The sequence below is a fragment of the Culex quinquefasciatus genome, chromosome 2 (genome assembly GCF_015732765.1).
Source record: "Culex quinquefasciatus strain JHB chromosome 2, VPISU_Cqui_1.0_pri_paternal, whole genome shotgun sequence".
NCBI lineage: Eukaryota > Metazoa > Arthropoda > Insecta > Diptera > Culicidae > Culex > Culex quinquefasciatus.
Genome location: NC_051862.1, coordinates 78733471 through 78855366, shown reverse-complemented (window position 1 = coordinate 78855366; position 121896 = coordinate 78733471). Strand labels below are relative to the sequence as shown.

The following is a 121896-nucleotide window of genomic DNA, read 5'->3' as shown; positions in this document are numbered from 1 at the left end:
CTATTTGTGGAATCCCCGGAAATTTTGAAACAGTCATAGTTGTTTTTCCATACAATCTGCAGATTTTCCGGAATCGGTTCCAGATTGGCCAAAGTTGTCACATTTTGGCGTAAGAACCTTCCTTGAATTTATACGAACCGAACGCAACAAAGAGCACCTTGATCCGATGCTCCATATTGAACTGATTCGCGTTCGAACAAAACCATCGAATTTTGTCCCCGGAATTCCCGGGATGGACGCACTAGTTTTAAATAAATTTCACACATATACAAAAAAAGAACTCTAGATACAGGCTATGGATCAAGTGTCCCTCACTCTCCTCTAAATAATTGTCAATTCCTTTGTTGTGAATAGCCAGCACACCAACGAATTAACCACGGAGGCGCTTGGGACACCTGGGGCCCCCCTAACCACAAGATACAGGAAAAGTGGAATAGGGACAACCCCCCAGGCTCCCGAGACCCCTGGATGAGGTCGCACAAGGGCTAAACACCCATCCCCTCGGATAATCTCAGGAAACACAACAGCGAGGCCAGCAACGAGAACACCAACGCAGCACAAGTTAAAATAGTATAGCTAGTATTAAATTTTTATCGTTTTCAATAAACAACATTTTATAATAAAAAAAAAATCTTTGCCTATATTTAATAAATATTATTTATGTTATACAAAAAAACACAATATTTTCCCAGAATATTTACAACATCAATCTTTTCAATCTTGTTTTCATTTTCCGTATAAAAAGCACGGCTTTAACTATCTATGTTATTCAGATGGTTTTATTGTCTCCACTTATATTTTGTTCTGTTATGAATACATTGAAAAATACATGTCAGAATAATAAATAATTTCTAAAAACCTACATTCATCCCTCGTTACAACAATGAATACTTCGACGCCGTCGGATCCACTCCCAGCGCCGCCATCTTGTCATAGATCCACGCGACGAACTTGGTCACATCGGTGTACGCACCCGGAATGCCCTTCTGGCCGCACCCGATGCCCCACGCGACGATTCCCGCCTGGAAGTACCGATCGTTTCCACTCGCAATGGGGCAAACCAGCGGTGCTCCCCCGTCCCCGGTGCAAACGTCCACGTTTTCCTCACCGCCGGCGCACATGTAACTTTTGTCCAGCACGAAAAACGGCCCCAACCTGGTCGATCGGAACGCGTCCTGGCACTTGTCATGGGGAACCACCGGAACCTCTACCCGGCGCAAGATGTTCTGCAGTCGGCCCTCCTCGAACTTGTCCTTGCCCCAAGCGCCGGTGAAGCAGTCGTGCCCGTTGAAGTTGGCGTCCGGTGGGGGCAGACAGATCGTCTGGATGTTCTCGTCCGCTTCGAACGGTTTGTCCAGCTTGAGGAGGGCGATGTTATTGTGGTGCAGTTGGTTGTACTTTTCGTGGATGATCACCTGGGCCACCTCGCGGGTCTGCAAATAGGTTGAAGGATGCTGGATTTGTAGTCACCACAACATAACAAAACACGACATTTTTTAAATTGATGTCAATAAACGCCTCAGTTTTGTCGAGGTGTAACAGATTTGGGCAAAAATAAAGGTGTGCGCATGGTTCCGGAAGATGATTGCATACCCAAAATTTTCAATTTTATTTATTTTAATGAAATTCATTAAAATTCAATTCTGTCGACCAAATCAATCAAACATTGACTAAACTGAAGCATCAACTCCAAAAATAGTCGAGTTTTGTTATCGAAATCACGGCTGATAATTATAACCCGAGATATTTTATCGGTGTTTTAAAATATACACCCAAAATTCAGAGTCGAGATAATCGTTCTCTCAAAATTTATTGAGGGCTCAGTGCCAAAATCGATAGAATAATGGTACCAACTCACACCATCATAACAAATGAGTTCATTCGTTAGTTGAATCAATAAATCTCCAACAAGTGTCATACATCGACTTCTGACTTCTCCTTGGTCACCAAGCTGTGGTGGCCGAGGCAGCTAAGTCATTGGATTGGTTTATCAAAGGTCTCTGGTTCGATTCCCGTTGTCGACACTTTTGGTTTTTTGTTTGACGGATGAACTTTTTTTGCAAATAAACCTCGAGAGAATAGTTCTATCACCCATCTCGAGCTGTGTTCTCTGCGTCCGTGAATGATACCACTATTCTCTCGACTCGAGACCATCATTCTCTCGGACTAGCGCTGCCAGTTTTGGGTGTAGAACGTTGTGAATGATGATAAATTTTGAAAGAAACTATCGAAGAATGTCACACAAGTCAGAAGGTTATTTTTGATTACTTTTTCCTTAGGGAATAACTTAGTTCATAAAAAAGCAACGTTTATGAAAAGTGTGTCTCATACCTGCGTCTGGAAGCGTTCCTTATCCGTATTGGTGTCCCACTCGCCTGCACGCACAAAGTACTGCTCCTTCTGCTTCACGCAGTGTGCCGCCGTCAGTGCCAGATTTGGCGCAATCAGGGAAGCAGCGCAGAGGTAAACCTGCTTGGAGATCTCCACGACCTGCTGGTTGATCAGCACCATCAACGTCCACGGGAATTCCCCTTTTGAACAAAAAACGAAAAACTTCGTGAAACTTCGATGAAAGTGGTTTGTTTGTTGGTGGATTAAATTACCATATTCTGAAACGCCAATTTTGTCACCAACCAATCTGTACCCAATACCGTTTAAATTTCGAATCCCGCAACGATCGAACGCCACATGCTCTGTGAGTCTGGAGTTGGTGATGTCCTTTCTTCGCAGCATATCTCCACTCGTTCGCAATGATTCTCGTCAAATCTGTGGAATGCTGTTGAGTGCTAAGATCTTGCTCGAGTAACTCATTAGGATATCCTACCTAAGATCGATATCTCCAGCCACAGTCAGCACATTAGCAGGAGTTATTGTAGACGGAAGCACTACAACGTCGGTACTGCCTTCGGCTTTGCAACGGTGCTTCTCAACACATCTGCAGTTCTGGAATTAAAACAAACACTAATATCACACTAATCACTCAACTCTGTCCGCGCGTACGAACCTTAGCCGACTGAGCGTATCGTTCATCGACCAGTAGTAGCAGCTGTATCAGTACTATCAACAACGCCACCCTCGACGAAGACTTCTTTGCCATCCTGAGCGTTGTGTTGAACTGCGATCACCTGAATTAGCTCTGGACAGGGGAGATCGAGAGAGTGTCTAGCGCAGTTTGTCGTCGGTACACTATAGCTTGACGGTGGTACCACTACAGTCGCCACACCGCGAGACGGCAGAACTGGTTTTTCGGAAGTCGTGCCGCGATCGTGAGCGGAGTTCTTCTCGCGTAAACAACCGATTTGTCATCACCCGGCGAGAATGTGACGCAAAAGATTCCGAATCTTCAAAAAGCTGGCTTGAGATTCCGAAAAAGTCGATTTATAGTAAGGTGGTGTTCTGAACATCAGAGGACAGTGGTTCTAAACCCAAATTGCCTTGATTTAACTGTATACTAGTAAATGGTATACAGTATGTAAAAAAAGTATTTACACCCCTTGGGCACAATGTACATTTTGCGATGAAACATGTAAACAATCTAAAGTTTGATAGAAACAGCATTACATATTGTTCAGAAACTCATGCTGAACATTTGGCTACAAAAAGCTCACGAAAAGATGATTTCTCTAAAAAGTTCTATAACAAATACTATTACAAAAATAAAAAAAGGTGCAAAAAAGTTTGTACACCTTTCGAAAAATTAACACAAATAAAGTTATTTGTTGACAAATCACCATAAATCCAGTTTACGAACTCCAAATAGGCATCCTTAACTGATTAAAAAATAGTTTGGATTGAATATAAAGTTTACTAACTACTTAGTATAAAAGTTTATATAACTCTGAAATTCCATATAAAACTTATCTAAACTTAATTTTGCAAACTTTTAATTCAACTAAATGTCAATATATTATCATAGAATAGCTAAATAAACATTTTGGAGTGGGTATAACACCGTTTTGGGGGTATTTGTATCGATAGAATAGATTTTTTTTTGAATTTTGTACCAACCCGAAATTACCTCGTTGGAAAATCCGCCGGCATCCGAACCGGTCCACGATTCACAAATCAACCTATGTGGCATCGGAAAGGGCATAAAATTTCCAATCTTTTGATGCCCATACATCTAGGTTTTCTATAAAACCCAAGTTTTTAAATACCTAGGTAAAAATGTTGTTATGGTTTCGTTTGAGCAACCTGCCAAAAATGTATGGAATTTTGTAATTTTTGTTCTCGTGGATCAAACTTATTTTGCTCAGGTATTTAAAAACGTGGGTTTTATAGAAAACCTAGATGTTTGGGTATTAAAAGATCGGAAATTTTATACCCTTTCCGGTGCCACATAGGTTGACTTGTGAATCGTGGACCGGTTCGGATGCCGGCCGATTTCCCGACGACGTAATTCTTGGTACGAAATTCCAACGAAAAATCTATTCTATCGATAAAAATACCTCCAAAACGGTGTTATACCCACTCCAAAATGTCTATTTAGCAATTCTATGGCAATATTTTGACATTTAGTTAAATTAAAAGTCAGCAAAATTAAGTTGAGATAAATTTTATATAGAATTTCCAGTGTTGTTTAAACTTTTATACTAAGTAGTTCGTGAACTTTATATTCAATCCAAATTATTTTTTTTATCAGTCAAGGATGCCTATTTGGAGTTGGAAGAATGGATTCATGGTGCTTTATCAACAAATAACTTTGTTTATGTTAATTTTTCGAAAGATGTACAAACTTTTTTTGCACCTTTTTTGATTTTTGTAGAAGTATTTGTTATTTTATCTTTTTAAAGAAAAATCTTTTCATTAACTTTTTGTTGCAAAATGTTCGGCATGATTTTCTGAACAAAACCTAGTACTAGGTTTCTGCCAAACTTTAAATTGTTTACATGTTTCATCACAAAATGTGCATTGTGCCCAAGGGGTGTAAATACTTGTTTTACATACTGTAAAAACATAAACGCTGAATTATTCTCTACGTTTTTGTAAATACAAAGAAATAGTTTTTGATTTGTTTGAAGCTTTGTTTATGCATTCTACAAAAACAACGTGTGAATATTTCAAAATCTGTATCTTGAAAAGCAATTTTCTGATCGGTTTGATATAAGTTGTAGGTTAATAGAAGGGCTTTGAAAAAAGTTACACGGAAAAACTCCTGATTTTTTATTTGACTAGTTGTCCAATCAACAAAGTCAAAAAGGAAAAATGAGGTGCTCTTCCTTTTTGATGTATTTGTAAACTGCAAAAAAATGATCATTCACCTTAAAATTCCCATAACATGAAACGGTCTTTTTTGTCAAATAATATGAATTGGATGAATATGGAATTTTCCAAAAATCTTAGCATTTTCAAAACATCATTCAAATCATTGTTAACATTATGCATATTGATTCCTTATAAACTCTAGTGTAAATGAGTTTTTGTTGCCTCCTAAAAATGTTGAAAAATTTATAAGATAAAAAAATACGTAATTTGGGAATTGTTTTTTTTTTTGTGATAAAAAGTACAATTGTACAGTTATTCCCTATAACCAAAGAACTCATTTTGCGTCTTATAAAAAAAATCAAAAAAATTATTTATTCGTCATTTTTTTCTTTGTGTTAATATGGGATATAAAAAACGGCGATTTTGTGTTACTTATTATTTCGTGAATTATACTAAACATGACCTCCAGCTTTGCCGAAGGCACCAAATTCATCAGAATTTCGTTCTCAAGGTACAGATTCTAGAATATTTAGAACAACTGCCAAATTTGTATGGAAGCTTGCCAAAAAAAAATACAGAAAATAATCGATTGCCGAAATTTTCAAAAACTGCTCTATCTTAAAACACTTACAGTTTTATGGGGATTTGGTAATTTCACTCATAGTGGTATTGTGGATTTAGCTGGTAGCTAGATTTTCTGGCATCTTCTCACGGCCATTGGAAACGGTCGTGAATTCACCTAGGAGTTAGTTTGAAATAGTAAAATTTTAATTTTTAATCACCTATCTCGGAGAAGGAATAATTGTTTGAACATGCTCGCTAATTTTTTATTCAGTGCGAAAATTTTTTCTTGAAAAAAAATATTTTTAAATCCCTAATTTTGGCTCGATGCCGCCATCATGCAACCGCGCGCACCGTTTGTTTGTCAACAAAGTTGGGGGGACAGGTTTTGACATTTTTATGCCCACATCTGAGCCACCGCCTATTTCGTCGGTCGTTGAGCTGACGGTCGTTTCCAACGACCGAGTCAAGTTAAGAACTGATCGTACAATAAATGCGAAATAAAAAAAAATCGGGAATTATTCTTTTGTATAAGATCATACATTTGAAAAAAACTAAAAATAACCTGCAACTTTGCCGATGACACTAAATCGATAAGAAAATACATTCTTAAGATACAGGTTTCCTTTTGTTAAAATTTCCATTTTATATGACTAGCCAACAAAATTGTTTTGAGATCTGTATGGAAACAAAATGATTGAAAATGGTTTGATTATATACATATAAAAAATACAAAGAGAAATCGATTGGCTTTAAAGAAGAGATTACTTTTAAATGTTAATGAATAATATTCTGTACAAAAGAGCAACAAAATTTAAGAAAAAAAACTTGGTTCAAAAAGATAAAATGTAACATTCTAAATAAGATGCTGGACACTAAAAGGTTAACCTTGCGTCAACTTGTAACAGAATTCTACATTAGGTCCAGGAACAATGCCCACCATCTCAATCACAAAACAATTTGTAGCAGTTGCATAAGTGTTGTTTGCCGTCCAAGATGTCGTCCTACAAAAAGCTGAACGACGAAACCTTCCCAACGAGCCTGCTGATGGAGTTTGACGAGCTGGACGATGAGTTCCTGATAAGCCCACCAGGACTGGCCACGGCAGAAAAGGCCGACGTGGCATCAGGTGAGTGTGTTTGGGAAAATTCGCTGGAAGATATTTCCGAGGTTGACTACCTTCACATGCAATTTGCCAGTGGGGGGAATCCCGTTGGTTGTGGTTCGAAAGTTTCATCTGTTTATGGTTGGAATAAACCAGTCTCAGGTGGATTTTATTATTCACGTCGCCGTCGAAACACAAGAAACCGTAAAACTAGATCGAGGGAACTTTGGACTTCAAGAAAGAAGAAAGATAGATTGCGATCTATTTTTGAAGCACGTTGATTTTTGCTGTAATAAATTTCGTTTGTCTAGAAGAGTAAAATAAATATTTCTGTGATCATATTCTTCTTCATTACTTGACGTGCTTTGCCTCGCGATTTTTTCTTGGAATTTGAATAAGTTAACTCAATATCAACTTGTTTTATTTTTAAAATTTTTCAAAATTTCAATTTTTTTGCTAATCCAGCTAGTAATGATCATATAACAATTATTGTCTCAACGCATTCCATATGAACTGCTGATGGAGTTTGACATACACCTCCATATGAATTTTCAGGACCGAATTATAAGCTTTTAAGTGCATGGACCCCAGTATATGTTTTAAAAATAATAATCTAGAGTCAAACCTTACCTTAACCTTATCATAAAAGTTAGTGAAATATCACGATTTCGCGGACAGCGCGAAATCCGTGAAATTTGGCTTTTTCCGCGAAATCCCGTGAAATTTTTTGTTTGTGTGAAATTGTAACAATTTTTCTCAAAATGATTAATATGACTCAAATAGGAATAAACGTAATCTTATGAACTACTGTAGAATTAAGTAAGTAAATACCCTTGTTCAATTACTAACATAAAATTAGTGATTTTTGACGACTTCGTGGACAGCGTAAAATTCGTGAAATTGATCAATTTTCTCAAATCATCCTTGTTTTTCAAAATAACAACATAATAAATATTTCATCCATACAGACTATTTTAGTAAATTTTATTAGTTTTCAATTGAAAAGCTTGATTTGAACCATTTGAATAATTGTTCAGATTTTTCATTGTTTTAAGAAACTTAACAAGCTTAGTAATATTTTCATTTGCTGTAATAACAATTATACTGCTATTTTATCTGAAAGGTATAGTTTCAATAGAAACTTAAAGAGTCACGCTTCGTTTTTTTTTTTCAAGATAAAATTAATGCTTTGAAATCAACTTTTAAAACAGATTTTTTCTGAGTCCTGTTTAATTTTAACGATATTTGATAATTTGGGTAAATGATTCCCGTGAAAGTTTTAAAAAATATTAATTTTTTTGTTTTTATTTTGAATAACAATTTTGATTTTCTTACAATTATATATTTTTTTACTTTTGATTTAAAATAGGAATTTTGAAAAAGGAGATGAAAATCTTCAAAAAAATGTTAAATGCTAAATGTTGCAAAAGAATTCAAATTATTTCGCTTTTTGCTGGACAAGATTTTTAAATTTTGATATGAAATTCAATAAAATGAAGCAAATCAGCGAAAACTTTTTACTTTATAAGTCGAATATCTAAAAAAAGTTCAATAAATGAAAAAAACGCATGCCCTACATTATATTTCAAAATATATATAGAGCCCATCCATAAACCAGGTGGAATCGTTTTTTGAAAATTAGGAGATTTTTTTTGTGTCACGTTCAAATATATGAAAGATTTTTTGTTTTCTTAAGAATAATATAAAATGAAGCAATGAAAAGTAGTTTCTGTGATTCAAACATAAGATTTTCAGAGTTATTTAAAAAAAATTCACGTTCCGCGAAATTTGCGTGAAATATGGTGTTTTGAAATTGAGGTCCCCGTGAAATTTGCAATTTTCGAACGTGAAAAATCACTAAGCCTACTTATCATCTTTTTCCAACTTGTTGTAAAAACTCCTATCTCAGAACCATTTATTTCGTTCTTCTTATGTTTCTAGAGTTTTATTTAAAAAGGTCCTATAAGCTATTGTGTTTCATATGTTTATAGGACCTTTTTTTAAAAAAAAAACTCTGAATTTTAACATCGAGTTTGCTCTTATAAGTTTACTAATGACTTTTCAAAGAAATCTGTATGTATCGAGTAGTCCGCGTTTAACACCAGCGGCACCAGCATTCAAACTTGGCACCATCTTAAAAAATCCGCAGTGCTCAAATTTAAACATAATTTCCAGGCCCCCGCTCCCCAGCGACCACCACATCGCACACGTCCAACACCTCCAGCGGCAACTACAGCCTGTCGACGGAGAACGAAAACGGCAGCGGCTCCAGCAGCACTTCGAGCCACCCGACAACGGCCAAGTTCCGGACTACGACCAGCAAGCGTGTCAGCGCCAGCAAGGATGCCAAACGAGCCCTAGCCGGGGCCAAAGCGCTCGCTAAATCAACTCCCGGCCAAAAGCGGGCCAAATCGATGGAAAACCTGCGGAATCAATCGGGTGGCAGCGGCACCAGCGGACATTCGCTCAAGCGTCAACCCAAATATGGTCACGTGAAGAGCAAGGTGAAACAGTTTATCGATGAGGCGATTAGCCAGCGAGGTCGTCACGTGCTCGTGCGCCACAAATCGATGCCGGAGTCGAACAACAGCCGCGGAACGGATGAGGTCTGATGGTTTTTGTTGCTGTTGAGGGATTTTAGGTGGTTTTAATGAGTTGTTTTTGTTTACAGCAGAGTGAAATTGACCAGGAAACCGACGTGGAATCGCTTCGAACGATGCTGCGGGAGAAAACGGCTGAAAACGAGAATCTGCAGCGCCATTTGGAGTTCAGCGAGATTCAGCGCGAGGACGGGGTCGTGAAGATCGAAACGTTGAAGCGCAAGATCGAAGCAATGCGTCTGGAGGAATCTAAGCGGCAAGCCGAGCGGGATGTGGAGCGACAACGAGAACGAGACTTCAGGAAGGAACTGGACCGGAAGACGGTTTTTGGGGCGTATTTTCAGTACAACCGGATATTTGCGACGACCTGCACGCAAACCAGTCCGGAACCGTGCACGACCTTCGACATGAGCACGTTTGGTAGCGAGGACAGCTTCGAGCGAGTCATGGCGGCAAGCAGCTCCAGTCAACCGAACGCCTCGACAGGTCCTCGGGCGAAGCGAAGTCTCCAGTATCCGGTAGACCAGCAGGAAGACCCGGACGACGACGACAACGTGCAGGATGACATTAGTCCCGATTCGGCGACCCACCCCGAAAGCTCACCGGACTATCCGCAGCTGGTTCCGGCTGTAGGACGTCAGCAGTACCCATCAACCAGCAATCAACCCGTGGTCTCCGTTGGACGCAGTGATCGGCAGAACGTGGAAAGTGACCAAATTTGCGAGGAATGTGCCCGGAAACGGAAGAAGAAGGCGTCGAAAAAAGCTCGGCTGGCCAGCTTTTTCTGCATCAGGAAGGCGGACTAAGAATTTCGCATTCGTTAGTGTGTTTGTGTTTAGTGCATTTCTCAGTGATCCAAATTGTTGTAACCATTTCTATTTAATTTATTTACATTAAATGTGCTTTACCGAGTATCTTAAATCACACTTTTGCTGGTAGATAAAACCTAGACGGCTCCGTTGGCTTCATTACTTGAACGAAACTTGGAGAAATCTGCTCCTGTATCCACGACCAGTGAACACTCAGAGCGGTGAAAGATTCTGGGACTCCCAGAACACCACACTGCGTTCGTGTTGCTATTCCGACCTGTTTCCAACGTTGATCAGTGTTACAAATGAGAGAAGATCCTTGAAAGTCATCACATTGATCTACCGCTGAAGCCCTCTCGGAGCAGATCAAACCTTGAGAGCAACCTTCAACGGTTGCATGCAGCGGGATCTTCACAGGAAGTGCATTCGGAACAGATTCGTTTGACAGATCGCGTTTACTCCATCCAATCAGGAAGCAGCTAGAATTGAGTCGATCATCTGAAGTTTGTGCTAGGCAGGTACTAGATTTCGAGGTGGAGTTCTTGGCCAATCGAAGCGTGGCCACATTTGCGTAGTTTGATCTTCCGTCGTAGTCCGGATGAGTGTCAATTTTTGACACACGGTATTCCTGTGAATGAATGTTATTATTGGGGGTTATTCCGGCTCTCAAAATCAAGATCAAGAATACCAACCCTTCTCCGCGACAGCGTTTCGATCGGCTTCAGGTTAAAGTCCCCAACGCGAACGTAAACATGCTCGACGTCCATCAATTCGGAAACGCAATCCGCCGAGGTGAGGATCAGATCCGGCGCCAGGAGCGTTCCGCTGCACTCGTACTGGTTCCGCTGAACGCCGAGGTATTCCCGCCGAGTCCAAACCGTAATCAGCCATGGGACGTCAACTTTGCTGAGCGTTGAACTGGTGGGATCGATTTTTAGATCACACTGCGGCTCTTCCGAAGAAGATTGATCTTGTTTTGGAGCTTGATTTGGTCCGTCTAACGTTGGGACTGCGAATGGATCTTGCTGCAAGTTGCAACAAACTTGTTGATTTGGACAACCTTCTTCGCCAACCCGTAGATCGATCAAATTGATGAATGGACACTGCGCTCTTGGTAGACACTTCCCTTCACAACTCGATTTGGCAGTGTTAGACGGATTCTTACAGCATTGCATACTGCGGGGGCACCCTCCATCTTCGTTCCGCAAATTGATTCCCAAAGAGCCATCGCTGCATTGTCCAAAGGGTACGCAGACTCCGTCGCATCGAGATTTACAGCATACCTGATTCGCTGGACATCCTCCGCTGAACAGTCTGAGATCCACTGAGCTAGCGTTCGCAATCTCTGGACAGTCTTGGTATAAGACACAGCTACCGTCACACTTCTCGACGGTAGTTTTAAGCTTGGTGCAACAAATTTGCCTCGAGGGACATTTCTGACTTCCAGTTCGTAGATCTATCGATCGTTGATCTTCGGCGCATTGATCCAGCATTACGCACGTGCATTCCGCGTCTGGCAACGGCTTTCTTACATTCTTACAACAGATTTGATTCGACGGACAGCTTTGATCAGAAAGTCTCAAGTTGATGCCTAACGTTAAGTCCGCACAGCGATCGCGCGAGGTACACTGTCCGTCGCAGGTTGATCCCTTGTTAACATTTTGACAACAAACTAGACCGGCAGGACAGCTTTCTGTGCTTCTTCGCAGGTTGATGCTTAGGGCGTTGTCCAAGCAGCGATTTCCAGCTACGCACGATCCAGAACAAGATGTACTAGCTGGACAGCAAACTAAATTCAGAGGACACAGTCCTTCTGAGAATCGTAAATCAACGCTGTTTTGTGATTGCCCGGTGCACTGTTGGGATGGTACACAACGTCCTTGACAAACTTTTCCCGTGGGTGACTTCGACAGGTTCTTGCAGCAAACGGCGTTGCCTGGGCAAGTCTGGCTTGAAATACGTAGATCAAATCCGGAGTCAGCGCATTGTTCCTGAGACACGCAGCTTCCGTTGCACAATTTGGAGGCATTTCTACAGCAAACTTGATCCGCTGGACAGCTACCGTCCGAAGATAATCTCAAATCTACAGCTCCAGTCGGACATTGTCCAAGGGAAACACACGAGGCATCGCACGATGGCTTGATCTTCCCACAACATGTCAGACCTCCGGAACAGGTTCCGTTAGATCGCACTTTGCACTGATCGTCGGGTGTACACAAGCCTTGGCAGTTACTATCCGAAACGGAGTCACAACACACCTGATGGAAGGGACATTCGCTGGAGAATCTCAGATTGATCATCTGAGGACACTTTGAAGGATCTACACACGTGCAGGTTCGGGGATTTTTGCAGCAAACTTGGTTCTCTGGGCAGCTTGAATCACCAACTCTTAAATCGATGTCCTTAGTGTCGTCTCCACATTGGCCCCGTGGAACACACTGACCCTCACAGGTATTCTGGCAACAGATACGATCGCCGGGACAACCGTCGTTCGATTGAACTCGTAGATCTACTAGGTTTGATGACCTCGAACACTCATTAGCTGCCACACACCGACCGTGACAAATCGCATTAGTTTTAGATTTCTCACAGCAAACTTGACTTCCTGGGCACAACTGATCCTCGAATCTCAGATCAACCCTCCTGTTATCCCCACACAAATCAACAGTTGTACAAGTTCCCCTACATCGGTTCAGCGGCAAGTCGCAGCAAATTTCTCCAAAAGAACAACCTCCACCAGCTCCACCAACTCGAAGGTTGATCCCACCAGCTTCACAAGCCTCCTCCGGAACGCACGTGCCACCACAAATCTCGTTAGAGTCCTCCTCCCGACAGCACACCAACCCCCGAGGACACTCGTCGGCGCCATTCCGCGTGTCGATCAGCCCATCACCGTCCGTAATGACAGTACCATTGCCGTTGCACAGGTACGCCGGCACGCAATAGCCACCGCTTGAACAGGTTATTGTTTCTTCCGCGTAATTCCCGGCGATAATCACAGCTTGTAGCAGCAGCAACAGCAGTACTAGCGATTTCGTCAGCGCAGTAGAACAACTTCTTCCTGGTAGAGCCATCTTCGCGGACTGGTTTCGGATGTGGCAGTTCAATGCAGCCAACAAACTGAGGGCTGGTTCTTAATTTAGAAGTCCCGCGAACGAGCACGGTAACGTGTGTTATCGGAATACCTGTTCTGGAGATACTAAACAGTGACGAGGAAAGCACGACGCGCGCCAATAAGTTTTGCCAAGGTACTCGCGTACAGCGTGGTTGTGATGTGAGAGAGAATGTGCTGCGGATGATCGAGGCACAGTGGGATGGGATTCACTTATAAAATGTGCTAGTACTGTTGATTGATTGTTGTCGGGAGATATAACAAATTTTAACACTCTTCCGCGGATCCTACTTTATATTAAAATCACTTTTTTATCTTCAGCGTTAGGACATTGCAATAACACTGCTCCACTATCCAATGAAAACTGATACGAAATTGTTCAAATTTGTGCAGCGAATTGAATAATCAAATAAAGCTCAAGAGCGCGTGGCAAATTATAGCCTCAAAAGTCTAAATCGGTTTAAAAAAACTCAGATGCTCTGGTTTTTTCAGTTTTTGTCCTCGTTTGCCATCAAAATCAATACTTATGCGTTGATTCATGCCTATAAATGCTAAAAGTTTATAAAACTTTTTAATCCTGCCGGGTACTTATTTTTTGATACCCGACAAGTACCGGTAAGCCGAGAGCAAAGTTTTAAATGCGTGTTTTGGAGATTTTCGGATGTGTGCTCTGATTGGTGAGAGCAAACATAAACAAAATTCAAAAAATCAAAAATTAAAAGTTTCGGAAATCAAAAAATTCTAAATAATAAAAAAATCTAAAATTTTGAAATTCTTAGATTTTAAAATCATGTTTTTCGAATTAATAGATTTTTAATCTGTTTTAATTTGTTGAAGATTAATGTAGTCTCCTTTTGAATTTTGGGTTTTTCGATTTTATTTTACAAATATTCCTCAATATTTGTTTTTTTTTTGCGATTTTTGATCGAAATCCCTATCTTCAAACGACGATAACTCAGGAACCACAAATCTTAGAGGGTCGGTCTTAAACTCAATTTTGAAGGAAATTGGACGTAGAATCCTTTTCCATGCTCAACATTTAGATTTAAATTATTTTTCTACCTGTATTGCGCAACTGAAAACTTTAAATGGCCGTATCTCAAAACGGCCCTAATTATTTTTAAAATTTGACCTCACCATCGTATTCCCCGAGCAATTTTACATAAGAATCACTTATCGACAGAAAGGAATATGTTTCGTTCCAGAGATATAGAATTTTGAAGTTTTAAGTATTTGAGATTACCTTAATTAGCTTTATTCGCATCTGCTAGAAGCACTCGGGCGCGCTGATCAATAGCTGCTACCTGGTGTTCTGATTTTCATAATTTTCATTTTTCCCTCAATTTAAAAACTAACACCGTAGATGTATAGTCCTGAATATTCTCTAAAACTTTCCCGAAACAAGTATGGTCCTATCTTGCTTCTGGAAAAAGATACAGAGTTTTTAAAAGAAGCATTTCAGAATAAGTGCTGAAAATTATATTTCTACACTCAAAAAATGAGTTCGCGTAAACGTGAACAGAGTTCATGTCAACGGGAACCAGGAAGAAAACTGTTCACTTTCATGGTGCAATGCACTATAAAAGTAAAACAGTTTTCTTCCTGGTTCCCGTTGGCACGAACTCTGTTCACGTTTACGCAAACTCATTTTTTTGAGTGTAGCCAACACTGCCAGTACTTCGGTAGATATTTCGAAATCTTATTTTTTAACGTAATAAGGAAGCAACCTAACAAAATGGTGTCTTAGGAAAAGTTGTTGTATATGAATGTGGCTTTTGACAAAGAACTTTGTCCTAAGGTTTCTATACGTGGTGTCAATCCAAAATTTTCGCGAAGCGAAAACGTTACGTGACGAATTCCCCTCTCGGCAAATTTCCCCTCTTTTTGGTGCACGCTGGTTGGATGAACGAACGTTTCCCAATCAGTCAATCGAGAGACGTGAGATTGATGTATCTAAAATCTCCCCACTCCACCTCATAATTTTCGGATCGTCGACGAGCCAACAAAACTCGGCTCGGTCGGTCCCGAAAATTCATTCTATTGCTGGACGTCGACGAGGACACATCAGAAGCAGATGGCCTGGTGGCCCGGTAGCAGATGGCCTGGAGGTCCGGGAGCAGATGGCTTGGAGGCAAGGACCAGCTAAGACATGCCAGTCGCGGGAGTCGATCATTGGAACTGGCCACAACCAGGAGTGGCCGGAGGCCCCGCGGATGTTCCGATGGGGGGACATTTTCCGGACCGTAAGAGTTGCGGCAATACGGGTATCAAACTTTATGGTTTTTGATACCGGACGTGAAATTTGACACTTTGGCAGGAGTGGCCACAATCCGGAGTGGCCAGAGGTCCCGCGGATGTTCCGATGGAGGAACATTTGCCGGACCGTAAGAGTTGGGGCAATATGGGTATCAAACTTTAGGGATTTTGATACTGGACATGAAATTTGCCATTTTGGCAGTAGTGGCCACCACTTGGAGTGGCCGGAGGCCCCGGGGATGTTCCGATAAGGGGACATTTGCTGGACCGTAAGAGTTGGGGCAATATGGGTATCAAACTTTACGGTTTTTGATACCGGACATGAAATTTGACATTTTGGCAGTTTGGCACAATCCAGAGTGAGTTGGGACAATATGGTTATCAAACTTTAGGGATTTTGATACTGGACATGAAATTTGATATTTCGGCAGTAGTGGCCACAATCCGGAATGGCCGGAGGCCCCGCGGATGTTCCGATGGGGGGACATTTGCCGGACCGTAAGAGTTGGGGCAATATGGTTATCAAACTTTAGGGATTTTGATACTGGACATGAAATTTGACATTTCGGCAGTAGTGGCCACAATCCGGAGTGGCCGGAGGCCCCGCGGATGTTCCGATGGGGGGACATTTGCCGGACCGTAAGAGTTGGGGCAATATGGTTATCAAACTTTAGGGATTTTGATACTGGACATGAAATTTGATATTTCGGCAGTAGTGGCTACAAATCGGAGTGGCCGGAGGCCTCGCGGATGTTCCGATGGGGGGACATTTGCCGGACCGTAAGAGTTGGGGCAATATGGTTATCAAACTTTAGGGATTTTGATACTGGACATGAAATTTGACATTTCGGCAGTAGTGGCCACAATCCGGAGAGGCCGGAGGCCCCGCGGATGTTCCGATGGGGGACATTTGCTGGACCGTAAGAGTTGGGGCAATATGGTTATCAAACTTTAGGGATTTTGATACTGGACATGAAATTTGACATTTCGGCAGTAGTGGCCACAATCCGGAGTGGCCGGAGGCCCCGCGGATGTTCCGATGGGGGGACATTTGCCGGACCGTAAGAGTTGGGGCAATATGGTTATCAAACTTTAGGGATTTTGATACTGGACATGAAATTTGATATTTCGGCAGTAGTGGCTACAAATCGGAGTGGCCGGAGGCCTCGCGGATGTTCCGATGGGGGGACATTTGCCGGACCGTAAGAGTTGGGGCAATATGGTTATCAAACTTTAGGGATTTTGATACTGGACATGAAATTTGATATTTCGGCAGTAGTGGCTACAAATCGGAGTGGCCGGAGGCCCCGCGGATGTTCCGATGGGGGGACGTTTGCCGAACCGTAAGAGTTGGGGCAATATGGTCATCAAACTTTATGATTTTTGATACCGGACATGAAATTTGACATTTTGACAGTAGTGGCCACAATCCGGAGTGGCCGGAGGCCCCGCGGATGTTCCGATGGGGGGACATTTGCCGAACCGTAAGAGTTGGGGCAATATGGTCATCAAACTTTATGATTTTTGATACTGGACATAAAAAGTTGCATTTGGCCATTATCTGAAATTAAGCAGTTAAAATATATTGCTTATTAGGCAGGAAGTAATAAATAGACTACTGCGATGCACATTTTTTGTGCCACTGTGAAAATCTGTTTCTGGAAATTTAGAATAACTATCTCGTAATCATTAAGAGCCCTGTAAAGAGTAGTTTTTAATGTCTGCTGTTCAAATTTCCTTTACTGCCGCCGATTGCTTGCAACAGCCTTGCAAAAACATTCACGCATCTTGGTAACTTTCGAGTGGTGAAGGAAAGTAAATTGATTTCACTTCGATTTCTATTTCAGCTCCACTTGCAATTTCCGTCCCCTTAGTTCGATAGGACGGTTATTATAAGGGGGGAATTTGGACCGGACATTCTAATCAAAAATTTCAACAATCATCTTGCAAAGTTCTTTGTCATACTGGTCATGTGTAACATAACCACCTGCACCTTTTTTTTAAATTATTGACATGCAAGGTGACACAACTACAGAGTGTCAACCAAGCCCTAACTTCTACTGGTGACCTTTTAAAGCGTTGGTGTCTTAGCAAAAGTTGTTGAGCTACTTATTCCAAGAAATTTTGACATGGTTGGAAGACAGGGTGGCACATCTACAGGGTGTCAACCCATTTCTAGCTTCTATTTAAGACCTTCACAGTAAAAGGGCACAAATCGCAAATTAGGCCTGCCACGCAAAAGCAGGCTGAACAAAAATTCGTAAAAAGTCAGTTTTTCACATAAAATTCCTAAAACAGTTTCCGATCTTGCAAATTTAATTTTACATAAAAAATGATGGTCAAAAATTTTAATTACAAGATTTTTTCTACAAAAATCACTATTTCAAAAAAAACATAACTCGTCGGAAAAATGTTCAAACTCCAAATTCTGAATGGCTTAACATTCCAATGCCCAAGGTTGGAACTGTAACTTCAACTCAATGGTTCTCGGTCATAACTCAACCAATCAAGATGATCTAGATGTCTAGATAAATCTTATTTTTGCGATCAAAAACATCGTTCCAACTTGTTTTTTCAGTTTTTTACAGATTTGTTCAAATCAAGTTCCGCAAAATTTTAGGATCATCTAGACATTCTTACAAATCACTGGAAACAAGAAGTGTTAAAAAATGAGCAACATGGCCGAAGACACCAATTCAATAAAAAAGTCTTGAAAATTTACAGATTTTTTCAATATTTTCGTACCATTTTTGTATGAACAGCTGCCAAAATTGTATAGATATTTGTATGGGAGAACCAATAACACAAAATGGATTACTACTTTCTTTGCTGTGTTGTTATGGTTTCGTTTGAGCAACCTGCCAAAAATATATGGAATTTCGTAAAATTTGTTCTCGTGAATCAAACTTACTTTTTGTTCAGGTATTTCAAAACGTGGGTTTTATAGAAAACCTAGATGTTTGGGTATCAAAAGATCGGAAATTTTATGCTCTTTCCGATGTCACATAGGGACTTGGTTGACAATAGTTTATGGGACCTTTAAAAAACTCTAGATTTTCTATTACTGTGGAATTTCAATGAACAGCAACGCAAAATGTTTTTTTTTCGGTACAAAAAAAATCTCTTCAATATTTGGATGTTTTGAAAACTAATGATTGCAAAAAACAGAGTCGAGGGACACAAACTTCAAAAAATATTTTCAACGGCCTAAATGTTTTAAGTTTTTTTAATATTTTAAATATTTCATATTTTTCAGATCTGTTAAATTTTTTAACAGGCTGAATCGATAAATTAAAAAGAGAGATGTGAGCCGGTAACATGGAAATAAACTTTCGTCATGGAAAACTTCACAGCAGCTTGACAGAAAGTTTAACTCCATGTTGCACTTTTAATTTTTTGATACCGGGTAGCAAAGTGAAATCCCGAAGAACTGAGAGCAAATTTGCTACCGTGACAGGTACAGCGGTGGGGTTGACGACGGGTGCAAATTTGATTTGCTTCGATATTTGCCACCAGCGCTGGCACTACTTAAGTTCCGTGAAATTTCCCAAAAAATTGAGGTTTAGAATTATGGTTCCCGTGAAAATTGCATTTTTTAGGCGTGAAAATCACGAATCCTAGTTATTGGTTTCACCAGATAAAAAATGTAGAGATTTCTACGTGCGCAATGGTACCATCCCCTACACACCTGTCTTTATTCCGAGTGAATCCATGTTGTCCCCAGACCTGTAGGAATGATTGAACGAAAAGCACAAAAATCCCATAGTAATTTTCATGTAAACCTTAAACCGCTGGGGACAGGCCAAATCTCAAACAAATGGGCTGATATTTGACATGAGAGTCCCTATGGGTATCCTCTACTTGGGGAACCTCGGTTTGCCGTAATCTGAGAACTTTTTTGTTTGGTTGAAACACCCTAGTGCGCATGTATTGAGTGTACGTACACGAAAAAGATTGAGGTTAAATTTTGTCCGGCCAGCAAAATCAGATGGTGCACTAGTATGCGTACGCGAAACGTCATAAGGCGTTCATAAAGTGCCCATGGGGCAGTCATTGAACAGTTTCCAGATCCGTTGAAGCCGGAGGTAGAGCAACCCTTGTACACATGCTTTTCTACTGTGATAAATATTTTTTGGGTCATACCCAATACAAAACTAATGATTAATTTTCAAAATCGTTTATTTTTGTTGGTTGTTTAGTTTTAACGTTTACTGACTTTGTATTCTCCGATCGTCTTAAAGTATAAAAAAAATGTCCTTCACAAATCTCATGCACTCCTAGCTCTAACCCGAGTACGTGTAGTGCTTGGCCTCGACCTTGCGCGTCGCCAGCTGCTGATCGATCCAGTCGCGGAACAGCGGCACGTTGACGTACACTCCGGGCACGTTATCCTCTCCGCAGCCAATACCCCACGCAACAATACCGGCCTGATAGTAGTGCGTCGGAGATCCAGCGATGGGACACACCAGTGGGGAACCTCCATCACCACGGCAAGTATCCTCTCCGGCACGGCCACCGGCACACACGAAGCTCGGGTCCAGACGGAAACGGTTGCCGAGGCGGGTCTTGCGAAGGGATGCCTGGCACTTGTCGTGGGCGACGACCGGCAGTTGGACCTTCTTCAGGATGACCTGGTACTTGCCCTCCTTGCCGAAGATGTTCTTGCCCCAGCCGGAGGCAAAGCAGTTGGCGCCGTCAAACTTGGTGTTCTTCGGGGGCAGACAGGCTGGCTGGATGTTTTCGGCCAGGTCGAACGGTTGTTCGAGAATGAGCAGAGCAATATCGTTGGCCAGCGAGCCCTTGTTGAGCTTCTCGTGGACGATGACCTCGCGAACACGACGGTCCTGGTGCGGGTACAGTTCGTTCTTGGTCTGGGTGTCCCATTCTCCTCCACGGACAACGAGGGTCTCGCGCTGCTTGGTGGCAACGCAATGGGCTGCGGTCAGGACGACGTTGGGGGCGATCAGCGAACCTCCGCACTCGTACACGTTCAACGTCGAGTCCATGACCTTGTCTTCGCGCAGGACAGCCACCATCCAGGGAACTCGCCGTACTCGGACTCTCCTGCCTTGTTTCCGGTAATGCGGAAGCCGAGACCATCGGCGTTACGCTGACCACATCCGTACTGGTTGTTTGGTGGTGGAGCCTGGGTCGCCGTTGGTGGTGGCTCAATCAGCACGTCACTCTTTTCGCAGCAAGTATCCAGGTAGTTGGGGCACTCGTTCTCCTGGGTGGTGTCCTCACCAACGCGAATGTCAATGATGCCCGTTCCGTCGGTGATGATTTCATTGTTGTTGCACAAGTAGTACGGGACGCACTCACCGTTGCAAGTCTGGAATAGAAATACGCTAATGAAATACCAGCCGCTTAAGTCGGGAGTTGATGATCATGTTTTGGGCAAACATCTTATCGCTATGGAGCTAATTGTTTATTCAATCAATTACAAATCTCTCCAGTAAATTTACTGTTCGAACTCAGCAGTGCGCAGAATAGCAAAATGGCGAAATGAGGGTAGTTCCCATTTGTAGGGCCGTTAATTTAGACAATAAAAAAGCAAATGGCTACGAAAAAAAAGCTGCAATACTCACATAAGCCGGCTCATGTTGCGGTGGAATTGGAGCGATCGGGGCCTGTGGTTGACCCGCCGATGGCGGCGGAGGAGGTAACGGTGCGGCTGTCGTTGGAACTGGAGCCAGGTTGGAGCTGGTATCGGGGTTGTTGAACACCGACTCGAACAGCGCGTCCAGATCGTCCTGAGCCTGGGAGAACCCAAGCAGGGCCACAACCACCAACGTGGCAACGGTCGGTAGCCGCAGCAGCATCGCGGTTGGCTTAAGTTCTAATCGTACTTTCTGGAGGAAAAGAAAGCGAGAAAGTTAGGTGATAAGTGACACTGAAGTGTGTAATCTGAGAAATGTTGACCTTCCAACTTTGGTTACTGATAGTGGAAGCTAGTGGAAAGTAGGGCACGAAATTTTGAAATAGTCATAAATATTGTTGGCCGGTCAAGACAAGTCTTCAAAGCTTAAGTCTTCTTCAATCCGCCATGCACAAGGATAGAACAAAAAAAAAAAACGCAATCAACGCAAGATAAAGAACCTTCAGAACCAGTTAAACCAGCTTTTGTGATCTTGTCTTCTCCTCCAACAAATGATACGAGCACAAAAAAGTCACTAAATCTTCACACTTACGTATTGAATCTCTCTACAGAACACTTCCAGGAACTCTCAAAAGATGTAGCACACGGTTCGCGGTTCGTACGCGATTAACGCTGGCCGCCGACGGATCGGTATCATTTAAGTCAACTCGCGACTCGTGAGAGAGGAATCGCCGGTTTTCGGGGCTTCCCAGAGCGTATGAACTTGACGACGATCAGCGTATTGGTGATCGGTTGCCAATCGATTCGGGCGCCGGTTGTTGTGGTTGTGAGCGACCTCGGAACCGGTATTGTGTATCATAACAATGTCCAGCGGATGGAATAACCCGGCGTGGCAAATCCGTCGTCGTGTGGAGGCTGAGAGGTGATACGCTCTCGCATGATGCTCGAATGCTTTGAACGCATCGTATCGATGAGAGTGTTGACGATTTTACATGACTCTTATTTTTGTATGAAATAGGTGGTACTGGAATCTGGGGGTGATGAGCGGGAATTTCTGGTACAAATTTTCCCTGAAAATTGGCATTTTTTGAGCATCTCGAATCCTGGTAAATTTGATCAAGACTCCCGACAATTTTGATACTTATAATTATTGAAACAAAATAGTATAAAGAAAATTAGCAACATTAGATAAATTCAATTACATTTTCTATTTTTAAATTCGATTCTTTCAATGCATCTTTGATTTGCTAACTCAAAGTAAAATTGAAGTTGTTAGAAAATACCGAAAATTGTAATCGATGACATGATCACCAAATTGGGAAGCTCAAAGTTCACCTTAAAAATTACAGAGAGATAACAGACCAGAAATAAAAAAATCAAAAATTTTAAAATAAGGAGACTTCTCTCCTTTACATTATTTCCTATTTTGATGGGAAATCATTTTGTGTTTTGCATCATTTCAAAGATCATTAAAATAAAATAAAAATCGGCAAGACTGTAATTTGGCACCATGCAAGATGGGCTCTTTCCCAACATTTTTCGAGGAGCATCGACAAATTTTATCAGAGGGTCTAGAGCTACTTTTTCATAAGATATTTCTTCAGAAAATCCAATGAATTCATGTTTATATTCATCAAATTCTTATGAATAAGCTTGGAGGAACTCTAAATTACGTATTTCCACAAAATTTGACCTTGACCAAATCAACCAGATTTCTAGTTTTCTTCGCTATTACCCAGAACCAAGAATCCAGTACAGCAATACAAAAACATATTGCCCGAATGCAAATTTGAGCATCTAGCAATACTAAACTCAGAGTATTGCATTAAAAAGCTATTTATTACTCAATAGCTTTCTCAAATTATTGTTTCAATCCTCTGCCTTATTACACCGTAACACTTTTAGACATTTTTGAATCAATATCGTTGTAGAGAACGGTTTGCCGAGCAAGTTCTCTAAAATTTATTATCTATGATGATATTTTGAGCCAGACAGCGGTCATAAGAACTGCATTTTTTATATTAGAGTTCTACTAGCTTTTTGTGAAATTTAAAGATCAGGATGATTGGAGGAACCTTCTTCAACAGTTTGGAAGAGTACTTGGAGAAAGTTTTACTGCTTTTTGCTACCCGACTCAGCAACCCTGCCGCTCACAAACCGGTTCTTTTTGCCTTGGTTGACACAAACATGTTTTCTATTTTCTTTTCTGAAAAAAATATAATGATGTCAAACAAAAACAAGAAAACCAAGATTCGTAAACTAATTATTTTATTCTGATAACACACACTTTTGAAATGGGCACACTTAAAAATGGTCTAGAGTTCGACTGATAGTAACACGATTAGAAATGAGGTCAAAGTGAGGAGAGCATCACTGGTTACGGAGTGTAACTTTTCGTGTCGATTTGGCGCGTATGCATCTGCTGGTCGATCCAGTTCCGGAAGTGTGCCACGTCGGCGTACACTCCAGGGATTTGGTTCTCCCCACAGCCGATGCCCCAGGCGACGAGCCCGACCTGATAGTAGTGTTGGTACGAGCCTTGGATGGGGCAGACTAGGGGGGAACCTCCATCTCCCTTGCAGGTGTCCTTGCCCTTTTCGCCACCGGCGCAGATAAAGCTATTGTGTAGGACGAATTTGGGTCCAACGCGGGTTGAGCGGAGGGCGGATTGGCACTGGGCTGAGGGGACAATCGGTAGTTCAATCTTCTTGAGGATGGCCTGGTAGGATCCGGCCTTGCCGAATACGTCCTTGCCCCAGCCGGAAGCTAAGCAGCGCTGGTGATCGAACTTGGCATCCTGAGGAGGCAGGCAGACTGTTTGGATGCCCTCATCTAGGTTGAAGGGAGCGTCCATGATGAGCAGGGCAACATCGTTGTACAGGCCACCCTTGTAGTACTCCGGATGGACGATGACCTCGGCCACGTTACGGTCTTGATGGGGATGGATTTCGTTCTTGGTTTGCGTGTCCCATTCACCTCCGCGAACCTTCAACTGCTGGGGTGACTTGTTCTGCACGCAGTGAGCACCGGTAAGGACCACCCTTGGGTGAATCAACGAGCCACCGCAGAGGAACACATTCACGACCTGATCGAGCGCGGCTTCCTGCTTCAACACTGCCATCATCCACGGGAACTCTCCGTACTCGGACTCGCTGTCCTTGGAACCGGTAATGCGGAATCCAATACCGTCCGGGTTGCGCTTGCCGCATGCTGGTTCGTTCATGACTGGGACCGTTGGTGGAGTCGGCGTTGGTGGAGGTATTGGCGCGTGGATCTGTTAAGAGAGTAGTTCATTAGTATCAATCAACACACTTAGTTATCTACTCATCACTTACAATGTCCTCCTCGTAACAGCACTGCAGCAAATAGTCCACGCAAGGGTTGTCATCGTTGAATCGAATATCGATCAGACCCTCGCCGGATGTGCTCGCGTTGGTGCAGAGATACTTCTGAACGCACCGTTGACCATGCTCACAGTTACCCTGAAGCAGAACAGAAAAAAAACTCGTTAAAACCTCAACTCACCATCAACAAGTTCAAGCTCAAAACCAACCTGCGATCCAACGGGCGGTGCCGGAGGCACGGGAGCCATCGAACTCGTCTCAACCTTCCCAGGTGGTTCCGGAGTGAACAGGCTGTTGATGAGGGAGTCCAAGTCGCCATCTTCGGCTAGGACAGCCCCTGAAGCCAGGACGAGCACGACGCATATCGCAGTGGTACGCCTCATTTCGGATGCTGGAATACAAATGTTGGTGCTGAAGTTCGAGACTCGGCGATTTATAATGATACAAGTGTAGGTGTGAGATGGCGCGCGGTTGGACGCCGCCGAGAACGCGTGAGCGCGCGCACGAGCGAGAGAGAGAACGTTAATTTTATTTGTAAATTCAAGTACGAACGGAACGAGCGGCGTATCGCTAGAGCTTGGTTGGTGATTTGATAACCGGTAATGCTTTGAAATCCCCAGGATTTCGTTTATTCCAAACAGAAAGTCAGCATGCCGATAAGGTGGTTTTTCAATGTTTTGGAAAATGTGTATTTGAATTTCTTGTGCATAATCATTAGGGTGGGTACGGATTTTTAAAAAGTACTCAGATCAAGTTCTAGTGTAGTGTCCCTTGTAGGGTATATCCATAGGACCTCTCATGCCAAATATCAGGTTGGAGAAAAATGCAGCAAATTCTAGTATGGACAGATATCAGCAAAATTGTCAGGAGAACAACATTTCCGAAGGAAGCACATCGATTTATTGAAACTGCGTCTTGCTCAACGACAAATACATCCTGAGAGTCAACGGTTTTCCCATGAATAAGCACATAATTATCCTTAGAATGCTATAAAAGCAACAATATTTTAATTTCTCATTTAGAGGTTTTGGAGACAATAGTCAAATAGAGACAGGATGACCAAACATGAAAATTAAATAGTTTAAAGAGGCGATTCTAATACACGTGGTAGCAATTTGACATGTGGCATCGCGGTGTACGGCAAACTTTTAGAGCATTCTAAGGAAAATTTTATGCTTTTTAAGGGGTATTGATGAGGACTACTCAGTAATAATAGGTAAACGGTTTTTTGTCCATTTTTTAATTAACTTATTTTTGCATAAACTAAATTTCCCAAATTTTCCCCGTTTTTACTTATTTTCGAGATTTTCTGATTTTATATTGGACCAAATCTCGCAACTTTTGAGCTATAAAGAAGTATGGTCAAACATTTTGCCGCCGAGATTTAAGTTTTTTGAAAAAATAGTGATTTTTTGATCGAAATTTCATACATTAAGTAACACTTCGAAACACCAGAGGGCGTTAAAAAATAACGGTAAGTAATTAAGACACGGTTGAAATGCTAAAACATTACAACGAAAAACTACAGTGCCATTGTTTAGGTTTGTTTACATTGCACAGTGGTCCGCAACCGAAATCTAGCGTGACAAAATAATTAGCGGCCACACGTTAAGATTTAAGCTAAGAACAAGATTGTCCGTTCGTCGCAGTGGTGAACGCAGAACGCTGTGCCAGTACGATTTTTCCATCAACTTTCAGTCGAACAATCTGCAGGGGTTGCTTTACACAGCAAAAATTCCGATGGTAAAATCGCATGCAAAAGCATGCACATCACCTTTGTGAAAAAAATCACTTAAAATTACATCTATAAATGTACTCTGAAAATCGTGTAATATTACAAAATGCCCATTCTGAGCTCAGGGATAGATATCGAATTGGTTATCTTGCTAGAAATGTCAATTCAAACATAAACAAATATTTTTTTCTAAATCTAATTTATTGCAGTGCCTTTTTTGTCTTTTCTGATCAGAAATCAGCTGCAGCCAAGGTTGCTGGTCGTTATTATCTACTGCTATCGGAACTGGATTCCTTCTCGACTTGTTAAAAGTGTATCTTGTGCTGACTGAGCTATCAACTCACAAAAACACAAACTCACTCTTAGAGGATGTCCGGCTGTGATGATCGATGAGTGTGGCCACCAGCGGGACACTTCCGGTCGTAGATTCCGTAGGGTTGCTACCACCACCGGCCGTAACCCTGTGTCGAAATGGGAATGAAAATGCGCGCCGTGAACTTCTCGAAGATGTTGCGCTCCACGTAGCTGCGAAAAGAAAGATCGTAATTCTAGCTTTTTTAACTTCAACTATGGATACTCACTACTTCTGGTACAGCGAGAGGGACGTCCGCTTGACAAAATGGCGTATTTTTCGTCGTATTCTGGCTATAACTTTTATTTAAAATGTCCGAGTTTCACTCTCTTGGAAGATAATTGTGTGTTTTAATAATCTCAACAAATGTCTAGAAGACACCAACTACGACCTAAGCCTGAGTTCATAAATTCAAAATACTCATTTTTCATAAATATCTAAACTTAAATCACAAAAATGGCTCTAAAAACTTCCCGTAAGAAGATAGAGCTTTGTGCTCGCCAGCAAAATTGCTTAGAATGGTGTTTCCTACAACTTTTCTGAAGACACCAAAGTGCTAACTCGTCATCCCGTCAAAATAAAAATTCTGAAACACCCGAAAATTTGGTCCACCCTAATGGCCACCATACCAAAAGACGCCCCTCAAATCCTAACGTGTGGCCGCTATCAATTTTGTCACGCCAGATTTCGGTTTCGGTCCACTGTGCATAGACCATGACAATTTTTCCAATTTCAAAAATGGTAACTCATCCGTTTCTAAAAATATTTTTGTCAATTTAAAAAAAAAACGCCTAAAAATTGTCAAAGAGACATTGAAGATTAGACCACTGGTTGCTGAGCTGCAGCGGCTTTAAGAAAGATAAACTGGAAAATTTAAGTTTGCTAAGACTCAAATCAGATTTCGTAGAGAATTGCTCACCTAGTCTCTTCGGGAACGTTGTTCTCCAAAAAAATAGTGCATGTGGAAATTTTTATTCCTTCACTGACATGCTAGAAGTTGCTGTATATTTTGAGATTTTTTCAAAATTTGTACCCACCCTATTATTTTTTCTTATGTAATGGATGCGCTGATAACATTACATCGTGCAACGTTTTCTAATGCAACATTCGAATTTATAAACATTTAGAATATTAAAAAAATGTAATTATAACAAAACAATAAAGCTAACTTTCACAACCTTTCAATGCATGATATAACTTAAACGAACGATGATTTAACTACCCAAACAGAATAAAATTATGAATGCTAAAAGCTATTTGTTTCTCAGTTCCAAAACCGGTCATCAGCCGGTTTTTAGCTCGTTTTTGTCCATCCAATGTCAACAGATGAAATGTAAACTCCGTAAAATCGCCATTTTTGCGCCGCAATACAACGGTTTCCACAACAAAACGCCACCATGGTTGTTTTGCACTTTGTTGGAAATCCCAGTATCAATCTCTGAGTGTGACCTCATCAGTGGCGTTTGGGTTGGTTCCACCAGGTCGCACAATTCGTTGCGAAGCTTCCTCGTTCCGATCAATATGATGTTGGGTACGACGAGTGATTATGCACAAACAAGTTTAAGCTCCCACTTGGCAGCATCTTCTTCCTCGCCTAGAACATTAGCGTACGCAGAACTTACCTTACGATGAGCCTGCCAGCAAAACCGGTATTTCTGGTCTGATCTTCTTGTCCTGACGCCAATGACACTGACCGCCGATTCCCTTGAGGATGCGAACACGAAGCAAACCCAACTAACTCTAGCTATAGCTCCACCTTAACCCTCTGCTTTGTACGGTACGGGTCAGCGATCACCGATGGTCTTCGATCTCTGATTGATTTAAATCGATTCGTCGTTAGCTCGTTTGCTAGTGTAAGTTGAGAGAGTTTAGCTCTCTTTTTTGTCAAACTATCACAAATTGGGGTAGTATTGTGATCAGTTATACGATTTTCTTAGAAACTCTGCTGCACATATCGTGAACCGGTGTGAAATTGATTAGTTGAAGTTTTTTTTTGCAAAAAGGAAAAATACGAATTATAAACAAACAGAATGGTATGGAACCATGTTGATTGAGAAGTGTTGACCACCTCAAAAAGTAGTTTACAATTATTTTAAAAAGTATAGATTTAAATTTTCTAAGTTACAAGTTTTAAGTGTTCTTGAAACAGAATTCAATCATATCTTCAGATTTATAGGGATAGTCAATAGAACAAGTTTCTCAGCAAATTTTGATTTTTTTTTTCGACTCGTGTTATAAAAAAAATACGTGGATTCTTGGATTTAATTCACATTCAAACGATAAACACGGCCTATTGAAATATTTTTAATTAAGAAAATATTTTTTGAAACATAAAATAATATCAAATGTTGATTAAATTCATGGAAATTATTTTAATAGAATCATTAAAAAACTCAGTAGGCATTATTCATCGTTTGAATGGGAATTAAACCCACAAATTTTGAAGAAAGTCGCTTTTTATTTTACGAAATCGGGTATACTGCCCACCATTGAAAAAACGGCTAATATCCACTTTTGGCAAAAACGAGATATTAGCACTAGGTGGTAGAGGATGTTCCAACGCATCTTCTGGAACTTTAATTTCACTGAAATAGTGTTTAGACTTGGCTGCCGATGCGAAAAACCAAACGGCTAATATGCCACTCTTATGGGAAATTGCCTTGACGGAGATTTTGTGACAAACACTAAAACGCGTTTTTCTCGGAATACTTGATTTGGCATAATAGCCGAATTTTCAATTATGGGCAGTATATCTCTGCTTATATTGAACCAAAATTGATACTTTTTTTATGGAAATTGTTCAGAAACCGTACTCTACAATTTGATTGATTCGAAAATATTTTAATATTTAATAGTGTTATATGGCAGCGGATTAAAAAACACTTTGATTTTTCTTCATTGAACATTTCAAAATCCATGTAAATCTATCAAAACATGAATTGAAAGTGATTTATGGCATATTTATAGAGTTTTAACTTCATTGAACCAAACATACAAAGTTATTTAGTATAAATATATGGATTTTACAAAATGTATATACTTTTAAGTATAACTTTTGTTAATTAAAGTTTCTATTGGCAAAATTGCCCTAAAATGTTCAAGGCAAGTCACCTGTAATGGAACAATACAAAAACATGATGTTTTACTAGAAGAGTATTAATTTTCGTAGAGTGTCTCATTGTTCCCCAGCTGTCTCATTGTTCCTGCCAAGTGCGTCTACAATGAGACAGTTGTATAACTCTGGCTGTAGATGTTGGATCGATCTCATATTTTGGTCAATGTTAGAATACACTAATAATAAGAAAATGTAACAAAAAGCTCATTAAAATATGCTGATGAAAAAATTAAAAAAATCGTTAAAAGTTGAAAACCAAAAGTGTCTCATTAATGACTACCCTACCCTACTTACTTATTGACTTACTTTGATCATCTGATTGGTCTTAAAGGCAATTTATTTTTAATGCCATGCCATTTAATTAAAATGACGATTTAAAAGTCAGCCAACAAAATGTTTCTAAAACAAATTTTTTTAGCATAAGACTAAACGGAATGTTCGTAAAAGACCCAACAATAAAACCGGTCCGGGACACGTGGTGTAGGGGTAAGCGTGGTTGCCTCTCACCCAAACGGCCTGGGTTCGATCCCAGAAGGTCCCGGTGGCATTTTTCGAGACGAGATTTGTCTGACCCCGCCTTCCGTCGGACGGGGAAGTAAATGTTGGCCCCGGTCTAACTTAGAGGGTTAGGTCGTTTGCTCAATCTCTGGGTCCTGCCTCGGTGGAGTCGCTGGTAGGCAGTTGGACTAACAAACCAAAGGTCGTCAGTTCGAATCCCGGGGTGGATGGAAGCTAAGGTTTAAAAAGAGGTTTGCAATATCCTGAACAATCAAGCCTTCGAAACTAATCGAGTAGGAATCTCGCAGTCGAGAACGCCAAGGCAATGCTGTAGAGCGAATAATTTGATTTGAATAAGACTGGTCCGGGGAAATAAATATTCCATCGCAACTATTTTTCCAAACAAAGTGCTTAGGGCATAATGCACCTGAGGCAAGTCTTACCTAACACCGGAAAATTTGATGAAATAAAAAAATGCACAGTTTATCAAACTATCAATTTAAGATTAAAATGCATTCTTGCATTCACTCACTTAGACCCATTGTAATGTGTTCATATCAGTTGTCTTTTTTTGACAGTCTATAAAACTAAACAGCAGAGCAAAATTGCATTTTGGTCTCTGGTAATAATCATATATATTGTGAAAATGATTTCGGATGTCAAAGATTGATTGTTTTTGTAATTAAAAAAATCGGAATTCTATCGTTTTATCTGTTATTAACTTACAACAAATTGAAGGTTAGTTTTCTTCATTCCCTTCATTTTCTTCATTCTCAACTTCTGGCTCGTAAATGTACGGAAGTCTGTCGATGAGTTTCATTTGACCATCGATCCACTCCCGAAAGAACGTTACGTTTGTGAACACACTCGGTACATTCGGCTCCATTGTACTCCAGGAGTACAGCCCAACCTGGTAAAACTGGCGATTCTTCCCGCGCACATTGCAAACCAACGGCGATCCCACATCCATTCTGCCAATGTTTACGGTGTTGGCTTCCTCCTCGGCACATTGGAATGATTCGCTCAGCTTGAACACGTTTTTGTAAATCATACGTCGCAGGCTGTCCTCACAGGGCCTCGACTCGGTCAGCTGCAGCTCAACGGTTTTCATAACCTGACGAACTCCGTCCGAGGTTCCATCGCCCCAGCCCGTAAAAAGGCAGTTACTCTCTTTGAAGCTGGTTCCGAGTCTGGGCAAGCAAATCCGGTTGATGGTACGAGAGTAGTCGAACTTATCCGACAGCACCAAGAACGCAATGTCGTAGATTCGAGAGGTGTGGCCAAATTTGGGGTGAATGATGACTTGCTCCAAGGAGCGTTCCTAAAAATATTTAAGTTTTTAAATTGTGAAAGATACGAATTAGAAGAATATCAGGTACCTGTCGTTTTCTCTTCTACTAAAAACATCTAGCATGCCACCAATAACGATTAGGGACGATCGGTTCTTATTATGAACACACGTGGCCGCCGTCAGGACCACAAAGTCATCTATTATGGTTCCTCCACAGTGAAAGATGTCCTGGTTGGTTCCATAGAAGCTCTTCTCACGTGAAAATATTCCCACATTCCATGGGAACTCACCACGATAAGAGTCCCCCAGGGTTTGTCCCGTGGAATCCTCTTCGGAACTTCCATAGCCACAGTCCTCGGGATCAAATGGTTCTTCTGGAAGCTCGGGCTCTTCAGTCGTAGTCGTAGTCGTAGTCGTCGTAGTCGTCGTTGTAGTGGTTGGTCTAGTTTGTTTGATTCTAATGGTGGTAATTGCTGGTGGTCTCGTGGGACGCGTGGGAAATGCAAATCCATTGTCAGGTTGATTGACCGAGTTGTCGGATTCTCTGCTACAGCAAACCAAAATCGATCCACAGCTGACATCGGGCCTCATCAATACACTGTAATTTTTGAAGCAAATTAGTCATTTTAACAGTCAACGATATTCAACATCGATCTACATGTCAGAGCACTCCTTTATACAAACGCCTCGGCCATTGTCACACGTGGGAGGATTCGCGAAAAAGTTTAAAATCGGATCCGGCGTCGTAGATCTACGCCGGCTGAAGTTAAACACTTCATCGGTGTCGTTCTGGGCAACCACACACCAGAACAAAACGGCACACAAGAAGCAAAACAACGCGGTCACAACCTTCCCGTACATCGCTGAGCGGTCAACTGTACCTTTGCGGGATGTTGTTTTGTATTCGTTCTTATCAAATCCACGTATTCGATGCGCCGCACTAGGGAGCAAAGGTTGGCAAGGATCGTTGGTAGGCAGACGCAGGCGGCATCATCTCGAGGGAATCCCCAGGAAAGTACGGTCAATATAGCAGTTCGCGATCAGATTTGGAGCAACTCACGTATCAGGGATGATATAACGAGCCAGGTTAATTCGAAAACAAAAGGTTCAAAATTTTTCTGGGGGTTCCTTGGCAGAAATAATTACACTCAACCCCCGGTGGTTGGTAACTTTTTTGTTTGACACTTTTTTAGTTTAACCCCCGTTGGTCACTTTTCACACGGGGCTCACGTACACTATAAAAACAAACGTTTGATAGTGTGTGTGAACTCCGTGTTAAAGAATGTGTCAAACTAAAACGTGACCCCGTTCGTTTGACAACAGTTGGTTTCAAACCATCGGGGTTTGAGTGTAGACCCGTATTTTTTGTTTGGCCATTAGGGTGACCTAAACCGTGTTAAGGTGGTCCGAAAAATTACCACTTTCGTCGATTTTCGCATCCAAAGAGCCTATGTCTGGAATTATTTTTAACGGATTCCTTGGAAAATTTTACATAACATATCAAGAAATGATGAAGTTAGTTTTTCAATATTCTGAATAAGAAGAACTGAGATACGATTTAAAAAAATAAAAACTGGATTTTTCGACAAGCCACGCGCAAAAATGGGTAAATTACGAAAACGAGACAAAATCTAAAAAAATTCCAAAATTTTCGTAATTAAAAGCAGCAACTTTTGGTACCCAAACATGTATAGGTCATCGCTTTAATTTCAAAGTTATCGCAGTATACTGAAAGAAGTCGATTTTATTCCGTATTCGTCATTTTCCCATTCTTGCGCGTGGCGCGTCGAAAAACCAAGTTATTATCTCGGAATGTTGAAAACATAACTTCGCCATTTCTTGATATCTAATGTAAAATTTTCCAAGGAATCCTATAAAAATAATTTCAGACATAGGCTCATTGGTCCCGAGACCTTCAAAACAGCATTTTAAGATTTCATACGACCGTTTCAAATGTTAGGCTGGATATTTGAAACTTCTTACTATTTTTCATTAATAGACTATCTAATACCCTTTAATTTGAGTTCAAGGCAGCTAAAATCGGTTGAAATGGCGTGGAGTTATGATTTTTTGAGGTGGTTTTTGCGAAAATCGACGAAAATGGCAATTTTTAGGACCACCATAACACGGCGTAGGTCACCCTAATGGTCAAACAAAAAATACAGGTCTAATTATTTTGGCCAAGGAACCCCCAGAAAAATTTTAAACCTTGAACTCTGTTTTCGTGGAAATCATGCTGTTTTCGTGGGGAATTGCTGACCATATTGGTTTGGTTCCCCCTAAAGACTATCACTCCAAATATTAGCTTTTTTGATTGGAATCTGGCTATCCTCAAGCTGGCTAGAGTTTTTTTTGGATTTACTACAGGAAATTTTGTTTTTTTTTTGTGAGTAGCGAAATCATTTGGACGATTCGTTGAACCGGTTTCGATCTCACTGCAATACATCCAGGGTCATCAACGGTTTTCCTCAGAATCAAGAAAATTATTCATTCAAAACATGCTATTTACATGTATTACATTTGATAAATTCATTGAATTTCAGGATTTCTTTTTTGCTTTTTCGTCAAATCAAAATTAGAGAGCAGGAAATTACAATAATCCAACACTTTTGTTCAAGAAAGCTTTCAAAGCTTTTGTGGCATTAGAAAACCGCTACACCTGCTAAAGATTCTATGTAATCATTAAAACAAATAATAAAAAATATGCATAATTATAATTATAAAAAATATTACAAAAAACGTAATAATTTAATTTATTTTTAAATCAAGTGCCACTTATGATCAATCATAATCCAATGCATTATCAACAGTTATTCCTCCGATTTCATTGAAATTTCACTCAGGTTTGTAATCCAAATGCCATGAGTTTGAATCCCGAGGTGGAAGGTCCTTTACTGCCCCCGATCGCCCAAATGTGCCATATGCATTTTCATCGCTTATGAGTTATTGATGCAGTTTGGTTCAATATCGTATGCTCTTTCAGAAAAACCTACAACATCCAGTACTTTGTTCTAGAAAATTGGAGGAAATCCAGTTTTGACTCCAAAACTTTACACGTAGCCTTATGTGTGGGATAAACTTCAGATGCGTTTTTCTTAGCTTGCAGTTTTATCACACGGGATATTTATGCGAACATGCGCAGTTTAGTCCTTTGTAAAATAATGTTGAGTTTGACAAAATGGTGCATTATCAATGTTAAATTTTTATGGAACACAAATTTTTTGCGTTATTCTACATAAAACAAATTTAAACGTCCAAAAGTTTTTAATTTTTTTTTCTAATTTGCCTTATTTAACTCACATACAAACTTCTGAACACAATGTTTGTGTCTTATAATCTGGATTCAAATATGGAAGAATCATTAGTTTTATACAAACAAAAAGTTAAAAAGATGCATAAAAGTTAAAACAACTCCTTCAATTATGAAAAATAATTATAAATCACTACACAGATAGGTTAAAGGATGTTTCAAGAAACTTCATCCAACCAAGTCATGTCAGAAATAAGTTTTTTCAAGCTATTATGGGCAGTGACAGTATCGACTTGTAATAGCGTCTAACATGATCAGTACGTAGTATTTTATTATTTCTTCAAATTATCAAACAATACAACCACGTTCATCCTCAGTCATCATTCTTCATGTAGTCGTAGTTATACATCGCCAGCCCCTCCTTGCGCATCTCGCCATCGATCCAATCTCTAAACTTCCCAACGGCCGTATAGGCCGCCGGTACGCCCGGTTTACCACATCCGACGCCCCAGGAAACCATCCCGACGGCGTACATCCGGTTCTGGAAGTCGTCCGGAACGGGAACACCACCGGCGATCCTGCATCCCCCGGCAGGTATCCTCGTCCGGATATCCTCCCGCGCAGAGGAAACTCTCGTCCAGTTTGAACAGCGGTTTGCGCATTACTCGGCGCAGAATTCGTTCGCAGTCCGAGCGCTGGTTGAAGGGAAGTTCGAGGCTTTTCAAGATTTGCTGGGATTTGGTGAGGTTTGTGGGGGTGGAGCCCCATCCGGTTGCGGTAACGTCCCCGTTGTAGACTACGAAGTCTTGCGGAGGAAGGCAAACCGTATCGATCGTGTGGGTCAGATCGAACTTGTCGTCCAGGAAGAGCAGGGCCACGTTGTTCACCAGCGAGGATTGCTTGAAGGTTGGGTGGGTTTTCACCAGCCGCACCCCACGCTCTTGGTGCGCAATGGGTTCGTACGTTGAGCGCATGTCCCACTCACCGGCTCGGATGGTCAGCTTTTCCGGTCTGCTTCGGAACGATTTGACGCAGTCCGCTGTGGTGAGGATGACCTCTGGGTCGATCAGAGATCCGCCACAGATGAACTTGGACTCGGTTTCGTGCAGCTCGGAGAAAATCGCAACAACCCAGGGGAATTCACCGTACTGTGACTCTCCGTCGGCGTTGTTGGTAATTTTGAACACAACACCCTGATCGTTGCGATATCCACAGCCACGAGAGTTGTACTCAGTAGGTTCCTGCTGACGTTCCTGTGCGCAGCAAACAAGCTGCTCACTTTCGCATTCTCCAAAGTTGCCCTCTTGAACTCGGGCACAGCTGGACGCATGCATACATGTACCTTGGGAATTTTCACAAGTTTCCTCAGCATCAGATGGTCCACAACAGTCCAGGTTTCCACAGGTGTTTGAAACATCATTCAAAGGTACCCCATTGCAGATATCGGAACACTCGCCTTGGCCATTGGAGCATGACTGGAATAAGCAACTTATCATACTTGTGCAAAACAAAAAAACGGGATCTTGTCAGACTACCTGTCCCACAGGACTTGGAGTTGTGACTCTAACAGATTTTCTAGTAGTAGTTGGCTTCCTAGTTGTAGTCGTTACCATAGGTTGAGTGCAGCATACGAGGCCTTTACAATCATCTCTTCTGTCATAAATCCTCGTACCTCCACACTTTAATTGAGTAGTGCATGTTCCTCCATTGAAGCAAGGCTACATTAAATTAAACAGTTAGGAGACATTCTTCGAAACTTTACCATAATTACCTTTCCTTCTGCCGATGGTACTACGGACTCCGTGGTAGGCGTTACAACAGGACCAGTACAGCACACCTGATCCTTCTTCGGACATGAAGTTTCTGCTGTTCTCACATCAAACTCAAGTTGCGACGAGCACTGTTCAGCGGACACACATCGTCCTCCAACCTTAGCACAGTCGGAACCACTGGCGTGCTCCAATGGACAGCATACCTGTTCCTCTGAATCGCACTGAAATGATGACCTCTCCTCGATCAAGCCCACGCCATCAGGATCAGCACCACATTTGTCTCTCGTAAGACAAACTCCCTTTCCCGAATCGCACGTTCCAGGTTCTGCGGGCTTCGCAGCCTCCAACGGGCAACACATGTGGTCCATGGAACTGCACTCCGACGATCTTTCCTGAATCATGCCAACTCCGTGAATATTTTGACATTGTCCCTCACGAACACAGATCCCTTTTCCACCGTCGCACTTTTCCGGTTCTTCTACACCTGCTTGGGTGGGTTTCTTCGTTGTAACCACCTTTCCAGGTTTGGTTGGTTTCACAGGCTTTGCAGGTTCGATAGTTGTGGGACAGCACGTGTATCCGCTCCACGCGCAATCTTGAGATTCTTTGAATATTTTGTACTTTGGTAGATTCTTGTTGACTCCACATTTGTCGTTCGGGACACACTTGCCCTGATTATCTGCGCAAGGCTGTAAGAACGATCCTCTGAATCATTTTCCCCCAAAGTACACCCAAATTTCTCTTACCGTAGCCTTGGAACAGCACCGCAGGAAGTAATCCTCACATACGTCTCCGAAGCGCAAATCTACCAATCCGTTACCATCCGTATTGAGGACTCCCTCGTGGCAAAGATAGGCATACACGCAGACTCCTTCTTCATTTGCTGATAGGGAGCAGGACTGGCGATTCATACAAAAAAAAAATACAAATACTTAATCGAGTCTTAACCAAAAACTTCTGCATGTAATACTCACAATATCCGCGTACTCCCGTGGATACAATGTGTAGTTCAAGCCAACCGCTTGATGCAGGTTCAGGATCGCCAACACTGTCCAGACTAGCCGGCGTACCGTGGGGAGGCCCATTATGGCGCGACTGTACTCGGTTTAACGTGCGCCTTACGAATGAACATGAAGTCCATCGAAAGCGGTCGGGAGATTGTTTTCACTGAATGTGGGCTTCCCCGCGTTTGAAGATTGGATTACCGTTGGAATGCGATTGCAACGAGGGAAAAGTATTGTATGCTGTTTTTTCTGCGTGGAAAATCTGTTTCACACATTTTTGTTTGAAAATTAATGACGAAGTCCTTTTCAGAATGATCGAACATAAAACAGTACCAAGCTTAATAGCCTACGTCATAGCCTTTTTTTACTTTTAAAGTATCCTTATCTTCTCTGTACTTCCCTTTTCCAGAATGATGAGTTCATTTCAAGTTCTTTTGAGCTTCCATCCTGGGATTTCCCTAAACTAATGTGCAAACACGAATTTAAAAATCCGTTGGTTCTATGAAAATAGAATAGTTCTTTAGACATTCCAAAAGAAATATTTTAAACAAAAGTTGAAAATGTAGTAAAGAAAATTGAATCTGCTTAGGATGTCCAATTTTCCCCAGTTTTGAATTTCCCGGAAAAGGGGAAAATATTTTTGAATTCCCGGGAATTCTCGGGATTCCGGGAAATTTTTGAAACATCCATAAAATGTATGTTTCCATAATATTTTTTATATTTTCCGAGTTAAAAAACATAGAATTTCAAGCGAACTAAATAAGTCTTTTACAAATATATTTGTTTTATATATTTTTCAAGCAGTCAATGTATAATTTTAAATAATTTTATAATTTCATGTTTTATACATTTTACAAATTATCTATAAGTTACTACCGCCAACTGGAGAAATCGTGACTATAGTCTAAATAGGTACAGGAGATTTTAGAGCAATAAATGTGGAAATCGGTATACTAATTGTTTTGTTCTGTTCCTATTTTAACCGAAGTCTTTCAAATCATTATGCAAAAAAATGGCTTAATAATCTGTCTTAATTCGTTTCATTTGTCTTGATTTTTCCCAGATTCTGGTGCTTGATAAATATATTTCAATGTGATATTTTTTTCAAATTTAAAATCATAAATACAGAGCAATTCCAGCTCAAATCAGGATTTTTTCTGGTACTTTTGTACCCGACCTTCTCCGATTTCAATGAAACTTTGAAGACATGTTATCCTAGGCCTATATAAGTCATTTTTGTGTATATGGAGCCAATAGTACTCGAGAATAACATTTGAGAAGGGCGTAAGGTATTTAAATATTTTAGTATTTTGCAATTTAAAAATTACTGTATCTCGAAGCCGTTGCATCGTATCAAAAAGTGGTCAAAAACAAACTTGTACACTCAAAAAACTGTTCACCACAGTGCTGCATGAAAAGGTATGTGGTTTTTTTCCAAACCTATTCCCATGCGGTTGTGACATGAAATTCATGCATACCAAAAACCAGCTGACACACACATAGAAAGCAAGTTTGCATGGGTCACTGATGGATTTCACGGGACTTTCATGCAGCTTTTACTACATTGTCCTGTGCTTTTTATTGGAAATTAACGTGATATTCAACCGCAGCAGTGTAGTCGGTCGCTGGATTTTCATGCGTTGTTGCTTCGAGAGTCTTGTGGTTTATTACTTGTATACAATTCTTTTTTTTCGTCTTTTTATGGAAGAAAAAAGGGGTTGTCTTTTAACTTTTTTTATTCACCAAATTTTATGTATCACTTTTACACAACGTTTCATTTTTACTTCACACTACATTCACAACATACTCGAATTGCCTTGTTTGCCGGTGTAGGAGGCATTTTCTACGAACAATCTCACACTCACACGCCTGGTTCTCCTTTGCGGAACGCGGGTCAGTCTCTCTGGTCACTTTAGCGATCCTCCTTCTGCCGGACGCGACCAGTGCCTACCTTCTTCCTGGTTTGTTTGGCTCTCTTGTCCTGGACCGGCTTTATGTTACGCTTGGCCATGTTGCGGTGATTTGCACCGACGTTGTTGCACTGGAACTTCGGTTTTCCTGGCCTAGATAAAAGCAAATGAAAAAGTTATGCAAAATACGACGAAATAATGGGGAAAATGCTTACTATTGCATCAATAAATCTCACTTCGAAAAACAGCGCTGAAATGTTCCGGCGCAAACAGAAAGAAAACAAAAACAATGTTACTTTGATGAGAATCAGCAGCCAACTGATCATCCTCAGACTTTCAGGCCCATCTCAAAATTTGCAGATAGGAATTTCACGCAACCTCAAAAGCTTTGTTCATCGCCATCATTTTTCACTTCAATTTTGCATGAAAAGGCTAGTGACTTTTTTCCATAGCAGTTTCCATGTGGATATGACAAGAATTTCATGCGAACCAAATCACAGATGGCTGCATGCCACGCCTCCAATTTTTCAGGCATGAATTTCACGCAACTTTAGTTGTGTGGGTGAGGGTTGCGTGCAAATCAGGTAGGGTTGACATGAATGCACTGCGACAGTTGCATGATTCACGTAAAACGTTGTTCTGGATTGAAAATTATCTGCCACCTGAGTTTTCATGCAACCCTGTGGTGAAAGATTTTTTGAGTGTAGGAAATTGGACGGGCTTTCTGATAAAAATACACTGAAACAAAAATAAACGCCACTTTTATGTCATTTTTCAATTTTTAAGTTTAAAAGTTAAATTTGAAGGTGATGTCACGATTTTTTTTCGCTCAAAATTTTTGAGGAAATACCCTAAAATGTTACTAAAAGATTGACGAAAAATGCAGGATGGTATGTCTCTCCTAAAAAAATACAAAAATCATTTACTAAAACTGTTTTTTTGAAAAGTGGTCTAAACGTCAAAATTTTTAAAAACCGGTAGTGGGAATCGATTTTCCAGATAATTTTACATAAAAGTCTCCATATTGACCATTGTCTTATGTCCAATCCTTTGGAAGATATAGCGGTTTTAAAAATAAAAATGTTGAAAAAAACTGGATTTTTGGTGGTTTTTGGCATTTTCTATATGACAGACTTGGTTTTTCAGTCTCGTAAATATTTTTACCGGAAAGCTCGTCCAATTTCCCATAAGTTTGCCTTTGACAGCTTTTTGATTTATATCGTTTTTATATTTATGAAATCAAATTTACTATCCTGGTTTCTACCACACTGAAAAAATATTCTATTTTCAGTTATAAGTAATGTAATTAAGCTTATATCTGTAAGCCCTTACATCCAATTGAAATGATTTCAAAGGCAAACTTATGGAAAATTGGACAAGCTTTCCGGTAAAAATATTGACAAGACTGAAAAACCAAGTCTGTCACATGGAAATTGCCAAAAACCTCCAAAAATCCCGTTTCTTAAAAAAATATATTTTTAGAACCGCTGTATCTTCCCAAGGATTGGACATAGGACAATGGTCAATATGGAGACTTTTATGTAAAAATATCTGGAAAATCGATTCCCACTATCGGTTTTCAAAAGTTTTGACGTTTAGACCACTTTTCAAAAAAACAGTTTTAGTAAATGATTTTTGTATTTTTTTAGGAGAGACATACCATCCTGCATTTTTCGTCAGTCTTTTGGTTATATCTTAGGCTATTTCCTCAAAAATTTTGAACGAAAAAAAATCGTGACATCACCTTTAAATTTATGTTTGAGACTTAAAAATCAAAAAATCTCATAGATGTGGTGTGTATTTTTGTGTCAGTGTATTTTTTCAGAAAGCTCGTCCAATTTCCTACAAGTTTGTCTTCAACCACTTTTTGATACGACGCTTCGAGATACAGTAATTTTTAAATTACAAAATACAAAAATATTTAAATACCTTACGCCCTTCTCAAATGTTTTTTTTTTTCGAGTATCATTGCACAGTGGGCGAAATGGAACCCAAAATCGGACTTAATTGAACGCGGCTGGTTCCCTGGTATGAATAATAGTGTTTCTTATGTAAAAAAATTCGGGGAATCGATTGGTGATGGTTTCATCCACCGCACGAAACGACAAAGGGTCCATTTGCCCCATTCCCCATTTTCACTCTTGAAAATCGGTCTGTATTTAGAGCGGAGGCTTTATGCGGCCTTCAAAATGCACTTAACTTATGTGAAAATGTCCCAGGAATCCAGTAAAAATAACCACTTGCACCGCAAAAATCATCTAGGTCCATTTAACCCCCGCTATAAAAGCATTTTTGGCCGTTTTCAAATGTTAGGTCAGATTTTAAAAATCTGAAAATATTTTTATCGTAAAGATCAGACAATTTTACATAAAAATGACGATTTGCACTTGATAGTTTGACACATTTATGTTGATAAAAATAAAATGTATGTGAAAGGCAGTTCATTCTGCGTTTGGGAAAATTGGCCCAAAAGTGATTCTTCAATCATTTTATTTAGTTTAATTTCTATATCAACATAAATGTGTCAAACTTTCAAGTGCAAATCGTCATTCTTATGTAAAATTGTCTGATCTTTACGATAAAAATATTTTCAAATTTTTAAAACCTGACCTTACATTTGAAAACGGCCAAAAATGCTTTTATAGCGGAATTGGGGTTAAATGGACCCTAGATGATTTTTGCGGTGCAAGTGGTTATTTTTACTGGATTCCTGGGACATTTTCACATTAGTTAAGTGCATTTTGGAAGGCCGCATAAAGCCTCCGCTCTAAATACAGACCGATTTTCAAGAAAAAATGTGAAAAAATGGGGAATTGGGGCAAAATGGACCCTTAGCCGTTTCGTGCGGTGGATGAAACCATCACCAATCGATTCCCCGGATTTTTTTACATAAGAAACACTATTATTCATACCAGGAAACCAGCCGCGTTCAATTAAGTCCGATTTTGGGTTCCATTTCGCCCACTGTGCATTGGCTCCATATACACAAAAATGGCTTATATAGGCCTAGGATAACATGTCTACAAAGTTTCATTGAAATCCGAGAGGGTCGGGTACAAAAGTACCAGAAAAAATCCTGATTTGAGCTGGAATTGCTCTCCTAAGAATTGAAGTCAAGGGAAAAGCGAACAAAGAAGCTTGAAAGTTACTAGAAAGTTACATCGTGAAAAAACTATTTTTATATAACAATCTGGGATTTATAGTATCAAGTTTTAAAACTTCATGGAAACTAATGATTTAGAGTGTGATAAAAATTAACTAACAACACTAATGTATTGCATCGCATCTTCTTTATTTCTCCTTAATTCCTGCGGAAAAAACGCCAGTCTTACACATAAATGTAGTAATCATGCGAAATGCTTCGCTGAGTCAAATGCTCATCGATCCAATCGCGGAACTGCGCCACACTGGCGTACACTCCGGGAATGCCCGTTTCACCACAACCAATACCCCACGCGACGATTCCAGCCTGATAGAAGCGGTTCACCGTTCCGGGGATGGGGCAAACCAGCGGCGATCCACCGTCACCCTTGCAGGTGTCCTTACCAGCCTCACCGCCAGCACACATGAAGCTCTTGTTCAAGTTGAATCGCTTGCCCAGCCTGGTGGTCCGCAGCGCCGATTGGCAGTCGTTGAACGGCATGACGGGCAGTTCGATCTTCTTCAGGATGACCTGGTACTTGCCATCTTTGCCAAATACGTCCTTACCCCAGCCGGACGCGAAGCAACGGTTAAGGTCAAAGTTGTAGTTCTGGGGCGGAAGGCAGACCGTGTTGATGGTGTCGATCAGTTCGGCTGGTTTGTCCAGAAAGAGCAGGGCCACATCGTTGTACAGGCTGCCCTTGTTGAACTGCTTGTGGTAGACGATCTCGACGACGTTGCGATCCTGATGGTCGTAAATTTCGTTGGTGGTTTGCGTGTCCCACTCACCAAGTCGAATCTTAATCTCCGGGGCTTTCTTGTTTTGGACGCAATGCGCCGCGGTCAGCACCACCTGGGGATGGATCAGCGAACCGCCGCACTGATACACGTTGATGACCTGGTCCAGCGCCTTCTCCTCCTTCAGAATTGCCACCATCCAAGGGAACTCACCGTACTCGGACTCACCGTCGCTGTTACCGGTGATGCGGAATCCAACACCGTCGGCGTTACGGTGACCACAGCCGGACTTTTCCGGTGCAGGACTGGGAGTAGTGTCCTTACCTGTAGGATTTTAAAATAACCAATGTAGAACAATCATTCGCACAATGATTCTTAAGAGCAACCCCATGCAAGATATTAGTAAACACTACTAACCATGACCGCCAATTGGATTAGTTTTATTATTTTGGGAATGCTTTTGATCGTAATGTTTCTCGTGACCACATCCATCACCCTTGTGATGCTTGTGCGGCTCTTCTTTCATTTGATCCTTTTCTTGTTTAGTTCCCCCTTGCGAAACAGTAGCATCGACAAGCTCTGTTGCGAAATTCGACTCAGTTGTGGCACCAGTTGATCCCGTTGTACCAACTCCTGCGAATAAATTTTGTCTGATATACGGTGTCGACGCAGTCTGGGCTGATAAACAACTACTTTGTAACAAGCTTACATCTTCAAGGAATCAAGATTTCAATCATGCATGAATGTCCTGCCATCTACCTATCCAACGATCACAATTTTACATCCAATTTACAGAAAACACATACCTCCAGGAACCTTAGCACCACCACCGTAAGATCCACCAGAACCCGGCTGAGAGCCGGAACCTCCTTGGTTGCCGGTTCCTTGATTGCCGTAACCTCCCTGACCTCCTTGACCCTGATTTGGTCCAGCATTTGGACCATGAGAGCCAGAACCTCCCGTTCCAGTGTTGCTTCCCTGACCGTCAGTACCATGTCCCTGATTTCCACCAGCTGAGCCAGGGCCTTTGTTACCATCGCCATTAGCCCCGGTACTTCCCGAACCTCCAACACCTGGTCCTTGATTGGTTCCAGCACCACTACCTGGAGGAATTTTGCTACCACCGGTTCCTACACTAGATCCCGGATATCCAGGACCTCCCTGACCTCCATCTCCTTGGTTTGTTCCGGTACCTTGGGGACCTCCCTGGCTGGTTCCCGCACCTGCATTCGCGCTCGATTCGGTACCCTGCCCGCTAACACCTTGTCCTGGGTTAGCTCCAGAAGGAACCTTGCTTCCTCCCGATCCTTGGTCCGGTCCAGATCCTCCTGCATTCGATCCTGCACCGGGAGCAGTGTTGCCACCCTGAGCACCGGTACCGCCTTGTCCGCCTACATTCGATCCAGCTCCGGGAGCAGTGTTGCCACCCTGTCCACCCAGAGATCCAGTGCCTCCTTGACCTCCGACGTTCGATCCCTGACCAGTTTCGGTACCCGAAGGAACCTTGCTTCCACCAGTACCTTGGTTCGAACCACCATCAGTTCCCTGACCTCCAGTGCCCGTACCTTGAGGATCTTTTCCACCCTGATTAGCTCCACTGCCGTGTCCCTTGTCTCCACCACCGTATCCACCACCACCACCATGCCCATGTCCATTACCTCCGGTTCCGTGACTTCCCGAACCTCCCGAACCACCGTTCGGTCCTTGTGATCCCGCGTTACTTCCACTGCCGTGGGAGTCATCACCACCGGGAAGCTTCGGCTCCTGCGCATGCTGTCCATCTCCATTCACCAGGTTTCCAGAGGTAGGACCTCCACCGTTGATCACGTTGCCTGTGCCCGAAGGTGGCGGGATAACTATGTCGGTACTGCTGTCGCCATTGCCATGGCCTTCGTTTTCGTCCTTTGGAACCTTGCAGCACTTTAAGAGGTAATGCTCGCACGGATCGTCCGGGTTGAACCTGCGGAATTGATGTAGTCAGTCGTCTTGAAAAGTCCTTGCGGAATGATTTTGGTAATTTTATGATTCTTCAAATTTACAGTCTTGGATGAGGTATGGATACTAGGGTGGGTACGTTTTTCAAAAAGTTCTCAGATCAAGTTTTAGTATGGTTCCCCTTGTAGGGCATGCCCATAGGGACTTTCATGCCAAATATCAGCCCATTTGGTTGTAAACTGGCTGCGCGCATCAGGGTTAAAGTTTACATGGGAATTACTATGGAAAATTGGAACTTTTTGTTCAAACGCTTCTACAGGTCTGGGAAAATCACGCGCCAACTTCTGGTATGGTCAGGCCTATGGGGAATGGTCTGGAGAACACTTTCCCGAAGAGAGCATATGGATTCGTTGTCCCTAGACCTGGCGCATCGGCAAACAATCCGATGTCTCCGGAATCAACGGGTTGCACTGAAAAAGCATCAAATTTTCCTTAGCATGCTATGAAAGCTTGATGAACACCGCGACGCCATACGTCAGGCAGCTACCACGTGGGAGAGAAACGGCTGGAATTTTAATTGCAAACCTTCTTTTAACTATAAAATGATCATTTCGAGTAATCCTGATATTATTTAGTTGAATTCAGAATCTTTGCATAGCACATTTGTATTTTTTTGCAAATATTTCAACCACGTGGTAGCTGCCTGACGTATGGCGTCGCGGTGTTCATCGAGCTTTCATAGCATGCTAAGGAAAATTTGATGCTTTTTCAGGGAAAACCGTTGATTCCGGAGACATCGGATTGTTTGCCTATGCGCCAGGTCTAGGGACAACGAATCCATATGCTCTCTTCGGGAAAAGTGTTCTCCAGACCATTCCTCTTAGGCCTGACTATACCAGAAGTTGGCGCGTGATTTTCCCAGACCTGTAGAAGCGTTTGAACAAAAAGTTCCAATTTCCCATAGTAATTCCCATGTAAACTTTAACCCTGATGCGCGCAGCCAGTTTACAACCAAATGAGCTGATATTTGGCATGGGAGTCCCTATGGGCAAGCCCTACAAGGGGAACCATACTAAAACTTGATCTGAGAACTTTTTGAAAAACGTACCCACCCTAATGGATACAGGTAATACTGAAGAACATGCAATCCTTACCGAATATCGATCAGGTTGGTTCCATCGTCGTTTATTTCACCATCCAAGCAAAGATGCAGCTTAACGCATTCTCCTTCTGGACAGAGCTACAGAGATAAGATAATGAATTAGTGATAATCGGAATTCAATATCCCTAAACCCAAAAACTTACAATCGTTTCATCATCGTTGGCATGTGCCACGGCACATAAAACGGCCAGGACCAGACCCAGCCGGAACGCCTTCATTCTTTGTAGTTCGCCCGCGCTACCTGTTTCGTGGAAGAACAGAATAGAACTGAGTTCAGTAACGACTAAATCGGGATTCAGAGATTTGCGGGGTCCTGGCCTGCCATTGGCTGTTGATAACCCCCGCGTGTAGCGTTTCGAAGAATAGCGAAACTCAAAACATTCGCTTGATAGGCTGATAATTCGTTCTAAAATCAGCCGGCAGCAGGTTCTATTGCCAAACAAAACAGAGCGTACTTATCACCAAACTTTGCAGCTTAACCTAAAAGGTCGTCCTCGCATACATTTTCATAAGATCAACCATAGAAAATAGGCCATGTTGTAAAAAAAAAACAACATCTGAGGCTGGGAGATCAAAACACCGGCCACCACTGCTACTGATTAGCGAGGTATTCCCAGACATTGGGTTTTACCACGTTGTCACGTCATAAACGAGCGCGAGTCGCCGGTGATCGTATATCTGCGTGAGATGTCTTCTGAAGGTATAAGGTATAAGCCACAAAACCGGTTAGCACCGTATGTGAGCATCGATCGACGGACCTGCTATCTTATGTTGTAGGTGGAGGTAGACCTGTACAGCACGGCTGTGGTTGCCGCAGAACATTGACTTTTAATGGTGACTTTGAACTTGTACTGTACAGCTGATTCTATTTGGATACGTGCAATGATCGTAGTTAATAGGTGTATTTCCCATAGCATCATGTTGGATGTGTAATGACTACCGTGCAGCTTAATTTTGCAACTTTTATTTGTTTACTTATTCTGTTTGGAGCCTAATAAATATGGTCTCGAAAATGCTCAGATCAACTGAGTTGGCGGTAATCACGCTTACAATCTACTTTTCTTATTTTTTTTAATTGGGGGTATTTAACAAAATTTTTGATAGAAACTTGTTTGCATACTTCCTACTGAGAAATGTTAAGTTGAAAACGCTTTTTAAAACTTTAAGCGATCGAAAATGTGCTGATATCTAGAGTTTTTGTTGAAAAGTCCTAAAGACATATGAAACACAATAGCTTATAGGTCCTTAAAAAAACTCTAAATATGATGTCAAAAGTTACATGGGAACACATGCCGTTTCCCTTTGGTAATTTCTTAAAATGGAAATGAAAAAAACATAAAATATTAAGAGCAAGTCCACGAACAGAACGTACCTTTTTGTGTGGGACATCGTTTGGACCTCATCTGGACCAAAAATGAGCACTCTAGGTCAACGGGAAGTGAAGCAAATCGGGACACAAAGTTTGTAGGTTAAAAAATGTAAAAAAATCCTAAAATGGCTGTAACTGAGGCAAAATTAAATTCAATATTAAAATTCAAAATGCATCATAAAGAATTTGAAAATAAAACAACAAAATTAAGAATGAATGAATCCCAATTGGCTAGTTCTGCAGAAATTTATTGGCGTTTCAGACCTGGAGCTTGCAGGTGACATCTGAGACTGATAACGCTTTGAATGAGGCAGTTTAACATATCAAATAAATGCCAACTTTACAGAAATTTCCAGGTTGTGCAAAAAATCTTTGACCGAATTATGAATTTTTTAATCAATACTAATTTTTCAAAAAAATCGAAATATTGGTCGCAAAATTTTTACCACTTCATTTTTCGATGTAAAATCAGATTTGCAATCAAAAAGTATTTTTGTGAAATTTCGACAAAGTGCACCGTTTTAAGTTAAGGCCATTTTTTGGTAACTTTTTTCAAAATAGTCGCAGTTTTTCATTATTTTTAAATAAGTGCACATGTTTGCTAACTTATGAAACAAATATTTTTGAAAAGCTGAGAAAATTCTCTATATTTTGTTTTTTTGAACTTTGTTGATACGACCCTCAGTTGCTGAGATATTGCCATGCAAAGGTTTAAAAACATGAAAATTTATGATTTCCAAGTCTCACCCAAACAACCCACCATTTTCTAACGTCGATATCTCGGCAACTAATGGTCCGATTTACAATGTTAAAATATGAAACATTCGTGAATTTTTCCGATCTCTTCGAAAACAATATTTTCAAAAAATTTAAATCAAGACTTACATTTCAAAAGGGCCAAATATTCTATATGACGCCCTTTTAAACCGTTAGTCTTGGTTTAGAAATCTTGAAGATATTTTTTGGAAAAGATCGGAAAATTTCACGAATGTTTCATATTTTAACATTGTTTATCGGACCATTAGTTGCTGAGATATCAACATTAGAAAACGGTGGGTTGTTTGGGTGAGACTTAAAACATCAATTTTCATGTTTTTAAACCTTTGCATGTATCAACTAAGTACAAAAAGAGAATTTTCTCAGCTTTTCTAAAATATTTTTTCAAAAGTGGGCAAACATGTGCACTAATCTAATCTAATCTAATCTAATCTAACCAGACCCTAGCGCAGCCAATCTTTCGAAGGGATCCTGGAGAGTGCCTTAGGTTAGATGACGCCTAGCACTCTTCTTGTAATTTATTAACATTTGTAGTGCGCCATTGCATCGGAATGCATTGAAACATCACAAGCGTTAAAGCGGCCAGGCCTACTGCGTAAAGCCATATCGCAGAGATGATTCGTAATTGAGTTGAGTTTGAGCACTGAGTGTTCGAACAACAACACAATTCTGAATCAACAGGGGAGGAAGAAGCGTGGGGACACACCACCATACGCTCCGAGATTTGGTTGTATTCGTTGGGAGCACCATGCTAAGAAGGTTTGGTACTCCGGGACCCCCTCTGGGATGGGACATTGTGTACTAATTTAAAAAAAAAAATGAAAAACTGCGACAATTTTGAAAAAAATTACCCAAAAATGGCCTTAACTTGAAAACGGTGCACTTTATCAAAATTTCACTGATCTACTTTTTGATTAAAAACTTAATTTTACATCGGAAAATGAAGTTGAAAAATGTTTGCGACCAATATTTCGATTTTTCAAAAAAATCCATAACTCGGTCAAAGATTTTTTACACAACCTGGAAATTTCTGAAAAGTTGGCATTTGATGTCCTCTAAAACATATCAAAAAATTGAAAAAAATGAAATTAGTGTTCTTAAATGCTCTGTAATAAAATTTAAGAACATTAAAAAAATAATAACGCATTGAATCTATTGAAATTTTTATGAATGGTTGCATACTTCTAACTTTACTTATAGTATTGTAAACTATGATTTAATATGAAAAAAAATCAATGCACTAAAAGAAAATTTATTTTTTATTTGTTGTTTATATTTCAATTGCTCTGAATCAACTTTTTCGATAGCTTGTTCAGTTTCATTTTTTTAAGTTGTGTGTGTTTTTAGTCAACTCTTTTGTTTAGATACCAAATACCAGTTTTTGAAAATCTTCAATAATAAAAAATTTCATATTTCGCATCCCCTGTTCAGGCTTACAAAAAATCACCAAAAACCTGTTTTAATCAACAAAAACTTTCAAATAAATTGTCCGACCAATATGTTTGTGTAGGAAGCAAACATTCGCAAAAAGCTGCAAAAATAAGCTTCCTTATATAACAACTGCCAATTATGTCAGTTGCACAAGTAGGTGCCTAATTTACTGCAATATATGTTTTCATACCCACTACAAATTCAAACCTCCAAGCTGATAATCGCCCAAATGCCATCTTCTTCTATCCCATTTTTTCGCTGCAAGGTCACAAGGTTGACAAACACTGATATTCTAAACTCGTTTTCTGCTCGGAAGTGTGTGCAACTTGGTGATTTACGGGCAGCCAATCTTAAAACTTGTTTCGTTTTACTTGGTCCGGAACCATATCATTAAAACTTTTAAAAACTTAAACAATGAAAACGGTAATCACGTCACGAAATGCGCACCTTCTTTCTCCACAACAGGTTGCTCCTGTCCACTATCGAAACTTTCGGAAACTAGAACTGTCTTCTACGGGGGACAGCGTGTTTGTGTCCTCCCGGCTCAACGATTCGTACGAGACTGAGCTGACCGGTGGAGACTGGACGATCAAGTTAGTGCTCACCTCACGTTCGTAGGCTGTTTTGAAAGGTTTTCCTGGACAATTCTCTCTCGTCGCTGAATGATGCGCTGTTTGTCTTGGGTTTCAGTACGATTCGCCGGCACTTTTGATTCAATTTTGGCAAATTTTGTTTGATTGATTACTGTCACATTAGGTTTTGCGTACGGATTAGTGCTTTGCTTATTTAGCCTATTCAAAATACCGTTAAAACTTTGTTTTGTGGTGATGTCGACTGGATACTCTATGTGTTGATTAGAATCATGAATAATAGTCTATGAAGAAAATGCACAAATCGATGCAAGCGACTCACCCAGTTGATTTGCAATTCTTATCAATTGTGCACGGTGTAGGTATGAAAATGCTGCCTAAAAAGTAAAATCAATTTAATAGCAATTATTGAGATTATAGAAAATACCAGGCAGTTACAAAAAAAAAAACAATAATTCAGCCAAAGCATTAGAAAACCTAACTCAAAGAATGGTTTTAGATTGAGATTATTTTTGGAGCGACTTGTGGTGCTATAATCACGGCGTTACGTTTTCAGGGCATTCGTGGAAATACAATGTTCCATCTCAAAGGGTTTAGGAGCACCAAAACTGCATAACATGCTGATTCCAACGAATTATTGCCTTAATAAACAGAACATGGAACATCTAGGATGCTTCCAAAAGGATGGCTTTGCTAAGGTTAGATTAGATTTAGACCACCCACAAACCACGTAGATACTTTTTTTTGGAAATCCTAATTTCGAATCTGCAATAACACAGAAGGGTATTTTGTTCATAAAGAGCATTTTTTTTTATTTTAAAATAACGTGTTTTTTTGTTAGTTTGTAGGGTTATTTTTTGAGCGTAACAATGTTCTAAAAAGTTGTAGAGCAAACAAACATAAAAATATATATGCAGCAATTTCCCACGAAAACAGCATGGAAAAAAACAAAAGTGCTCGGATCGGGCTCAAAATTTTTCTGAGGGTTCCCTGGCCGAAATAATTAGACCCGTATTTTTTTGTTTGGCCATTAGGGTGACCTACGCCGTGTTAGGGTGGTCTGAAAAATAGCCATTTTCGTCGATTTTCGCAAAAACCACTTTTTTCGAAAAATCATTACTCCTCGTCATTTCAACCGATTTCAATTGTCTTATACGCAAATGAAAGGTGATAAGTTGGCCTTTCAAAGAAAAATATTAAGAAGTTTCAAAAATCTTGCCTTACATATGAAAAGGCGTATGAAACATTAAAATGCCGTTTTGACGATGTCTGGACCAAAGAGCCTATGTCTGGAAATATTTTTATCGGATTTCCCGGACATTTTTACATAACATACCAAAAAATGGGAGGAGTTCATTAACAGGATTCCGAGATATGAGTTTTTGAAAATAAAATCCGTGTTTTTCGACGCGCCGCGCGCAAAAACCGGAAAATGACGAAATCGGCAAAAAATCAACTTTTTTCACTAAAACTGCGATAACGATAATTTCAGCGATGACCTATACATGTCTGGGTACCAAAAGTTGCGTCTTTTAAATACAAAAATTTTCGATCCGAGCACTTTTGTTTTTTTCCATGCTGTTTTCGTGGGGAATTGCTGTATGTTAGCATAAGGGGTTTGTATGTATTCTTCACGAGTTATCAGAACTTTACAAAAAAGTTTTTTGAAGAGTGATGATTTTAACCATTTTTTACCAGTTTTTCGTCATTTCAATCCCTAAAATTCAATCGTGGGCTATTGAAAGTATTTTTTTTTTTCGAAAAGTTCAGCGATTTTTTGGACGATTTTTGTGACTTGTTAGGTTTAAAAATTCTTAAAACATGTATAAAATTGTCAAAATCATCACTTTTTCAAAAAACTTTTTTGTAAATTCTGATAACTCGTGAAGAATACATGCATCCCACTTTTGTTTGTAGATAAACAATTTTGTTTTTGTCTGGAGAATTACTCACCTTCTTTGTTGCCAACTGTAATGCTGCAAAGTTTTGGTACTTTGAGGCATTCTCAAAGCTTATTTACAACTTCAAAACATTCCAGTGCTGATTTAGTACTAAATGAATACTTGGGTAGCCTATAATAAAATACATAATTACCTTCTTTTTATCTCCCAAAAAAGAGTGCTGAAAAGTTCAAACAATATTTCATTTGTTTTTAGTTTAGGGCACTTGACGGACGTGTAGATGAACAATCTCAAGCATTTTTGAAATTGGTTTATCGTAAGTAGGTCGAATACCGATGCAGGGCAATACCGATTGATATTTACACTTGAAATACGATTATTTAATTTAAAAAATAGTTTGTTTTTTTTTTTCAATTGTAAAAATGATATAACATGTTTTCGACATAGTTATGGTTTTGAGTATGGTTTAAAAGAAATAAGAATTGGCCTTCTTCTTCCGCGTTTTTCTTTCTTTGCCGGAAGTTTATCAGATCTTATTTTTTTGGAATCGTTGGAAAGGTCTTTTGTTTACGCATAGAATGACGGTTCCAATAGATCCAAATCCAAACATCATTTTCATCAAAAAAGTGTACATTTATCACTGTTAATAATAATGTTAATAACTTTTTATGCACTTTTGATAGGGGTGTCAGATCACTATTAAGTGGGCTTTTCAAAAGGACTTTTGATATCTCATCCAAGCATAATTGATCCTAACAACATTTTTACAAAAACATGAGATCTGACGTAAAAAAAACTGTATAATTAAGACTTTAGTGTCAGTAGCTTTTGATATAACTTTTGATAGGGTTGTCATACCTTTGATATTCGATATTTATATTCACCGATAGCCCGCATGATAGATCGAACTTTTTTTTCTATAATAAGGCCGATGCAACTATTTTGCAATGTTTTTGTCAAAGTTTCAAAGGCAAAAACAATGAAATTTGAAATAACAAGCCAGAATTTCAACATTTCAATGAAGATTGCATAGAAAATGCATGATACAGCAGTACAGTCGATTTGCAATCGATACACAGAAAAAAAATCATGGTAAAATTTCATCTAAAAGGGGGCACATTTTTTATGTCAGCAAAAATGTGTAATTTTACCTCTGAAAATGTGTAATTCTACCACTATTCTGGTGTAATGCCGGTACTGTGCAACGAAAATTCACCAAAGCTCAAAATACTTTTGAATTAACCCAATCATGTAAAAAAGGATTATTAACTTAGGAGAATGCACTTTTAACTATTTTCAGCTACATAATTGTATTTAAATTACATAAAAAATAAGTTTTATGAAAAATAGCGGACCGTTTTTTTTATTGAAAATTAAAGACCGTTTTTGATGGGGGAGTGGGGAGTGGAGGAGAACAATTTTTGCCTTCCTCAAGCTACGAAAATGAACTTTTTATAAATAGCTCGGAGACCCACATTCATGTTTACATATCGACTCAGAATAGAAAACTGAACAGATGTATGTCTGTGTGTATGTATGTGTGTATGTGTGTGACCAAAATTGTTACTCAGTCTTAGCACTTGCACAACCGATTTTGATCAAACCGGTCTCATTCGACTTGGTTTATTATCCCAAACTATGCTATTGAAGTTCGACAAATCCGAAACATTGAATATCTGGTAACTCTGTCTCATGCTCTGATCACTTTAGTGATTTTTGAGTATTTTTTTAATTCCGGATATAAAAAAATGATTAAATTTGTGTCCAAACCCATCATATCGCATAGTGTTGGAAAAGAGTGAGGAAGGCATCAACCACATCCCGAGCATTGGTAAATAACAATAACGGAGAAAAATGAGCTCCCAAAATCGTGAACAAGTGTTCAAACCACGAACAAAGTATTCCAATCCCATGGTACGTTTTTTGGAAATCGTACCATGGGATTTGAACAATTTGTTCGTGGTTCCCATTTTCATGAACGCTTGTTCACGATTTTGGGAACTCTTTTTTCTCCGTGTATCAATACAAAATTTTGGTATTCCTAGACCCTTTAACATTTGTCTTAAAGATTATGCAAGAGCAAAACTTGGTATCATACCAATTTAAGGTATTGTTGAAAAAAAAAATGGTTGAAATTTCTCAAAGTCGGGATAAACAAATACATTGATTCCCGAGCAGGCATAAGTAACACGGGAGTACTAAATTTTGGTATTATTCGAGCAAATAACAGCGACCAGTATGTGCCATTGATTGCCCAGTAATAGATGATAAAATACCATGAAATCATACCAAAGCAATGTTCGAAAATCCAGAAGACCTCAACTTGGTATTGAAATGGTTTAATTTTGTGGTATTCCCGCGCCCTTGGAATAACATGTTTTGGTATTGTTGTGGTCTTCCACATACAAGATTTTGGTATGATTTCATGGTATTTTATCATCTATTACTAGGCAACCAAGTAATACCAAAATTTAGTACTCCCGTGTTATTTACCTCTGCTCGGGATAGATGGATTAAGTTTTTAGCCCAAATTTTTTTTCTTGCATAACTTTTGAAAAAAAATCTAAGCACTGACAAAAAAATCTGGTAAAAAATATGTTTGTTTTGCACTTTGAATTGGAATTTCAAAAAAAAATCAAGTAATTTAATCGAGCCAGAACATAGAAAATATTATTCGGATTGTTTTCAATCTAAATGTATTGAAAGATACAATTGAATATAAAATTGTAAAAGAAAAAATACATTGTACTTCCCATTAAATGACATTTTCCATGATTTGGTGCCAAAAGTAGGAAAAGGTTTTCCATGTTTTAAATGATTAAAGATACCATTATTTACAGTACATTGTAACTCGTTTGCTATCTAATGAAACGACTGCGGCAAGGTGATAACATACCACAAAAAATCAAACATTAAAATTATTCAATAACAGTTTAATAGAATCATTAAAAAATAAATATTTAATGATTTAAAAAATAAATTCAAAATTATTATTTCGCTCGCAAACATTCTGTTGGTTTCAAAATATGCATCAAAAATGTTTTTTCTCTTCAACCCGCATTGACACACTCTCACATCCATTCAGTTCCTTTCTTGCATGCAAGTTAATGAAAACTCCATGGTTCACCTATTGACAGTCCCTTCTTCATTTCATTCATGTACTCCCTACAAAGCAGAGATACACCCCGTCCACTATTGCTCGCACATATCACAAAGCCAGTCGATCAGCAACACCAAAACATGAACTACCTGGAGAATTTGCTGATCTACTTCAGCAATCTGTCCACGTTCTACATTTTCAGTGTGGCCATTTCGGTGGCCGTGGTAATTCTGACCATCTACATAGGAATGGTGACCCGGTTCACGCTCGGCACGTCGGGAGAGGTCACCGTCGATAGCAAGCATCAGGTATTTGGAATTTGCTGGTTGGCTCTCAAGGTCATTCTTTTTCTTTCTTTATGGAACTGTTATGATATTGCTGTTGCAGAAATTGGTCAGTGGAGCAGGTTCGGGCGATGGCGACGAGGGTAGCGATGCAAGTGACGATGATGATTTTAGAAGGATTGAATCCGTGGGACAGATTAAGACGGCCAAGCTAAAGTCGCTGGAAAATACCCTGACAGACGAGCAAAGGCAGGAGGAGAGAGAGTAAGATGCTTTTTTTTTCTTTTTGAGATGTTTGATTATTTTATGATTTTTAACATTGCAGAATTGAAAGAAAGCAATTGGCAGCCATATTCGAGCTCCTGAAGAAACAGAACGATGAATTCAGCTTAGGCTCGAATCTGGACGAGGACGATCTCCACGAGCAGCTCAGTCTTTATCGGTGAAACAGTCATGATATAATTTGAATTTGTAATAGTAATTCTGCATGATTCTAGTCAAAAATACCAAGAAGGTATGAACAAATGCAACACTGTGCAACAATTTACCAAAATATGTATTAAATTGAAAAGTTTTTGTATTTTCAAATAAATGGACATATCAGTTGAAAATACTATCAAAATCTGAACCGATGTTAATGCCGAACTTTTAAAAGTAGTTCAGGAAACAAGTTCCAAAATGATAAGTTTTTAGCACCAGTCGTACATTTATCCAACAATACAAGTCAAGAAATACTTTTCGATAATATGTTGATTTTTAACACATATCGTCACTGTCGTGCAATCTTGTCGCTTGTCGGTTTTGGGTCAAATTGAATAAAGAACGTTCACAATGCCTTACCTTTTGGCTTTCACAGATCCCCAATATTCGATTCCAATGCTAAAATATTCAATAAAAATCGAAAAACCCCGCGCATTGCTGTCACTCTTCATGTGAAAGTTTCAATCTTGGCACAGCCTGAAAATTGATGTAAGTGCCAAAGGGATTTCAGGTCAGAACGCGTTTGACACACGTAACTGCCAGACTACCGTAAACATTTGTAATTATAACTCGGGACTCCGGCAACCAAATTCTAACAAACTTCGGGACAATACATATAATGGTCAACCAAACATAATTAAAATTAGCTAAATTTGAACGGTTATTGTTTACTTTGTGTACTCAATTTTTTGTTTATTCAAAGTCAAATATTAGAACGCCCGTTTTTTGGAACGTCAAAATGCGACCTGCAACAAGATAGACGGCAACGTCGATTTGAAAACTTTTTTTTCGAAAGTAAGATCAATACAATGAATTATTCAAAACACATTTAGATCAAATGTATGGCTAAAGATGTGAAATAAAAGAACGCATGTTTAGTAGATTAAAATATACTATTTTATTATTAATTTTGCTTGATTTCGTCACGAGAGCTGTTGTGTCCATCCATGTAAAGCTCCTACAGCGACTACTTTCCTTTGTTTTTACATAAATATGCTGTTTTGCTTTTTGCTGCATACGACCAAAGTTTTATTTTGTTTTACAAGATCTACCTAATGTGCTCAATGCTCGCTCCTATCCTTTGAGACTGTCTCTCGTTTCGCTTGGCTTAATACGTGTGTGACTGATCTTCAGTTTACTTTTACACATGATTCCACAATGCAATCAAACATCAACACTTATCCTATATCTCGCTTGCTGTAGCAATGATCTCATCACATGTCCTCACGTTCTCACATACACAGTTATTACTATCGTACTAGTAGGAGTATTACTACACATTACTCTTTTATGTATATTTTTATACAAAACTTAAGTCATGCTTACTTCGCAAGTTTCGTCACTCGGGTAAGTCGGTTCCTAGCTGCTGCTTTCCTTCTTAGTACGGAAATGAAGTTGGGAAAGTTTGCAAAAAGGGATTCGCAATTGGGAACAGTCAGATTGTTTTAGTTCTTAGTATCAAAGTTTGCAAGAGTTGTTGTCTATTACGCTTACAGCACGTTGTCTTACAAGAGTATGAGATACATCGATAACTTAGTGAAGATAATGGAGAAATAAACAAAATGGGTATTGTAGTTAAAGCTCTTCTAAGTTCTACTCTGCGGCTTCAAATTTCGGATCTCTAGCGAACTCGGGGAAGTGTAGCTTCGCTCTGTTGAGTCAAGGTTCAGCGCGCAGTGGAAGCCTCTAGCAGGGACTGGGTGGCGTTGTATGCCAACGTGGTCGCCAGGGTCAACAGATTGTTGGAGTCCAGACCGCTGGTGCTGGTCTCGACGTCCGCCCCGGTTGGCAGCAGCGGGTTTAATACTGAGGATGACTGCGCCAGCGTTGAAGTGGCCACGGGAAAGGATATGCTGCTGGTTGTGGTGTCGGGCGATACCGTTGACGTACTCGACTGAAGTATCGCCGACGAGAGTGTCGTCAGAACGGCAGCTACGGCCGTCGTCGTGCTGGTAGTGCTGCTACTTAAGCTAAGGTTGTTGAACGGCGGTTGGTTGGGCTTCGGTGGAACGAACGGATACTGGGGACACGGATTGGGCAGCTGAGCACCCAGCATGGACTCGAAAACGTACCCCACCAACGAACCCGCCGTAAGTCCGATGTTGTACGAAAGTGTCATCATGTTGCCGGTGACCTCCTTAAGCGTAGCCGAAACCTTGTCCGGTGCCAACATCATTGGCAAACTGCCAGCCAAGCCATTGGTGATTCCGAGAGCTGCCGTGAAGACGAAAGCTGACGCTTCTCCAGCAATTACAGGTTGATCTCGGGGAGAACAGCACAGCAAAATCAACGGAACCAGCAGTGCTCGCAAGCCGGACATCAGTATCAGTTGCCGGCGGGACCAGTTGTACGGAACGGCTGCCAGCAGCTTTCCGATTACGTCGGAAGTGTTAAAGGTGAACATTAGCAGCACCGGCATCCATGTGCCCAAATTGCAGGAGATGATCTCCGATTCGATACCCGGATAGAGGGAAAGTGTAACGCAGTACGCCAAAGCGATGCACGCCATGTACGGATAGATAGCGTGCGCTACCTTCCACCGGGACTCCAGCCCACCTAAAACAAAGCACACTAGTTAGAGCGCGTTAAGTGCGCAAATTGCCATGCTAACCGCACAGCAAAACCCCGCACACTTACTGCGAAAGCTGCCCAACCGGCTGGAGCTGCAAATGTCCGGCGTCATCACGTGTTCCACCTTGAACGCCACGTTTGGCACCTCGTGCGATGACCCCGTTGCCGAGGTGGGCGACGTTACGGGCCGGTTGGTGGTGTTGGTCGTAACGCTCGTCGTTGTCGACGTCAAATTGTTGATGTTGGTTTCCAGCACGCTTTCCCCTCCGCTGGGGTTCGACAGCTCGTACACGGGATTACTGCAAAAAATGTTAGGGTGAGTTATTGAAGTTTTGTGAACTGTTTTTAACCGTACCTAAAGCTCAGCGTTGTGGTTCCCGGTGGAATGTGCACCGGAGGGCTGGACTCCAGCGCCAACACTCCGTATCGAGCACTCGCTAGATCCCCATCGATGGTGTCACTCTGAAAGATGAAACTTACTGTCATGTGTGCCTACGAGTCCCCCGTATGAGTGCTCTTACCAGCGTATGTTCATCGTCAGGTCGCAGCACTATTTTGGCACAAGCCTTCATATGGTATCGCACAAACGGCGAATGAGTCGTGATCGAGTGAAGCACGTAACTGAACGCGATGTACACGGTCGACGTCAGGAAAAATATCGCCGTTGACGCGCGATCACTTTTGATGAGAAGCTTTGTGACCACCCGGTTCGATGACACCAAGAACCCGGCAATACCTTAAATAACAAAGAAAACTCTCGTAACACTACTCCACATCGTTTCAAATCATCATACTCTCGCCGGCCATCACCGCCTGGGTGTACTGCTTAGGTAGCATGCTGGCGAACCCGTAGAAGCTGGACTGCTGAACGGTGCAGCCCATCGCCACCAGCGAGACGGCGGCCAGGTTGACCGAGTACGCCGTATTGGCGGTGAACATGTGCCAAGCCACTTCGCACAGGGCCACAAAGACGAGCGTGGTGAAGGACACCGCGTATCCTGTCGATGGAGAGCACTCGTTATCGATCAGAAATTTTCATTGCGGTCTGGTATGTTTAGACAAGGCTTTTATATCTAGAACTACTTACCAAATGCGACACGCACTCGGAAGGGTGCGAGCGAAAGGAAAACATTGTTCAACAGCACCGTACACAGCGCCACGATGATGTACGTCATCGACATGTCCAGTGCGACCGACTGGCCCGGGAAGCGGGACTGCCAATAGTCGGCGGCAATAATGAAGCTGGAATAGTAAGTTTAGTAATAGTGATCAAAACAAGATATCCTCTTAGTTCATTTTAAAAATCATTTCATGTAGCATGACTGGCTCGTCGTTATGGAAAAATTACATAATGATCAAAATAAACCAGAAAAAAATGGCGTCAAAATTGAGAAAACTATCTAAAACTTTCCCGAAGAAAGTATTGTGCTATCTTGCTATCTCCTGTCGAAAGATACAGCATCCTCAAAACTGTTCTTAAACGTGTTTTTACTCGTGAATAAAAATCTACAACTTTTGAGCCATAGAGAAGTATGGTCAAAAATGTGGCCACCGAATTATCAATTTTTGAAAAAAAATGTGATTCTGCCAAAAATTTAAATTTCATACTTACAGTTTTTTTATATTTGATTTTAGTGAAATACCTTGAGCGACCATTTTTTATTTTTTTTAAAGTTTAGATAATTTGCTATAATATTGCAAAGTAAAAAAATGTGTGTAAAATCACATACAAAAGCATGCACATTAGGGTGTAATATCAAAATCTATTTTCCAGCACAGCACTTTTTTAGTTCCTTTTGGGATCCTAAACAACTCCCCAAAGTTTGGGAACGATTTGTTTGGTACTCACTTTGGGCAAAGCGATTCAATTTTCCTTATAAATTTGTATGGGAAACCCCATTTCTTTTGGATTTTGATATTTATAAAATCCACGTTTCATGTTTCATGTTTTGTCAGAATAATAATCATTATATTTCCAGAAATATTATGTTGAAAAACTGCGAACATAAAAAAAATCTTGCAGTTTCATAAATCAATTTAAACTCAATAAATCTTTTTTTCATTATACAATTTTGAAATAACTGTTGACGAACTTTTTCAGAATAAAAAAAAACAAATTCAGCATGACAATAATGCTTGAAAATTGAGCATGAGCATGAGCATGAGAGACCACCCATGGTTGTCCTTTTCCGTTGCTGAACAGAACCGTAATATCCTTTTAGCACTACTGATCATAGGCTTCGACTATCAAGTGGTATTTCCCTTATCAACAGCATGTATGAATGCGCTGAAAAGATAAAACACCCTGATTTCCAGAACAAGATCAGTTGCGAATAGGTAACAGTCATTGGCCACCAACGGCGCCCGCCATGTCAGTTTGTAGATCTCGATTTTAAGGGACGGGAATGTTAGTTAGCGCAGGTTGCTACTAGGGCAGCTGATTTACTCTGTGCTTACACCCCACGAGCGCCAGGAACCTGAAAATTGTTTAGTAGGATAGGGTGTTTGGTCAGGATTCATCATAGAAGATGATGATGCGACCCAAAATCATAGTGTTTGAAAGGTATTATATTTTATTCTCAAGGCAAACAACCGGATGCTGCGGATGAGACATTTCCCGTTTAACTGTTGTTAAATTTTTAATGAAATGGTTTAATCTTAGACAGCCGGCTGTGGAAAGATAAAACCAAATAATATTTATTTATGAAATGAGGTGTTAAACGCAATGCTGCAGTGATAGCGTAGTCTGATTTTTAATTATATAATCATTTAGTTCATGAATTTGTTACGGAATAGACGCGACGAACTCAATCATCAAGTGCCTTCCGATCTTCTTTCTGTTAGCTAGATAAGGTATTGATTTTCGTTGCCTCTAGAGCTACGATGCTATGGAGAGGGCTTAACACACAAACAACCGACGTCGAGCCCTCCGAGCTACAGAGCTATGGGAAGGTCTTTTCAACACAAAAAAGACTCGCGCACCACACGACGTTCTTGATGAATCAAAATAATTTTGTTACGCGATAAACCTAACGAACTCGGATCGTTTTTATCGAAAACTATATCACAATTCACGATAAAAATGCGAAACAAAAGGCACACACAAAAAAATCACTTTTCACTCCGAATATTTTTACGACCACGTGCTCCCTTTGCCAATTATGCACTCTCAGCATGACAATAATGCTTGAAAATTGTATACTTAACTAATAAATAAGCTGAACATTTTATTTCTTGTTTTCAGAATGACAGCTCAAAAAATTGATTGTGATGTTCAGTCAAGACCCGAAGAAAAAAATTTCCCTGTACAACCCGAAGCCTGCAAAATGCGTTACAGTAAATTTTCGCAGGCTTGGGAAATATGCAAAATAGCACCAAACTTCAATGTTTTATAGTGTTTTGGAATCGTCAGAATGTCTACTTTAAGGAAAAATATGCAAATTAGTGGATTTTTGGGCGGGGCTCGGGGGAGGGTGAACGAAAAATATCCGAGCAAAATGCGTTACAGTAAATTTGTAAAATTTATATCTTATGCAAAACATGACCAAAACTCAAAGTTTTATAGTGCTTTGGAAAGGTCTTCACATGAACTTTATGTTAAAAATATAAAAGACTACGTTTTCCATAAAGTTTTACTAAAAAGTTAAGTAAACATTTATTGTTCTATATACTAATATCAGGAAGAGAATAAAAACATGACTTTTCATTAGAAACATAATCAAGCGACATATCTAACTTCTCCAAATTTCATGAATAGTCATTCTGCAACAAAATTGAACCGATTTGAACCGGTTCACCCAACCAGTTCAATAGTTGTACCGGATGAACATTTTCAAATGTATGCGACATATCACTCTTTCTGCCTGAAAAGTCCAACAAAATTGAACCGATTCAGCTGAACCGGTTCATCCAACCGGTTCAATAGTTGTACCGGTTGAACATTTCTGGCACAAAATGTAGCATGCGACATATCTAACTCTTTCAAATTGCCTGAAAAGTCATTATGTAGCAAAATTGAACCGATTCAGCTGAACCGGTTCATCCAACCGGTTCGATAGTTGTACCGGTTAAACATTTCTGGCACAAAATGTAGCATGCGACATGTCTAACTCTTTCAAATTGCCTGAAAAGTCATTCTGTAACAAAATTGAACCGATTCAACTGAACCGGTTCACCCAACCGATTCAATAGTTGTACCGGTTGAACATTTCTGGCACAAAATGTAGCATGCGACATATCTAACTCTTTCAAATTGCCTGAAAAGTCATTTTGTAATAAAATTGAACCGATTAAGCTGAACCGGTTCATCCAACCGATTCAATAGTTGTACCGGTTGAACATTTCTGGCACAACATGTAGCATGCGACATATATAACTCTTTCAAATTGCCTGAAAAGTCATTCTGTAACAAAATTGAACCGATTCAGTTGAACCGGTTCATCCAACTGGTTCAATAGTTGTACCGGTTGAACATTTCTGGCACAAAATGTAGAATGCGACATATCTAACTCTTTCAAATTGCCTGAAAAGTCATTTTGTAACAAAATTGAACCGATTCAGCTGAACCGGTGCATCCAACCGGTTCAATAGTTGTACCGGTTGAACATTTCTGGCACAAAATGTAGCATGCGACATATCTAACTCTTTCAAATTGCCTGAAAAGTTATTCTGTAACAAAATTGAACCAATTCAGCTGAACCGGTTCATCCAGCCGGTTCGATAGTTGTACCGATTGAACATTTCTGGCACAACAAGTATCATGCGACTTGTCTAACTCTTTCAAATTGCCTGAAAAGTCATTTTGTAACAAAATTGAACCGATTCGGCTGAACCGGTTCATCTTACCGGTTGAAAAGTTATGCTTCCTTAAATTTTTAATATTCTTTAATTCTCTAAATTCTTAAAATTCTTAAAATTCTTAAAATTCTTAAAATTCTTAAAATTCTTAAAATTCTTAAAATTCTTAAAATTCTTAAAATTCTTAAAATTCTTAAAATTCTTAAAATTCTTAAAATTCTTAAAATTCTTAAAATTCTTAAAATTCTTAAAATTCTTAAAATTCTTAAAATTCTTAAAATTCTTAAAATTCTTAAAATTCTTAAAATTCTTAAAATTCTTAAAATTCTTAAAATTCTTAAAATTCTTAAAATTCTTAAAATTCTTAAAATTCTTAAAATTCTTAAAATTCTTAAAATTCTTAAAATTCTTAAAATTCTTAAAATTCTTAAAATTCTTAAAATTCTTAAAATTCTTAAAATTCTTAAAATTCTTAAAATTCTTAAAATTCTTAAAATTCTTAAAATTCTTAAAATTCTTAAAATTCTTAAAATTCTTAAAATTCTTAAAATTCTTAAAATTTTAAAATTCTTAAAATTCTTAAAATTCTTAAAATTCTTAAAATTTTAAAATTCTTAAAATTCTTAAAATTCTTAAAATTCTTAAAATTCTTAAAATTTTAAAATTCTTAAAATTCTTAACATTCTTAAATTCTTAAAATTCTTTTTAAAATTCTTTAAAATTTTAAAATTCTTAAAATTTTAAAATTCTTTAAAATTCTCTAAATTCTTTAAATTCTTTAAATTCTTTAAATTATTTAAATTCTTTAAATTCTTTAAATTCTTTAAATTCTTTAAATTCTTTAAATTCTTTAAATTCTTTAAATTCTTTAAATTCTTTAAATTCTTTAAATTCTTTAAATTCTTTAAATTCTTTAAATTCTTTAAATTCTTTAAATTCTTTAAATTCTTTAAATTCTTTAAATTCTTTAAATTCTTTAAATTCTTTAAATTCTTTAAATTCTTTAAATTCTTTAAATTCTTTAAATTCTTTAAATTCTTTAAATTCTTTAAATTCTTTAAATTCTTTAAATTCTTTAAATTCTTTAAATTCTTTAAATTCTTTAAATTCTTTAAATTCTTTAAATTCTTTAAATTCTTTAAATTCTTTAAATTCTTTAAATTCTTTAAATTCTTTAAATTCTTTAAATTCTTTAAATTCTTTAAATTCTTTAAATTCTTTAAATTCTTTAAATTCTTTCAATTCTTTCAATTCTTTAAATTCTTTAAATTCTTTAAATTCTTTAAAATCTTTAAATTCTTTAAATTCTTTCAATTCAATTCAATTGTGTTTTTATTAGAATTTAACAGTTCTGCTCCAGGATGTTACATTTGCAATTCAGAGATTTGGAGAACCTTTCAACTGAGATCAATTCATAAGCCTTTGCAGGGAGGATACATATTTCTAAGTTTAGATTTTGCTAACTGGGTGTTCTTTTTTTAAATTCTTTAAATTCTTTAAATTCTTTAAATTCTTTAAATTCTTTAAATTCTTTAAATTCTTTAAATTCTTTAAATTCTTTAAATTCTTTAAATTCTTTAAATTCTTTAAATTCTTTAAATTCTTTAAATTCTTTAAATTCTTTAAATTCTTTAAATTCTTTAAATTCTTTAAATTCTTTAAATTCTTGATTTTTTTTAAATTCTTTAAGAATTTAGAGAATATAAAGAATTAAAAAAAATTAAAGAATTTAAGGAAGCATAACTTTTCAACCGGTTAGATGAACCGGTTCAGCTGAATCGGTTCAATTTTGTTACAGAATAACTTTTCAGGCAATTTGAAAGAGTAAGACATGTCACATGATTCATTTTGTGCCAGAAATGTTCAACTGGTACAACTATTGAACCGGTTGGGTGAACCGGTTAAACTGAATCGGTTCAATTTTGTTACTTAATGACTTTTCAGGCAATTTGAAAGAGTTAGACATGTCACATAATACATTTTGTGCCAGAAATGTTCAACCGGTACAACTATTGAACCGGTTGGGTGAACCGGTTCAGTTGAATCGGTTCAATTTTGTTACAGAATGACTTTTCAGGCAATTTGAAAGAGTTAGACATGTCGCATGCTACATTTTGTGCCAGAAATGTTTAACCGGTACAACTATCGAACCGGTTGGATGAACCGGTTCAGCTGAATCGGTTCAATTTTGCTACATAATGACTTTTCAGGCAATTTGAAAGAGTTAGATATGTCGCATGCTACATTTTGTGCCAGAAATGTTCAACCGGTACAACTATCGAACCGGTTGGATGAACCGGTTCAGCTAAATCGGTTCAATTTTGCTACAGAATGACTTTTCAGGCAATTTGAAAGAGTTAGACATGTCGCATGATACATTTTGTGCCAGTAATGTTCAACCGGTACAACTATTGAACCGGTTGGGTGAACCGGTTCTGCTGAATCGGTTCAATTTTGTTGCAGAATGACTATTCATGAAATTTGGAGAAGTTAGATATGTCGCATGATTATGTTTCTAATGAAAAGTCATGTTTTTATTCTCTTCCTGATATTAGTATATAGAACAATAAATGTTTACTTAACTTTTTTAGTAAAACTTTATGGAAAACGTAGTCTTTTTATATTTTTAACATAAAGTTCATGTGAAGACCTTTCCAAAGCACTATAAAACTTTGAGTTTTAGTCATGTTTTGCATAAGATATAAATTTCACAAATTTACTGTAACGCATTTTGCTCGGATATTTTTTCGTTCACCCCCTCCCCCCCGAGCCCCGCCCAAAAATCCACTAATTTGCATATTTTTTCCTTAAAGTAGACATTCTGACGATTCCAAAACACTATAAAACATTGAAGTTTGGTGCTATTTTGCATATTTCCCAAGCCTGCGAAAATTTACTGTAACGCATTTTGCAGGCTTCGGGTTTTGACTGTTAATCAACTTTAAATATATCGTCGTTTGCGTGCTTCTTCTGAGTGACATAACTTGTTTTGGATAGATATGACCTGCTTTATTTACGCAATAATTACGTTTTGGAGCTTTGGTGTTTTCAGAAGAGTTGTGCAAATAGAAAGAGGCAACTTTTGGTTTGGGTGATTTTGAAAATCTAACTTTAAAGGAATATTTTTGGGAATTTTTTCGTCTTCTAGAAAGTTGTTGGCCAATTCAAGCAACTTTGTCGAAGACACCAAAATTTTATCTCGTAATCTACGCCTTCTATGACCAAATTTATAGAAAGCATCTGAGCAAACCTTCAAAAATCAGTTTTTTGGACGTGGCAATTTAGGGTTAACTTTTAGAGAAAAGTGATAATGGGAGCACTTTTAGAACTTAAAAAAACGAACATTTTCATTTTTTGACATATCAATTTGGACTCAAGGGTCAACAGTTACAGCCATTTTAAGGTAAAAAAGATGCAAATTTAAGACATAAATATCTCGAAAAGGCGCTAGCCAAATTATAAGCACCAGATTGCATTTGAAAGAGGAGATCTAGCACTACAAACGCTGAAAAAATCTCAGAGTGTTTTCCTTTAAACTCGAGATATCTTCATTTGAAAAAGTATAATTTTCAAGGGAAAACCATGTAGGACCACCCTAACGAAATTCGAAAATCTTTTTTACCTTCAAATGGCTGTAACTTTTGACCCTTAAGTCCAAATTGACATGTCAAAAAATGAAAATGATCGTTTTTTAAAGCTCTAAAAGTGCTCCCAATATCACTTTTCTCTAAAAGTTAACCCTGAATTGCCACGTTCAAAATACTGATTTTTGAAGGTTTGCTCAGATGCTTTCTATAAATTTGGTCATATAAGGCGTAGATTATGAGATAAAATTTTGGTGTCTTCGACAAAGTTACTTAAATTGGCCAGCCCAAGCCCAAATTTGGGAAAAAAAATCCCAAAAATATTCCTGTAAAGTTAGATTTTCAAAATCACCCTAATCGTGAACCACCCTAATTTTCAATCAAACCAAAAATTGCCTTTTTCTATTAGCAACAACTCTTCTCAAGACACCAAAGCTCCAAAACGTCACCATTTTTCGGAAAATCCATTTTCCACTTAATTTTGCGATCTGGACCATTGTGCATCGGGGTTTGAGTGTAGTTAGCAGCCTTATTCGTCCTCATTAATTTTTGATCGCGTATTGGGTGTTCACCTGAATAATCTTGAAATCAGTTATGCGGATTTGTGATTTTCCTTGTTCCATCAATCCCTTGAGATTTTCAGTGGTATTCAGTAGTTTTTTTTTCTTCCATGAAAGATGTTTTAAACATTCCTTTTATTATTTTTTCTATATTTTCCATAACATTTTTGAATAGTGAGAATAATAACTCAATTAGTTATCTAAATGCAGCTACTTATCTTACGTTTGAAATAAGATTATTTTCGAAACAGAGTTTAAATACTGAGTTTTTCAATTTTCAGTAATTTTTTTTCAGTTTTTTTTCACCTAAGGCTCACTGTTTTTAATGAGTACCCGACGCGATTGGTAGTGAGCACTGTATTTCTTATGGAGTTAACTGTCAAACTATCAATCTAATCGGGTTTAAGTTCATAAAATATTTAAAATATCTTCGGAAAAAACTTAAAAGTCATTTACGTTGTAGCAACTCATTAACAGGTAACCAATCACAAACTAAAGATCATACTCTCAAATTAAAATTTCTTACTGCATCATATAATATCATTGCTATTCATAAGCCCACAGTTTGTTGGAGCTTGACTTATGATACCTGGAGCAACATTTGAAAAGGGCGCATAAGCATTTTGACAGCCAGAACTATTTTGCAAATTCCGAACCTACATGTAACTATTTAACAAAACCCACAGAATTAAAAAGTAGCTGAGAAGGCCAGCTTTAATTTTACATTAAGATTTTTGTGAAAAAGTCACCTGTTGGCTCGGAATTTGCAAAATAGTTTCAGCTGTCAAAATGCTTATCCGCCTAAGTAACATTTTTTTCCAGGAGTTCTAGAAGAGCTCTTTAAGATAGCTACAGCATAGCAATTTGGACCGCGGTAGGATAAAACTCTCTTCAAGTACTCTTCCAAACTCCTGAAAAAGTTTTGAAGAGTATTTTATCCTACCGCGGTCCAAATTTCTATGCTGTAGCTATCTTAAAGAGCTCTTCTAGAACTCATGGAAAAAAATTGTTATGTTATGTTATTCTTTTCTCGTGTTGCTCTAGATACTTTCATTTAATATTTTCAACACCCAGAATGATTTCAGCACAACCACCACTCAATTTTGAACCACCCAAAACCCGAGCACACACCTGTTATAGGGCAGCACAAAGCCAACGCCGGCCGTCATCAGCGCAAAAAAGACCAGCTTTCGCCGGTCCTGGGGTGGGCCTCCGCCCCCGCTACATCCGTCCATTTCCGGACTGTCCGAAGTGTCAAAGGCCCGCCTGGTGCCCTCGAGCGGTTCGTACGACGTATTACCACCTCCACCGCCTCCACCACCCCCTCCTCCTCCGCCACCATTCTCGGTGGCCTCCATCATTCTACGGGGGAGGCTGGCCTGGGTATTTTTTCGGAGCTGGATTTTTTGGTACTTTTTGACGATTTTCTTTTCTTACTTATTGCTGATTTTAATGTAGTTTTGTAAGGTTTCTTTACAAATCACAATCCTTGTCCTAAGGAAGGATTCATGGTGTCTGATTTGGGATTTACACAAAATCGATATTCAAGGCTGTTGTATATCCCATCACGACAGAGAGCTACAGTACTATTCCACTGTCCGTCTCGGCGGATTCAGTTCTTTTCCACATTTTTTTCACCAGCCTTCAGCAAACAACCTGAGGCCCCATCACCATCGTTCCGGCAGCAGTAGTCCCCACGGGTAACCACACCTAGGTAACGGGAAATCACCACGAAACTTTCCACGGCACGAAATCGAACCCAGCCTCAACCCGAGGAAAAACCACCCAAAACATGCACCTTTTCGATCATTCCGTCTGACTGTTCGAAGAGTGGTCGTTTTGGGGTGCAGAAAAATATGACATAAATCGTGACCCTTTTGCGCATGGTTGCAATATCTCCGGCGTTTTTCCAAAGCGCTCTCCCTCGCACGCTCTCTCTCTCTCTCACACACTCTCTCAGTGTGGAAAAGCCAAAACAACAATTTTTACACTCAAGAATTTCCCGGTGAGAGACCAAAACAGAGAACAAAACGGGGGTTGTTTATTGTTTGGTTTGGGAGGTTTTCGCTTTGCTCTCGCGAAATGAGAGTTTCTCAACAGGCGCGAAGCTGGTGGCGTGAAAACGTGTGGGGAAATTATTTAGACTAGGGCCAAAACAAGCAAAAATATTTAAGTGATACAGTCATCCCACATATTCGGAACGGTTTCCAGATCTTCCAATGTTCAAAAAATCATAGCAAATCGATAATTGAACTTAATGATTCGCTTTTACCTTCATTTGAAAGCTTTTCTTGCGATCTTTCGAATGCTGTATCGAACATCTGCAAAATTAAACTTTAAAATGAAGTTTTTGAAGAATTACTTTGACCCTTGAAATCCACAAATTCGGAACACTTTTTTCTTACGAATGTAAACAAACTTTGGATCTCTCCAGGAGTACATATTTATTACCAAATAATGACTTCACACACTGAAACCAATGAAACTCAAGCTTAGTGATGTTTTATACATGGTTTGATAACTTTTTTTTGTGAAAATATCAGTTAAATTCAGGTGTTCCACAATTGTGAGAGGCACAATAACATCCCACAATTATGAAACAGGCCATTTGGAGGCAGTGTTTTGCTGCTCTGGACAAAATAGTCTTGGAATGAAGTTTTTTGTTTAAAAAGTCCTGTTTTTACTAGTGAAATAGCAAGATAATGTCCAAATGAAGGTTCTAAAAATAGTAAGGTCGACAGAAAAGCTACTTTTGGCATGCAATTGACAAATTATCATAAAAGTGTTCCGAATTTGTGGGTGTTCCGAATTTGTGGGATGACTGTATCATTAACACACATCTTGAGTATGAAACAATACTAGCAACGGGATTCAAGTGCGCAATAAACAAACCAGTAAATAAATTTGAAATAAATCCAATCCAAATTCAATTCAATTCACTACAGTCCGTGCTCGAAAATCCGAAGTCTACGAGAAATTTCACCTGGAGTAATCGAACCATCGGATGATTAAATCAGGTAAAAATTGGGTCGTTAATTTTAAATATAAATTTTCAGTGGCAGAAAACTATTCATAATTTGTAATTTATGATGTATTGAATAAATCAAATAGAAGATTGTTAAATGTATGGTTACCTTTTTTATTAAGTTCATCAATAAAACATTTTTTTGGTAGAAAGGCCCTATCTAATCTGTTGATCAATTCAAGTTTGTAATTTTCTGTTTATGTGTCTAAATTGAGTTCCCAAAATATATGTATTGCTTTTTCATTCGTACCGTCATGGGCCTGACATTGGGTCTGGAGGATGAGATTCATACATATTTCAGCATTTTGGTAACACCCAACCTCACCTGAGACCCATTGTCACCCCTGATGGCGGGCTCCGTAGTCATGATTCTTTATAACAGTGATTTTGTAACTCATTTCTAAGTATTTAAAGAATCAGCATAATAACTCTATTTAATAAATTTTAATGTATTGCCTTATGATGTTTCTTTTAAATAAAAATAAGTAAAAAATGAATTAACAAGCAACCGTCTCATCATGTGAATGAAAAAAGTGTTTCAAAATGCATTTCACACTAGTTTACTGCCCATGCTTGCATAAATGTCCCATAGCATAGCATAGCATAGCATAGCATTACGGGTCTGCACCACGCTGTAGGGGGTGCCACAATGGTCAATTCAATATTCTTAGACAATTTGACTGATGCCCGGTACAACCAAAAATATCTAAGAAAGTAAATTTCCACACTGTGCTCCAAGGCTACGCCCATACAGTCCCGTGGGGATTTGGGAGGATGGTTTTGTTGTTCACTAGTGGCAAAAGTGCAGGGAACCCATGCGACTTTTAAAAGTGAACGGAATATTTTTGGGAGGTTTGGAATGGGGGTTAGGGGAATTTCATCGGGCCGATGAAAATGGTTGAATGCGTAAAGTATTAAATGTTTTGGAAGTTAGTAAGTGTAAGTGTGAGTCTGTAGTGTATTATGTAATAAGCATATAGTTTAGTGATGATAATATATATAATCTAAATGATTCCAGGAAGCTGTAAAAAATAGCAATAATTTAAAATACAAATGCTCCAGATGGTTCCTTTCCTGTTATAGTTATAAACTAACGACACTAGTTTATGCAATTTGATCATATATGATATGAGGAAATGGTAAGATACATGAAAAGGAATAAGATAAGGAATAAGATAAGGAATAATTTGAACATTTAAATAAATCATATGGTAAATAGATGAATATACACATCGACATTAAATTTGAAAATAATTCCAAGAAGCTGTAAAAAATAACAATAATTTAAAAACAAATGCTCCAGATGGCTGTTTTTTATAGTATCGATAGTTTATGCAATTCGAATATATAATATATGGGGAAATGATATAATTAAGGATTAGGAATAGGACAAGGAATGACATAACAATATAAATTAATCATTTAGTGAATAGATAAATAAATATTTGCAGTTAATTTAAATATGATTCCAGGAAGCTGTGAAAAATATAAAAAATTTAAAAACTAATGCTGCATGATTGGAATGAGAATAAAGCACAATAGAATACGAACAAAATCAAGTAGGGCATTAACACACAACACAAAAAGAACGCTCTCACCCGGGGCAAAGCATGCTTCGCAGACGCCTTCCTTTTACTTGATCGATGCTGCCTCCTTCTCTCTGGGCGACGGACGAGCGTTGAACCGTACTCCATCACCTCTTAGCAAGCACGCGGGGCTGCCATCGGCGCTGATGCCATCGCAGTCTCGCTTCCGCATCATCAAATCCGTAGTAACAGTTCAATAGGGCGAATCTGCGTTTGTAAACAATCAGTCTATCCCCCTCTTACTTGACGTGAACTGTCACTTGAGCGAAAGGGATAGCCTGCTTGTTTACAAATGCAGATTCGCCCTATTGAAATGTTACTACGGAAATGCAGCCACCAACAAAGAAACCGAGAGAGGAGCTGCCTCTCTTGATGTGGACAATCACTCCACATCTAGCTCACTTCAGTCAGCCGCCCCACAAACCCCCCTCACTGCTCAGTGTGCAGTGCACACACGCACAACACTGTCGCAAGATGCGCGCTCCGACAAAAAAAATGTCATCGGCGAACCAACCAGCTCACACGCAAACACAACCAAGCCCATGCTTGCATAAATGTCCCATATGCTAAAACCGCAAGCTGAGAAAAACGCATATGAAGTTGGTCCCACACATAAGGCCACGTGTTTAAGCGAAAAAATAGGATTTGCTTCTGATTTCTAGAGCAAAGTACTGGATGTTGTAGGCTTTTCTGAAAGAGCACAAGATTTTGAACCAAAATGCATAAGACACATTCCGCCGTGACGTTGCAACGCTTTGACTTTTCTTTTTTCAGTATTTCGGCTGTAACTCAAAAATTACATTGAAAAGGTACATATGTTATTACAGATTCGGAAAGTACATTAAATTTCCTATAAGAAACAATGTTGAAACATTATTTTAAGCGAATATTCTATTTTTGAGAGGGGGATATGTAGCGTGACTTTTTCTCAATCCTGACCCAATTAATGTTTCGCCATTAACTCTGCTCTGTTAAACGGCAAATTTGGAGTTCTTCTTCCATTTTTAGTGTAAAATTGGCCAACAAATCGAATGCGATCATTAGTTTTTCGAAAAAATTAAACCTCGATTTTTGAAGACCGCTTACATTTCGTGACGTTGCAACGCTCTGTTTTTGAAAACAGGGTTGCGTTCATAGTTTTTGTCAGGCTGAACAACTGTAGGTTAAGATTTGATTATAAGACATTAATAGACAGTACAAGGACATGTGAATTGATTGGCCTGCCCATGTTAGACCCCCCCCCCCCACCCCTCCCCCTATTCTGCTTTCACAGTTGCAGTACGATTTACGAAGTTTTCCAAAGGGTTTTCAAAATATTTTTTTGTATTATTCCATTATCACGAAGAAACCCCCCATATCGTTTGTTCATGGCTCCTAAGGGGTGATCTGCAAACAACGTAACAACTTATTTAAGTAAGGGTTCGTCCAACAACAGAGTGACAAAATTTTATGAAAAAAAAACAATCGAATCACGTGATTTTTATTGTTTAATGAATTCACTGTAATTTGACTTACATAAGGGTGTGGGATAAATAAAAAATCATTGCGTTGTATTAGAATGAACCCTCACTTAACTCAGTTTATCATAAAGGGGCCATCCAGTAACCACGTGATTACTTTTTTGAAAGTTTTAGAATTTTCCCCCCTTGTGAACATCGGTCTATTTTGATTTGTTAAACAAGTTTCATAAAATACTTTTTTTTCGAGTTGCATCAAACTTTAATGACGGAATTTGTGAATGACCCATGAACAATTCTTCTGTAAATATGCTCGGAAACATTATATAACAAATATATAATATTTAGTACCCTTTTATCTTCAACAACCAACTACGCATATACCTTTTTTGCCATGTGACCAATATGATTTAAAATTTCGTGACGTTGCAACGCAAACTTAAACCTGTTGTAACTTTGGATCTAGACAACCAATTAAGTCGCTCTAGATTGCATTTGAAAGCTCTTTCCAAGTAAAAAGAGCATCCGAAATATCAAAATGATTGAATGTTAAGTTTTTTGTTGACATAAACAAATGTCCCTTTTTCGTGACGTTGCAACGCAATAAAATGGTAAACTTACACTAGTTTGAAAAAATACTTAACTTAAGATAAACTGCAAACCCATGACATTTCCGTTTAGTACAACTTAAAACCTACAAAATGCAATCAAAAGAATATTTTTTGGATTTTATTTCGCTGAAAACCAGGAGTTTTTAGAAAAATGTTTTAAAACGATGATTTTATAACGAATTGTACAAAAACTTGTACAAAATGATATTCAAATGATCAATCAATGAAATCCATGAGTTTTGAAGCTTCAAGTAGTCTAGAATCGAGGAAAAATATTCAAATAGCTCATACACGCTTTTCAAAATTTCATCCTAAGGTGTACATTGCCGGAGAATGTGTCATAAATAACTCAAAAACGATGAAAATGTATATGGGACATTTATGCAATCAGGGGCAGTTCAGTTGTTTTTCAATGATTATTTTTCAAAAAAAGGAAGATTTGATTACAGAGCAATTTCCTGAGATTTCGGTCATTCGATTTTTTTTTTTGTATTTTTTGATCCGGCTGAAACTTTTTGGTGCCTTCGGTATGCCCAAAGAAGCCATTTTGTATCATTAGTTTGTCCATATAATTTTCCATACAAATTTGGCAGCTGTCCATACAAAAATCATTTTTTTCAGTGTAGTCCTTATCCATACCTACAACTTTTCCGAAGACACCAAATCGATCAGAAAATTCCTTCAAAAGATTCAGATTTTTGAATTTTCATACATCATTTGTTGTATGGACAGCTGCCAAATTTGTATGGAAAAATATATGGAGAAACTAATGATGGCGCGGACATCGACTCGGACCACTACCTGGTGGTGGCAAAGCTGCGCCAACGCCTGTCTGAGGTCAACAAGATCCGGTACCGTCGCCCGCAGCGTTATAATCTGGAGCGGCTCAAGGATCCTGAGGTCGCTACCCAGTACGCGCGGGAACTCGAAGCTGCGTTGCCTGACGAGGGTGAGCTCGCCGAAGCCCCTCTGGAGGCCTGCTGGAGCCATATGGAAGCAGCCATCAACGCAGCGGCATCGAGCGCCATCGGGTACGTGGACCGAGTTCGACGGAACGGCTGGTTCGACGAGGAATGTCAGGCGATTTGGGACGAGAAGAAAGCAGCGCGGGACAAGTGGCTGCTGCACAACACCCGTGGGAACAAGGAGTCGTACAAACAGTTGCGAAGACAGCAAACCCATCTCTTTCGGGACAAGAAGCGCCGCCTGGAAGAGTTGGAGTGCCAGGACATGGAACAGCTGTATCGCTCCAACGAAACGCGTAAGTTCTACAAGAAACTTAGTCAATCCCGGAAAGGCTTCATGCCGCGGGCCGAAATGTGCCGGGATAAGGACGGAGGCATCTTGACGGACGAGCGCGAGGTGATCGAAAGGTGGAAGCAGCACTTCGACGAGCACCTGAACGGCCCAGAGGCGGAGTACCAGGGCGACGGGGGAAACGACGTCAACGGTATGGTGGACGGCGGGGACGAGCCAGCACCCACGATGAGGGAAGTTAAGGATGCCATCAAGAAGCTGAAGAACAACAAAGCAGCGGGTAAGGATGGTATCGGTGCTGAACTCATCAAGATGGGCCCGGACAAGCTGGCGGCCTGCCTACACCGGCTGATAGTCAAGGTCTGGGACACAGAACAGCTACCGGAGGAGTGGAAAGAGGGAGTTATATGCCCGATCTACAAGAAGGGGGGCAAGTTGGAATGTGAGAACTATCGAGCTATCACCATTCTCAACGCGGCCTACAAAGTGCTGTCTCAGATCATCTTCTGTCGTCTGTCGGAGCGAGCAAAGGATTTCGTTGGGACGTACCAAGCCGGTTTTGTGGAGGGGAAATCGACGACGGACCAAATTTTTTTGCTACGCCAAATCGTCCAAAAGTGTCGCGAGTACCAGATCCCGACGCACCACCTGTTCATCGATTTCAAAGCCGCGTACGACTCGGTCGATCGCGAAGAGCTATGGAAGATCATGTACGAGAACGGCTTTCCCGGGAAGCTGATCAGAATGGTGAAATCAACGATGGACGGAGCGCGGTGCTGCGTGAAGATTTCGGGTGCTATGTCCGCCCCGATCGAATCGCGCAAGGGACTGCGACAAGGCGACGGTATCTCCGGCCTCTGTTTCAACATTGGGCTTGAAGGTGTTATGAGGCGGGCGGGCTTCAACATGCGAGGCACGATTATCAACCGGTCCAGCCAATTCATCTGCTATGCCGACGACATGGACATTGTCGGCAGAACGTTCGAGGATGTGGCCAGGCGGTACACTGAATTGAAGCGGGAAGCGGATAAGGTTGGATTGAAGGTGAATGTTGCGAAGACGAAGTATCTGCTGGCAGGAGGAACCGAGTCCCTTAGGGCTCGCATAGGACCGAGCGTGACGATCGACGGCGACGAGTTCGAGGTCGTGGAGGAGTTTGTGTACCTCGGATCGTTGGTGACGTCGGACAACAACTGCAGCAGAGAAATTCGGAGGCGTATCATCACCGGTAGTCGTGCCTACTACGGACTCCACAAGACCTTACGGTCTGGTCACCTTTCTCGGCGTACAAAGTGTACCATGTACGAAACGCTGATAAGACCCGTCGTCCTCTACGGGCACGAGACGTGGACGATGCTCGAGGAGGACCTGCAAGCGCTTGAAGTTTTCGAACGGCGAGTGCTTAGGACGATCTTTGGCGGCGTGCGTGAGAACACTGTATGGAGGAGAAGGATGAACCACGAGCTGGCGCAACTCTACGGCAAGCCAAGTATTCGGAAGGTCGCCAAGGCAGGCCGAATCCGGTGGGCCGGACACGTCGCAAGAATGCCGGACGCGCTGGATGCGCGCCAACCGAACCAGACTATCAATCCGGTGAAGTTGGTGTTTAATTCGGAGCCGGTTGGAACGCGGCGGAGGGGGGCGCAACGTGCAAGGTGGTTGAACCAAGTGGAGGAAGATCTGGAAAGTGTGGGAGTTCCGCAGCGAAATTGGAGAGTAGCAGCCCAGGACCGAGTCCAGTGGCAACGCATCTGGAGACAGCTCATGACCCGGAGGTTGTACGAGCAGTAAAAGTAAAGTAAGTAAGTAATGATGCAAAATGGCTTCTTTGGGCAGACCAAAGGCACCAAAAAAGTTTCAGCCGGATTAAAAAAATACAAAAATTAAAATTCAAAAAAAAGATCGATTTTGTAGAGAACTGCTCTACAACAAAAATATATCGATTTATTTAAAAATTGAAATTTGAAGTTTTTTAAAAAAATGTGTTTGCCTCCTGATTTTTCGGGCCGATTTTGAAGAGCCTTCACTTTACCTTCAAAATAAATTAAATTTTACGTAGCAATAATCATAATTCACACGCTTCTGGTTGATGTGTATCACTAAAAAGATCTCAATTTATAAATTTCATTAAAAATCTACCATGCGTATCCATCTCTTGATCAAATTCTAATTTGGTCTTTGTTCTACATAGGGTTCACTTTTGCTAAATGGGTTTCTTGCATCCAACATTGATTGCATGCAACATCTTTCAAGGTTGCCAAACTAACGATTGTAAGTATGTATGTGATGCTGAATCATCTGTTCAATATTCATCGAAAAATCTGTATCTTACTTAAAACCGGCAATATTTTTGGTCATTTTGATCGAAGTAGGTTGAAATTTGGAATAAATTTCCGATTTTTCCATAACTTATTCAAAATTGTTAGTCTTGCATTTTATAACAAACCAAACACTGCATTTTGTAATCAAACAAGTTCGTAAAAATAAAACTCTATTGTACAGCACTTCTAGAAAAATCTCGCAAATTCGCTCCAGCTGCTGTCACTGTTCAGTCACTGTCAGTGTTTTAGTGGTTCACCAGAGCAAAACAAGATATTTACGTGTTAGCAAGTGAGTCATTCTGTGTATGCATAAAAATTGATAACGAGATCTAGATTTCACTAGTTGGATTCCGTATTGCAAGAACATTAAAACAGTGCAAAGAAAGAAGTTTGGAAGTTCGAAATCATGTCGCTGAACACGGCTCACGCTAATAATGGCGTTTTGATCCACGCAGGAGAAGGGTAAGTCGAATTTATTGTGCGAAAAATATCATGTTTTATTACATTGATAGAAATCTTAGAAAATCTCAAGTGCAAAAAAAAGTTCCCTTGACCTCCTTGAGGGGTTTCAAATGACATTTTTTTTGAACTAATGAATTTCAATAAGTGTTGAAATTAATCATCTCGGGAAAATTCCAACAAAATTCACACAAATGTCGTCGTAGAGTGCTAATCTGTCAGCGACTCATACCCTCACACAGTTCGTAGAAAAGTTTTACGTGTCTTCTCTTCTGTTACCCCCGTTTCAATGATTGTGTTTATGTGTATTAATTGCATATATTTCACACAAACGATACCGTATTTCTATTTTTTTCAATTTCATTTTGTTATTGTTGTTATTTCTGGAACATCAAACTGTTAATAAGCGTTTTGAGAAAAACGCATTTGATAGTTGAGCATCATTTTTCAATTCCCATTTTAATATAAAAGCAAAATACGATGTTCTAATGATTGCTTTTATAAAAACTTGATCATTCAATAAAACATTATTTCCGTCATTATATTTAAGAAAAACAATCATAACTTCTTTTGAAATCAACAACGTCTATATCACTCTGCTGTCATTGGAGGGGAAGCTTTGCTATGATTCGTTTTTCTTCGCCGAATGTACATATCAAATACTGTTAAAATAACAGATAGTGTTATGGAATCTTCTTGTAAATCTATTTATGCATAAGGGTTTGATAACAGTTTATGTTATCATAATAAATTTGTTATTGGTCTGATATTGGTTGAAAGCCAAAACAACCTTGCAATAACATTTTTGTTATGGAAGAATACTTCCAACTGTTATTGGGATTATCGGATAAGTTGTTAATAATAAAAAATAATAAGAAATATTTTTGCGAAGAATAACAAATAACATTTTTTTGGTTATTGGATTGTTATATGGTAATTCTCTACCAACTCACACGAAATCGGGAAAAGTTGCCCCGACCCCTCTTCGATTTGCGTGAAACTTTGTCCTAAGGGGTAACTTTTGTCCCAGATTACGAATCCGAGGTCCGTTTTTCGATATCTCGTGACGGAGTGGCGGTACGACCCCTTCCATTTTTGAACATGCGAAAAAAGAGGTGTTTTTCAATTATTTGCAGCCTGAAACGGTGATGAGATAGAAATTTTGTGTCAAAGGGACTTTTATGTAAAATTAGACGCCCGATTTGATGGCGTACTCAGAATTCCGAAAAAACGTATTTCTCATCGAAAAAAACACTAAAAAAGTTTTAAAAATTCTCCCATTTTCCGTTACTCGACTGTAAAAAATTTTGAAACATGTTATTTTATGAGAAATTTAATGTACTTTTCGAATCTACATTGACCCAGAAGTGTCATTTTTTCATTTAGAACAAAATTTTTCATTTTAAAATTTCTTGTTTTTTCTAAGTTTGCAGGGTTATTTTTTAGAGTGTAACAATGTTCTACAAAGCTGTAGAGCAGACACTATTAAATTTCCCATAAAATAACATGTTCCAAAATTTTTTACAATCGAGTAACGGAAAATGGGAGAATTTTTAAAACTTTTTTAGTGTTTTTTTCGATGAAAAATACGTTTTTTTTCGGAATTCTGAGTACGCCATCAAATCGGGCGTCTAATTTTACATAAAAGTCCCTTTGACACAAAATTTCTATCTCATCGCCGTTTCAGGCTGCAAATAATTGAAAAACACCTCTTTTTTCGCATGTTCAAAAATGGAAGGGGTCGTACCGCCACTCCGTCACGAGATATCAAAAAACGGACCTCGGATTCATGATCAGGGACAAAAGTTACCCCATAGGACAAAGTTTCACGCAAATCGAAGAGGGGTCGGGGCAACTGCTGTGTGAGTTGGCGGAGAATTACCCTATTACAATAACAATCCAATAACAAAAAAATATAACGACGAATAACAAATCTTGTTATTGGCCTAGTACTTTCAAAAATCAAAAAAATGTTATTCTCAAGTTATTTCCGTCTGCTCGTGATAAGACCCACTTTTTAACACAATGTATATTCCAAGTATAGAATTTCAAATTTGATGGATTTCACGATTAATGAGAACGTTTCACTCTAATGAGCAACTTTCTACGAAATCGGTCTTTTTTAAATTAATTTTAATTTTTGTATTTTGTTAATCCGGCTGAAACTTTTTTGATGCCTTCGGTATGCCCAAAGAAGCCATTTTGCATCATTAGTTGTCCATATAATTTTCCATACAAATTTGACGAATGCCAATTTTTTTGATGCATAAAAATTCAAAAATCTGTATCTTTTGAAGGATTTTTTTGATCGATTCGGCGTCTTTGGCAAAGTTGTAGGTATGGTACACGGTACAACAAATTTTTGTGATTTTTAATGTCACTTTTTGTAACCAAAACTTGATTTGCAAAAAACACCATTTTTATTATGTTTTAATTTTCTGATATGTTTTAGGGGACGTCGTCGTGCTATCTTGTCGCACCCGCCATTTCGACGTTCCGAGAAAAACGTGTTTTAATGTTTGACCTTGAATATACAAAAACGAAAGCACGCAATCTAAACAATAACAAACACTTTTTGTTTAGCTGACCATTATGTCCATTGTCCCTAAGTTTGGTTGAAGTTGGTTGCTGGAGTCCCAAGTTATAATTACAAGTGTTAACGGTAGTCTAACTTGTACGTGCGTCAAACGCGTTCTGACCTGAAATCCCTTTGGTCAGTTGTCGCACTTACATCAATTTTCAGGGAGTGTTTTGAAACTACTTTCATATGTGAAGTGACAAAAATGCACGGAGTTTTTTTCGGATTTCGTTAAATATTTCAGGATTGAAATCAAATTTCGGTCATCTATGAATGCCAACAGGTGAGGCATTGTGAGCTGCATAAAATGTCGTTCTTAACTCAATTTGGCCCAAAATGCACGTACGACAAGTTAGCACGACGGCGACGAAATGTCAACTTTTCAGAAATTTCCAGAATAGGCAAAAAATCTTTGGCCGAGTTATGATTTTTTGAATCCATACCGATTTTTACAAAAAATCGAAATATTGGTCGCAAACATTTTTCAGTTTCATTTTCAATGTAAAATCAGACTTGCAATCAAAAAGTACTTAAGTGAAATTTTGATAAAATGCACTGTTTTCAAATTATATCCGTTTTAGGTATTTTTCTAAGTCTCACTTAGACTTTGAAAACATCAATTTTCCTGTTTTTAAATCTTTGTATGGCAATACCTAAGCAACTAAGAGTCTTATCAACAAATTTCTAAAAAGCAAAATATAGAGAATTTTCTCAGCTTTTAAAAAATATTTTTTTCAAAAGTGGGCAAACATGTGCACTTGTTTAATAAAATGAAAAACTGTTGCTATTTTCAAAAAAGTTACCTATAGATAACTATAACTTGAAAACGGTGCTCGTTATCAAAATTTCAGTATAGTACTTTTTGATTGATTTTACATTAAAATGAAGCTGAAAATTTTTTGCAACCAACATTTCGATTTTCTGAAAAAATCAGTATTGATTCAAAAATTCATAACTTGGCCGAAGATTTTTTGCCCATTCTGAAAATTTTTGATCCATACCTTCAACTTTGCCGAAGACAGCAAATCGATCAAAAAAATCCTTCAAAAGATACAGATTTTTGAATTTTCATAAATCATTTTTGTATGGGCATTTGCCAAAATTTGTATGGAAAATTACATGGACAAAATAATGATGCAAAATGACTTCTTTGGGCATACCGAAGACACCAAAAAAGTTTCATCCGGATTAAAAAATACAATATAAATCGAATGACCGAAATCTCATAGAATTGCTTTTATGTAAAATTTCAACCCTTTATATTTTTTTCTGGAATAGGGTAAGGTAGTCATCAATGAGACACTTTTGGGTTTTAACTTTCAACGATTTTTGTATTTTTTTCATCAGCATGTTTAAATGAGCTTGTTGTTGCATTTTCTTTCTTTTAATGTGTTCTAACATTGACCAAAATATGAGATCGATCTGACGTCTACAGCCAGATTTATTCAACTGTCTCATTGTAGACGCATTTGGCAAGAACAATGAGACAGCTGGGGAACAATGAGACACTCTTCAAAAATCAATACTTTTTTAGTAAAACATCATGTTTTTATATTGTTTCATTGCAGGAGACTTGCTTTGAACATTTTCAAACAATTTTGTCAACATGAAACTTTAATTAACAGAAGTTATACTAAAAAGTATTTAATTTTTGCAAAATCCATATATTTTACGAAATAACTTTATATTTTTGGTTAAATGAAGTTCAAACTCAATAAATATGCCAAAAATCACTTCCAATTCATGTTTTGAAAGATTTCCATAGATTTTGAAAAGTTTATTGAAGAAAAAATCAAAGTGTCTCATTGTTACCCATGGGCCGAAAAGAGTGGGGAACAATGAGACAGCCCTGGATTCTGGGTATATTCTAATTTTTGGTCAAATCTAATAAAAGGACATTGTAGCCCAACTCATGCCCTTTAAAATGACGAAAGAAATTTGGAGAAATATTAGTTTTTAAGGTAATGGTAGCCTATGAGCGAAAATTTAATTTTTAGTCAAAATTTACTTTTACACCCCAGAATCAAACATGTATGAATAACTTCGCAAGGGAGCGTCCATAACCAAAGTCACTTTTATGGCAGACGTGTATTTAGTAGACACGCCTTTCCCCCGCCTTTGGTGGGTCTCGTGGCGCAGGGGTAGCGGCTTCGGCTGCCGATCCCGATGATGCTATGAGACGCGGGTTCGATTCCCGCCTTATCCACTGAGCTTCTATCGGATGGTGAAGTAAAACGTCGGTCCCGGTTTCTCCTGTCTCGTCAGAGGCGCTGGAGCAGAAATCCCACGTTAGAGGAAGGCCATGCCCCGGGGGGCGTAGTGCCAATAGTTTCGTTTTTCGTTGCCTTTCCCCCAAATATGAGCCAGATTGGTTGAAAGTGCGTCTTGTGAGAGCCATTTTATCATTGTTCCCCGTGTCTCATTGATGACTACTCTACCCTACAGGTTTAACCTATTAAAACGGTTGCTAAACTTATTAATCGGAACTTTGAGCAACATTATTTGACGGTATCATAATGTCCTGTAAAACGCGAAAAGAGTAGTTGTAAACTGTTTGTAAATTTCTTGGCATTTAAAGTTCTGCTCAATTACCCAGGCACATATTTTGATATTAAAAAAAAATCAAACACTCATGTCATGCAAATCATTTTTTTTAAAATTAGATAAAGAACTTACTAGTGTGACAATCTGTATCAGATTGGAATAAATAATTTTGTGCAGTTCAAATAAAATGCAACTTCGCATGAACTTTTGGTTTTTCAGACAGATTTGAATGTTTTGGGGATCCAACACTATGTGGCATCACTAAAATGAATCCAAAATGCGATACAAGCGACCGCATAACACGATCACGACGATGTGTTAAAACAATGCCAACGCCAAGACATATTTCCCCATGCTAACCTTCATCTCTCTCTCCTCTCTGTTTTGCTTGATTTTTTTGCTCCCTCTCTCGTTGCTCACTTCCGCTCAGCATTCTCATCTTCTGCGACAATGTGTCGATCGAGTTTTCCGGCCAAGACGGGGCCGCCTTCAAGGGCAAGAAGGAAGGTCGCGTCTACCTGACCACGCACCGCATGATCTTCAACGCCAAAAACGCCAGCGAGCAGATGCAGTCGTTTAGTTTTCCCTTCATCACGCTGCACGAGGTAAGTGAGACGGCTTGAAGGAATTTCCTCTGATTGCATTTGGTTTGGTTTTAAACACATTTTTTTTATAAATTATGCTTAGTTTTATTCTATAAAATGTTTATTGCCATCTTCAAAGCAGGCTTGCTAATTTATTTTTTTTGCTAAAGGAAGAATTTTCAATAAACTGATTTTTTCCAATTTCCTCTTCCAATTTTTCCTCTTATCATGTAATAGTGAAACTAATCTGTTTTCATTTTCATTTTGATAAAAGACAACCCTCATGTTATAATTTTCAACAACATTATCGCATGCGTAAATTTTTCATCAATGCGCCAATTATGCAATTATGCGCACAGTTGTAAAAGGGCTTCGACACACATTGATCTCATCTTACACCACAAAAGCCTTTTTAGTGCTACTGGCGTGCTTTTCTCACTCTCCTTCTCCTTCGCTCCCTCTCTCTTTCTCAGGTGCAACTCGAGCAGCCAGTGTTTGGCGCAAACTACATCAAAGGCAAGGTGCGAGCGCAAGAAAATGGCAACTGGACCGGAGAGGCCAAGTTCAAGCTCGTTTTCAAGCACGGCGGCGCGATCGATTACGGCCAGGTAAGTTCGCGCGAGTTTGGTTGGGAAGGTGTCGCTTTAGTGCCGTGCGAACCGTGATCGTGATCGGAGGAGCAAAACGGTCGTTAAAAATTCTGGTTTGAGATTTTTGTTTCAACCAGCAGCAGCAGCAGCAGCACAACATGTCCGTTGGAAGTTCACCCTCGCTGGTATGTGTGTTTACATCAGGTGTAACGAGATTGAGAACAGCAAAAAAGAAACAAGAAGTGGTTCAAGTTCATGTGCTAGGGGAATTATACCCTTTCTCAGCCTATTTCTATTATCGGCCTATCAGCACTTTGATCATGAATTACAGCTTTCTTTAAGGGGTTTTAACTGTTCCAAAGTAATAAATAGCTCAAATAAAAGTGAGCAAGCAACTCTCCATTGTTGATACATCTGAAAATATTGATTTAATAGCGGAAAACAGCAAAAGTGATGAGAATTGGTCGAACGGCTTAGAGTGATTGAAATGGGTATATTTCCCCTATCTGATCACTGTGGATTACAACCGGGTGCACTGAAAAGTTTTGCGCATAATGTAACCGTATGTGAGGAGATAATTATGATTTGGCGGCATTTTGCGGGTTGATGATTTCCTGGATAAAAAGTGTGTATCGTCAATGATTCATAACGGTACTATTTCATTATCATGCAGTTTTTTTGCTAAACAATTATGTTATACACACTTTTGGTTTTTATTGCTACCGTCATTGGGTTTGAGGGTGAGATTGGGTCATATCATGTTTTTTTAATCCCTTATTTAAAAGATCATTTTGAGTAATTTTCTTCTTTTAGATTTACTGCATTTTTTATGAAATTCATTTTTTTTCTTGTGATATGCAATACCTTTTTTCAACCTCCAATGTTTTGTGTTTTTTTAAACTCATTTTCTTCGAATAGAGATCTCCACGATTTCTCTCACGCACACCATGATTCTGTGTTAGTATTTGTATTTGTATTTGAAGTATTGTTTTGGTTTTGAACGATTGTGATTGGCTGAATTCCAAGCAGCTGATTTTGTTTACACTTTTTTTACGCAGACATAAGCAAATCGAGTAGATCAATCGTCTGTAAAAAACAGCTGTTTACCACGTGCGTGGGTTTAACAAAAGACACAGCTGATTTTGACAGACGAATTATTCTACTCGACTATGTATGTATGTAACTTTGTTACAAACTAACATACATACATACATAGTCGAGTAGAATAATTCGTCTGTCAAAATCAGCTGTGTCTTTTGTTATAACACGAGCACGTGGTAAACAGCTGGTTTTTACAGGCCAGTTCGGCTACTCGATTTGCCTATGTCTGCGTAAAAATAGTGTAAACAAAATCAGCTGCTCGGAATTCAACCAATCACAATCAATCAAAACCAAAACAATACTTTCAATACAAATCCCAAGTAGCACTCATAACTTGTCGACTGTTGAACAATAGTTAGACAGCTGTTTTGGATCAACATACGAGAAAAAATGGCAACGTTAGTTACAAATCAGTTTGTTTCACTACTTGTATAACTGACTTATGTAACTCATGAGATGTGTGCTATACAAGTGTTAAAACACAGTCAACTTCACTCTTTTCCAACTTTTACACACAACATAGGCAATATGCACTCGCTCCTAACTGATTTTCACTATTAAAACAATTCATTTTGGAACACTTTTGATAGAAACTTACTTGCTCACTTCCTATTGAGCTATTTATCACTTTATTTCACTCGAAAACATTTTTTATGGTCTGTAATTGAACGTCAAAGTGCTGATATGCCAATATGCTGTTCCCTCATCTGCAATGTTTTACTCGAAAACAGTTTGTTGAATAAAAACAGTATTGCACTGTTTGTTTCACTGCTTATCTAACATTGTCATGTGACGGCATCTTCTAAAAAATGGGCGTGGCCAACCATTCTACACCCAAAGTTAAAGAACGAGGGGATAGTCCTCACGAAAAGAAACGTGAGGAAAGTGCTATTTTGCGAGAGTATAGTCCTCTCGCGTGTTCATTCGTTCATTGGAACAGTTCATCCTATGAGTGGCTTATATGGACAAACGACCGCCACTTAGTCACCGAACCATGGTGGCCCATACGGCAAAGGCACGGTTCAATATACCGAAGGTCTTGGGTTCGAGTCTCGGTACCGGAACTTTTTTTTTTTGATTGATGAACTTTTTTTGGAAAATGAACCATGAGTAAAGTACTCTCGGTAATTTCGGGATTTATCCTCTCCGTCCGTGGGTCTCGTGGCGCAGGGGTAGCGGCTTTGGCTGCCGATCCCGATGATGCTATGAGACGCGGGTTCGATTCCCGCCTTATCCACTGAGCTTCTATCGGATGGTGAAGTAAAGCGTCGGTCCCGGTTTCTCCTGTCTCGTCAGAGGCGCTGGAGCAGAAATCCCACGTTAGAGGAAGGCCATGCCCCGGGGGGCGTAGTGCCAATAGTTTCGTTTTCCTCTCCGTCCGCACACAGTACCATTTTACTACCGAATCGTGCTCTTTATCCTCTCGTATGCCGATGCCCAATTCTGGGTGTATAAATAACCTTAGGTTTTCTCGCTTTGTTACACAAATGTTATCGGAGAATAGATTATATAACTGATGCTCAACATACATATCCAACTTGACATTGCGTGTTGTTAGGTGGTGTAAATTTGTACATGAGAAATTTAGAGTTTCAAAAATGTTTATGCATTGAAGATTGCAATAGTTTTGATTGTTGACTGATTCATTTGTGAACATATCGCTGGTAAAAGCTACAAAAATTATCAGCTCATAGAGTTTATGATAGAGAAAACAACAAATCAAAATCATACCGATTTTCAATATTACTCCGTGGTACGGTAATCGAAATGACAGTTGAAACGGTTTGTTATAACAAAGTTATATAGTGGAGTTATAAAAACTGATTTGAGACAAACTTATATAACTTCAATTCCAATGACAGCCTTCGTTGGAATTAAGTTCTTTAGCTAACAAAACAGACAGCAGCCTTCTTATTGACGCTTGGGCCAGCTTGTTTACTATGAAGCCCCGTGGAGAGATGTGGAAGCGCGCCTGGACCTGCCGCGGAGATAACAACAAATCGTCGAAGTCATCGGATCGAATCTTGGGGCAGAGGAAGTTCATCAAAAAAGGAAAATCTAAAAGTTCGCCAAGCAGGGAATTTCACGCTAATCACATGCGCGCCATGATTGTTTTTCTTTTTTTTAATTCAATTTCGAATTATTTTAAATGAATCTTGCAGAAACAAGCGTACTTTTTTAATTAGCTTCGTCGTTGATTAAAATTCTAATAAGAAACGTTTGTTTACATGTTAGTTAGTCGACGGTTAGATCTAGCAAAACATTGTAATAGGGCCGAAGCCGAAGTGTAAACAAAGAGTCTATCCTGCTCACGTCAGTTGATGTTTACGTTAGGAACGAGCAGGATAGACTCTTTGTTTACACTTCGGCTTCGGCTCTATTACAATGTTTTGCTAGAGATAGCTGTTTTCAATCTAACTTTCCTTTCCAGTGTGCGCTTTGATTTGACAGCACAGCCGTAAACCACGCCCAATCTCTTGTTAGATGGCACAGTGTTGTCAAATACAATTGTACAACTTACTCTGATAACTTGCATCTTTTTCTGGCAAGTTATACAACAAAAAAAAGTGCGCTTTTTCCAGTTCACAGGTAGAACAAGTTGTGACAACGAGGCGGATTGGTTATACAACAAGTTAGGAAATACGTTTATGTGACAAAGTGTGTTGCTTGGGATACTAACACAGAATCATGGTGTGCGTGAGAGAAACCGTGGAGATCTCTATAAAGTTATCTACGTGCGCATGTATTGCGTAATGCGTATACGTACACGAAAAAGATTGAGGTTAAATTTTGTACCCGCTAGCAAAACAAATGGTGTGCTAGTGTGCGTGAGCTCGGTCTTAGATAACTCTATTGCCATATCTAAAGCTATAGCTATACCAATATTTGCTGAGCAAAGATCCATGAACAAAACAATAATTACTTATTTATTTATTTTCTTACTTTAAACATACAATTTTAGTTCTGCAACCCCAATTTAGTCAAGTTTGAAAAGTTGATCAGTAAATAATTTTCATCCATTTTCATGGTTTTTAAACATTTGGAAACAGAAACTTTTATCGCAGAATTCATAGTTTTAGGTATGGTTCCAACTAAATTCAATCAAGATCTAGTCACAAAAAGTATGGCTGTTTACAGATCTTCGATCTTTTATACTCGTTTGGTAGGTCTTTCGAATACCTTTCCAACGAAAGGTCGGATGATGAATCTGAACACTGTTTCTTACAGATAAGTGAGCTCCAAAATGTACATAAATATTACTTAACCCTTTCAGGCCTGAATTTTCAGAAAAATATTTTTTAGTTGATGATCGGAAAATGATCATTAGGACTACACGAAATTATAGGCTACATTAGAAAATTTTGATTTTTGACAAATCAGGCCTGAAAGGGATCGTAACTTGACACATGGTTGTCAGATCCTAGAAATTTTGGACTCTTTTGGAAGGTTTTTAGATTACCTATCGAACGATGCATCGGATGATGGACCCGGACACAGTTTTCAAACAGATAAGCAAGATTCTGCTTCGAAAAAGTACTCAAATATCACCTATGTGGACATAACATGAGACAGGGTTGCCAGATCTTCGATCTTTTGGACTAGTTTGGAAGGTCGTTCGAATACCTATCTAACGGTCGGTTGGATGAAGGATCCGGATATAGTTTTCAATCAGATAATTAAGATCCGGCTGCAAAAAAGTGCATAAATATCACTTGTTTGGAAGGTCTTTCGATTACCTACCTAATAGGGTGGGTACGTTCTTCAAAAAGTTCTCCGATCGGTCAAGAAAAATTTCAAATGGGCAGCAGCGACAGCGGAAGCAAGCCATAGAGGGTGAAGAAAAGCCCCAATAAAACGCTCCCTCTCCTTTGCTCTGCTGTTCGTTAAGCTGTTTCTTGACCCCTTTCCTTCCGATCTCCATACTAGCCTTTTCATGGGAATTACTATGGAAAATTTGGTCTTTTAGTTCAAACGCTCCTACAGGTCTGGGAAAATCATGTGTCAACTTCTGGTATAGTCAGGTCTAAGGGGAATGGTCTGGGGAACACTTTTCCCGAAGAGAGCATATAGATTCGTTGCACCGAGAGCTGGGGCACCGGCAAAACATCCGATGTCTCCGGAACGGTTTTCCCTCAAAAGCATCAAATATCCCTTAGCATGCTATTAAAGCTTGATGAACACCGCGACGCCATATGTCAGGCAGCTACCACGTGGATGAGAAACGGCTGGAATATTTAATTTCAAACCTCCTTTGAACTCGACAACGATCACTTCTTGATATAATTTAGTCATTTACTAAATCTTTGAATACGAAATTTGTGCTGTTTGCAAATATTTCAACCACGTGATATCGATCCTAGGTATATATATATTTTTGTTTTCTTCGAGAAAAGATTGATGCCAAAGAAATGATTTTGTATTTATTATTGACCTGAAACACAAAAACTTGCATAAGATTTATCACGGCCTTATGATAAGTCACCTCGTAAGTCACAGTATTTTTTGTGGCTTGTATCTTACACTATCGGTCTTGCAAATAAAAAAGCTATCTTCAATCTCCAAATCTACTATCGTTCTCATCTTTCCTCACCAGGCAATGCTCCGTGCCGCGTCCATCGCCCAGCGGAACGCCGGCTCGGCTCCACCCCCACCGTACACTCCCCCGGGTGGTGGCTGGTACGCGGCCCCACCGCCGGCATACACCCCCAATCCGTACAACTACGGCTGGGTTCCGTCGAACACGGTGTTCCCCGACCAGCCGGCGCCGAACTCGATCTACATGCACGACAGTCCCCCGCCTTATCCGGGCATTATTGCCACTCCGGCACCGCCCAACTACCCTCCCCAGGGAGGTTATCCCCAGCAGCAGGGTGGCTTCCAGCAACAACCCGGAGGATATCCAACGCAACCGGGCTATCCACCCCAGCAAAATGGATTCGGTGGTTATCCACCCCAGCAGCAAAACGGTGGGCCATCGTACGGATTCGCCGGAGCTCCGGGATATTCCGGTGCCCCGAGTGGAGCCATGGGCTTCGTCCAGCAACCGCCAGCAAGTGTGTAGTTGCGCAATGAGAGTCGCTAAAATTTTAAACTAAATCAATTTTTCAAATCCAACGCAGATTCCAAGGAGCAAGAAGCGGCTCAAAGCGCTTATTACGACCCGAACAACCCACAAACGGCGTACGTTCCCCCACAGGCCTATTATGTAAGAATATTAAAAACGCAATCACGATTGCAAAACACGTGATTTGATAAATTTATTTCCTCCCATCTTTTCGCAGGAGCCTCCACCAAGCTATAACTCGCTGAACAAGAAAGATCAATAGAGAGAGCATCTTGCGTTTTGAATAGAAAAGTTTTATTTAAAAAAATTTATGCTATCACAATCTAACTATGCGTGACAGATACACACTCAAAAACATATAAACCTTCTTATTTGTGATCACAAAAAGATGATGCGGTATCGGAATTTTCCACGGGCGCAGCTCAGTTTGGACCAGTGGAACGAGTGAATTGAATGAGTGGCAACGAAACGGATAATTCATTTAAATGATGCTTGATGTAACGTAACTTCAAAACCTGTTTATTATGTACCAGATTAAATCTGTAGTGTTTAGTGATATAATAATTATATTCACTATTGAAATCGCATTATGTAGCTACCTATATGAAGATTAATAAATGTATGCTGTTACCACAAGGCCTTAATAATCATTTCCAGCGTTTTAGTAAATGAACTTCCTGGTCGTCATCAATTATGTTATTTTACAGAAAAAAACACTCAGTTTTAATCTTTACTTACTGAGGAAAGGCTATAAAATCACTCCAAAAATGAACTTTTTAATTAGACCTCCTAGACCTACCTTCATTTGTACATATCGACTCAGAATCACCAGCTGAGCAAATGTCTGTTTCCCCTGGACAGTTTGTAATCTAAAGTGGTCGAAAGCATTAAAGCTCAGTCGAGACACGCACCACTCTAGGCGAGCGGGAAAGAGAAGGGGTATGATTTTCAGTGTGCAAATATTTTGTGTGCAGTTATGATTTGCAAGGGTGGAGAATTTGGTGCAATGTGTGCAATAACCTCATTCGACTCGTCTTTGGGCCCCTTAAGTCCTTTATTTAAATTTATAAATTTTAGTAAAACGCCGTTCTACGCATAATTGTCCCATGTCATTTTTTGACGATTTTGACTTTATGACATTTTTAAGTTTAGTTTGACGTGTACTTTAAGAAAAACACATAAAATCTGGTACTTTGATCGGAAACTTATTAAAAACAACACCAAGTCTGTTTGTCTCATCGTTAAACTTCTATGCATAATTGTCCCACCAAGTATTTTCTTACACGAAATCATAAGTTTTACGTAGTATAGGCAATCAAACGTCAAAATTACCCTCCGCTAGAGGGCGCTGAAACTTGGGGTGATGTTTTCATTATAACCAACACTGAAAGAAACCAAAATAGCAAATTCATGTGTTTTTCCACGTGAACCGCTCCAAAAATCAACACGATAAATTCACATGCTTTTCCTGTGACCAAAACATGCTTTGCATGTCAAATCCATGTGAAAATCATTTGAAACCAGCTGATCGCTAGAGCAAAACCCTTCACGCTTTTTTCGTATGGTGTTCACGTGAGATTAAAATGGATTGCACTTCGATTTGCCCCATTTGACTTATCCCTTGACTTCGAAGTGAAAACCACGTGAGATTCAAAAGTTTTGGGTTTTGAATGCGTTTGGGGAAAACTCTTCATCATTAGTAAGATGGCCACAGACGATGGTGGTTGAAAATTTTCTATTCGGTTTAAAATGCCGTTTTTTAGAAGAGATTTTGTGTTTAATAAAGATTTGTTCTTAAATTAAAAATAAGCTCATATTTTTTCGGTAAGTATTATATAAAATAATCAAATATTTAGGTTTATTAAATAATTATATTGCATCGATTTTTTATTTCCAGAAAATAATGTTCCAGCCATGAAGCCGGCTACAGAATCCGCTCCTGATTCGGTGATCCGGACTGTGGTCTTTATTCGACAACAGCCACTGGATCCCGGCCCAAAACCGGCGAGGGGTACATCCCAAGGGCCACCATCAAGTGCTTTTAGACCCAGTGCAGACACGGAATTGCAACTACACCTCCCGACGCAGTGGCCGTTTAGAATTTTGTGATAAAAATCATGTGTATTGTATGAGTTTTAAAAATGCGTTACATTTGTACAATAAATAATATTTATTATCGAAACTGTGTTGAAAGTAAATTCAAACATAAAGAAAATGCAACTCAATTTCTAACGCAAATGAATATCACTGGAAAACCATTTGAATGGCACTACAAAATCGTAGCATTTTCATAAGGCTGGTGCAAATATTTTTAAAAGTTTTTGTCACCCCCCCCCCCCTTCAAAATTGGCCCGAAAAATCAGGGGGCAAAAAAAATACTTTTACAATAAACTTCAAAATTTCAATGAACATTCAAGTGCAACCAACTGAAATCAAATTAAAATACATTCTCCTGCGTTTAAAATCATTTTTAGCATGTTTGGGTTTATTAAAAAATCTTAATATTTTTTGAAAATTTTCGATGCAAAATCTTTTTTTTTCGATTCAATTTTTGTTTTTGTCAGATATTAGATTTTTTGAAACCTAATGATTGCAAAACAACTGAACTAGTGTAAAATGCATTTTAAAACACTTTTTTCATTTAAATGTGAAGACTATGGCTTGTTATTTAAATTTTTATACTTTTTTTTTATTTTTTTGCCCCCCCCTTGACCTCGGCCAGGGCCGAGGGACAAAAACTTTTTTAAATATTTGCATCGGCCTAAGCTCAACATTGCAAATTCATGTGAGCTTTCACGTCAAACTAACGTGATTTCAAATGGATTAACAAAAGTTGCCCGATGAAATTTATCAAGTGCATTCCACATGAAGCCTACATGCCAGCCGTATGGGGCAGATTCATGTGGAAAACATGTTATATTACTATGAGCCTTTCTTTCAGTGAACAGTGAGTAAATTGGTTTAAAATTTGAAATTGTTTTATTTCATCATAAAATCGACATTAGTAGCAAATTATACAATTTTCAGGTAAGAAATAAGTAGCTTAAAACGAAAAAAATCTTGTCATGTCCGATTTAACCTGTTCATTATCTGATTCAAAATAAGGAAAAGTTTTAATCAACCAAAACCTAATTAATCAATTGAGAATGTAGATTATTTAAGTTTATAAATATTTTTTAAAGTCACTTATACCATAAAAGCAACGTTCTGCTTAAAAAACTAACTTAATCCACCTACGTGGTTGGAGCCTTCCTCACTTATTTCCAACAATGGCTGATGTGATGGAATTGTACAAACATTTCATCTATTTTTTAGATCCGGAATAAAAAAGTACATAAATATCACTTAAGTGGCCATACCTCGAGACAGGGTTGCCAGATCATCAATGTTTTGAACTTGTTGGAAAGATCTTTTGATAACCTAACCAACGATGGGTCGGATGGTGGATCCGGACCTAGTTTACATACATTTATGTGAGATCCGGCTTCCAAAAAGTACATCAATATCACTTAAGTGGGCATATCTCGAGACAGGGTTGCCAGATCTTTAATGTTTTAGGCTCGTTGGAAAGGTCTTTTGATGACCTAACCAACGATGGGTCTGATGATGGACCCGAACATAGTTTACATACATTTAAGTGAGATCCGGCTTCAAAACAGTATATCAATATCACTTAAGTGTACATATCTCGAGACAGGGTTGCCAGATTTTCAATGTTTTGGACTCATTGGAAAGATCTTTTGATAACCTAACCAACGATGGGTCAGATGGTGGATCCGGACCTAGTTTACATACATTTATGTGAGATCCGGCTTCCAAAAAGTACATCAATATCACTTAAGTGGGCATATCTCGAGACAGGGTTGCCAGATCTTTAATGTTTTAGGCTCGTTGGAAAGGTCTTTTGATGACCTAACCAACGATGGGTCTGATGATGGACCCGAACATAGTTTACATACATTTAAGTGAGATCCGGATATATGTGAAAACACATTTTTATACATAACTTTTGAACTACTTATCGAAATTTCAATCTGTATAAAACTCGATCTATGGGACCCTAAACCAAGTCGAATGCAAAAGGTTCGGGTCAAATCGGTTCAGCCAGTGCCGAGAAACATGAGCTAGTTTGTTGGTCACATACATACATACACACACACATACACACAGACATTTGTTCAGTTTTCGATTCTGAGTCGATATGTATACATGAAGGTGGGTCTACGAAGTTTTTATACAAAGTTCATTTTTAGAGCAGGATTATAGCCTTACCTCAGTGAGGAAGGCAAAATGTTAATTGGAATGATTTTCAAAATTAGCAATCTAACCTCATTCTCGCATTTTCAATCCGGATCTCTTAATGAAAAAGGCAACTTAGCAAAAAAAATAAAAAGTCAATCGATAAAACTTTTTATTTCTTACCTCCTGTTAACTTTATTTTATTCCAAAAAATAAATTTTCTTTTAAAAAATCATAAAATAGTTTTTACTCCCACTTATGCACTTATCGCGCAAAAACGTAAACGTAACCCTTTTTTTCATAAAATTATTTTTATTAGGTCCTTTTCGGTACTGGGACCTGGTTAGGACCGAGTCGGCTTTTGTAATTACATTTGACTTAATAATTACAGAGGATCTTGTGCACAAGGTGGCGAATCGAGTTTTTAGCTTTGGTTTTAGGGGCCTATTATGTTAAAATTTTCAATGATTTTGTGTCAAAGGGAGCGTTTTTTTTTATTACGTAACGCAAAAAGTCGGATTTTTGACCCACTCCCCCTCCCCCTCCCCGTAACTAAATTTCCATACGAATTTCAAAAATTTAGCATGGATCGTAACACGGCCTCCGACCCCCTCCCCTTTAGCGTTACGTAATAAAAGAACGCTTCCAAATGGGACAAACCCGCACTGCGTACACTGAAAGAAAGGCACATGGTAATGTGACATGTTTTACACATGAATCTACCCCATTCGACTTCGCATGTGAATCACAGACAACAGACGTAGCGGCTAGAACAAAATAATTTGAAAATCGTGTGTAAAAACATGGCTGCCGCATCCTGCTAATCTACTAGCGCCATCTGTTAGCCTATTGCCACTCTCTAAAGCAGCCATGATGGTTTTCTGAGAAGGTGTGTTTGAAAATGCATCGCCCAGAAATATAAAAAAATATATTATTTCAATTTTTCGAAAAAAATTAATAAAAAGTTGAAGATTATGTTTAAATGCTATAGTAAATCTACTTTAATTATTAATTAACACGATTTACAAGCACGTGGGTGTTTTTTTTTTCATTTAATTATCGATATTAAAAAAATAGTCTAGTCTGATGCTTTTTTAAACACAGCAACCAAGGCCGCACTTGAGGCTGTCAAATTCTTGCTGGTTGTGTTGATAAACAAAACCAATAGAGGTGAGGAAAGGAGTAGGAGACCTGGTGGAAATCGGGAGGATGAGCAAGCGTTTCTTGGAGGATAAAAGATCCGGAACCAGAAACGAAAAAATCCGGAACAAGAGCTACTATCACGGCCAACCCCGTAAACGCTTTGGCCCCAAACGACCGCATTCCGAAGATTATCTCTGGAACCGACAAACCAGCTACCACGATCATTTCAACGCTCACCTCCAGTCATAAACCTCTTCAACGCCCTCGAAACCCACCCCACCTTCAAGTGTCGCCACTTCCAGCAAACTCTCGTCGCCATACCAAAGGCCTCTCCTCGGCGCGTCAGATTCCCCCACCAGATTTCTAGCGAGTGATTTTACTGAAATCGGCTGTTATCTAGGCTGAAAACAAATTTTCATCCAGAACAAACGATTACAAACGTTGAAAACCAACAAAATGAATAATGACAGTAGGCGGAAAGCGATATTTTGACAGCGGGCAATGTGTCAGGGAAAAGCGACAGCAGCGCCACAAACGGATTGCCACAACTAAAAAATCTGTAGCAATGATTTACACAAGGGAAGAATCGAGCCCAAACGTCTGTTGTCTGTGCTAGCAATCAGCTGGTTTCAAATGATTATCACATCCATGTGACATGTAAATCATGTTAGGGTCAAAGGAAAAGCATGCTGAATTATCGTGTTAATTTTTCGAGAAGCTCACGTGAAAAAACATGTGAATTTGCTATGTCAGATTTTTTCAGTGTATTCGGCTTCGGCTTTTGCAGACTTTTAAAATCCTCATTATCATACAGAAACAGCCCAATACAGATCTTTGAACGCCACTCAAAAACTATCCCATCGTTTTCACACCGGGCTTTTACCGCATCCAAAACGTCAACACAAAACAACTGTCAAACTGTCAGACGACGCACACACAAAAAGGACAAAATGGCAGAGTGAGCAGACGTCGCAGAGAAGAGTGTTGAAGAGAAGAAAAAAAAATCCCGAGTTCGATTCTCCGTGGAAAAATTGCTGAAAATCCGTCTGGTCAAAAGTTCCGTCGGTTTCGTCGCGTGTGTGACCACGGTGTGTTTCCGGTCAAGTTGGGGAAAACGGTCAACGGGAAAAGTGTTAAGAACAAATTGTGACCATTAACGGACAAGTTTGTCGGATCATCTCCCGACTCTTCCCCCTTTGATTTTGCTGTGTGTTGCCTCCTGAGGAGAGGAATATGTAATTAGGCAAAGGTTATTCAATAACTTCTGGAGGGACCGGGATTTTGTTCCGGCGTCGGCAGCTGGCTGGCACGTCTGGCCTGGTAAACGGAAAAAAAATGAAGCAAATTTAGTTGCGTTTCCGGAAGTTTGCAAGTGAGGTAAGTTTGATAGCGTTCAAGTAATGTAAGTGGCCTTGGTGGATCAGAGTCGGATGATTTATGAGGTGGAAAAAATGGATGAATTTGTAATGATTTGATAAACAGACAAGGTGACGCTCAGAAATGTCATTGTGTAAAATTGATTTGTTTGAAAAAAATATTTTGGATTACATTATTTTGCAAAGTTAAATTATTTTAGAGATAAATTAAACGAACTTATTTAAATTTTTGTATCTAGTATATTAAAAAAAAAAACAATTAAAAAATCCCCTATAATCAATGTGAAATTTAAACTATGTATTTCAAAAAAAAAATATTTAAATTTATTATACATGACAATTTTAAAATCAAATTTTGGCTCAACTACAAACAATTCCCCTATAAATACTTTTTGCCTTCCTCAACTTACTGAGGAAAGGCTATAAAATAAATCGAAAAATTAACTTCTTAATTCGACATCTTAGACCCATCTTCACGTATCCATATGAATTCACAATAGTTGGATGTGGATGTGTGCACTGAAAAATTGTCTCTCAATTAGGTTTTACAGCGTGACGTCACGAGCACACATGCACACACATTTTTACTGAGACACTCGTGCAAAAAATGTAATCAGTGCAGCCAAGCTGTCAAATTTCTAACCTACGGTTACGCCACGACCAGGGATCTGACACGCATGCAGTTTCCTCAAGTCCCCGCCAGAGACGATGTCAATATTGTTTACGTGTGTTTTTTGGAAAGGTCGTATGAAATAAATACACAAATTTTGTCCCCAAATTATTTTTTTGTCAGTTTTTTTCATCTTTTGCATATATTTGCGAGATAATACAATTATTACCTACATTTTTCCAAATTTTACATTTATTAGATCAGTAAAACAAAGTTCTACTTGACGATACCATACAACCAAACTTACTAAACTAAACTGAAAATCTTAGCTTCAGTTGCCTTGAAATAAAATTAAATTAGTTTGATTCTTCCTGACCGTTGGTTTGAATTGAATACTTATTAAATTTCAGTCAAAAAAGCTTTAAACTAGCTGCACTGAACACCACAGTGCTGATATGCCAACATTAGATGCTTGACGGAATTGAATTGTTTCCCTAGTTGTCCCCTGAGATTAAATGTAAAAAATAAAAAAAGTTTTTATTTTTGTCATTTATGTTCGATGCGCATACGACATTCTCAAAAGCCACGCGCCAAAAACTTGGTTCGATCTTGGTTCGATTTTGACTTTACTCGCTTTATATGTGGATGACAGTAGTGACGTAGCCGTGGTCACGACATATAAAGCGAGTGAAGTCAAAATCGAACCAAGATCGAACCAAGTTTTTGACGCGTGGATTTTGAAAATGTCGTATGCGCATAAATAACAAAAATAACAATTTTTTTAACTTTTTTATTATTTTTTAAACTTAATATCAGTTGACAACTAGGGTAACAGCATTTAATTTCTTCTAGCACCTATTGTTGGCATATCAGCACTGTTATGTTCAGTGACAGCTAGTTTAAAGCTTTTTTGACTGAAATTTAATAAGTATTCAATTCATTTTAAACCAAAGGTCAGGAAAAATCAAACTTATTTAATTTTATTTCTTTTTTTAGTTTAGTGAGTTTGGTTTTTTTTAGTCTAGTGAGTTTGGTTATTTTGTATCGTCAATTAGAACTTTGTTTTATTGATCTAATAAATGAAAAATGTGAAAAAATTTACGTAACAATTGTAATTATCTCGCAAATATATGCAAAAGATAAAACAAAAACTGGCAAAAAAAGTAATTTGGGAGCAAAATGTATGTATTTCAAGCAAAACATTGTAAATGGGCCAAAGCCAAAGTGTAAACAAAGAGTCTGTCTTGCTCATTCCTAATGTTAACATCTACTGACGCAAGCAGGACAGACTGCTTGTTTACACTTCGGCTTGGGCCCATTTACATTGTGTTGCTTGATTTATTTAAAAAAATACACGTAAACAATATTGACAGCGTCTCTGGCGGGGACTTCAGGAAACTGCATGCGTGTCAGATCCTTGAATTACCTAGCCCGACCTCACACACACTAGCGCACCATTTGTTTTGCTGGCGGGTACAAACATAACCTCAATCTTTTTCGTGTACGTACACACAATACATGCGCACGTAGATAACTCTATTATCTCGGCACCAGTTCCCATTAGACACCATTAAATATTATGAATTTTAGTAAAGTACTTCAAATGTCATGCTAAAAAAATATTTTAAGGAATGTCCGGAAGAAAGGGTAGTTTTTGTAAGATAACCCGTCATGATATGTATTTAAAAAAAGACATATTGAAAAGACCTTTCTAACAAGTACAAAATATTGAATATTTGACAACCCTATCAAAAGTTACAAGCACTTAACTGCCGTTCTACGCATAATTGTCCCATGTCAGTTTTTGATGATTTTGACTTTATGCCATTTTTAAATTTAGTCTGATGTGTACTTTAAGAAAAACACATAAAATCTGGTACTTTGTTCGGAAACTCATCAAAAACAACACCAAGTCTGTTTGTCCCATCGTTGAACTTCTACGCATAATTGTCCCACCATGTATTTTCTTACACGGAATCATTAGTTTTGCTAAGCATTATGCCTTGTTTACCTGTTGTATAGCAAGAGGATCACAAATAAGGGTGATAAACTGCTAACTGGGGCGATTAGGGACACATAGGGCGAATAGGAACCCACGGGACAATTATGCGTAGAAACAAAGAAATCGGTCGAAAAATTTCAATCGCGTTTTACTCAGTTGCACTTTTTGAACATGGGACAATTATGCGTAGAATGGCAGTTAAGTGTTATTTATACACTTTATGTAGGGAACTAAAATATTTTGATGAACACGTTGATCGGATCTATTATGTGACCCATCTTTGGATTGGTAATTAAAAGAACAAAATATTAAAGATCTTGCAACCCTATCAAAAGTTATGAGCAAGGGGTTATTTAACACTTTTCAGAGCCCGGATCTCAGATATATTGATGAAAATATTATCCTGATCTGACATGCGACCCATCATTGAATGAGTGACGAAAAGACCTTTCCAAAATATTCCAGACTCAACGTAAGCACACTTGCCTCCACCGCCAACATGATTCGGCCCCACTTTGAGCCGCAACCGTCGCCGCTCGACTACCAGCACCATCATCAGCAGCAGCAGCACCAACAACAACAACAACAGCAGATCCAACATCAGGTACAACAACAACAGCAACAGATTTCCAAAATGGTCAGCAGTCCACCACCGACCATCGTGGGAACTCCAAATGGAACGACCATGTGTGTGACAAAGCTGCTCGTAGGCCTAGATCATGCTCCGATGGCGTTCAATGTGCGGCAACGGATAATCGGGGACGGTGGGACAAACCTGAACTATATCCGGTCGGAGACGGGAGCGATGGTCACGTTGCGGGGTCGGGGTTCGCTAAACATTGAGCCGCAGACGGGCCAGGAAGCGATGGAACCGTTGCACTTGTACATAGAACATCCCACGTTGGAGGGATTGCAGAACGCAAAGCAGCTAGCCAAAAATCTCATCGAGACGCTCCAGGAGGAGTTGAACCTGTTCCAGCAGCAGGAACAGCAGCAGCAGCAGGTTCCGAAGCAAAGTTATCAGATAATTCAGCAACAGCCGACGCTAGTCCAGACGACACAGGTGCAGCAGATGCCACCGATGATTCGTGCCCAGCACGTGGCCCAGCCAAACGGGATCATCCATCAGCCTCCGCCGCCAGTTATGCCCCCGCAGAGCTTTGTGCAGAGTCAGCCGCCACCGCAGACGCAGATCATTCAACAACAGCCGCCGACGATCATTCAGTCGCACGTGCCAGTTCAGATTCATCAGCAGCCGAGCAATGTGGTCATTTCGCAGATTGCTAACGTAAGCAATCCTCCGCCGGGCGCGCAGATACGGCCACCGATGATGCAGATTAAGACGGCTGGACCGCCCCACATGTCGCAACCACCGCCAAGCATACAAATTCCCCAGCAAGAGGCTCCCCAACAGATCCTGGTGAACCAGGCGCCACCTTACCAGGTTCAGTACATCCAACAGAGTCCGGCTATTCAAACCAGCAGCGGACCACATCCGACGGGACAGGTTACGATCCAGCACGTCATCCAACAGCCGCAGCCACAACCAATCCAAGGAATTGTGCAAACAACACTTCCTCCGCCCCAGTTTGACCAGTTCCAGCGACCTCCCCAAGGCCAGCAGATCATCACCGTTCAGGGCAGTGCCGCTTTTATGGTGCCTCCACCGAACATTATCCACCAAACTGTGGCGCCACATCCTACCCAAAATCAAATTATCGTACAGTCACAACCCATCATCACTCACCCGCCGCCAAGCGCGATGCCCCAGGAACTGGTCCAAACCATGGCACAATCGGCACCCCTTGGACCACCCCCGATGGCACAAGTCCCGATGATCATGAACGGAGCCGACGACAAAAAGCCCGGCGAAATTCAAATCAAAACAGAACAGATCAAGCTCGAAGATGGACCTCCTCCAATCCTCACCCAAATGCCCAAAACTACGGTGATTCCAGTTTCATCCACCATGGCGAACATCACCCTCAGTCAACCTCCACCTCCGATCATGTCAGTTCCCCCGCCAACGGTGCAGCACATCGTCGGAAACACGATCATAACGTCGCAGCCAAACCCCCCGATAAGCCACGCGGCCATTCCCCAGCAAATCTACAGCCAGATCCCGGTCTCGATTCAATCGTTCCAACCGTCGCACCAGCAAATCCAGCAGATCAACGGCAGTACGCACTTTGTCGTCAACACCCAGCCCCAACCGTGGCCCCCGAATGGTGCCGTTCCGCCGCCCCAGATCCAGCAAGTCCCGGTCAGTTCGATGCAAAACATCCAATTCGCCACGGCGCCCCAGCAGATGCGCAACCCTAACGAGATCCAGATCATCAGCTCACCGGCGACGATCATCAGCGCGGCCGAGTACCGACCCCAGCAGCAACAGCAGCAGCACATCATCACGACTAGCGGGCCATTCAACCCGCAGATGCAACCGCCACCAGGTAAGGGCGCGTACGTCTACCTCTGTAGAAAAAAACCAACATCTTCGTTTCTCCAACAGGCGTCCAGGTGATCCACACGGTGCCCCCGCCACAGCAGATCATCACGAGCATCCCGCAGACGGTGCAGAGCGTGCCTCCGCCACCGCAGATCATCGAAGCCTCGCCACACCATGCGGTGCCGCCGCCACACTCGGCAACGCACCAAATCATGACTGCGCACGGGCCACCTCCGCCCTACACCACGGTGCACTACACGATGGCGCCGCACGATCCGAAGGTTCGTTGTTCCTCCTACAAGATCAAGATCAAAATCCAAGTTTTTTCGACTTTCAGCTGTTGCAACCGCCCATGGAGATTCAGCACCAGCATCCGCACCAACATCAACATCAACAACACCAACTACACCAGCAGCAGCAGCAGCAGCATCAACAGCAACAGCAGCTCGGAATGCGACCTGGTCAAAAGCGGAAGCACTCCGAGGACGATCCGCACCGGAACATTCCGCCCAAGATGGGAATGGGGTGAGTTGAACTTGAGTTGAATACGGGTTGCTACGACTACGGTCCTGATCTACTGAGCTTGAACCAAATTGGAATCTATTTCCAGAAGGTGGGAGCTTTTATTTCAGATTGATTTTATTTTTAAGAAGGTGTTTGATATCAATGGAACTCTTCTCGCATTTAAATTAATGAGCCAGAGAAATAAAGGATGTCGTATAAGCTTAACAACACAAAGTAATACCATAATACCCAGAGTCCAATCGGTATTGAACGCAATCTCACTGAATCCTTACATACACCTTGTGGTTTCATATAAACTATTTTTATTATATAAATGGCAACATTGCTCCAGTTTTTCAGATACAGAATAAACATTGACCCCATTTATATACTAAACATGCTTTACTTTCAGATGTGATAGTGTTGCAACCGTCTTGGAAATGGCTTTAGGATAGTATTTCAGCTGCAGCGATCATCTTTTTTATTCATATTTAAATTTACCCACGCTCCCTCAGTGTTCCTCTGCTGTGATTTAGCTCCGATTGTTTGGTAAACAATACTCGCGTTATGGCAGTCTCTTCAAAATGAGTTCTTCAGCGTATCTCGGAACGTCCCAAACTAGAAGCCGTGCAGCGGTTTTCCAAATGGGTTACTCAATATCTGCCATTGCGTGCTGGTCGAAGTGGCCTACGCCTTTTAAGTTCAACCCAACCATTGAACATCGTCGACGTTCGGATCCACGACCCACTAACGGAAACGAAGTTTTGCGGAACTACTTCACAAGTGTACCTAACGGTGTGTGGGTGTTAAAGATGAAACTTTTTGAAGCCGTCCCATCATACATTACCGGTAGAACGAGACGCGTTCAGAACTGCACCGATTGTTTTCCCCCACCTAATGAGAATTTTGGCTTGAGCCTCGAGCCACCTCACTGGGCTGCTGAACCGAACCTAGCAGGGGAAAATAAAACGGTAATAACGTATTTTTGCATTAATTGGGCAAATAACAGGGACCAAAATGTGCCCATGGTTGCTCAGTAATAGATGGTAAAATACCTTGAAACCATGTCAAAATCTTGTAAGTAAAAAGCCACAACAATTACAAAGCATGTTGTTCCAAGGGCAAAAGAATGTCAACATAGTTTGCTAGTATACCGAAACTTGTTATTAACATGGTTTTATTTGTTGGTCTTTCTATGTCCTAAGAACAGTAGATTTTGGTATTGCTATGGTATTTCACATTCAAGACTTTGGTATGAATTCATCTAACACTGGACAACCATGAGCACATTTCTTACACACCAAATTTTATTCGCTGAAATTCAGTAAAGTTTTACTAAATTTTCAACAACTGAAATTTGAGTAAACGATACAGAAATTTAGATTTTACTGAATTCTCAGTTGCTTAAAATTCAGCAATCGTTGCTGACATTTCAAAATTTAAATAAAAACACAGCACATTTGAAGGAGGATTTTCTCTCGGCAGCATCCAAACAATAAGTTGTAGCGTAGAGGAAATTTTCGAACATCTCACACATTTGTTCAAATAAAAGCATATTCTGTAAGATCAAATTACCATCAGTATAAACATTGACTCATTTTAAACATTTCCATCAATTAATTTAAATAGGTAAAAAGCTTGTACTTGTAACTGGACCGTCCAAATTTGATGAAACTTTGATGGTTATAAGTTAACATTCTATTTAAACAAATGCAGGTTGAAGCAAGTTGAAAAAATGTATGGTAGCAGAGAAATTTAATTTTGAACACAAAAATTTGTGGTGCTCTGGAGTAACCATGTGTTAAACTTTCACGGGAATCATCCACCCAAATAACGTCATGATTCGAAATCCGGACACTTAATAGCATATCATTTTCGTTTTAACTGACAAAAAAATAATGTAATGAGTTGGAAATGAAGAAATATCATCAGGATGTAGTATTAACAGTCAGTTTTTAGGAGAATGCATGCAAAAAATGTCTTTTCTAACAATTTTTCATCAGAATTTGAAAATTAAAATGACTTGTTGTGCTTCGAATCCCGGACACTGATAAAAGCTGATTCGAAATTCGGACACTTTTGCTTCGAATTCCGGACACTCATTTTTGCTAATGAATCGCACAAATTTGGACTGAAATGGCATTCTTTAGGTCTCAAATAAGCTGTTAACATCAAAACAATCGATATTTTATATAAAAATTTGCTAGAATCTAAGGAAATCAAAACTAGAGGTGGGCAAAATCGCTCTTTTTTAGGAGCCGCTCATTTTTGTTCGCTCATTTAAAAGAGCCGCTCTTTTGAACGGCTCTTTCGCTCTTTTTAAAAATTTTGATGAAAATGTTTTTTTTTAGAATCGTATGGTTTTAAAAGTTTTTTTCACACTGGACTTTTACAAATTATTTGATAAAAAAATTAAAACTGAAAACGAGAAGATGTCCTTGAAATCCATTGGTCTTGGCGGTCTCTATGTCAAGATTTCTACTCGAACCTAAACATTCGAGTAATTGAATGGCATCCAAACTTAAATCTAGGATTGGGAAAATTGCTATTAATTTTAAAATTGCGTTTATTTCTGCAAGAATTGAACTAATGCTGATATTTTATTTGGAGAAAACATTCTGTGAACTCTTTTCTACATTCTGATTTAATTGATAAAGTCTATTATCGCTAAAGTTGATTTGGACAGAAGGTTTTTTTTCAAAATCTCTAAACTATTCAGAATTTTTTTGATAATATTATGCAATTTGAAATGGTCAAATTTATATTCCAGTAGTACTTTAATTTATAATCAGTTGTAAAGTGAAAAATATTTTCATGTTGTTTAAAAAAATCATTTTTTTGGTTTTTATAGGCATTGAAATATTTGAAATTGCATTTTCAATTCTCAAAAATAAATTTAATACTAATTTTTTTTGGAAATTCAATAAATTATATATATATAACAAAAATCATGCCAAAATGGACCGGTTCTTTCAAAATACTGAAGTTTAAAAAGAACCGCGGTTCTTTTTGTGAGCCACGGTTCTTTCGCTCTTTTCAGTGAATCGGCTCTTTGAGCGGCTCGCTCTTTTTTTGCCCACCTCTAATCAAAACCATAAATTTCTGCTTTGCCTTCCCGGTGCTTCGGACGCCTATGAAATATTTCACGTGAAATGTTTCGCATTTTTGGTAATATTATAACTTTATTTTATTTAATTGTTTTGACATTAACTACAGCGTTTAAACAAACTTGAAATGAAAGTTGATGTTAGAATTTATCAAATAACACAATTTTGACATTCATAATGCGAACTTATATTCAAATTATTGATAAAACAAGATAAAGTGTCCGGGTTTCGAAGCGTCCGGGAATTCGAATCATGACGTTATACAAATTTCGTTCAAACTAAACAGGATTCAGAAAAAAAATTGTTTTTCAATGTGATTGCAAATATGAAAAATACTCTTCATTTTATTTTAAATAATACAAAGCTTGATTCTTTTAATATCTTTTAAAACTATACCTTTAAATATAATAAAATTTTAATTACAGTCCAGACAAGATTATTCGAAGACCTCGGAAAAATGTCACTTCGGATAATCGAATCACAAAAAAAAAAAAAAACATTTTTTTCGTTGTCTAATTTTTGATTATTGAGCTTAAGTATGACCCCTTAACTCGAAATTTGGAATCCAAAATGGCGGCCAAAATTGATTTGACGAAATATTGAACAAATGCATTTTATTATTTAATGGGCAATCAACTGTTCAAACTTAACTAAAATGGGGCCGCAGAACTCGAATTTGATGTTTGAAACAAGAAAAAGAAAAAAAAAAAGCATGAAAAATTTGCTCGTGATTCGATAATCTGAAGTCCCATACAAACCTTCGGATAATGGAAACCTCGAATAATCGAGGCTTCCGATAATCGAGTCTGGACTGTACAGCGAATGAAAATATTCCTAAATTTAGTTAGTTTCTAAAAAAACTCAAAAATCAGAACTTTTCCTTAAATGGTTCATATCAACTTGACATACATACACAGTATAAAATCATGTAAATATGGAAGGTTGAATATTACCTCTTTTATGATGTAATGTTACGCAAATTAGACCGAAAAATCGACATCACAGCAGAAAATTGGTAAAATGACTCATTTTCAGACGTAAAATAACACATTTTTCTGACATAAAAGATGTACCCCTTTCCAGATGTAATATTACCATGATTTTTTTACTGTGTATATATTCAAGCTTTTTTATTGAAATCTAATGAAATTCAATTAAATAGTCTGTATTGATGAAATATTTATTAAGTCGTTATATAAAAAAAATATTTGAGATAATTGGGCCGTTTGATAAATTATTTTGAGAAAAATCGTTACATTTTCACACAAACATAAAATTTCACGGGATTTCGCGGATTTCACGCTGTCCGCGAAATCGTGAAATTTCACGATTTGAGCTTATTTTAGTTTGTTTGGGAATTCTGTGCACACTTGTGACACGTAGTACAATTTTACTTTCGAAACACACTTGTGACACGTGCTTTTCAGATTTTTGTTTACATTATTTACTGTATCTTTTAACTGATGTAACCAAATTAGTTGAAACTTGGAGCGTTTGTTAAGCGATAGTATACTAACCGATTGCTTCAAAAAGTTTGGCTCTATCATTCATAGTTTTGAAATTATTTACCAACAAACTTTAAAATCGATTTTCTCGAAAAGTACTAAATGGTCGTTGTCACAAGATAGCACACAACTGACGAGTTAACGAGCAGCATTCGGTGACTGGACTACGTTCTCAGTCCAGTTACCGAACAACTACTCTACCATGGTGTCATATCGGCAAAGTGTACGGATTTTTGCTCAGCAAGAGTTGGTAGCCTTACATCCGAGTTTTCGACTTATTTTGAGGTAATTTTTATGCTTTTACTAAAATATAGTGAAAAAATATTAGGGTTGTGTAAGTTATTGAGAAAACTCTATATTTTGTCGCTTGTGTGCTATCTTGTGACACGTCCTATTTTTGTACAGCAGACGTGTCACAAGATAGTACACAAACGACGATTTGGCCATTTTGATCTAATATTTGAAATTTACAAATTAAGGTTTACAAAACTAAAGTTTCAACAAATCTTTGAAACCAATTATTTAGTGTTTGGCCTAGCTAATTACAGGGGCCACTCAAGTCGGGAAATCGGGGAAAAGTCGGGAATTCGCCAAAATCCTCCAAAATCGGAGAAAAGTCGGGAAAGGTCGGAAATTCTAAGCATACTTGTTTGAAAATTATTTTTAACTCTTGAATAATTTTGTAATATTTTGTGTAATTTTCAAATTGAATTCGTTCAATTCGTCTTTAGTAACTAACTGTAAATTTAAGGTTCATTTCACTATTTCAATATATTTGAGTATGGAAAAGCTGTTTAAGACCTTCATAATCTTAAATAATATTGGAGTCTTTGACACAGATCTTCATAATATTTTTTATGAATCATATAATCTCTATTAATTTTTGTTTATCAAACAAGAGATTAAGTTATTGAAAAACTTTATGGGTAAATTAAATTTACTATACATAAAGCTTGATTTTCAGTTTTCGGAAAACTTAATATCGAATAAAATCATTTTTTACGTTTTGAAAACATAAAGAAAATTTTGAAATTGCAAAAAAAAAAATCCAAAAAGTTTAGAGTTATTGCAAAACTGTTAAAAAAAATTGTCTCTTCAAACATTTTGCTCAAAATAAGTGGTAAAACATAAAAATTGAAGAGAAAAACAGTTAAATACTGACCACTAGATAAATTAACATTAATTAAAAAAACAATATCAAAAATTACAAAATTAAAAAGGAAACTTGGCAAAAAAAATTATAAATTCCTTGAAATTTTCTAAATCCTTTAAATGAATAATATCAGCAATAACGTTTCAATCATTCTTCGATTTTAAATGATGATGAAGATTAAAAAAATAGGAACGAAATTTTAAGTTCAGTTATCTTTGACTTTTTGTCATTTCCAGATGAAACGAAGCATCAAAAACTATACTTTTACCAATTTAAAAATAACATGGAAGTTATAAGTATTGTTGAACTTTCGATATTTTTTCAAAGACTAATTGTTTGTGTTTCTACTCTGAATCATAATAATTAAATTCCATCTTTGAAGTTTTTTTAAATTGTTGTTTAGTTTCTGTATTTTCAAAAATGCCTATTTTTGGATTATTTTTAAATTCATTTAATTTTTTTCGGTGGTCAATATTGACTTTTCTTGTAGAAAGTTTTTGTTCGAAATCATTTTTAGATAAGAAATGCGTATTTTTGAACATTCTGGAAAAGTCTGGAAAAAGTCGGGAAAAGTCGGGAATTTGAAAATGGGATTTGAGTGGTCACCCTGTAAATTCCTGTGAAATTCCTCTCCTTATTTTTACCATCTGTTTTCCCAAAACGAAATTTGCGGGTCAAAGATACGCACTAAAATTTACATACATTTCAGTAAGAAAAAAATCAAACTCATTGAATAACTATAATTTCTGATAAATTGATTCAAAAACACTGAAATATAGTATTTCTACCAAAATCGGACTAAAAAATAAAACTTATGCACAAATAAAATGGTTTTTAGCATGAGCATGAGCATGAGCATGAGCATGGTTGACTGCCAATGAGCTGCTACTCCGTTATTGACGGATCAGCTGAAGTTACACAATGAACCAACAGATGAGTAGTGGGAGCTAATCATCCTCACTGTATAACCCCTGAAGATCTCTGCTTTAAGTCAATACCGGCGCCCCCCCAAGGAGATGCAGTTCAACAAAGGTAGGAATGTTAGTCCGATAGTTGAAGTTGCAGACTCATCAGACACAGAGTTTGTCGCTCTATACCTGTTGACACCGCATGAGACCGTTGAATCCACAGCATCTCCTTCAAGCATCACGGGAAGTGGGGGAGTTGTGTTAGTAGGGGAAGGAAAGGGAAGGTCAGGATTCATCTTGGTAGATGATATGACCAGAATGTGAACCATAATCGTTGCCTTCTGAGCTACGACGCTATGAGAAGGACTTATCATTCGCGTTTTTTTACTTCTTACCGCCGGCGTGCCATCCGAGCAACGATGCTTTGGGATGGGCTTTCAAAACGAAATGAAATTTGAACTAACGATGCTAAGGGAAGGACTTTAAAAACAAAATGAAATTTTTAGCAACGTATTATTCGTTATCATGTAAACCTCGATTTAATGAAATTCTTCGCGCATGACTTCTTTGCAACAAACTTAACCACGAATTTACCCAGTCCGGACCGCGAACAACTGGCTCAACAACAGAAAGACAATATATACACGACGACGCGAAGCCTTCCATCAATAAATTCAAGAAACTTCATTTCTTTCTCGCGGATTCTCGCGCGTCGATTCTCCAACCGATCTCCCCCACGAACACCACACGACTCATGCACAAATAAAATGGTTTTTAACCTTAAAACTTAAACTTTAGTTCTGAGTACTACTTTATTCAAGTAATTTAATATATCATACAATTTTCTTTATTTGGGGTACTAAACTATCCCCTCTTGAAAATTAGATGCAAAATTAATTGTTACACATTAATTGTTACACGAAAAATCCCCTTTGCTCCACATACGGGGCAAAGCCTTTGCCGCAAAGGTACGCACTTCATGTTTTAGATACAAGCGATTTGTGTTAAATCCTTGTACTACGTTTTGAGGGCATGTTGTAAGGTTACACTTAGGTAAACAGGTTGAATCCGAAATATTTAATGGTCACCGGTGACAGAGTGATGGTCATTAGGTGCGTACCTTTGCCCAGCTCTACTCTAAGTGACATTTCCGAGATTAAAAGAGCGTTCTTTTATTACGTAACGCAGTTGGGTGGGAGGGATGGGATGTCGAAGGCCGTGCTACGCTCTATACATTTTTTTTGAAAGTTTGTATGGAAATTTTGTTTTCAGGAGGGGGGGATCCTAAAATCTTTTTTTTTGCGTCACGTATCAAAAGAACGCTCCCATTAGGCTTTATCCTGTGTAAAATTGAGTAAAAGTGAAAGATTAAAAGTCGATTGACTATCTTTAAAAAATCTAATATTACGTCAAGATATCAAGGTATGTATGAAATTTCAAGTTTGCAGGAGCAATGTTGCCATTATGATGGATGAAGGTCGTCCTCTTTGCTATCGAGTTGACAATACAAACATTTATCAAATGCATTAAATTTACATCACCCACCCTAAACATAAGACTAAATATTCACCCAAACGTTCAAATAGGATGAATCACAACAGCATCAGCAGCAGCGGCAACATCAACAGCAGCTCCGGCCCTGGGACGGCGATGAACGTGATGTCCTCGGCAACGTCGACTGCCACGGTCGTCACGACCTCGTCGACTTCCGGCGGTCTAATCACATCGCAAATTTCCTCTGCATACTCAACAGGTAGTGTATTTTTTTCTGTGCCACCATGCCAAATTTGTGTGTGGTTTAAGCTAATAATTAATGATATGGGATCAGCTGATCAGCTCACCAACGACGCCGCCCAGGATTTTATTTGTTAAATTTTATTTTAGCGTGTAAGTCTCCTTCCCTTTTCCAGGTTTCTTCAAGCGAAATCGTCTGCAGTTTGTTCCTAGTTGTATAATTTTAGTTTTTTTTTTCTAACACTTTATCAACTTTTAGCGCAATCTGTATCTCACTTTATTCGCTTCCAAGACTTTTCTGATTGGCCTATTTAATCGAGTTACAATTTCGAAACTAAACTCTGCTCTTTTTGATGAGACATAATTTTGTAGAATAAGTTCTTTCTCAAATATCCGAAATAATTCTAGGACAATTCCTTAGCTTTAAATCAATCGTTTTGTTTCACAGTTCTTCAAAGACTGACTTAAGGACTTACAATATAACAAAAAACATTGTTTTTATATTAACTTGTTTCAGTGTATTCTTCTGCCATCACAAATCGCAATCTATCATCAAATGTCAAAAGCAGTAAAAGTATTATGCAAAGATTTAATTTAATTAATTCCGTTTTAAAATTTCTGAGGGACTTGCCGTTGTTTGATGTTATTATGTACAATTCTACAAAGTTATGTCTAAAAGAGAGAGAGAGCTGAATTTTCCTAATTCAAGACCATTTGTGGTCAGTAGCATTCTTAACATGAATAAGTGACTTGTAAATCTGGCCAGTTCTATCATTTTACAAGCTCATCTATTTGAAGAACGAAAACTCTAGTTTAAGTCTAAGGGAGCGTTCTTTTATTACGTAACGCGAAAAATCGGACTTTTAGACCCCTCCCCCTCGTAACAAAATTTCCATACAAATTTTAAAAAATTTGTATGGAGCGTAACACGGCCTCCTACCCCCTACTGCGTTACGTAATAAAAGAACGCTCCCTAATGAAAAGCTTCACACCATAAATTAATTCCAAACTCTTCAAACAGGTAGAACAAAGGTGGATCATCGAACATTACTGGAAGTTGTTGAACAAACCTTTAAATCATCGTTATTATATAAGAAATCGATTAAAATAATCGCATAAACGATTTTTTTCTACAACCAATGCTAATTCTGTTTCTTTTTCCTTCTCCTCCCCATTTACGTCTTCCCGTACCTCCCCCTCCACAGATGAGATGGCCCGGTTGGAGTCTGGACCTAAGTCGGGAAACGAGCAGCAGTCCGGCGGCGGCAACGAGCACGAAAACTTTTGCAACGTCAGCACCGGCAACTCAAACAATTCCAGCAACAATAATCAAGGGCCCAAACATGGCCAGGATAGCGGAAGATCGCCCCGGTCGGGTTACCGCATGAATCAGCCATACTACTCGAACAACGGTGGCGGCGGCGGCAGCCAGAAGGGCAACCGCAACTGCAACAACGGAAGCTACCAACTCAACAACTATCCGCGGACGTACGAAACGACGGCGCCGCCACCGCCAAAGTGGTGGTAGAAAGGGGCAGCTGCTTGAAAAGTCACGTCGAGTAGGACGGCGGGGCGATTGTAATTTATTTTTTGAATTGTTGACCTCTTTTTTTCTGAATAACCCCTTCTAGAATCCTAGTAAAAGCTACCGCGAGATAACTTTGGTGGAATCCCCGTCACCAAGAAGTGTGCGGTAGGACATTTATTATATTCATAGAGTCTGTGGGCGCGTCTGATATGTTAACGGAGGACGTAAAACGCTTCTTAACCAAACTATGCGCCCCCTGCGTTAGGGAACCTGTACATATGTGAAACTTGATTCATTGATCAAATGTGTTATCTGAAAAAATATAGATATTATTTTTGCCGAAATTTAACGTGTGCGTATATCTCTGTTGGAAAGAAAACATATGAACATAGAATGTTTAACGTCATCGGTTTAACTTTTGCCATCCTAATAAACCTGTCCGTCCTTTTTTAATTATGTATGGTCGATGTCCCTATTTTGGACTAACTAGGCAAAGCTCCCTTTCATTATGGATTGATTTCAAGAACAGTTCGAGTTTTTTTTAATGGTCCAATAAGCTATTATTGTCTTTCATATGTTTAAAGGACCTATAAAAAAAACTCTAGAGTAAAACCAAAACGTGCCATTTACGGATGGTATTTTGAGGCTTTTTGGATACTAATGCGTACATTTTCAACATCACTGGCGTGTAAGCCTCCTGTAGGAGGGCCTCGTGGCACGGTGGTTAGCGGCTTCGGCTGCCGATCCCTAAGTTGCTAAGGGGCGCGGGTTCGATTCCCGCCTTATCCTCCTGGCCTTCTATCGGATGGGGAAGTAAAACGTCGGTCCATTGGCGTAAAAGAGGTTTTGGTTTACTCACCACACATAACCTTCGGACGCTTAGACATGAGCAGAAACTTGTAACAGAGACCGCAAAAGACCGGGTAAACTGGCGGTTTTACTCCCAAAACCCAATGGACGTAGCGCAATGCCACCGTTGCCAAAAGTTCGGCCACGGCTCGCGGAACTGCAACCTCCGCCCCGCTGCGTGAAGTGCGGTGAAACACACCTCTCGGAGAAGTGTGCACTGCCGTGCAAGGCGGATTTGGGGACAAGGCAGAGCAAACCAAGGCGCGCATTAAGTGCGCCAACTGTGACGGCAACCATACCGGTAATTACCGCGGATGCGTCGCGCGCAAGGCCTACCTCGAGAAGCAGGAAAAGAGGAAGAAGAAAGCAGCAACACCCCACCCTTCTCATCGGAATACGAGCTCTACCGTTCCTGCAGCTGGACAGCGTACGGTTCCCGCAGACAAATCAGCCACGGCGTCTTTTTCAGGGGGGTAGTATTTTTTGAGAAATAGCAAGAAAACTGTCATATACATATGAAAGTGTGGAACATCCCCGTTCATTTGCGGGGCGAACGAAAATCTTTGGTCGGGAAAAATCAAAGTTATCCTCATTTGAAGTTTTTGAACTTTTTTCCTATGGGGCCAAATTTCGTCTATTTCAATATAGTATTGTTATAAGTCTACATGGGCATGATTTATGGTTCAGATCATATGATTTCTTATGGGAAATGATGCAAGGAACATTTTTCCTGAAGCACGCAAAGTGATTGAAAATAAGGGAAAAATTTTTTAAAGGTTTTGTTGGAAATTTGGGAGATTTTCTGATAAAATTGCACACCTCTTTCCCAAAAACCGCAATGTTTTTGATATTCAGATCATTATTTTGATTTATTCTTTTTTGAGAAATGTTTCTGGGCCCATTGAGTATTTAAATCACTACAGAAAAGTATAATTGGTTGGGTTTATGCTCAACTGTAAGCCACTTCTATGAATTTTGGATTTCAACCGAATCAACATATTTTTGTTTGTTTTTGTTATAAAATGTACCGTTTCCATTAGATTTTCACATTTGTATTAGTCTTATTAAACCTCACAAGAGATCTCGTACTTATTTTGAGGTCAGGTGATAATATTGTAAATCAAAATCAAATCAAACCATCCACATTAACGACCCCCGGGTCTTTTGTGGTCTCTATTGCAAGTTTCTGCTCAAACCTATGAGTCCGAAGGCTTGAATGGGGAGAGCACCAAAACCTCTTTCTACTCCAAGGAACCTTCTACCCCAGTGTTTGAACTGACGACCTTTGGATTGTGAGTCCAACCGCCGCCAGCGATTCCACCGGAGTAGGCTTGGTTTGGTGTGTTGTTTGTACGTATGGCATGGAGACGACTCCTACACCTGGAATAACTTAACGGCCTAACAACAACCAAGGCCGGGACCGACGTTTTACTTCCTCATCCGATGGAAGGTTGGAGCAGATGGGAATCGAACCCAGGATCATCCGCTTACAAAGCGGACAGCGTAACCATTCGGCCACGCACTGCCACTGTGATCAATTATTTGTGTGTTTTTTAACAAAACAATTTAATTGTTGTATTAGGTCTATTCCCGTACTGCAGAATTCTGCAATTCTGCACAAAAACGGCAGCAGAGCGTTCCCGTACTTTTCTGCAACAAAAGTAACTTTTATCCCAGGCAGAACTTCTGCAATGAGAGAGGCTGAAGTTGCAGCAAAACCGTTCCCGTACTTTTCTGCAAGCTCTCTCTTCTCTTTCGTGTTGAAAAGTAACTGCAAGTTGGTGTGAGTGCACGCTTACATAAAATTTGCAAGTTGGGTTAAATCAAGCATTTTATTATTATGTAGTTGTAATAAATTTTATGTTTTATTATTACTAAATTTAAGTAGTCTTTTGAAGGGACATTTGTATATTTGGAATTGATGGATGTTGGGGTATTTTTAATGTCTGGTTTTATTGTTTAAAGATTGATTTCTGATCTTAAATTGTTTTTGAACAGACTAAATATATCTGTAAAAATACTAGGTATATTTAATTGGCAAATAATAAATTGTACCTGTGATGGTGCTACCAATTTGTATTCTTATATGAACCAAAATGTTCAATGTATTTTGTTGAACTTTCAATGAAGGAATCATAAAAAGGTATTAGACTATACCAAATAAATAATAAATATAATTGATTATATAATTGATGACCATACAATTTTTGCTGAAACATATGTTACGTTGTTTACACATCATATTTTATATTATTAAAATTGATATACATTATACTCTGCACCACAATTCTTCTTAAATTTTTAAATTCTTAAATTCTTAAATTCTTAAATTCTTAAATTCTTAAATTCTTAAATTCTTAAATTCCTCAATTCTTAAATTCTTAAATTCTTTAATTCTTAAATTCTTAAATTCTTAAATTCTTAAATTCTTAAATTCTTAAATTCTTAAATTCTTAAATTCTTAAATTCTTAAATTCTTAAATTCTTAAATTCTTAAATTCTTAAATTCTTAAATTCTTAAATTCTTAAATTCTTAAATTCTTAAATTCTTAAATTCTTAAATTCTTAAATTCTTAAATTCTTAAATTCTTAAATTCTTAAATTCTTAAATTCTTAAATTCTTAAATTCGTAAATTCGTAAATTCTTAAATTGCCGCCATCTTGAATCATAAAAAATACACATATTTTGGAGTCATATTCTAGGTTAGAAACGCATATTTAGAGGATTTAGAGATTAGAAATTTTGAAGAGGTCTTCGGATAACAGAGTACAAACTGTATCTTTTTTAAAATTGAGTTTTTAATTTTTTATATACAAAATTTTAAAATTTTACTTTTTTTCAAATTATAATTTCTTTGAATTTTTTAACTGTAGATTTTGAATTTTGATGTTCTAAACTCTTAAATATTCAAACTTTTGATTTTTTATTTCGAATTAAAAATATTTGAATTTATGAGATCTTAACTAGGGTCTGAACTTTTATATTTTTCAACCTTTTTTTTAAAGTTTGTTTTTTTAAACTAAGCTTTTTTTCAATTTTAAACATTTTGAATTACTTAATTTTTAATTATTTGAATTTTTTAAGCTTTGAATCTGTGATTTTTTTTTCTGATATAAAAATTTGCATTTCAAATTTCTTAAATACCTGATTTATTTTTTTTAGTTTCTAAATAAAAAAAATCTTAGTTTTTTTTAAATATTTTTATTTATGAATTTCTTAATTTCCGAGTTTCTAAATTTATGTATTTCCATATTTTTGAGTTTGTGATTCATATACTTTCTAATATTTTTCAATTTTGCTGCGGCACCGTTGTTCTTCCATCTGACATCCATAATTTATTTATGTTATCCTGAATAAAAAATCCTTCAAATGGTCTGTTATCAAAACATGTATTTATGATCCCTTCTATATTAAACCTTTGTTCGTCATTTTTTTAAATTATATTTGTTGAACTTACCTGCAACTCTCATTTCTATTTTTTTACCTAATGTAAAAGTTTTGAATTGTTTCCAATGTATAATTTCTACCTAAGCATAAGTCGTCGCATAAGCATCTTTTAAATAAAATGTTGAGTTGCATAAAACAATAAGTAAAGGTAAACTTTTTTCAATTCAATTTTTGTCAATCCCTTTTTTAACAATAAAAAAAAACTTTAATACCCAATTTGAGTAAATCCACTCAACTGTGTACAATATTGCAAAAAAAGTACTGGAACGCGCTACCCAGGCAAAAGTTTTGCGGCTTCTCTCCTTGCAGAACTTCTGCAAAAGAGAGAGATGAAGAGAGCGTGCTGAAAAGTACGGGAACGTGCTGCAAAAAAGTGACTTATGCTGGCTGCAGAATTCTGCAGAAATTCTGCAATTCTGCAGGTACGGGAATAGACCTATAGAGGTTTCTACGTGTGCATGTATTGCGTGTACGTACACAAAAAAGATTGAGGTTAAATTTTGTCCGGCCAGCAAAATCAGATGGTGCGCTAGTGTGCGTACGCGAAACGTCATAAAGCTCTATTGTTCGTTGTTTCAAATTGTTTAGTATGTTAAGCTCAATGATTTGCTGGTAACACTGCTCGACTAGTGAACTTGTTGTGATTGAACCCTCCAGATAATTCAGCAAAAATTAAGCCGAAAACCACCAATAAATCGCCAGAGACATCGCTGTACCCGTTGATCACGCCTCGCTGTACGTATTGATGCTGAAAATCAGTGATAGTGCATGCAGTAAACCGAGTTAAGAGCGTTGGAAATTTCGAACTAATCTCAGTACACTGCACCATAACAAAACCGGGCCGCCCACCCGTCGCAAAGTGTGACATCCGCTTCTGTCAAACCACTTCATTGCATTATTGGTCGTCATACTGTTGATTTAGTTGCCGAATTCCACTCTTACTCGCGATTGTTGGCCTCGCCACCCAACAAGATCTGCTGCAATCAGCATAAATGCTGCTGTAATGCCACCATCGAGTCTCTGAACCAGCACACAAATTATAAGCACTGCCAAACAAAATCGCCAATTGTACATGTAACATCTGATGAGTCCAGAATAAAGATCATCGTTTTGCTGGTTGTTTTCATTCGTGCCGAAAGCCCGCCCCACACGTTGCATCCACCGTCTCGCCATCGTCTTCAAAACCTGGACGCCAAATACTTCGCCGTTTGTTTACTTTTTTGCTGCTGTCTACTACAAGAGATTCTACTCGAACGGAATAGGCGTATCAGTGTGGTAAGTAAGCACAACTGTTGTGCTGCAATCGAGAAATTAAAAGTGAGAGTGTGTGCAACATGGAGTTAAACTTTCTGTGAAGTTGCTGTGAAGATTACCATAGCACTTTGAAAAGTTTAACTCCATGTTGCACGCACACACTCTCACTTTTAATTTCTCGATAGAGTTATCTACGTGCGTATGTATTGCGTGTACGTACACGAAAAAGATTGAGGTTAAATTTTGTACAGTCCAGCAAAACAAATGGCGTGCTAGTGTGCGTGAGAGCGGGCTTAGATAACTCTATAGTATTGGTACTTACACTGCACACTGCCACACCACCCTACACAAAATTTCAAACAACAGCGCCATCTGTTAGCGAGCACTGCCAACATGAGTTTAAATTTGGCAGAGTTGCCAGAGCTCATTGCATCTATGAGGAAGGATTCATCAAACTGCCTGAAGGATGTTGTAGCGAGCCAACAATTTCTTTCGAACAAATTTGAAGAAATAGTGGGTCATATGAAGCTGCTACAAAACCAAATTCAGCTATTGCGGTCGGAAAATCACTGTTTGAAGCAGTCAATCAAAAATCTCTCGGAAAATGCCAAATCGATCACGCAAGTCGTCCATCAAGCGGAATTAGACATCGATTGCCAACAAAGGTCTGAACTGTCTACCAACGCGATTATTCTGGGCATACCCAGAACTGCCCAGGAAAACACAGACGACATTGTGCTGAAGACCTGCGAAGCTCTTGGATACTCTACGGCAAAGCACGACATGGTTTCCTGCTGCAGAATACCCTGTGCGAAATCAGAAACATCACCGATTCGCATCACATTCAAAAGCGCGCACTGCAAGGAAAAATTGATGGAGCACAAAAAGCAATACGGTACCATGGATATCAGTGCAATTCAAGATCAAAAGCTGCCAATGGGGACGCAAGGTAGAGTAGTCATCCGAGATGAGCTGACACCACTATCCCGGAGACTATTGCAAGAGTTGAAAGGATTACAAGCCGCCCTGGATCTTCGTTACGTATGGCCTGGACGCAATGGTGCTATCATGGTGAGAAAAACTGAAAAATCGAAGGCCATACCAATTCTGTCCCGTCACGACATACAGAAGCTGTTGCAAACCCCGAAAAAGTAATCTGTGCAGCTTACCATGCAGTATCTACAACTAAACCACCATTAGTGCAACCCATTACGCAACCAACGCCTACGTAGGAAATCCTTTGAATCTGTCCCTTCCTGCCTCGTCGACTGTGATCAAAATTCTGCAGATCAATATTCGAGGAATTAATCGATTTGAAAAGCTTGACTCCCTGTGCCTATTCATACGCAATCTAAACACAGTCGTCGACGTAATCGTGGTTGGTGAGACGTGGCTTAAAGAAGCTCGGTCGCAGTACTACAACATACCAGACTACCAAGCTATCCACTCCTGCCGTAAAACGTCGGCCGGCGGTCTGGCAATCTTCATCAGGAAGGAGCTACCCTTTGCAGTAACAGCTAACACAACGAACCAAGGCTACCACCACATCGCAGTCAAACTCCACGCGGGAAAAAATCAAGTTCTCATTCATGGGTTTTACCGTCCACCGGACTTTGATGCTGTTCACCTTGCCTCATCCATTGAAGCGATCTTGGCGAATGCAGATACAGCGGACCCGTGTCTCTTAGTGGGTGACATGAATCTACCGGTCAACCACCCTGAAGCCAGAGACGTTCAACAGTACACACAGCTGCTAAATTCGTATGGCATGGCGGTGACTAACTCTTTTGTTACAAGACCCAGCAGCAACAACATCCTCGACCACGTGGTTTGCAGTGTGGCGAACTCATCCCGAGTTTCCAACTATACGATGGATTGTGACTTGAGTGATCACAGCTATGTCCTTACAGTGCTCAAACTCAAGATGGAGCAGGAACGGCGCACACTAACTAAGACTTGGACTAACTATACAGCTGTGAATGATGAATACCGATCATTTCTGCAAGAGTACCAACTAGACTTACTGGTACCAAACGAACGTCTGCAAGCCATAACAGAACGCTATGCTCTTCTAACAAAGAAACACACGCGAACGACGACGGTGGAGGTCAAGGTGAAGCATAACTGTTGTCCCTGGTTCAACTACGACATTTGGAAGCTGAGCAACATAAAGGACAAAGTGTTGCAGAAATGGAAGGCCAATCGACTGGATGAGGTTCAAACCGAACTCTTGGCTCGTGCAAATCTAAAGCTGAATGAAGCAAAGCGTAAAGCAAAGGCGAACTACCACTCGAGGCTGTTCTGTACAAGCAACCCAAAGCTACTCTGGAGTCGAATCAACGAGGTTCTAGGAGGTAAGTCGAAGGCAAACTCCAAAGTGCAGTTAGAAGTAAACCATGAAATCGTGGAAGACCCAAGCAGTGTCTCTAACATCTTCAACGACTACTTTGCCTCAGTGGGTGTTAATCTCGGCAGCCAGCTGACTTCTGACGGCAACATACACAAGTTTGGCACGATGAAGTATGCTACGCGATCCCTGTTTCTTCGACCAGTTACATCACTTGAAGTCCAGAACATAATTTTCGCACTAGACCCTAAAAAGGCGCAGGGTTATGATGGTTTCCCGGTTGCTGCCCTAAAAGACATAGTACTCTTCTAGCAAGTTTCATCAAGGACTGCTTCAACGAGTGTGTCAGTCAGGGGGAGTTTCCGGCGTGCTTAAAGAGAGCTTTGGTCCACCCCGTCTTCAAAGGAGGCGACCCGACTAACCCGTCAAACTACAGGCCTATCTCAGTGCTTCCTGTCTTGAACAAGGTCTTCGAGAAGCTGCTTTTTGCCAGAATCTACAACTTCCTAATCGCCACCGAACAGCTATATCGCCATCAGTTTGGTTTCCGTAAGGGTTCATCGACGGAAGTAGCCATACTTGAGCTTGTTGACGAAGTTTCCAAAACACTCGATGATAAACTGTCTG

The 121896-nt window shown here is 39.1% G+C and overlaps 12 protein-coding genes across 17 annotated transcripts; 4 read left to right on the top strand and 8 right to left on the bottom strand.

Moving 5' to 3' along the window:
* Nucleotides 1–683: 683 nt before the first annotated feature.
* LOC6052094 (phenoloxidase-activating factor 2) lies at nt 684–3320 on the bottom strand. Its single transcript, XM_001868385.2, has 5 exons — nt 3005–3320; nt 2825–2943; nt 2604–2766; nt 2332–2531; nt 684–1433 (listed from the first exon to the last, which is right to left on the bottom strand). The coding sequence occupies exons 3-5, from the start codon at nt 2731–2733 to the stop codon at nt 876–878; spliced, it is 888 nt and encodes a 295-aa protein (XP_001868420.2). The 5' UTR covers nt 2734–2766; nt 2825–2943; nt 3005–3320; the 3' UTR covers nt 684–875.
* A 3395-nt stretch (nt 3321–6715) lies between these two features.
* On the top strand, nt 6716–10420 carry LOC6052093 (pre-mRNA-splicing factor CWC22 homolog). 2 transcript variants are annotated; one of them, XM_038250697.1, is made up of 3 exons: nt 6716–6895; nt 9047–9477; nt 9546–10420. In XM_038250697.1, the coding sequence occupies exons 1-3, from the start codon at nt 6763–6765 to the stop codon at nt 10275–10277; spliced, it is 1296 nt and encodes a 431-aa protein (XP_038106625.1). In that variant the 5' UTR covers nt 6716–6762; the 3' UTR covers nt 10278–10420. The 2 variants fall into 2 exon arrangements, with proteins under 2 accessions (XP_038106625.1, XP_001868419.1); XM_001868384.2 differs by having other exon boundaries at nt 9543–10420.
* On the bottom strand, nt 10341–13589 carry LOC6052092. Its single transcript, XM_038250696.1, has 2 exons — nt 10973–13589; nt 10341–10908 (listed from the first exon to the last, which is right to left on the bottom strand). The coding sequence occupies exons 1-2, from the start codon at nt 13352–13354 to the stop codon at nt 10393–10395; spliced, it is 2898 nt and encodes a 965-aa protein (XP_038106624.1). The 5' UTR covers nt 13355–13589; the 3' UTR covers nt 10341–10392.
* Nucleotides 13590–19809: 6220 nt separating this feature from the next.
* On the bottom strand, nt 19810–21766 carry LOC6052091 (phenoloxidase-activating factor 2). The gene is given in 4 exon segments (XM_001868382.2): nt 19810–20692; nt 20695–20980; nt 21237–21500; nt 21748–21766. Coding segments are annotated over 3 exon segments (1281 nt in total). The 5' UTR covers nt 21471–21500; nt 21748–21766; the 3' UTR covers nt 19810–19931.
* A 1731-nt stretch (nt 21767–23497) lies between these two features.
* On the bottom strand, nt 23498–28500 carry LOC6052089 (phenoloxidase-activating factor 2). Of its 2 annotated transcripts, XM_001868381.2 has the most exons (4): nt 28301–28500; nt 24801–24982; nt 24583–24729; nt 23498–24521 (listed from the first exon to the last, which is right to left on the bottom strand). In XM_001868381.2, exons 2-4 carry the CDS (start codon nt 24972–24974, stop codon nt 23625–23627), a joined length of 1218 nt encoding a protein of 405 aa, XP_001868416.1. In that variant the 5' UTR covers nt 24975–24982; nt 28301–28500; the 3' UTR covers nt 23498–23624. The 2 variants fall into 2 exon arrangements, with proteins under 2 accessions (XP_001868416.1, XP_038106626.1); XM_038250698.1 differs by lacking the exon at nt 28301–28500 and having other exon boundaries at nt 24801–25002.
* Nucleotides 28501–30973: 2473 nt separating this feature from the next.
* LOC6052088 (integumentary mucin C.1) lies at nt 30974–32492 on the bottom strand. Its single transcript, XM_001868380.2, has 3 exons — nt 32241–32492; nt 31671–32180; nt 30974–31612 (listed from the first exon to the last, which is right to left on the bottom strand). Exons 1-3 carry the CDS (start codon nt 32441–32443, stop codon nt 31399–31401), a joined length of 927 nt encoding a protein of 308 aa, XP_001868415.2. The 5' UTR covers nt 32444–32492; the 3' UTR covers nt 30974–31398.
* A 2653-nt stretch (nt 32493–35145) lies between these two features.
* On the bottom strand, nt 35146–37814 carry LOC6052087 (complement factor I). Its single transcript, XM_038256135.1, is given in 7 exon segments — nt 35146–35390; nt 35393–35422; nt 35425–36307; nt 36368–36550; nt 36604–37293; nt 37351–37503; nt 37579–37814. Coding segments are annotated over 7 exon segments (2235 nt in total). The 5' UTR covers nt 37690–37814; the 3' UTR covers nt 35146–35205.
* A 4975-nt stretch (nt 37815–42789) lies between these two features.
* LOC6052086 (glycine-rich cell wall structural protein 1.8) lies at nt 42790–50659 on the bottom strand. 3 transcript variants are annotated; one of them, XM_038254764.1, is made up of 6 exons: nt 50519–50659; nt 46638–46735; nt 46487–46572; nt 44204–45357; nt 43815–44030; nt 42790–43721 (listed from the first exon to the last, which is right to left on the bottom strand). In XM_038254764.1, exons 2-6 carry the CDS (start codon nt 46710–46712, stop codon nt 42847–42849), a joined length of 2406 nt encoding a protein of 801 aa, XP_038110692.1. In that variant the 5' UTR covers nt 46713–46735; nt 50519–50659; the 3' UTR covers nt 42790–42846. The 3 variants fall into 3 exon arrangements, with proteins under 3 accessions (XP_038110692.1, XP_038110691.1, XP_038110693.1); XM_038254763.1 differs by lacking the exon at nt 50519–50659 and adding an exon at nt 50262–50424; XM_038254765.1 differs by lacking the exons at nt 43815–44030; nt 50519–50659 and adding an exon at nt 50262–50421.
* A 5065-nt stretch (nt 50660–55724) lies between these two features.
* LOC119767187 (matrix-remodeling-associated protein 7) lies at nt 55725–57310 on the top strand. The gene is made up of 3 exons (XM_038255146.1): nt 55725–55970; nt 56050–56210; nt 56272–57310. Exons 1-3 carry the CDS (start codon nt 55803–55805, stop codon nt 56390–56392), a joined length of 450 nt encoding a protein of 149 aa, XP_038111074.1. The 5' UTR covers nt 55725–55802; the 3' UTR covers nt 56393–57310.
* Nucleotides 57301–69817, bottom strand: LOC6052090 (equilibrative nucleoside transporter 4). Its single transcript, XM_038255145.1, has 7 exons — nt 69070–69817; nt 60085–60239; nt 59792–59995; nt 59519–59733; nt 59353–59459; nt 59064–59296; nt 57301–58982 (listed from the first exon to the last, which is right to left on the bottom strand). Exons 1-7 carry the CDS (start codon nt 69297–69299, stop codon nt 58093–58095), a joined length of 2034 nt encoding a protein of 677 aa, XP_038111073.1. The 5' UTR covers nt 69300–69817; the 3' UTR covers nt 57301–58092.
* Nucleotides 69818–78426: 8609 nt separating this feature from the next.
* On the top strand, nt 78427–91785 carry LOC6052098 (WW domain-binding protein 2). Its single transcript, XM_038255895.1, has 6 exons — nt 78427–78657; nt 84207–84381; nt 84834–84968; nt 90646–91105; nt 91172–91257; nt 91334–91785. Exons 1-6 carry the CDS (start codon nt 78602–78604, stop codon nt 91376–91378), a joined length of 957 nt encoding a protein of 318 aa, XP_038111823.1. The 5' UTR covers nt 78427–78601; the 3' UTR covers nt 91379–91785.
* Nucleotides 91786–97413: 5628 nt separating this feature from the next.
* Nucleotides 97414–113720, top strand: LOC6052984 (extensin). Of its 2 annotated transcripts, XM_038253160.1 has the most exons (6): nt 97414–97875; nt 100952–102936; nt 102996–103213; nt 103270–103457; nt 111696–111862; nt 113049–113720. In XM_038253160.1, the coding sequence occupies exons 2-6, from the start codon at nt 100986–100988 to the stop codon at nt 113369–113371; spliced, it is 2847 nt and encodes a 948-aa protein (XP_038109088.1). In that variant the 5' UTR covers nt 97414–97875; nt 100952–100985; the 3' UTR covers nt 113372–113720. The 2 variants fall into 2 exon arrangements, with proteins under 2 accessions (XP_038109088.1, XP_038109089.1); XM_038253161.1 differs by lacking the exon at nt 111696–111862 and having other exon boundaries at nt 113049–113181.
* The last annotated feature ends 8176 nt before the right edge of the window (nt 113721–121896 follow it).

Bases quoted from the DNA above. Each gene is read 5' to 3' on its own strand.
- LOC6052094 (XM_001868385.2), bottom strand. From the start codon at position 2,733: ATGCTGCGAAGAAAGGACATCACCAACTCCAGACTCACAGAGCATGTG. The intron at 2,532-2,603 runs GTAATTTAATCC...TTTGTTCAAAAG, and splicing joins AATTGGCGTTTCAGAATATG to GGGAATTCCCGTGGACGTTG. The intron at 1,434-2,331 runs GTATGAGACACA...ACCTATTTGCAG, and splicing joins AGGAACGCTTCCAGACGCAG to ACCCGCGAGGTGGCCCAGGT.
- LOC6052090 (XM_038255145.1), bottom strand. From the start codon at position 69,299: ATGATGGAGGCCACCGAGAATGGTGGCGGAGGAGGAGGGGGTGGTGGA. The intron at 60,240-69,069 runs GTGTGTGCTCGG...TTACTATTCCAG, and splicing joins TTTGTGCTGCCCTATAACAG to CTTCATTATTGCCGCCGACT. The intron at 59,460-59,518 runs GTAAGAGCACTC...TTCATCTTTCAG, and splicing joins CTGACGATGAACATACGCTG to AGTGACACCATCGATGGGGA.
- LOC6052088 (XM_001868380.2), bottom strand. From the start codon at position 32,443: ATGTACGGGAAGGTTGTGACCGCGTTGTTTTGCTTCTTGTGTGCCGTT. The intron at 32,181-32,240 runs GTAGATCGATGT...CAAAAATTACAG, and splicing joins ATAAAGGAGTGCTCTGACAT to TGTATTGATGAGGCCCGATG. The intron at 31,613-31,670 runs GTACCTGATATT...AAATATTTTTAG, and splicing joins AGTAGAAGAGAAAACGACAG to GAACGCTCCTTGGAGCAAGT.
- LOC6052092 (XM_038250696.1), bottom strand. From the start codon at position 13,354: ATGGCTCTACCAGGAAGAAGTTGTTCTACTGCGCTGACGAAATCGCTA. The intron at 10,909-10,972 runs GTTGGTATTCTT...ATTCATTCACAG, and splicing joins AAACGCTGTCGCGGAGAAGG to GAATACCGTGTGTCAAAAAT.
- LOC6052984 (XM_038253160.1), top strand. From the start codon at position 100,986: ATGATTCGGCCCCACTTTGAGCCGCAACCGTCGCCGCTCGACTACCAG. The intron at 103,458-111,695 runs GTGAGTTGAACT...ACGTTCAAATAG, and splicing joins CCGCCCAAGATGGGAATGGG to GATGAATCACAACAGCATCA. The intron at 111,863-113,048 runs GTAGTGTATTTT...CCCCCTCCACAG, and splicing joins TTCCTCTGCATACTCAACAG to ATGAGATGGCCCGGTTGGAG.
- LOC6052093 (XM_001868384.2), top strand. From the start codon at position 6,763: ATGTCGTCCTACAAAAAGCTGAACGACGAAACCTTCCCAACGAGCCTG. The intron at 6,896-9,046 runs GTGAGTGTGTTT...CATAATTTCCAG, and splicing joins AAAGGCCGACGTGGCATCAG to GCCCCCGCTCCCCAGCGACC. The intron at 9,478-9,542 runs GTCTGATGGTTT...TTTTGTTTACAG, and splicing joins ACAGCCGCGGAACGGATGAG to CAGAGTGAAATTGACCAGGA.
- LOC6052089 (XM_001868381.2), bottom strand. From the start codon at position 24,974: ATGAGGCGTACCACTGCGATATGCGTCGTGCTCGTCCTGGCTTCAGGG. The intron at 24,730-24,800 runs GTTGGTTTTGAG...GTTCTGCTTCAG, and splicing joins CACCGCCCGTTGGATCGCAG to GGTAACTGTGAGCATGGTCA. The intron at 24,522-24,582 runs GTAAGTGATGAG...CTCTCTTAACAG, and splicing joins GCTGTTACGAGGAGGACATT to ATCCACGCGCCAATACCTCC.
- LOC6052086 (XM_038254763.1), bottom strand. From the start codon at position 50,307: ATGGCATTTGGGCGATTATCAGCTTGGAGGTTTGAATTTGTAGTGG. The intron at 46,736-50,261 runs GTATGAAAACAT...TCCACGAAACAG, and splicing joins GAGGTTTGAATTTGTAGTGG to GTAGCGCGGGCGAACTACAA. The intron at 45,358-46,486 runs GTAAGGATTGCA...TCAATTCCGCAG, and splicing joins ACCAACCTGATCGATATTCG to GTTCAACCCGGACGATCCGT.
- LOC6052098 (XM_038255895.1), top strand. From the start codon at position 78,602: ATGTCGCTGAACACGGCTCACGCTAATAATGGCGTTTTGATCCACGCA. The intron at 78,658-84,206 runs GTAAGTCGAATT...ACTTCCGCTCAG, and splicing joins TTGATCCACGCAGGAGAAGG to CATTCTCATCTTCTGCGACA. The intron at 91,258-91,333 runs GTAAGAATATTA...ATCTTTTCGCAG, and splicing joins TTCCCCCACAGGCCTATTAT to GAGCCTCCACCAAGCTATAA.
- LOC119767187 (XM_038255146.1), top strand. From the start codon at position 55,803: ATGAACTACCTGGAGAATTTGCTGATCTACTTCAGCAATCTGTCCACG. The intron at 55,971-56,049 runs GTATTTGGAATT...TTGCTGTTGCAG, and splicing joins CCGTCGATAGCAAGCATCAG to AAATTGGTCAGTGGAGCAGG. The intron at 56,211-56,271 runs GTAAGATGCTTT...TTAACATTGCAG, and splicing joins CAAAGGCAGGAGGAGAGAGA to AATTGAAAGAAAGCAATTGG.